Raw genomic sequence first — 144,179 nt, 5'->3', positions numbered from 1 at the left:
GTACATATAATTTTCTCTTCAGTAACAGAGTGGTTTATGGATTCTGGAGGCTGTTGTCAAAATGACATGTTGGAAGTCAAAACATACGAAAGTTCAACCTGATTTTGAACCAGTCTTCCAGTTTTATCCATAACTTTTGGATTCTTTAGTAGTAGCCAACTTGAGGCCGAGGGGCCAAATGCAACCCATTTGGATTTGGAGCGCGGCCCACAAGACTTTTTTGACCATTGCCCACAGGCAGAGTTGCCACACTCTGTGATTTCCATTCACGTAGTTTTATTCCTATCATTATGATTGAAGTAATATGCATGTAAAGCAAGTGCAAGTGAAGTGAGGTGATTTTACATAACATTGATTCTGAGTGCTGTGCCTTCTTTCTGCATCCAAAGTATAAATATTTCTTTTGTTTATACCCATTTGTAGTTGATGTGAAAACTATTAATATATAAATGAATAACTATTTTCTGTAACTTGTTCTGAAGTATTTGGCGTGTATTAAATGTATTTAATCTTATTTATGGGGTCAGGGTTAGAGAACAAGCTTGATATCAATCTTGTTGCCCATTGAGATGAAGGAGAGCCACTCATAGAGACTATTTTCTAGCCTAGGGCGCCCATCACAGCTTTAGTACTTCTGTTGAGAATCCTGATGCGTTCAGCCTTTTATTCCCATTTGCTAGGTGAATTTTGATGGATCGCTTTTCTGGTTCAAATACACCTGAATCAAAAAACCATAGCTCAATATATATTGTTCTGAGTTCAGATAGTAGATTAGTGGCATTCTAATTTGGACTAGGAATTTTGTGGATATTTTCTAATATACTTTTGACTTTTCTTCTCTTGTAGTACCCAAGATAAGTATCCCTGTAGCTGCTTTTGCTCACTTTTCCAAAGCTCCATCTGTTCTAATTACAACTTTTGCTGGCTCAATTTCTATGATAAGTTTGTTTAGAATTTTATTTGACTCCCTCTTGCTCGCTATCAATCCACCCACACCTTGGTCGCTTATCTTTCCTGACTGAGTTAGTGCTCGTCCTCTCAATGTTCTCTCCGACTCATCACAAGGGATCCTCCTGCTTATAGCTCTTTAGTTGGTCACTGTTTTCCATGTGGTCACCATGCTGTGATTCAACATGCTCGGACTCTGGCTTTGTTGCAGTCTCACCAAAGTTCCTTGGGTTATCTCATGCAATGTAGAATGATTGAAGACTGTACATCATACCAAATCTTTTCTGAATCTTGTGGCTAACCTGTGCACCATATCGTTTAGAAGGAACCACTGCTGTCATTTTTATTTAATGAATATTAAACCCCCAGTACTTGAGGGTAACAAGGTGAATAGGTTCTGGATATTGATTCAATTGTACTTAAGGAAGGATTAGCTAGCACTGGCTGTCTAGTGTTTTGAAGGGAAATGAAATGGGAGATTATGCCTCTCCGCTCAGCAGACTTGAACATGAATTTGATTAAGGTCAGGGCTAGCATTGGATTAATTCTTCTATAATATGCATTCATTGGATGCTTTCTCCTCTCTGTGTCTGCCACCACCTTGCACTGTGAACTGTTGGCTGCGTACATAGCATAGGCATCTTCCAGTGCCAATTAAATCCCAGAAGAGGCCACTTAGTGGCCATTTAATTATTGCAATTGGCCTCCCAACAATTCCCCCACCATGGGTAAAACTGCAGCAGGTTAAGATGGCAACACAGGTAGATGGTGTGCATAGTGTCGATGGCATTTTATGGCTCCCACCCTGTCTGTCAACTGGCTGCCTTGGGGCCATATTTTTGAGGCTATTTCCCCCTCCCCACAGATGCAACCAGACCAGTTGAGTATTTTCAGCATGTTCTATTTTTAATTCAGTTTTCTAGCATTCACAATATTTTACTTGAACCTATGAATGTGCATTCACAATATTTCACTTTGGTTTGCCATTTATTTTTTCTGCAGTGAATATGCAATGCATGTTATCCTTATTTATGCTCGAAAGAGGAAGATAGCACCATACTTTTATCATGTCACAATCCATCTCAAAGTACTCTCTTATATCAGTATGATTGATTAGTAATCAGAGCTATTCCTGTAATCATGGCTTATGATTGCATCAAGAATTCCACAGACAGATGGAGATAATAGATATAATGAGGCTCATTCTTTATATACTATAGGCATTCTGAAGTCTAATTTTAGATACCTGGGTATAGAATCATAGAATCTTAGTGTAAAAGTAGGCCATTCAGCCCATTGAGCCTGCACCTATCACAATCCCAACCAGATCCTATCCCCATAACCCCATGCATTTACCCTAGCTAGTACCCCAAATACTAAGAGACAATTTAGCATGGCCAATCCACATAACCTGCACATCTTTGGACTGGTGTAGCTGGTAGTCCTGTAATGCCACCCAGTTTTTTCATTGGATTATTGCTGCTTGTTGCATGATAAACTCACTGACATCTTACTGGAACAGTTCCATCATCATTGTAGATACATTAGAAGAGGAGTGTCTGAGTGCTAAATAATGAGAGGCTTGCCTCTTGTCTCAAAGTCTATCCATCATCTACAAGGCTTGTTGTTGTGATGAAATAGTCAATGCTACTCTGAATGGCTACACACACAAATACTTGAAGTCAATGCCAGCCAGGATGGGGCAACTTGTTTGATTAGTGTTCCTCCCACTGGATTGGATATCCATTTCCACCAGGACCAGAACACCATGTGTCTAACCATTATTGCAGTGGTGCTGGGATAATGTATTGAAATTCACTGCCTCATACCATTATGGGAAGAATAACCACAAACATCTTGTCAGGCAACTGAAGATGAACAATAAATATGTTCCTGCTGGCAGCTCCCTCATTCAGAAAACCAATTTGAATTAAAACTTGGAAATGAAAAAGGCTTGCTTGCTTCCAGAGGTTAGGCAGATGGTTCTTCATTCACACAAAATGTGGATGGTACATTGGAAGCCGAGATTACGGACAGATGTGGCATAATTCAGCTGGGAGGAGACAACTTAGGAGCCAGTGCTTTCAATGGTTGAAGGCTAGCACACTAAATAAAGCCACTTCACCTTAGCCCATACAAATTGCCTTAAGTCCTTCATAATAAAAGAGTTGTGTGTTTCTCAATACGGCAGAATTGCTGCTAGATTTCAGGAAGAGATGTAATTTATGTTGCAAAATAGATATGCTAATCATCCGATGGGTGATAATATAGAAGCACAGATATGAAATAAAGGCAGAACAGTTGTTCTGATGATTAACATACGCAAGATTACGTCAGTCACAGAATTGTTGTAGTGCAGAAGGAGACCATTCAGCTCATTGTCTCTGGACCAGCCCACCAAGCATTTAAATTAATGCCATTCCCCCACCTTCTCTGTATAACCCTGCACATTCTTCCTTTTCTGATAACCATTTAATTCTCTCTTTGAATTCCTCAATTATCCTACCTCTACCCACTATATATCCAGGGAATACATTGCAGATCTTAACTCCAGTGAAAAATGTTTTCTCGTGCTGCTATTGCTTAAAATCATAGAATTGTAGAATGTACAGTGCAGAAGGAGGCCATTTGGCCCATCGAGTCTGCACCGACCTCAATCCCAACCAGGCCCTACTCCCTATAATGCCATGCATTTATCCTAGCTAATACTCCTAACACTAAGGGGCAATTTAGCATAGCCAATCCACCTAACCCGCACGTCTTTGGGCTGTGGGAGGAAACTGGAGTGCCTGGAAGAAACCCATGCAGACACAGAATGTGCAACTCCACACAGACAGTAACCCAAGCCAGGAATTGAACTCTGGTCCCTAGTTCTGTGAGGCAGCAGTGCCAACCACTGTGCCACCATGCCACACTTCTTTTGCCAGTGGGCAGGAGTCTCCAACCTCCTTGCTCTTATATTCTAAGCCTCTATTTATAAAGGCTAGGATACTGTGTTAACCAAACTCTGATCCTGTCCTGCCACCTTCAATAACTTGTGCACATGTACACTGTGCTACTCCTTTCAGAGTTGTACCCTTTTTGATGTTGTGCCTCCATATTCTTTGTGACAAAATGAATCTCTTCATGTCTCCATATCGAACCCGTGTACCACTTGTCTGTCCACTCCAACAACTTGTCATTGCCCATTTGTAGTTCCACACTATACTCTTCACAGTTCACAATGCTTTCAAGTTTTGTATTATGCAAATTGCCTTATGCGCCAAGATATGTCACTAATGTCAATACTGACCCTTGGGGAACTCCAATAAAAATGCTCCACAAGCAAAAGATACTTCCTTTCCACTACCTTTTTTTGTTATCCAGCTAATTTTGTACACCTGGAACACCTAGATAACAAGGACACCGATGTCAGGCTCCTATTTATTGACAACAGCTCAGTCTTCAACACCATTATACTCAGGAAACTCATCTCCAAACTCTGTGGCCTGGAACTTGGCACCTCCCTCTGTGACTGGATCCTGAACTTCCTAACTCACAGACCACAATCAGTAAAGATAGGCAACAACACCTCCTCCACGATCATCCTCAACATCAGTGCCCCACAAGGCTGTGTTCTCAGCTCCCTACTATTCTCTTTATACATCTATGACTGTGTGGCCACATTCCCCTCCAATTCAATTTTCAAGTTTACTGACGACACCACCATACTGGATCAGAACTCAAACAATGATGAGAAAGAGCACAGGAATGAGGGAGACAATCTAGTGAACTAATGCAGCAACAATAATCTCTCCCTCAATGTCAACAAAATAAAGAAGGTTGTCATTGACTTCAGGAAATGTAAAGAAGATCATTCCCCTGTCTACATCACCAGGGATGAAGTGGACAGGGTCAAGGGCTTCAAGTTTTTAGGTGTCCAGATTACCAATAACCTGTCTTGGTCCCCCCTTGTCGACACTATAGTTAAGAAAGCCCATTAATGCCTCTACTTTTCAGAACACAAAGGAAATTTGGCATTACAGCTGTGAGTCTCACCAATTTTTACAGATGCACCATAGAAAGCATTCTTTCTGGTTTTATTACAGCTTGGTATGGCTCCTGCTTTGCCCAAGACCACAAGGAACTACAAAAGGTTGTTAATGTATCCCAATTCATCACACAAACCAGCCTCCCATCCATTGACTGTCTACAGTTCCTGCTGCTTTGGCAAAGCAACCAGCATAATTAAGGACACCATGCACTCAGACATTCTCTCTTCCATCTTCTTCCATCAGAAAAAAGATACAAAAGTCTGAAGTCACATACCAACCAACTCAAGAGCAACTTCTTCCCTGCTGCTGTCAGATTTTTGAATGGGCTTACCTTGCATTAAGTTGATCTTTCTCTACACCCTAGCTATGATTGTAACACTACATTCTGTATTCTCTCATTTCCTTCTCTATGAATGTTATGCTTTGTTTGTATATCACGCAAGAAACAATACTGTTTACTGTATGCTAACACAGTGACAATAAATCAAATCAAACCACAATCATGTTGCTACTGTCCCTATTATTTCATAAACTATAACTTGGCTCATATATCTCTTGTGTGGCATTATATCAAATAACTTTTGGAAGTCCATGTATACCACATCAATAGAATTGCCCTTATCAACCCTCTGTCATTCAACAAAAAAACTCCAGCAATTCAGTTAAACATGATTTACTTTTTCAAATCCATGCTGACTTTCCTTAATTGACCTGCATTTGTCCATATGGCAATGAATTAATTGCTGAATTATTGTTTCTAGAAGTTTCCCCACCATTGAGGTTACACTAACTGGCCTGAAGTTGTTAGGTATCTTTACACCTTTTTTGAACAAAATTCTCCAGTCCTCTAGAATATTAGGAACACTGGAAAATTATGACCTGTGCCTCTGCAACTTCCACTCTTCTCTCAATATCCTTGGTCTTAGTGCTTTAATAACTTCAAGTATAGACAGCCTATCCAGTAACTTCTTATCAATTTTAAATCCTTCTATGCATCAATATCTCCTCTTCCACCATGGCCTGGGTAGCATCTTCTTCTGTGGTAAAGATATAAATCACCATTTTGTCCTTGATCAGCCAGACTCCTTTTACCACCCTTTTGTTATTTATATGCCAACAGAAGAGTTTATATTTGTTGCCAGTCACTTTTCATACTGCTTTATGTTCTTTCACTTCCCCCTCAGAACTTTTATATTCAGCCTGGTTCTCCTTTGTATTATCCAGCTGACATTTGTCATAAGCATAAGTTTTCTTTATATCTGAATTTCTATTCCTCTTGTCATCCAGGGAGCTCTGAATTTGTTTACCTTTCTGTTTCCAATCAACTGCACCTGAACTATCTCTTTTTTGAAAATAGCACATCGTTTTTCCTGCCAGCCACTGGATCCAATGGATTTGGGCCAGATCCATTCTCACAGTGGTAACAGTGACTCCCTTTGTGTTGGACTGGAAACAATGCTGCTTTATCATTTTTTTATGCACTCTTGCCCCATTTCTGTGTAATTCACACAATTACTAACTCAATCTATATTTGGATAATTAAAGTCCCCCATTGTAATTTCTCACTAATCCTTGCACCTCTTTGAAATCTCTTTGCACATTTGCTCCCCTACATCATTTATATTGGTTGATGGTTCATAGACTAATGTAATTGCACCTATTATATCCTTGGCTCTAGCCAAATAGATTCCACTCTGGCACATGCTGTTTGCCTGGCATATGGACCAAGTAAGGACAGGTCTTTTTTGTTAGTTTATAGAGTCATAGAGGTTTACAACATGAAAACAGGCCCTTTGCCTCAATTTGCCCATTCTATCCCTTCTTCTAACCCCTAAGCTAGTCCCAATTGCCCATGTTTGGCCCATGTCCCTCTATATCAATCTTACCCATGTAACTGTCGAAACGCTTTTTAAAAGATAAAATTGTACCCGCCTCAAAATTGTACTACCTCTGGCAGCTTGTTCCAAACACTCACCACCCTCTGTGTGAAAAAATTGCCTCTACAAGCCCTATTGTATCACTCACCTCTCACCTTAAACCTATGCCCTCTAGCTTTAGACCCCCTTCCTTTTGGGAAAACATATTGACTATTGGCTGATCTATGCCTCTCATTATTTTATAGACGTCTATAAGATCACCCCTAAGCCTCCTACACTTCAGAGAAAAATGTCCCAGTCTATTCAGCCTCTCCTGATAACTCAAACCATCAAGTCCTCGTATCATCATTGTAAATCTTTTGTGCACTCTTTCTAGATTAATAATATCTTTTCTATAATAGGGTAACCAGAACTGTACACAGTATTCCAAGTGTGGCCTTACCAATGTCTTGTACAACTTCAGCAAGATGTCCCAGCTTCTGTATTTAATGTTCTGACCAATGAAACCAAGCATGCTGAATGCCTCCTTCACCATTCTGTCCACCTGTGACTCCACTTTCAAGGAGTTATGAACGTGTACCCCTAGATCTCTTTGTTCTATAATCCTGCCCAGTGCCGTACCATTAACTGAGTAATCTACCAAAATGCATCACATTGCATTTATCTAAATTAAACTCCATCAGCCCACTGATCAAGATCCCATTGCAATCCTAGATAACTTTCTTCACTGTCCACTATGCCACCAATCTTGGTGTCATCTGCAAACTCACTAACTATGCCTACTAAATTCTCATCCAAATCATTAATATAAATGGCAAATAACAGTGGACCCAGCACCAATTCTTGAGGCACACCACTGGTCACAGGCCTCCAGTTTGAAAAACAACCCTCTAAAACCATCCTCTGTCTCCTGTCATCAAGCCAATTTTGAATCCATTTGGCTACCTCACTCTGGATTTCGTGAGATTTAACCTAATGCAACAACCTACCATGTGGTACCTTGTCAAAGGCCCTGCTAAAGTCCATGTAGACAACATCAACTGCACTGCCCTCATCTACCTTCTTTGTTACCACTTCAAAAAACTTAATAAAATTTGTGAGATACGATTTTCCACCCACAAAGCCATGCTGGCTGTCCCTAATCAGTCCTAAATGCCCGCAGAACCTGTCTCTCAAAATACCTTCAATCAACTCAGCCACTATGGATGTGTGGCTCACCGACCTGTAGTTCCCAGGCTTCTCCCTGAAGCCCTTCTTCAACAAAAGCACAACATTTGCCACCCTCCTACCTTCAGGCACATCACCTGTGACTTTTGAAGATTCAAATATCTCTGCTAGGGGACCCACAATTTTCTCCCTAGCCTCCCACAATGTCCTGGGATACACTTAATCAGATCCCAGGGATTTATCTAACTGTGGCGCTTAATTTAGCTAAGGCATTATGATTGGCATAGGCTTGGAGGACCAAAGGTCCTGTACCTGTGCTGTACTTCTCTTTGTTCTTCATTCTTGTTCTTTTCCTATCTTTTCTCAATGCCTTGTATCCAAGAGTATTTGTCCTGTCCTTCTTTGAACTAGGTAGTCACAAAATCATATTTCTACATGTCAACCTGTGCCTGTAACTCACCTACCTTAACATCTATACTCATGCTTTCAGATGTATGCACCTTAATCCCACTTTAGGCTTTATTACTTGCTCCCTTAATAGTCCCTACTTCAGTGCTGTCTATTTTTCCGGCAACTTGTACAGGCCCTATTTCTCCCAAAATTGGTCCCAACGTCCCAGGAATTTAAAGAGCCAGGAATCTTTCCAGCCACACATTCAACAGCATTATTCTCATATTTTTATACATGCACCATGAACAATGTCAAGTTTTATGCTCCCCTTTCTATTTGGTCACCTGTTACTTAACTTTTAGCTTTTAGACTCTCTGTATGCCTCAAATGTCCTCATTTCTTTAATTTCTCTCATTCTGCCTCCTATAGAGAGAATGAATGAGCTTGTATTTGCATAATTCATTTCATGAACTCATTCCAAACATCTATTATTTCATGGTAATATTATTTCTGCCACTTAGTCTTTTCATGTTCTCCACTTTACAGGCTATTTCTTTTCTTATATGCGAGTGGTTCCACTTTCTTCTCCTTCCCCATATTCTGTACCTTGTTAAAATGTTGTTTCCCTGTAATATTTTCCAATTCTGAAAAAGGGTCCACACTGGAAATGTTGGTCAGGAAGTTACACTCTCCAGTTGGGAATTTGGTGATTAACCCACCTCTGACGGCTCTAAGTGCCAGGATTCAATTTTAGACTGTTAAGCTGTTATGTAATAGTAGAAAGCAAAGGACTGGCAGCTGTGTTGACCCAGCAGCAATGCCAGGAGTGGCAGCCATCTCTGGGCCTGCAGCTGGCCCCAGAAGCAGTAACAATTGAGGATGCCTGGGAAGAAAATAGGTGCGGTCAGGTTTCACTGGCATCAATTAAACTGATCTCGGTGACGGCCAGGAGGTGGGGTGGGGGATTGTCAATTGTGAGAGTGGCTGTTGCCAGAATAGGCCCCAGTCAGAAGGGACCCCTTACCCACCCCCACCCAACCCCGCCACAGTCCATAGGAAAGCCATAGTTTTTCCTGTGGGGTCTCCCCAAATGGCAGGGTGACCATCCCAAGGCAGTGGTGGGAAAAGACCTTGAAATGGCTCATTAAAATATCTTAATTGCCCTAATGTTTGCAAGTTACTCACCACTTGTGCTACCATAGGTGAAATATCTTTGGAGGCAGAAAGGCAATGGGCATCTCCCCAACCCTCCATTCTAACCAAGTTATGCCCAACCAACTACAACTCCAATCCAGGGGAAGTGGCATAAAATTCTAACCATTTTGTCTTTTCTCATTCTAGACACTTTCTGAACTGAGTTTTCCAGAACTTCCCTGGTTTTTGTTACAAGTTTTTAGCTTCAGCACTTTATTTTTATTTTTGTTTCGATAGATTAGTTCTAATCTATTGGCTGTTCACACTTGAAATGTTGTTTTCAGCATTTGACCTCACACACGGCTGGTATTCTCCAGTTTTTCTGCAGAGCATGGAGATTTGGTGAGCGCTAAATTCTCCATTCTCATAGGTGATGATAGTAAGGCACCCAAGATCGGAAAATTCTGGTCTAAAAGGATACAGTTTGGAATTCTATTCTTCAAGGAAGCTAGTTAGGCTGAGGTTCCGTGATAATATAGTGCCATGAAAGTATCACTAACTACCTGACTCTCACCCTCATCTGAAAATGTTGTATGTTTCCTGATGTTTTCCAAGCAGCATTATGCACATCAATCATAGTTTCATCTCTTCTGTTCAAAATCTGGTTAGCTTAATGATTTCCAATCTGAAAACATAATGCAGTTCAGCAATCCAATGCAGTTCTGAGGGAGTCCTTTCACAGAATCGCAGAACTTTTGCGGTGCAGAGGAAGGCCATTTGACCCATCATGTCTACACTGGCTCTCCAAATAAGCAAGTTACCTAGGATCCAACTTTGACCCGTAACCATAGACTTTGGCACTATTTGAGTAAATTGCAGAGGAATGCAGAATGCGTTCTAAACAAAATAAATCCCTCAACCAACAATACAAGTGCAGAAGATCTTGCATTATTCTCAGTGCTGTTTGCGCATAAATCAACTGCCTCATTTCCCTATAATACAACCGTGGCTAAGCTTCAAAGATATTTAATTAATTGTAAGGTGATTAGAAATGTCTGCAAGTTGTGAAAGATGCCAATACATGCACATTCTTTCTCTTTTCCCCATGTACAATTCAGAAGCTTTCAATTGCAGGAAACCAAAATATTGTGATTCAGTTGAAGGGTTGTCATTAACTGTTGAGTTCTTACATTTCCATAAAAATCCCAGGGCTGAAATAACACTCACCATGGAATTTGATATTTTGTTTTGCTTAATTATGTTAATAAACTGAAGAAACATATGGTGGTGGTGGTGGAGGGGAGCGAGGGATAGTAAATGGTAACAGCTATTGCTATAACAGCACTGGTGGATAAACAGACATTATGCATTAATTAATAGAATTTCTACGGGAATCAAGCAAGTCACTCTGAAAATGTGTAACCTGATTAGAGCTGATTAAAAACGTGGAAAATAATTTGTTTGTTAAATATTATAAATAATAACCATCTTCCTAACCTCAATATTTCACTGCCAAATAGAAAATCCAGTCACAGGGCAGAATTTTACACTGCCCATGTGGGCACACACCTGACACAAAAGTGCGTGAAATCACACAAGGACTTGGCGTACACATGTTCCAATGTCTTTGCACACTTACCTGTTAGTTCATTTGCCAGGCGCAGTCACAGATCGGTTCCATTGTCTGTGCGATTTTTAAGTCAGCACATGGGTAGGCGACCAATCCATTTTTGCCATGTTGTCATCCAAAGGCAGATAAAAAGGGACAGAAGCAAACACAGGCTGAATTGTTAGGTGGAATTAGGAGTTTGAGGGTTTAGTTTGGAGTACTGGGCTTTTTCACTGCTTTCCTTGGAGGTTTGTGCATCTAGTCGGGAGCTTTCAGGCCATTTCAGTCTTGTGACGTCTCAGAACTGCTACCCATTGGTATCCTCCAAGCACAGGTCAGCTCCATTTGTACATGGATGTAGGGAAAGCTGAGGACATAGAGGAAGGTAGGTGATTGCAGGCATCACCTCCAAGCAGAGGTGCAAGCTCAGGATGCTCAGAAGCACAGGGAGGGCACGGAGGGTGTCCCCATAGAAGACAGGACTGCCCAGCTGCTAAGGTGTATAGGCAGTGATCCAATTAGCCACAGAGTTCCAGGGCTGCAGGAGGCTCTAGCTTTCAACAGAAGCCTTCACATCCATATGCCAGATGATTGGGCAAGAGGTTCCCTCCATTTGTGTGGCTGGACATCCAATGTCCATGGCTCAGCATGTCACTGTTGCACTTAATCTTTATGCCTCTGGATAATTCCAGAGTGCAGCGGGTGATCTTTCTGGAGTCTCCCAGTCTGCTATACACAGCTGTATCAGGTTGGCGACTGAAGCTATGTCCAGGTGAGTGAGAACAATTCATTCATTTCAAATTAGCCAGGCTGAGCAGGCCATAGGATTTGCTGCAATTGCAAGATTCCCCTGAATCAAGATTGCCATTGATTGTACCCACATGGTCATCAAGACCCCATCCAGCCCCCTTTGTCTATATGAAGGGATTTCACTGCATGAATGTTCAGAGAGTTTGTGACCATAGGACCTAGATTCTACAGGGTCTGTGCAAGGTACCTTGGCAACACTCATGTTGCCTACATACTGAGACATAAGTGCCAAGGCTGTTCTTCGATGGATGATTGCTTGGTGATGAGGTGTATCCTTTCGAAAGGTGGCTGATGACACCTCTCAGCAGAGAATCACTGACATGTCTCCACAAGAATGATGGTGGAGAGGACAATAAATCTGCTGAAAATGAGGTTCTGATGCCTGAGGTGCCCTGCAATATCCATCAGTGTGAGTTTCACTTATCGTTGGTGTCTACCTCCTTTCCAGGCATCACACACATAACCATGCCATGAACCCAATGATGTATCACTGCCTCAGTAATAACGTTTTTTGCCTCAGGCATGTTTTACCAGGCGCTGATGAGGCAAATACCTGGGGCTGGTGAGCAAAGAACTTGTTTCTCTTCATGACATTGAAGTAAAAATAACAGAACATCAAAACAAAACTTGATTTAAACAGAGAGATCTATTGCTGTGCTCAGTGTCTTATGCTTACATTTGCAGATGTTATGTCTTAGTGCCCCCTTTATTCCTTCTTCTCATAGTTCAGGGTCAATGCAACACTCCTACTCCACAAGGACTCCTCCATGATATGAACGCAGGTCCTCAGGGATCTCTGTTAGACCTCCCATGCATCCCTGCCAGATCTCCCATGCATCCCATAAATCCCTTTGGACATCCAGAATTTTCTATCTAATTGACAGCTCCAGAGGCTCATCATTTGCCTTGGACTCAGTACGGTCCTGGTCTTTGCTCAAGATTGGATTGTAACCAAGAACCCATAAAACTCAACTTCAGAACTGCTATTTCAACAGCTGCTGAATACATAAATACAGTATGAAAAGATGAAATATTTACACATGTTTATTACACCAAGCTATCTTTTCAATAGTGTGAAATGTACTCCACATTTTTATCAACTAAATTAACTTTAAAAAAAACTCATCTGAAGACTTTTCCAGATTTAGTGTTGATCTTTTGCTTGACAGCTTGTTGCTTCTCTCAGCTGACAATCTGGCAATAATGGGTAATTACAACTTTCAATCACAGTGCTGTCTTGCACCTTACTAAACGTAGATACAGTTCATGCTACAGCATTTCAAGATGAACTGCAAAAGAGCAAAACCATTTTACTTATCTTTGAAACTCAAGAACAGCTTCCTCGCTGCTGCCATCAGAATTTTGAATGTACTTAACTCATATCAAGTTGATCTTTCTCTATATGCTAGCTGTGACTGTAATATTACATTCTGCACCCTTTCCTTTCCTTCCCTATGTACATTATGTTTTGTTTGTATAATGCACAAGAAACAATACTTTTCGCTGCATACTAATACATGTGACAAAACTAAATCAAATCAAAATCAAACATGATTGGCTCTTAAATCCACGTTTGCTCTTCTTATTCAAAATTTATCCAAACAATTGTAAATTTCATCTCGTATTTGTTAAGGGAATTTTGTGTCTGCCTAACATAATTTGTTGCGGGAGTAACAATGACAATTGATGAGGGGAGTGAAGGCATTTGCTGTAGTCTACATGCATTTTAGTAAGGTTTTTGATAAGGTCTCAATTGGCCAACTTGTCATAAAAGTGAAAGTCCACAGGATCCAAGTTAAAATGGCAATTTGGATTTAAAATTGCCTCAGAGACCGAAAGTGATGGAAAATGGGCAATGAGTGTTTTTGTAATCAGGCCACTTTTTCATGGTAACCTAACTTTACATATAGCCATACCTTCTAATACCTGCTCACTTTATCAAATGCTCAGTTGCTACCTCACCTATTTCCTCATCCAGTATAATCTGGACATTGATTCTTCCTTAGCCAAGATAGGTGCAATTTACTCATTTAGTCCTTTATTCCATTTATTATCTACTTTCTTTCTTTTACAATGTTTCTTGAATCCACATTGTGTCCTGGAATATTTAGTACCTATTCTTGTCCTTTTTTTTGAGTCAAGTCTTCATTATCACCATGGTACATTCCCCATGTGACAATCCATGTCTGTAGCTTATCAAGTTTGCTTATCACAAATTGACTGCCCACCGCACAAATATCAACAGCAGATCTAACTCAAATTACCTTTCTATGAAGTTAAGGATCATAGATTCATAGAATCCCTACAGTACAGAAGGAGGCCATTCGGCCCATTGAGTCTGCACCGACCACAATCCCATCCGAGCCTTACTCCTATAACCCCACATATTTATCTTGCTAATCAAGGCATTTCTGCCTAATGTAACTAATTGTGCTATGGTTTAAGCTAACTGAAGCTACTTTGGCCAAATCGGCCGAGAATTCTGAGTCCAGTCATGGAATTTAGCTGCATTCTTTGGAAGTTCAATGGTCTTGTTACAGTCTGGCCTTCTGATGGCATCTATCCCATGGGATCAGAGCCTTGTAACCATGGGGATCGGTCCAGATGTAAAGACCAAGTAACCCGAAGTAGCTCTATGTCTCAGTCAGACTTGTCATATCCATGCCCAGGAGAAAGCTCCCCATACCCAATATGGGCTCACCTTTTGCCAAAATTTCACATTCTGGTGCATGGCCCTTGTTCGCAATGGTTCATTCTGGCTCTATGGGGACTGAGCCTACAACACCCTCCCCATCGATTGGGCTGGCACCTGCACCATAGGTCACATGATCCCCGAAGGCTTACGGGTCAAGCACCTATCCATCCACTCCTTTCGCAACCATCTAGGGTTTGTGTAACGGTCAGTTCTAAATCTGCTAGTTGCCTGTAACATCAGCTTTCACTAATTTATCCAAGCCCTCCTCCCAGGTCTTGGGGTCTCAGAATTAGAAAAAGTCATTATTAATGTTTCCAGTACTATGGAAATAATTGGAAATAACACCATGGATACCATCCAGGGCCTGTAGCCAGTGATTCAGTCCCTTTCTAAAGTGGTGCTACAGAACCACATGGCCCTCGATCTTCTGCTAGCAGTGCAGGGGTGAGTGTGTGCGGCAGTCAATGAGACATGCTGTTCTTACATTAATGTCAACCATAGGATCAAGGCAGATGTACATACCATTCAGGAGCAAGTGTGTCTTTTACACTCAATTGCTCAAGACAAACCCTATGACTGGTGGGGCTGGCTCCCTAATCTTGGCGGGTGGGCTGAGGACATTTTTAAGGCCCTTCTCAAATAGCTTATCATAGTCTGGTCTTGCTCATTGTCCTGTACGTAGTTATTCAGCTTGTCTCTTTCTGTATCTGCTCTATCTGTCAGCCTCGCTCTTTTGTCCACAGCCCAGAACCACATCTCCTTCCAGTCCTCCCAGTCTATGAACCAACTGAGGAAGAATTTAGAAAGCTGACATACATAGATGTAGGAATCATGGAGGACTCATGAGGTTGTCCTTAGATGATAAAAAGGAGGGAAGTATGGAAGTTAAAATGTTCAGCTTGAAGTTTCACAGTTTGGAAGTTAAATTGTACAGAAGTTAAAGTGCTCAAATTTAAAAAATTTCCCTGCACAGTAGTGAAAAATGTTTATCAGCTTACTGACCTTCAAAAGGAGTCAGTCTCTGCTATTTTTTCACAAGTCCCATAACATTTTCCTTTTTTGGCCTTCACCAGAGGGGGAACAAGACCAGACCTTTTTTCATAACAAATACCAAAGGCAAGAAATGAGGCTATGCTATGCAAATTAAGGATTGACAGAAGTCAATTTTTTACGAAATGAGAAAGGGCAAAAGGCTGGGATTTAATTGGCAAATATGTATATCAATGAAAAATGTGAAAAATCCCTTGTTCCTGATTTGCTGTAATTGACTATAACTGCTGAGCTGTTTCTCTGTAACCTCAGAACTGCTCCAGTTAATCCAATTTGGCCTTGGAGAGTTCTCCTTGTGCACAAGTAATTAAAGACCTTGCACTGGATGCATGATGTCCAGCATTATTTGTGCAAAGAGTCGGTTGAGTGCCTTTAGATTGCTGTTACCCCAGAGAACGCTGATAATGGCTTAGGTTGTTATATTGGGACTGTACTTGTGTTTAGAAGCAATGGCAACAATCGTTGTGTTAATAATGGAGAATGCAAGTACCTAAAGGCCTAGAAAAGTGTTGAAAATATCAGATAGTTAAAAGCACATGTTTACATTTACTTCCAAGATAAAGTAGAGTTGGCCTCTCAAGGATTGCTCATTAGCATTTTTACTTAGATACAAGGCCCATGTGATTCATGTTACAATGGGGAAGGGGGGGAGATAAAGCCATGTATTTGTGAATCTGCTTGGATGCTGGAGAGAAAGGACAACCTGAAACAAAACCATATCTATGATTCAGCATACGAGAATGTGGCTGGCACCTCAGGCTTCGATTGAAAAGATCAGGTCAATGGAAATTAAAATGAGGCTGGAATAATTACCGTGTTTGGGCTTGATGAAGATCACAGGGAAAAAGGAAATCGTATTGTGAAAGACAGTTCTAAACTTGCATTTTACCAGGCTGAGAAAAGATCAGGATTAAATTCTCAAGAGCTAAGAATCAGTTTGGATTGGTTCAGAGAAAATTGAATGTCAAGGAAAGGGACATTGTAAAGTATACTTGTGAAATATGTTCCTTTGTTTGGGCTACAAAAATATTCCATTATGCAATTTTCAAGTACAATAGTGTCTATGTAATAGTAGTTTTCGTCATTTGTTACAGTAAAAGTCTTCAAAACTGGAAGTTCATATTCTTTTAAAACGAGAGTCTCTATGGTGATCATAACAATACTATCTTACAATTTGTCACTGGTGTATTTTATTATTTTCACATTTGCTTTCTGCTTTCTTTTTACTCAATCTTCTTTATCTGTTCCTTCAGTTGTAGTTTTCCAGCTACCCTTCATTCCTTCCAAATTGCCTCAACTCCGTCTCATAATTTTGTCAACCTGTCTAATATTCTGTCTTGTGCCTATGTTGGTGGCTATAGCCTGGTTTGCAAGCACCAGAAAATTGACAGACAGCTATTAAGATTTGTATAAATGAACAAGAGCAGGTTTGTTCTCTCTGCAGCTTCCCCATGAACAACGCTTGTCTTTGTTAGATGGGGTTGCAGCAGATCAAGAGTGTCAGCAGTGTGCTGACGTCATTTAAACTCCAACCTCACTTTTGTTGTATTCAATTGGCATTTTTTGGAGAGAATGTGTCAGGCACTGCACAATATCATTAACATATACTGAAAGGAGACCAGTAACCATGACAGTGCTGAACGATACAATGAAATTTTATTTCTTTTTTTTCTTTTGTTAATTTTTGCCCTTTCTCGAATGAAGGAACTGATTCCTTGCCAGGGTACCACTGGAGCTCTTTCAGTACTGCAGCCAAGTGGACAATATCCATGTAAATCTCAACACTGAGAACATGGGGACCATTCATTTAAGTTTCACAACTAAGTCTGACCCTATCCTCACCCACGTTTGGTGGCTGCATCGATATACTTCCAGCAATGGGCAGTCAGTACAGCAATCAGGAAGGTAATGCTGTAATCCATTTCTTTTCTTTCATCCTTAAACTCAATATTAATTGCATGAATACATCATTACTTCAAGGACTGTTGGAAAAAATGCTCACATGAATAGGTTAATTTATGATAATTTATGCAATTTATGTTAGTTATAATGTATATTATTCATATTAGGCAACAGATGCTGGCATATGAATTGCAAGCACTAATGCAGTTAAACATATCTGCTGACATTCTAAACTGCAAGAGGCAAGCAGCGCTCATTACATCCAGTGTGAGAGGACACAGATGGAAGAGTATTAAAATTATGATGCATTACATCTGTTCATATTTGATGCCACGTGACACGTATTGCAGTGTTCAATTCCTTTTTTTAAGGTGATGGCTAACAAACAACTGAGACGTTCTGTATATGCCATATGTTGAATACTCAAATGCTGGAGGTGAAGAAATAAGTTCCCAAATGTACCAGTTTATATCATAAACCTTATGAGCAAAATTCCAATAATTTGTGAAAGCTTAAATAATGAATTCTCATGATATAATTTACATGCTTGAGGAGGTTTCTTGATCTTCTACCACTTATTTGTCAGAAACCTTGGAGAAATGGCATCGTTGTTTAAGGTCAGAAAAATGCAGATTTACATAAATTGGGCAACTATATATATTGATAATAGCCTTTATAGCTATAAATAACTGTACAGTAATATATATGCTATATAGCTTTATAGTCTTTTCAAGTATGCAGCTTCACATATGCAGTTTCAGTAAAGAATGTCATTTGGGAAGAAATTCCATGCATTATGTAACATGCTGCAAGAAGCAGTGGGGTTAAAAATCCATTGGATTACGATGGTTTTGAAATGATGTGTGGATCTGGAGCATTAACTTGAATGTTTTCTGGTACCTATACCAACTCACTTATAGCTTGTTTCCAGCAATCTTTTGTTATCTGTATTTGACTTGGGTTGCTTTGATTTTCACAGGAACATATCCATTCTATCATAGGGCTAAAGCTACTGACTTTATTTGGGGAAGTGATCTTTAACCCTCCCACAACAGGTGGGAAACGATTGCGAGGGGGAATACAACAGTGTTAAAGTCAACATAGGGAGACACCACCCCACAGATATGTATCATAGCATATCTGTATCCCACTCTTGAGAGGTGGATTGTTCATTGCAAAATTCAAACCAGACTCCCAGTGTGTGCTTGGATCTCTGAGTTAAAATTACTGCTAGCCAGCAGCATTTCGCAGGGCTGAGAAAATCCAGGAAATAGAGAAAGATGGGTGTAGCTAGAGCAAGCAGATGGGTACTTTTATATTGCACTGTTTTATGAGCCAAGAGGAACATGTTAATTATGGTGGAGGGAATTAGAGAGGAACCTGATCCCACTGAGTTTCCATTCGCCTCTGGATCTGATGCAGTATTCTGATGGTGATGCATGGGAATGGGCACTTCTTTCTTCTACCACTCTAAGAAGCAGGATTAATGGGTTATGAATTATAAATCTACAGACTATATGGCTTACAATGTGCAAACTTGCCAGCATTAGTGGCCCACAGCATTCATCTATCATTCATTAAATTACAGCAAAACTCTCCTTCTTTACCTGCTTTGTAAAGTTATGTTATAACCAGTTTAGTTGGACTGGCCCAGCAGAGTGGAAGACAATCATTCTGAAATTCCACTCTCAAGTCTTGTGATGAATGTTGAGAAAGCATTGAAAATTACTCTCTCTTCTTTCACTATAATACTCTATCCAAAGAATTTGATGTTGCATCAGAGCTGGGCAAGTACAAGGTTCTTGGTATTTGAAAACAACCAGAGACTCCTCGAATTAAAGGTGTGTGAGCAACATGGCTCTTTTTATGAAAATAGCTTCTACACAATCTCCCCTTCTGTTTGCAGTCTCCCTCGGCTGTTTCAATTATCAATGGTGGCCTCAAGTGAAAAGAATGAACTTTGTTCTTTTCAAACTACCACAACACAACATACTTCCCTTCCTTAGTCGGTAACAGAAATAGAAATGAAAAATAATGTTTCAATTATTTGCCTCCAAAGTGTAACTAATAAGCATAAACATAACTAGGACTTTCAACTTTTACATACTACAAATTTTGTATTAAATTAACAATGCTCTCAGGCATTCAGAATGAGATGAGAGCTTTGTTAGTCAGCTGAAAATACATCAGTTCGTAACATCCATCACTTAAGTATGGTGGATGGTGTACATCGCTTCCAGTTAGGATATTGCCTAACATTAGGATCTTGTAAGAGGTTCCTACTTTCTGACATTACCATTAGATTTTATAAACACTTTATCTCCTGGGTTTTGTGGTGTAGCTGAATTTCATGTTTCGCTCTTCATTTACTTTCATTCAATCCTTTTGTTCTCTATCACGTTCGTATACAAGTTAATCATTGACTCCATGGGGCAGCTATTAGGAAGACATGTGCACAGGATGTACACCGATGATTGCAGCTGGAGGTTTTTCAGTGGTGAAGAGTTGTTCTGTAATTACAAAGTAATTGATACAACTCTTGCTGTCAGCTATCTGTCTCACCTTTTTTTGAGGTACACAAATCTCTTTACTTCTCAAGTTGCTTGTGACTTATGGTGTATGTGATTTAATGGTGAATGAAACCTAAATAGTTCACAAATTTACTGAATGTATCACTGTTGAATAGAGGCCTGCTGTCACTTCTCACCCTTTGAGAAACAAAGTGAAAACCTAGTCATGCTTTGGGATGACTGCTTTTATTGAAACACAGTAAGAAGTCTCACAACACCAGGTTAAAGTCCAACAGGTTTGTTTGGTAGCATAGGCTTTTGGAGTCTCGCTCCTTCTTCAGGTGAGTGAGGGGTTGTGTCACAACCAGGGCATACACAGACACAAACTCAATTTACAAGATAATGGTTGGAATGCAAGTTTTCACAGCTAATCAAGTCTTACAGACGCAGATAATGTGAGTAGAGAGAGGGTTAAGTATAGGTTAAAGAGGTGTGTATTGTCTCCAGCCAGGACAGTTCGTGAGATATTGCAAGCCCTATGGGCTTCCTACTGAAACTCAGCACACATAGAGAAGTTAGCCCAGGAGCACTTCTCGTCATAATGGATGTCTCGGCATTCGACACCAGCATCCCCCATGACAACGGCATTGCTGCAACTGCCTCAGTACTCAACGCCAAAAACTGCCAATTTCCACATACCATTCTACAACTCCTCCGCTTCATTCTGGACAATAATGTCTTCACCTTCAACAACCAGTTCTTCATCCAGACACATGGAATAGCCATGGGGACCAAATTCGCCCTTCAATATGTCAACATCTCCATGCGCGGGTTTGAACAAGACCTCTTCATCTCACAGGACCTTCAACCGACACTATACACTAGATCGGGGGCTCCAAACTACAGCCCACGGGCCACACTTGACTCGCAGCAGGCTACATCTGACCCGCAGCCAGTGGAGCGGGACAGAATTCCCGCTGCCGAAAACATTCCCGCGTCTGGAACCCCGCTGCTGACTCAGGACCTGGACATGGGGATGGAAACCACAGGCCGGATGCTTGCTGCCACTCCGCACGGTATCTGATGGACTGATGGGAATCCCTTCCCTCTTTACTGGTTTATTGTCCAACCAGAGCTACAGTCCTGTGACTGACAGTTCATTAAACGAATCAGCAATTGAGACATTTGTTATCCAATTGTCGCTCTGTATTGACTGAGTGACAGCTGCTTTAGCCAATCCGTAAACTCCATCTATCTGAAATGAGCGAGAACAATTGCAATGACATTGGCAATTCAGACCAATCATAGAGCGATGAGCTCAGCCCAACACCCACATTGTGATTGACATCTGCTGCAGCCAATTGCCGTGTGCTGCTGTAATACAGTCACCAATCACAATGAATTTAAAATTATTTGGCACCTTTTTTAGAAAAATAACTTTATTATAAAAGTAACCCCCTAACTTTAGAACCATTTTTTCTTCTTTGGCCTGTGAAAATGTGTAAAATATACAATGCAGCCCTCGTACTGAAAAGTTTGGAGACCCCTGCACTAGATGCATCAATGACATTTTCTTCCTCTGCACTCATGGTGAACAATCACTGAAACGACTATATGATGACATCAACAAGCTCCATCCCACCATCGGACCAATTCTCCAGAATTGGTTGCATCCTTGGACACATGCATCTCCATCAAGGATGGTCACCTCAGCACTTCATTGTACTGCAAGCCCAAGGATAACCTCACAATGCTCCGTTTCTCCAGCTTCCACCCTAAACATGTTAAAGAAGCCATTCCCTACGGACAAGCCCTCCATATACATAGAACCTGCTTGGATGAGGAGGATTGCAACAGACACCTACAGACGTGGAAAGACCCCCTCATAAGTGGAGGATATGGTGCTTCATTCATCAATCAACAGTTCCTACATGCCACAGCGAAAAACTGCACCAAACTCCTCAGAAGGCAAACATGGGGCACAGCGGATAGAGTACCCTTTGTCATCCAGTACTTCCCCAAGGCGGAGAGGCTACGACTTCTTCTCTGGAGCCTTCAACTTGTCATTGATGAAGATGAACATCTCGCCAATGCCATTCCCACAACCCCACTTCTTGCCTTCAAACAACCACACAACTTCAAACAGATCATTGTCCGCAACAAACTACTTAGCCTTCAGGAGAACAGTGACCACAGCACTACACATCCTGCCACAGCAACTTCTGCAAGGTGTGCCAGATCATCGACACAGATGCCATCATCTCATGTGAGAACACCATCCACCAGGTACACAGTACGTACTCATGCAACTCAGCCAATATTGTCTAACTGATATGCTGCAGGAAAGGTTGTCCCAAGGCATGGTACACCGGGGAGACCATGCAGACACTATGACAATAGATGAATGAACATCGCTTGGCAATCACCCAAAGGAGTGTTCTCTTCCAGTTGGGGAACACTTCAGCAGTCGGGGCATTCAGCCTCTGATCTTCGGATAAGCGTTCTCCAAGGTGGCCTTCACGACACATAACAACACAGGATTGCTGAGCAGAAACTGATAGCCAAGTTCCACACACATGAGGATGGCCTCAACCGAGATCTTGGGTTCATGTCACACTACCTGTAACGCCCACGACTTGCCTGGACTTGCAAAATCTCACAAACTGTCCTGGCTAGAGACAATACATATCTCTTTAACCTATACTTACCCCTCTCTCCACTCACATTGTCTGTATCTGTAAGATTTGATTACCTGTAAAGACTCGCATTCCAACCATTATCTTGTAAATTGAGTTTGTGTCTATATATGCCCTGTTTGTGAACACAACTCCTCACTCACCTGAAGAAGGAGTGAGACTCCGAAAGCTTGTGCTACCAAATAAACTTGTTGGACTTTAACCTGGTGTTGTGAGGCTTCTTACTGTGCTTACCCCAGTTCAACACCGGCATCTCCACATCATCTTTATTGAAGTAGACATAACTTTTTCCATTGCTGGGAAGCTGCTGTCATCACCCAGTGAGAACTAGAAAATATTTACTAGTTTTTTTCCTAAGAAGCTGCTTTGTTTTGACAATTCCCCTGTGACATTTGTACGTTATATCGACAACACGTGCCCACAGTGTTGTGGAATGACAATACATAACAGAAGTTCAGATGCAATTGTAACAATGAGCTCATGTCAAACATTGTGAAGATCTTGTGCTTTTGTTTCTAGATGCTCTTAGTTGCGTCTTTACCTTTACCTGATTCCATACCCTTTATACTTAGTTGTAACTTCTGTTTCTATTTTCTTGCTACTTTAACGTCAGCTAATTTTAGCAATTTTGGCACTGCAAGCAGACTTGTTTGGTTGTCTGACAACATTTTCCTCTTGGCTAGATGGATGATTGGCAATGGATGTTACAAAAAATGGTCTATTCGGTTGCGGTTGCCTGGCTGATACTCAACATTGAACTTATCCTATCCAATGCTCTATTCAAACAGTAGTTTGATACATGCATTGTTGAACAATGTTACTCATGGTTGAGTTCAAACCCACCTCTATACAAATAGAGATGAGATGTAAAATATCTTGTGCTGGGGAGAATTTCTCTCTGCTTGTGAATGACATTATTCTAGAGGTATTAGTAATCTGTTTGCCATAACAGGAGTGGCTGGGTTCTGTGCCTTGTGTTTTGCAGAACTGCACCTAAGTCAAACAAGCTTACATCCAAGGCTAGCTAAGGGGTTATTTCAGGGACAAAATAGGTATTTGTGCAACTTGCTGACAAATGTTTGATCTGGTGTACAGACTGTTTGTGTGAAGTAGTTCACTCCCACTAGGTGGTCTCTTCTGGCAAATCATGGTGCGGGGTGGGGGGGGGGGTGGTCGGTGGTGAGTGGATAGGGGCTGGGGTGTGGAAGATAGAGTAGTGATGTCAGGAATTAAGCAACGACAGTATGTGCTGTGTCATGGCTGCACATTTTTAGGATTCACAACAATTGCAATGGCTTTAACTTTGTATCCTTCGGAAGATACTCCTTGCAATAATGCAGTTGACAAACATCGAAGACTCGGGTATGGTTCCGTCAATCATTTTTTCAAGTAAACACACAGAAAGATTTCTTTAGTCATTCAAAGCCAGGGCTCTGATGAAGCAAACTTCAGACAATTTATTGCTTAATTACCGGCTGTTAGTCATGTACTTTTTTTATATTAAAAAATGCACATATAGCAACTGCCTCATTTTGTCATTTCCTGAAAACTATAACCACATATCCTTGTCTTAGTTATTTGCATTCCATGATGCTAAGTTAGCTCTTGCTGGCTAAGCCCTACTTTCTACACCCTAACACTCCTACACTGCTAAACACATGAACAAAGCATTTTAGTCTGCTTTCATTGAAAAAGCACTTGCCTTTTCTTGAGAAAAGATTACATTCTCTACGAAATTGTAGACATGCATGTAGGTGTGTCTCATGTTCACTTAGTGTGACCATTCTTTTCAGTAATGATGTTTAATGTGCCTTCAAGTTCTCGGAAGTGCAGGCTAAATCATGTGCTATAATACCTCAGCTGATGAATTGACTCAAGTCGAATCTTTTGTATCAAAAATATCCAATGTGAGTGGAGAATACTGCATAAAATACCACAATTCTTCAGCAAGCTCAGTTTGATGAGATTCTGTATTGAGCTCAAGTTTTAATAAAGTGCAGCATGCCACTTTCCCAATGATATCATCAGCTGCTGCTGTCAAGTTTCTTTCTCATTGTTTGGAGACCATGACCGAATCTTACCAGGATTTTGGTGGGATTTTTCCCATCCTGCTGTAGTGATCAGAGATTTGGCTGGCCACCAAATTCCCCAACATCGCTGCAGCAGGGGCATGGCATGAATGGCAGGTAAGATCATGCCCCACGTTAATGCAGATTCTAATCTGCTTCACTTCTAGGTTTCTTAACAACTTACTCACTAAATAATGTCAATGTCAAGTAGACGCTGAGGTTCTTTCTTGGTCTGCTCCCTGACATGAAATGGTATCAGCTGCCATTGATACTCTACTAAGGGTATATTGTGATCTACATGCAACTTGCATGTAACACTTGAGTTTGCTGACAGCAGCAACATGCAGCTTCACTGGTGTGTTTAAGAATCACACGTGACAGCAATCATCTACTGTGATCTGTTGCTGTGTGAAAATTGACAAGCATATCACGTTCTCCAGATATAAGAAAATACAACATTCATTCTGGTGAGATTAGCATGTCGAATGTCCCGAGAGTTTTCCATCATTTGTCTCCTGTCAGGAAATATTTTTGTATTCTCTGGCTGACAGAAATGGGCAATTCCTGAAGTTTGCTATACATTTTGCTTCCATGACCTTAACAGGTGCTCCTATATCTGTGGGGTATCTGCACCTGAGCAGCCAGTGATCATTGTCACATGGCTGTTTGTTGTTTCTGGAGGACAGCATGAAGTGTATTCATGGTCATCTGGTTATATTCTCTTACTCTTTTACTGTGGACACAGTAAGAAGTCTCACAACGCGAGGTTAAAGCCCAACAGGTTTACTTGGTATGACAAGCTTTTAGAGCACTGCTCCTTCATCAATTGAATGGTTATTAATGGTTCTTTTGCTGTGGTATGCATATGTGGCAACCTTCTTTTTTGGTATCAGTCTCAGTAGCTGATTTTACTGATAAATGACAAACATGAGCAAAGTGATTGGGTTTTTCATAACTTTTGCACTGTTTGCAGGACACTCTGGGTGGTATGGCTAAACACTGTCATTGTGGAAAAATTATTTGGACACGTCGCAACTCTCTTTGAGAGATGACTGTTATCGCTTTGCAGGTGGTTTCCTGGCATATGAATGGTGGATACTACTGACAGGAATCGAGCTTGGGATGTCATTTTTGGTAGCCTCAGTGAAGCTCAGAAAGCAATTGTACGTTGAGAATTCCAGTTATTCTGGCAGTTTTCTGTCACATGCTTCCTGGCATGGTTGACTGGAGAGACAACTTTCAGTGATTTGTTTTCCATCCCTTTTCGACCTAATCAACCTCACCAAAATCACACTTGGCTGTTATTTTTCTGAAGTTCATTCAACACTGATCAATTGTCGCAACTTATTGCTTTGTGCATTTGAAAATGATTGTTTCAAATATCGTATTCCTCTTTGGCATAAGATGGGGCCTCTATGGGTTTGCAATTGAATAATGGTCCTTTTCCTCAGGTGTAAGTACTCCACAAATGTCTTCTAATAATAATTGTGGAAAAATAAGATTTAAGATTCTCATTTTCCGGCATCTGTCACTTGGTTTCAGAGGCTCATAACTTCCTGGTGCCCCAACGTCACATTTAGGGGGTAGCCTAGTGATGTGCTGCGAAGTTCCCATACAAATGTTTACCTAGCAATTGTCCAGAAGTGCTAACTTCCGCTGGATGATTGTGCTGGGCTGGGAATCCTCCGACCAAAACAATTGAAATCATTAATTTCAGATGGTTCTGCAATTCTTTACCCTGATAGAAGTGATTTTTTTTTTCTTTCTAACTCCAGAGTAACTAGCACCCAGACCAGGCCAAGCACAGGATACCCACACACATATAACAAACTCCCCCCTTCCCCATCCCACCCCTCTAGCAGATCCTCAACACCACCCCTTACACTTTACACCCAGCCCAGCCCAAACAGCTAAACTGCTTACTTATCCTTAGAAGCTAGTGCAAGAGGGACATTCCCTTCTTCCCTGCACACCAGCTAGTCCTCGCTGATGCAGCCAGGGGTGTGCTTTGCTGCACCTGTCTCACCTGGCCTGAGTTAGGAAAGTTGGGCAAGACAGGAGCTTTGAAATTTCAACAAAGTAACTGCATCTAAAATGCTAATCTGCTGGAGATTGCCACTCTGAGGAGGTTACAGGCCAGACTGTGGTGTATCTGACCACAATTCACCTAATGGTTTACATAGTCTGGGGACTTACTAAGAACACTACATTAGAGGATATGATAGATTTTGTACTTGGATTTATCCTTATGAATTGTTCTGTATCTGTAAAGGTGTAATCGGTAAAGGAATAGTATAAACAGTTCATTTCTTGTTTAGTAAATGTTTTATTCTCTTGCTAAAAATTCTCCAGCCACCTCCTGTGACTCTGTTCGGTAACCGTCTCCACCTATCTAAACAAAAACAAAAGTTAGGATCTATCAAGCCAGGCTCCACTCTGGGATCTGACTTGTCCAAATGTAAGATTAGTTGGAATTGTAATACTAGTAAGTAATTTTCTATAGCATGAGTTAGCAATATCAGGTTATAAAGAAATGGATCTAGTAGCAGCAAAACCCTGCGTGGTTAGTGCTTTCTACAAGATCATTGTGGTTCTACTGCATCGAAAAGGAAATTTTCAAAATGCTTTCTCTTTCACCTCTGCCCCTTTTAGAGCTTTGCTTTTTTTTCCCCTTACAGAAAGGTAACCAAACTATTTTTAACTTGGTCAGCAGGAATACTTGCATATATGCAGTTCTAATGTTAATGGCACTTTGTGTCCTACCTCAGACAAAGCTACAATCTACACAGCTTTCAAGATTTCTTTTTTTGGAAATAAAACAGGAATGCAATTAAGTGGCTGCATTGATTTTTCAGTGGCTTCTCATTCTCAGATATCTGTCTGCCCCCTGCAGAGTCACTGCTCATAGTAAACCTTTTTAAAACCTGCTGCTGTACAATACAAAGAGCATTTTTGGCACCGAGCCACACTAATGTAGATCTGAAGTTATTGCTAATGTGCAGGACAATCCAGCCAAGCACCCCGACACAAATTTTAGTTCCAGACTAATTTATCAGGGGCTGTGCACTGACCTTAATGTACTAATTGGCATGAATCAGATTCCAAGTGGAATGCAAAGGCTGTTAATGAAAAACAAGCAATAGTAATCTTCAAAGCTGAGGCAAAGATTCCAATCATTTAACCCCTTTTTTCATTGGAGAAAATTATCTGACTCCTTATCACAACTACAAATGTTTAAAAATCAATGTTTTCCTCATGATGTTTGTGTGCTGCCTTTCTAAATTACTGAAATGGTGATTTGAACCTTTGATCTGAACCAACAGTTCACCCTCTGGGAATGGAATTGTCAATGAAAATAAATGAAAGAGTCTTGGGTTCATACCTTTTGACAGCAATCATAAAATAACCATCTGCCTGTTTCCCTTGTGGGATGGATTCGAATTCTTACCAAGTTCTCACCAAGACAAGTCAAGTCTACCAGATCTTTCAGTCTCCAGATTGTCAGAGAAAGATATCAGCCTCATCGCCACCACCCCCCTGCCACCTCCAACCCCCTCCCTGCAATCCCAGCAAGCTGTGCAATGGGACCCCTCCAAAGTCCCAATGCACTAATTCCCATGGAAACGTGTCAAAGTTTGAACTTCCAATGGATAATTCCCTTACTTCTTGGGACCCTCCAACAAAAAAAGTCTCTGACTTGGAATTAGAATCAAAAGTTTTAGACAGCTCCAATTTACTTACCTGACTAAGACCAAAATACTCTGCATCTGAAATAAGAACAGAAAATACTGGATAAACTCAACAGGTGTGGCAGCATCTGTGGGGAGAGAAACAGAGTTAACGTTTCAGGTTCATACTCAGTTCTGCAGAAGGGTCACATGGATTACTCACCGGTGAGATCTCATTCCCTCCCCTGCCCCCACCATCCACCAGTGATGTTCCCACCCAGAGAGGTCGAAAATCTCACTTATTTAAATTATAATATTATTAAATTTCCCAACATATAATTTCCCCCCTTGGCAACATGATGTCACACTGTCATGGTTTAACCATTTTTAAAAATGAGAACTGGGAAAATGAAACCTGCTGGGGGTACACCAGTAGGTAAAGCCCCCGAGGAGGTTGTGTGGGAGAGGAACATGCCTGGGCTATACCTGGCACAGCCCGTTGGTCTCTGTGTGCATGGTGGGGGCAGGGGAGAGGATCAATATTTTTAAAATCAGAGATTGGAGTACCTTTCAAAAAGCCATCCCTGATCTTGGAATTCCCAATTTTGCCAGCTTTTACCAGGTCCTTCCTGGCAGCGATGTTCTTTCTTCCATAACATGGTGAGAGAAACCAGCTGTGTAGCCTGAAATAACTCCTCGGAGGCCAGTGTCCCCTCATCAGATTCTCTTTATTTATAAACTCAGTTCTTCTTCTAAGAGTGCTTCAGGTACAAAGTTAGAATCTGGAGTATCAGGAACCCTGACACTCCTCAATATATATTTACAGGTCAGGCTTCCAGACTGGGCAGACAATTGTGACCTCAATCAGGGAGCTTATACTCCAAGAGGCCAAACTCGTGGGCTTCGTTGAAGTTACTACATAAGCTGCACACCACTTCTCTCGCCTAAATCAGACGAGGGTGAATAAAGGGAAAATTCTGTCCCTAGATTCCTATTAAAAACATCAAAGATATTTTTCTCACCATGTCCCATGAGTTCCACATTCCAACCATAGTCTCAGTGGAGAAATTTCTCACTATTATTCTATTTGGATTTATCAGTCATTAACTTGTATTGATGCCCCTTGGTTCCAATTATTTCACAATTGGAAATGTTCTCTTTACATCTACTCTTTCCAACTGATTCATCATTTTAAAAACCTTGATCAGGTGCTCTAAATCTTATAGAAACACAATTCCAGATATACTTAGCAGGGAAACAGCATTTGTGGAACGAGAAATGAAAGGAGCACTTCAGATCTGTGACCTTTGGTCAGAACTGGAGCATGTTACAGATGTGACAGGCTTTAACAAAGCACAGAGACAGAAAAGGAAGAAAGGGCAAAAGTGAGGGTCTGCTGTGTAATTAATTAAACTGAAAAAAAGGATAACAGTTATAGGCGAAATGAATGATAATGGGAAGAGAAAACACATGTTTAGTGGAGTTATAACTGAATTATCGAAATCATTAGCAGAATCTGCTAGCTGATAATAGGAACTGTAGTTATAATTAAAATAGGGCAGCACAGTGGCAGAGTGGTTAGCACTACTGCTTCTCAGCGCTAGGGACCTGGGTTCAATTCCCAGCTTGGGTCACTGTATGGAGTTTGCATGTTCTCCCCCGTGTACTGTGTGGAATTCCTCTGGGTGTTTCAGTTTTGCCCCACAGTCTGAAAGACATGCTGGTTATGTGCATTAGCCATGCTAAATTCTCCCTCATTGTACCCAAACAGGTACTGGAGTGTGGCGACTAGGGGATTTTCACAGAAGTTTCATTGCAGTGTTGATGTAAGCTACTTGTAACCCTAATAAATAAACTTTAAAATTGTTGAACTCTGTGTTGAATCCAGAAGGCTGTAAGATCATAGGATACATCATGTCTATGTCAGCTCATAATCCCATTCTCTGCCCTGCAATTCTTTTCTGTTCTGATAATGATCTAATCCCCTTTTGAAAGCCAAGATTAAGTTCACCTCCATCATCCTCGTAGGCAAAACTTTCAAGATCCCAACTACCCACTGCATAAAAATGTTTTGCTTCATCTCACCTTTGGTTCTTTTTGTAATTCACTTAAATTGGTGCTGTCTGCTTCCTAGCCCTTACCAATGGGAGTTTCTCAAAGAACAAAGAACAGCCCAGCACGGGAAACAAGCCCTTCGGCCCAACGAGCCCACGCCGCCATCTTAACAAAGCATTTTCCTACACCTACCTTGACCCGTGTGTATGCGTATGGTACCCCTATTGTAACCAGATTCAGGGGAGAATAGTTTAGGGAAAGGTTCTTCTCCCTTTCTATTACATCGAGATCCAAGATTTTGAGTATCTCTACCAAAATTCCTTTCTTTCAGGACAACAGACCCAGTTTCTCAATCTAATCACATCAGTGAAGCCCCTCATCCCTGGAAGAATTATTGTAAATCTTTTCTGCATCCTCTCTACCAGCTTTTGCAAGAGCAGTGCCCATAAAAATTATTCACCGTACTCCAGCTGAGACTGAGAGTGGTTTATAAAGACTCAGCTTTACTGAGGGTGAAATGTTGCCTTGCTGTGGTACTCTTTCCTTATATATAAAGTCCAAAATTTCATCCACCTTATTAACTACTTTCTCAAACTGAACTACCACCTTCAATGATTTTTGCACACATACCTTCTGTCCCTCTGATCCTGTGTCCCTTTCACAGTTGTACCATTTATTATATATTCTTCCTCCCAAGATGTGTTGCTTCACACTTATATGTATTTAATTCAATCTGCCATGTGCCCACCCATTGCACCAGCCTGTCTATGTCTTCTTGAAGTCTATCACTACTGTCTTGATAGTTCATGATACTTCCAAATTTTGTCATCTGAAAAATTTTAAATTGTTCCTTGCACACGCAAGTCTAGGTCATTAATATAGAACAAGAAAAGTAGTGGTCATTCTGCAAATCTAGAGACAAATGTTCACTGCGACTCTGATATACTTACACAGTCAACTCTGTTTCCATGTTGCCACTCTCCCTTTTATTCTATTGGATTTAACTTTGCTGGCCTACTAGCCATGGGGTTCTTTATCAAATATCTTTTTGGAGATCCAGATACACACTGGGCAGCACGGTGGCACAGTGGTTAACACTACAATCTCACAGCGCCAGGGACCTGCGTTCAATTCCCAGGCTTGGGCCACAGTCCGTGTGGAGACTGCACATTTGCCCTGTGTCTGCATGGGTTTCCTCCAGGTGCTTTGGCTTCCTCCCACAATCCAAAGGATGCACTGGTTAGGTGCATTGGCCATACTAAATTTTCCCTCAAACTGTGGTGTCGAGGGGATTTTCACAGAAACTTTATTGCAGTGTTAATGTAAGCCTACTTGTGACACTAATAAATAAACTTAAAATTTAAACATTGATTGACCCACCCTAACCTTCTCTGTTCATCAAAGAAATCGGTCATGTTCGTTAAAGGCATTAGTGTTTAACAAATCTATGCTGGCGTTCCTTAATTAACACATGTTTATTTCAGTGAATGTTAATTTTGTACTGGATTATTGTTTCCAAAATTTTTCCCAATAGCAAGGTCAAACTGACTGGCCTTTAGTTGTTGGGCTTATCCTTGCAGTATTTTTTAAAAACAAGAGTTGTAATTCTCCCATCCTTTAGCACTGCCTCCATATTCAAGGAGGCTTGGAAGATTATAAAGTGCAAGGCAATTAATTTTATAGTTACAAACAAAATGCATTTGTGTGTTTATGATCCTTCCATACCAATAACCATGGTAAGTCAACTCATTATAGTAATCTATCATGGTGAATTTAATATTCTTTGCATTATGATTAAAATTCTAATTCTATTTCAGCTAAAAGTACAGAGCAAATGAAATCCACTTTAACATTCATTATCTCCCAGCGTGCAATAATTCTGCACAAAAGAAATCAAGCAAAATCTACCGCCATATATGAAGCTGCTTTATTGAATTCTGCTCAATTGCAGTTTAGATATCAAAAGCAAATCCGTTGTCACAGTACTTTTGTTTGCTAGCTCTCTTCCATTTCTGTTTATCTAACTATTGTAGTGTATACAGGTTATTAATCTGGTAACATTTGAAATTAGTTACAAATAAATTAGCTGCAGCTACCAAAAATATACAAGCTGACTTTATGCTTACTCCATTGTAAAAATTGGAAACAAAATTTCAAAAGTATGTTTGAGAGTTCACAGCTGTGATAAAATCATGGAATGCCTACAGTGCAGAAGGAGGCCATTTGGCCCATTAAGCCTGCACTGACAACATTCTCAAACAGGCTCTATCGTATTTACACTGTTAATTCCCCTGACACTGAGGGACAATTTAGCATGGCCAATCCACTTAATATGCGCATCTTTGGACTATGGGAGGAAACCTACGCAGACACGGAGACAACATGCAAACTGCACATAGGAAAACAGAATGTAGTCATAACAACAATAGGACTAAGAGAATAGCGAAATAAAGTGGCAGATGAAGAGCAAGGCAGCGAACGTGCAGATCTAGAGAAATAATGAAAAATAAGTTATAGGAATGGCTCAATGGAATGTAATAAGAATTCTCACAATACCAAGTTAAAGTCCTGGTGTTGTGAGACTTCTTATTGTGTTTACCCCAGTCCAACGCCAGCATCTCCACATCAATGGAATGTGAGCATATGCTACAAAAACAATGGGAATTAAAATGACAGAAAAAATATAAAAAGAAGGCAGAAATGCTTCACGAGAAAGTAGATAACATATTTCAGCAAACAGTCAACATCTAATAGAGGATAAAGAAATCGGCAAAGAAAATCGGAAAGAAGAAAAATCTATTTTGAAGAATGGAGTTTGAGAATGAAAATAATTGGTTTTAAGTGCAACTGTAGTCCAGTTAGATAGCTTATTTTCTCCACAATGACTATCTTTAGTCATCTTGCAATTTGAAGGTTATTCTTTCTATATATCAGGATACTCTTGGGGCTGAAGGTGCATTTATTTTAATACATTTATTCAGAAACATTCAACAGTTCTCCTCCACCTCTCACTAGTTCAACTAATTTGTGTTAAATTAAAATTATTTCAAGCTTTTTTACCTTTTTAACCATCCCTGTCCAGAGTTCATTCTATATTCAGGACACCCTGATATATCCAATGTTACTCTTCACTCATTTGATCCTGAGTCTTGCTTCCTCGGTTCAACTTGAATCTTGGTTTACCTTCTTCTGTAAATCTGCTGCGACAGATAACTCTGTAAAAATGTGGCCTTCTCATCCTGAAAAGATGACATTTACAATCTTTCCTCATAACTCAAATCCCCATCACTCAACTTCAGCCCTGCAATTCTTCATCACACTCTTTCTAATACTTGAATATTTTAATTCCTGGCCATAAGAACGGGATACAGTATTTGATAGAAGTGCATTTTAATGTGATCACCATTACATCTGAATTGTACCTTACTGATGCATATGAAACACTTGCCATCTTGTTTTGAATTCTGCTCATTTATTACTGCCAGATGCTGTGATAGAGTGCAGCACCTGAAAGATTATCCAAGGGATACCAATGCCCCCTGCTGGATTTAGAGGCCCAAGCACTTTTTTTGTTTGAACAGAGTTAGGCAACTTGCATTTACACAAAGTTTATTACTATAGCTCACCAATGCCTCTACTTCCTCAGGAGGCCAGGGAAACTTGGCATGTCCGCTATGACTCTCAGCAACTTTTACAGACGCACCATAGAAAGCATTCTTTCTGGTTGTATTCAGCTTGGTATGGCACCTGTTCTGTCCAACACTCAAGAAACTATCAAGAGTCGTGAGGAAAGTCCAGTCCGTCACACAAACAAACCTCCCATCCATTGACTCTGTCTACACTTCTAGCTGTCTCAGAAAAGTAGCCAGCATAATTAAGAACCCTATGCATTCAAGACATACACTTTTCCATCATTTTCCATCAAGAAAAAGATACAAATGTCAGAGGTCACATACCAACCGACTCAAGAATAGCTTCTTCTCTACTGCCATCAGACTTTTAAACAGACCTACCTCATATTAAGTTAATCTTTCTCTACACCCTAGTTATGACTGTAACACTATATTCTGCACCGTCTCCTTTCTTTCTCCCCAAGTACAGTACTTTTCACTGAATGTGTCAATAATATGTCAAATCAAATCAAAGTAGGCTTACATTAACGCTGCAATGAAGTTATTGTGAAAATCACCTATCCGCCACATTCCGACGCCTGTTCAAGTACACTGAGGGAGAATTTAGTACAGCCAATGCATCTAACCAGCACATCTTTTGGACTGTGGGACAACACCAGAGGACACATATGCACACACAGGAAGAATGTGTAGACTCTATACAGACAGTGACCCAGTCTGGGAATACAAACTCGGGTCCCTGGTGCTGTGAGGCAGCAGTGCTAACCATTGTGTTACCATACAGCCCAAACATTATTCAGGTGAAGAAATGTCTCACAGTGCTTCATCGAAGCGTAATCAGACATAATACAAAGAGAGCTTTCATGGATCATTTAAGCATGGGCCAAAGGTAGGTCTTAAAGCAGACCTTAATCGACAAGGGAGGTGCTGAGATGGAGAAGTATCAGGAAAAAAGTTCAGAGCTTAATGTCTTGGTTGGTTAACAATGACAGAGTGAAGAAGTAGGGGATACATAAGAGGCAAAACTTAAAATTTGTGCTGAAGGAGCTTCAGGCACAGAATTTTATATTTGAGGTGACACAACAAGGAAAAAAATTAGCAGCTGGCACAGCTGGGGAAGGTTTATCTTTCTCCCAGTGCAGGGATCACTGAGTCAGCAGTTCACAGTAAATATCTGAATCTGTTTAAAATATCCAACTCCTGTTTCTTTTCCTTAAAACTGATGGAGGAAAATCACACAGCTTTGTTTGTATTCTAATCCACCAAATATTCCCTTTTTTAATGCACTTTAACAACCAACTGGATCTGAGCAGAATTTGGAAAATCTTCCTTGTATCTGCATATCTTGACATACGTACCAGTAATTGTCACAGCTTACTCAACAGTTGCAGCGAAGTGGCATTTGTCATTTCTAACAAGAACTGGTCAGTTTACATTATAGGGCAGCACTGCCAGTGATTGAAAAGGTCATCACTGCTTTCAACTGTAGTGACTGTGATTCATTCTTAAATATCACAGTCATATTGGCTGATGTGTTGCCCCTGTGCGTATCAAATGAGTGATTAAAATGTTGTCTGCAAAGCCAGCACATTACTTCCCTGAATAGCAAGACATGACTACACGATATCGCTACACTGCTACATGTCCAAAGAACATATGGGCACTGATGATGATGATGATGATAGGTGCCCAATCTGTAGTCTATCTTTGCTGTCATTAAATAACCATGTCAAAGATTTGATGTGTAAAGTCATTGGCAGATAAAAGTATTGCACGTTTTCAATTATAAATTGCTGCATAAATGTATACCTCAAGCACTATCATGCATAACAGGAAGGTTTCAAGATTTGTGAGTAGCAAATGTGATGTGAACTATTGGGCTATCCATCTGTTACATGCACCATTGAATAGTTTTACCTGGCCAGGTTTCCTCTTCTCCTACATCTGCTCCCGGATCCTACATGTACTGTAAACAGCATTGAATCTGGTGTGATCACTTTTGGTAATTGTAATTTTGTGGGCTTTGCATCTTGGAATGCCAAACAAAGAAAAGCCATGCCATACGTGTATTATACATCAGCATAACCCATTCATTGGTCATCATACAGAATCTGAGTTGGGTCATTTGCCAAGAGACTAGAGAGACAACATTTGGGTTGATTTGCTAGATCCTCTCCTAAAAAGCCAACAGATACTTGAATGATCTGGACCAAGTTGAATTCTCTGTATTTCCCACAAATGGGGCGGGATTTCCAGGTCCTGAGTCAGTATTGAGAGTTCTTGGTGAACCCACATCAATGTTTAATGTGTTAGTTAGTTAATAGCAGGGAGCAGGTTTCCTGTCCAGTTGAGGAGGTTGGGGTGGGGTTTAAGCTAGAGGACCAAGGGGAAGCCTTCCAGCATAGAAATATTGGCAGACCCATCAAGGCTGATTCAAGATGGAGGAAGAAGACGTCTCAACCTGGAGGCACCCTTTTAAAATGGCCACAGCTACCTGATTGGGAGAATCGGGGGGTCACTAACACCTCCATGGGATGGCCATCAGCCACATCGTCACCCAGAAGAATTGATGGGTGCAGTTGAGTGTCAGTCTCTTGCAGAATTAATTACGGCTCTCCCCAATCCCACTACGAGGCCACCTTGACCCCTGCCATGTTTCAGTCCAATGTTCCAGACCCACATGCTGGCTGGAAGCCACAATCAGAATGGAAAAGAGGCCTAATTGTCCTTTGTTGGCTATGCTCTGCTTGTGGGTCGGCAGCCTTTCCGACCACAGCCCAGCTTCTTTAAGGATAGCTCCGCGTTGGGATTGTGATGCTGAAATTACACAACAGCTGATCACATAAATATGTGGCCTGATTTGCCTCTGACCCCATCCCCAAAGTCGACTGAAGATCCTGCCCTAGTAAAGGGTAAAATACCACCAGCTAGCATTCAATGTCCACCTAAAAATGGTGGATATCCAAACACTAATTACTTTCTGTGCTAAAATGGCCTACTCTAGTAATGTGCATTCTCATTAGTTCCATGACATGGTGGCACAACAGTTAGTACTGCTGCCTCACAGTGCCAGGGACCCAGGATCGTTTCCCAGCTTGGGTCACTGTCTATGCAGAGTCTGCACGCTCTCCTCGTATCTGCATGGTTTTCCTCCGGGTGCTCTGGTTTCCTTCCACCGTCCGAAAGACGTACTGTTTAGGTGCATTGACAATGCTAAATTCTGCCTCAGCATACCCGACTGGTGCCGGAGTGTGGCAACTAGGGGATTTTCACAGTAACCTCATTGAAGTGTTAACATAAGCCTGTGCTTATTGATGGCACTAATAAATAAACTTTAAAACATGTAAATGGCTTGATTTTTCCATAGGAAGTTACAGTTCACTGTGAACTGAACAAGGGTGAATAACAATTACAAGTTCAACCGTTATGCCTCTTGAATTGGATGGCTGGAGGCAGAATTAGCTCTTTGTCAGATTGAGAGAAGCTTGTGACCAGTAAGCCATGGGCTACTCATCCACCTCAAACACATGGGATGGAGGTGGAGGGAGGGTTGGGGCAGCAGAAGAAACGATCTTATGTTTTCCAATGGTTACAGCAAAGCCTTTTTAATTATGCTGCTTGTGCCTTCTTTTCAGCTGGAATTATTTCTATTGTTCTACTAGACTTTGGATTCAGTTCTGTGCAATCCAAATCTGAAATATAAGTAACAATTCTTTCTTCAGTTCCTGTGATAAATAGAGCCCCAGTTGTAGTGAAATATCAATAATACATTTTGTTCCGAGTTTCATCCTAGCAGGTGTCATTTCAATGTTACTGACAGATACATTAAAGGGGAAAAGCACTAAAGGGGAAGCTAAACAGTACCATACTGACTGAAAGAATAAAACATGCTTGAGCATTGCCAAAATCATGCTACCAAAAGAGAAAATGCCGGAAAATCTCAGCAGATCCGGCAGCATCTGTAGAGAGAGAAAAGCTGACATTTCGAGTCCAGGTGACCCTTTGTCATTGCTGGGCTTTGACAAAGGGTCGTCTGGACCCGCAACATCAACTCTTATCACTCCCTACAGATGCTTCCAGACCTGCTGAGGTTTTCCAGCGTTCTCTCTTTTGGATTTAGATTCCAGAATCTGCAGTAATTTTTAGCTAAAATAATGCTATACTTTCTGCCACTGTAGTTTACTAGCCTAATGTCAAGCTGGCTGGATCTTTAAGAATGCCCGGTTGCACAGTGGTTATCACTGCTACCTCACAGCACCAGAGACCCGGATTCGATTCCCAACTTGAATCACTGTCTCTGTGGAGTCTGCATGTTCTCCCAGTATCTGCATGGATTTCTTCAGGTTCTCCGGTTTCCCCCCACAGTCCAAAGACACGCTGTTTAGGTGGATTGGCCATGCTAAATTCCTCCTCCGTGTACCCAAACAGGCACTAGAGTGTAGCATCTACGGTATTTTCACAGTAACTTCATTGCAGAGTGAATGTAAGCCTACTTGTGACTCATAAGTAAACTAAACTCATATGCCATAACATAGTACAATTAAGTATAATTCAAAGATTTTCCTTTGATACAGAATATGTTCAACAAAGCTAACAAGACTAAGCATGTACTATTACTGCAGATTTTCACCATTCTGGCTGCAAGCCTTCTGATCACCGGGGGAGGACAACCCTGCTTACCAGTAGTATTAATTTTCCATTGCCAGCCTGCACAGCCAGGCTGAGAGCTCAGCACAGCACACCTGGAGTTAGATAACAGATACCTTCAGAATCAGTCCAAAAGATGTGTGGGTTAGGTTGATTGGCCATGCTAAATTAACCCTTGTGTCAGGGGGATTAGCAGGGTAAATATGTGGGATTATGCAAATAAGGCCTAGGTGGGTTCATGGTCAGTGTAGTCTCAATGGGCCAAATGGCCTCCTTCTGTACTGTAGGGATTCTTGAATTAGAGAACAAGATCCTCTCACATGGTGGCATTCCTAGCTCCAGAGACACAGTTGGTTTTAAATGTTTCTCTGCAAAGTAGCTTTATAATTCAACTGATTAAAATTAAGATTTGAACTTTATCAATTCAAAATTTTGTGACAAAAATATACCAACCCATCCAACCCGTGGGCTCTTCAGGCAAACATTTTCTAATGAGATGAAGGTCCCAGTCTTCAGGCAAGGATTGACCTTGAGACATTAGTTCAAAAAGTCTTGCACCCAATTAATCCATTGGTTACCAAAGCAAAAGCCATTTCATTCTGAATAAAGTTTAAAACTGCTGCTATTATTCTTTATTAACTCCAAGGGAACTCTAAGCCTAGAGCTACACACAATATATTACAGCTCATCAAATTCAAAGTGGTCAGACTTGCTCATAATGCAATCAGTGGTAGAAATTCAGGATTTTTGAAAAGATAATGGCCAGGATTATCCCAAAACAAATTCTAAGCACCCATTCATGTGAAAACGGGAGTAACTCCTGCTGAATTGTTTTTGCGGGATTTTCAGATTGAATCTCCCATACCCTGTGCAACACAAAGTGCCCTTGCAAGATTCCCTCTGAAAAGGGGATTAAGGGTTATGGGGAGAAAGCAGGAAAGTGGAACTGAGCCACTTCAGATCAGTCATGATCTTATTGAATGGCGGGGCAGGCTCGAAGGGCTAGATGGCCTACTCCTGCTCCTATTTCTTATGTTCTTATGTTCTTAAAATCTATAGCTGGGTCTTCCCCACTGTAGAGGCTGGCAGCATAGCATTGATATGGAGGTGCCAGCGTTGGACTGGGGTAAACATAAGAACATAAGAAATAGGAGCAGGAGTAGGCCATCCAGCCCTTCGAGCCTGCCCTGCCATTCAATAAGATCATGGCTGATCTGTCGCTGCTCAGTTCCACTTTCCGGTAAAAAAACACAGTAAGAAGTCTCACAACACCAGGTTAAAGTCCAACAAGTGTATTTGATAGTAAATCCACTAGCTTTCGGGGTTTGCCCTTTCGTCAGGTGAGGAACTTGACAGCCACTTGATCCCCATTAAAAGAGTAAATCCCACTGGAGGGAACCACTCCTGGAGGGAGGGGGAGACGCTAGCAGGCCTGGAGACTTTAGTCCCAAGCCTGCTAATAGCATGAAAATAGCAATTTAAATATTGAATTTGTGGTGAAGCTGCTGATCTCAAAATCTTGGGCTGGGAAGGTCACAAGGCCTGAGAGCCCAGTGGGGAGCCTGCAAAATGGCCCTCACTGATGTCTTCCCATATATATGTAGATCTGGAGTCACATATAGGCCAGACTAGTTAAGGATGGAATATATGTTTCCCTAAGGACTTTAGTGAACCAGATGGGTTTTTTTATGACAATCGACAATGTTTTTATAATCACAATCATTGACACTAGCTTTACACTTGCAGATATATTAATTGAATTCAAATTCCACCAGCTGCCACAGTAGAATTTGAACCCATATCCCCAGATCATAAAATTTTAAAGTTTATTTATTAGTGTCACAGTAGGCTTTCATTAACACTGCAATGAAGTTACTGTGAAAATCCCCTAGTCACCACACTTCAACACCTGTTCAAGAACACTGAGGGAGAATTTAACACAACCAATGCACCTAACTAGTACATCTTTCGGACTGTGAAAAAAACCAGAGCACCCGGGAAAAAAACACACACAGTGATGGGGAGAATGTGCAGATTCTACACAGGCCACGACCCAAGCCGGGAATTGGACTGAGGCCCCTGGTGCTATGAGGCAGCAGTGCTAACCACTGTGCCACCATGCCACCCTGGGCCTTTTGATTACTAGTCCAATGACATCCCCACTATCTTCCCCAAAAGCTTGAAAGTAATGTGAACAAATCGAATATACAGTAGATTACATTAATTACAGATAAGTGCAATGTGCAGTCCTGAAGAGGTGGAAAAAAAATTGCAACCATGCACTCCATGAATGATGTTGAAATAATTAAGAATGAAGTGTCACAGACTATTTATAATTAATTTGGAGGAAAATGTAACTGGTTTGATTAATAAGTTTGCACACGACACAAATCGGTGGATTTGCAGATAGCAATGAGGACATCAGAGACAGCAGGATACAAATCAGTTGGAGATTTGGGCAGATAGAGTTTAATCCGGACAAATATGAGGTAATGCATTTTGGGAGGTCGAATACAGATAGGAAATATACTGTAAATGACAGAGCCCTTAAGAGTACTGATAGGCAAAGAGACTTGGGGTGTACAGCTACACAGGTCACAAAGTGGCAATGCAGGTGGACAAAAAATAGTCAAAAAGGCATATGGCATGCTTGCCTTCATCGGCTGGGGCATTGAGTTGAAAAATTGGCAAGTCATACTGCAACTTTATAGAACCTTAGTTAGGCCACATTTGGAATATAGTGTTCAATTCTGGTCATCACACTACTAGAAGGATGTGGAGGCTTTGGAGAGGGTGCAGAAAAGATTTACCAGGATGTTGCCTGGTATGGAGGGCATTAGCTATGAGGAGAGGTTGGAGAAACTTGGTTTGTTCTCACTGGAGTAATGGAGGTTGAGTGGAAACCTGATAGAAGTCTACAAGATTATGAGAGGCATGGATAGAGTGGATAGTTAGGAGCTTTTTCCCAGGTGGAAAGGTCAATTACTAGGGGCATAGGTTTAAGGTGGGAGGAGCAAGGTTTAAAGGTGTATGAGGCAAATGTTCTACACAGAGAGTAGTGGGTGCCTGAAACTCGTTGCCGGGGGAGGTAGTGGATGCGGGTACAGTAGTGACTTTTAAGGGGCATCTTGACAGATACATGAATAGGATGGGGACAGAGGAATATGGCCCCCAGAAGAGTAAAGGGTTTTAGTTTAATCGGGCAGCATGATTGATGCAGGCTTGGAGGGCCTTCTTTGTTCTTTGTTTTTTGTTGAAGCAGAGAAACCTGCAATTCTTTTTAGACTGTAAGTGTGTCAAAACAATGCAGAACAGAAGTTTTCAAAGCCAATAAAATATCAAACTACAAACTATGACAGTAGAATACTATTCAGAGCCTCAATTAGATGTACGATGCTCTACTCCGACAACATTAATACTACATTCAATTTTGGTCCCAAGGGAGGTAGTCAAGGATCTAGAAACAGTACAAAGGAGATCTATAGGCTTATAGGTACCTTTATATTTTACTGACTTCCTTTCAGCACAATTCACTCAAGCCAATGCAAACAATCAATTTCAAGTGCAAATTACATCCAAAGAATTTGTGATCTTTTGCACTAGTTTAAAAAAAAACACATCAGAGTTGCCCCGCCCACCAAACTGACACTCTCCCCATTTTGAACTTTTGTTATTTATGTCCATTTGCAAGTCTCTGAGGAAACTTTTAAAGTTAAAGCATTTTTTTAGGCATAAAAAAACTAACCGGTATGCTTCAAAAGCCATTTTTTCAATATACCACACAGAAGGCTGTAGGTCAACTTTCAAGGTCTCAAACAACCCTTCAAAAAATGGCAATCGACTGAAAGGCTGAGTATAAAATGTGAATGGCTGGTGTACTTGTAAGGAAAATATGAAAGAAAACATAACATCAGTAATTCAAATAAATTCATGACACGTTATGAAATGATTTAATTCTACAAGGATATGTTTAACCATAATCCAAAATATTTTAAAAACCATCAAATTCATTGCCTTCAACATTCAACCCAAAACATTCATTGAATTCATCCTGAGTCACTTTGGCTATCACATCATCACAAGGATTGCACCTAGGATTTCATCATTTTTAGTTCCAGAATCATCTCTCCACAACAAATCTCCAATCTATTGAATGGGATATTTGACATTTCTTGAACAATCATGTATTAATAGCATCCTGTGATAAGACCATAAGACATAGGAGCAGAATCAGGCCACTCGGCCCATTGAGTCTGCTCTACCATTCAATCATGGCTGATTTTTTTCTTATCCCCATTCTTCCGCCTTTTCCCCATAACCCCGATCCCCTTATTAATCAAGAACCTATCTATCTCTGTCTTAAAGACACTCAATGACCTGGCCTTCACAGCCTCCTGTGATAAAGAGTTCCACAGATTTGTCACTCATTTGACATTGAATCCATACACATCATCAACTGGAGAAGCATACATATATACACTCTTTGTGAAGGTTTCCCTTTGTCCACCATCCATCTATTCCCATTCTGAAAGAACATGATTCTTGAGTGGTTTGTTGAAAAACACAATCAAAGGTTGAATTGAAGACGTTGGACCCTCAGTAATATCTGTAATGAGACTGTTAATTTTTTTTTGCAGCCACAGGTTAACTAAGGTCTGAACATATTCAATATTATATATTCTTTGCATAGTCCATCAGGATATCGATCGGTCCCCAATTTCATTTCAACCAACCATTGATATCAACATGTACAAAGAAGTCCTGCAGGGAACTTACTTTTCAGCATGGTTTTATATTTGAAAATTAGGATAGGCTTTAAGTTTGTTCATTTGCCTACGCAGATATGTATCATCATGAATCTTGTATTCTCAAGTCCTGTGGTTTATACTAGAATTGTTTTCAAAACTTTCCACTCCATGTTTTGGTTATTGGACTTATCTCCGTTCATGTGTGTCATCCACATTGTCAACATGACAACATGCCACTGTCTGATGAAGAAAAACGTGGAAACTGGTAATTTTGACATCAAGGCCTTTTGATAGTCGAAGTGATCTTGGTCTTTTTCCACAACATGAGACATTTTCATTCCATAAACCAGCTACACAACTAGTTGTTGCTCAGAAATCTTTGCTGGCTCAAGTTTTGATTCGACCCACTTTAGTGTGTATATACGCAATGCATTTCTAGTGTGGATGTAAGCATTCTCACAATTTGAGGACACATTTCAATGCATGCTTCTCAAGTTCAGACAGTTGGCTGATCCCCAGTCACATGGGGCATTTAGTCTTGAGCATCTTCTTCAGGACACCTTCCTTTTTCTTCCACTCTCACACAAATACTTTGCTAACACAGAATTCCCTCACTTCAGCACAGTTATTCGATAAGTTAACAAATGTTATGACTTACAGCTTGAAACCAGCTTTAACTTCATTCTTTTATCCAGAGGACCCAGTTCTGTTCATGGTCTGCTGTGCTTGGACCGCTATGTTGGCATGCCTTAAAAACTACACAACTTCTTGGCTGTACAGCTTGTATTACCTGATCCCATGCACCAACTTACAAGGTGAGTGAAACATGCATTTTTGAGCTGGAGCATTGAGGCCAATGTCCATTACGAGTATAACACTTTGTTGTTAACAAACCATCATCTCAGAACGAGACTAAGTCTTGTGTTTTCAAATTTGCTGGAGAATGTAGAGGGCAGCTGAAGCAGTCAGAAGCCTGTGGGCGGGATGTGATAGCCCTCATCCCAAAACCGTACCTGAGATCAAAGGACCTTTCCATCATCCGCTCTGTTTCCCATGGTGGGCGGGAAGGTAAAATTTCGGCCTATAAGTCAACCAGATCATTTTTAGTGCATGAAACTGTGGCTGTGAGGGATTTTGGAAGTGGGTCAAATTGTATTCCTAGAATCATTGAATCCAAAACTGGACCCCTATCTTATTAAGTGGATGCTGAAGGAAAGATCATCCAGAAACACAAAGACAATTTGAGAGAGTGAGAGTTGCTCCAGTAGCTGGTACAGACATCAAGAATTATATTGGCAGTGGGAAATGTTGTCAAGTATCTAATCACTGAAGTACCTTGTCATCCTGTGGCAGGCACAACAGATGTCTCCACGGAAACGTAGAACTGAATTGCCTGTGCCTGAAGAGGTACCTGTCATTGTAGTTTTAGCTGACAGCAATCCTGAGGTAGCACCCCAGAAGAGGAATCATCACGCTATTCCACAAGGGTTTGGAAACACCCTGAAATATTTAATTTATAATTGACTAAATGCATGCACTAAATGTTTAATTATCTCAGACTCTGTAAATTGAATATTGACATTTCTGTAAAAGGACTTAGAGGGGAAGAGATGTGGTGATTGCCCCTTTAAGGATCAATCTGCAAAGTAAGATCACTTGACCTGGTGAACTAATCAGAGAGTGGGAAGGGGGAGGGCGGAAATCACATGGTGAGCTCAAATTTCTGTTCCAGAACATTGTTGGGAAGTTCACTGCATCCATGATGCTGTCAGCCTCTGTATAGCATTTACAAATGCTAAAAATAAATGAGTTTTTTTTCCTTTAACTGGTAAACAAGAGTTATTACAAAAAATTAATTTTGAAAGGATAAAGTTGACTCTAGGACAGATATAAATAAAACATGCGAGATGCATTTTTAAAAATTATGCTGTAATAAGCTGCTTCTAGATGGATGAACTAGAATGAAACAGATAGTATTGGCTATCCATAATTATCTTGTGATTTTGTGACCTAATTAGTTATTACACTTTGCAATCAGGACTCAAAATGAGTGCTTAATAGAAATCTCACTACCATTTCACACATTAATTTATCAATTAATTCAAAGGAAATCATATTGACATTAACAAATTAGTGCACTGGATTGCAAATACGTTCTTTACATATGCATTTTTTCAATTGATAGGTTTCCTGTTATTTTGACTGCGCAGCTATAAGTGACAATGAAATAGTAAATAAAAACAGAAAATGTTGGAACTACTCAACAGGTCAGGCAACATCTCTGGCACAAAACAGTTGATATTTTAGATTAATGATAATCTTTCAAATCTAAATGTCTTGTAATTAAGTGTACTTAATTACAATTTCAGCAAGTAACTCGCCTGCAGTCAAGTATTTCAGAATAAGTGTAAATAGCATCTGTTTTCCAGTAAATCCTGAACTAAATTAGGCAGACCAAGCCTGAACATACAGAGGATGAATAGGTTGGCATGGGATGCGGTGCATGTGCATAGTGTTGTAAAGATCAAGACATTCCCAGTTTAAATCTGAAAGGTTGCCAAAAAAACTGTTCAAAAAGAAATCAGAACAAATTCAGAAAACCTTTTGCTTGAATATAGAAAGAAAATAATATGCTTATACATCAGATAGATAAACACAGAGCCCTGTTCAGAAACACAAGCATAAAAAATTAGTGAAGACGAACAGGTTTTAATTTTTAAAAATTGAAATACATTTAATCTATACAAAGTTTTTTGTGTCCCAGCATTATGGTTTTGGCATAACATCTTTTACTTTTACCTTTTTAACTTTTACAGATGCACCACGGAAAGTAGTGTTTCAGGTTTTTTCACAGCTTGGTATGGCTCCTGTTCTGTCCAAGGTCGCAAGAAATTACAAAGGGTCGTGAAGGAAGCTCAGGCCATCATTTAAACTAGCTTCCCACTCATTGACTCTATATCTACACTTCCTGCTGCCTCAGAAAAGCAGCCAGTATAAAAGCATCCAGATGTATTCTCTTCCACCTTCTTCCATCGGGAAAAGGATACAAATGTCTGAAGACATGTACCAACTGACTAAAAGAACAGCTTCTTCCCTGCTGCCATCAGACTATTGAATGGACCTACCTTGCATAAAGTTGATCTTACGCCACACACTAGCTACAACTGTAACAATATATTCTGAACGCTCTCCTTTCTTTCTCTATGTACCGTATGCTTTGGCTAGAAAGCACACAAGAAACAATACTTTTCTGTATACTGTATACTGTATACTAATACATGTGACAATAATAAATCAAACCAAAATTCAAATCAAATTATCCAATTTATAGATAGAGCTCTTGGAACTAAGGGATCAAGGGATATAGGAAGAAAGCGGGGTGTGGGGAAAGCAAGATGTTGAATATGATCAGCCATGACCATAATGAATGGTAGAGTAGGCTCAAAGGACCAAATGGCCTACTCCTGCTTCTAATTTCTATGATTCTAAAAGCATGCATTAGCAAAAAGGCTGGCTATGTACAGGTATACATAGATTAAATAAAGATCAGTGATAAAGTTATGAAATTATGATTGTGAAGGTGCAATTGTTGGTAAAGCCCACTGTCCCAGAAGCTATGGGCATCAGACATGGGTGAGCTAATGGGGAGGTGAAAGGTTCATGACCATGCCCAAGCAATCAATTTGAAATCAGCCAATATAGCTTGAGTGGACTTCCTCCATTTCACTGCCAGGATATTGGGACACCAGTCTTCAGGCCAATCCTGATTGGCCTTTGAACTAAATAAATAGGCATTTCTTAACTCACATATTTATGACTACCAAGTCAAAAAAATCTTGAGTTCAAGAAAACAGGGAAATAAGATCCAGAGTGTTGTCATATAATCTAAGCAGCAAAATTTAATGATTTATTGAATGATATTTCAAACAATGAGCATTTATAAGGAGCAATAATTTGATTGAGAAATAACCCACCAGCATAGTGAAATTTAGATCAAAATCAATGATTTACTTTATTTAAGGATGAAATATTTCAAGTGAGAGAGCATTGTGTACTACTAATCTGATTCTCTGATTGATAGTCCAAGTAAGATACTTACAAGCAAATGCCATTGATTCATTGAATTACGATTACCTTTATCAATTTTAAAAACTGCTTTAATGGAAATTATTAAAATAGCGGAGTTTCCAGAAAAGACAGACTTCAATATAACAACTCAATCAGATGTCACATCATTTGAAAACCTGGCACTGGATCTTCCCCTCCTGCAGCTGTTCAGATCTGATTCATGAATGAGTAAAGAGAGGTCCACTGGATCAGAATTTCAAGCTCACCTCTCCATTCACGATCCAGGTCATCTTCCCTTACTCAGGAAACATGCCAGGTCACAAGTCTGCACAGATGCCCTGTGATGTTGGCATCGCCAGTATAAAAACCTAGGAGAAATTTGAATTTTATCCCCCAAGCTAATTTCACCATGAGGGAGGAATTTGGGAGTGTGAGGGGGATCACAACAAATAGGTCAGTCCATGAATCTTTGAGGAAGCCTGCAAGGAAATATCAGCAACATACTAACAGCTTAAAAGATATTGCCAATGCCCCCTCACATCCACCATTCTCCCTCATGTCCCAATGTCCCCATCCTGACTCCTCCTATTACTCCTATGCATTCTCCATATGCACTCTCCCGGTGTTGACAACGTACAAAACACAAGCCAATGGCAAACCAGGCAAGTTTTTGAAATACCCCTGAAATTAAGCAAAGAGGCTTTGAAAAGTTCCTTTGATAAATATTACTCATCTTACACCTTCTTCCCTCCTCATTCACGTACAATGTAAGCACGCCACTATACTTTCATTGGGTTGATCCATGATTCTGTTTGGCAAAGTGGTTTGGCTGGTGCCTTCTGCAGTACGGCTGACCAGGAAATTCTCCTATCTTCGCACCTATATCAGGCACATTGGAAGAACTTGACAACAGTGATTTGCAACCTAAATAACACGAGTGGCCCTTCATCATTTCAGTGGACCCCAAGATTGAAATCAGGCAGGTTCACTAACTATGACCCTTGAATAAGATTGAATATTTTACATAACGAGTATAGAAAAGGCTTAGTCATTCGTATGTTAATAGAATTGTCATCAACTTCAAATGGTAAAATCAAAGTAGTTACACTTTTATTGGATGTAAAGGGAACATATGGTTCTAGTCAATGTTGTGCATAATCAGCACGCATCTCATTTCACATGCCATAGTCTATCACTTCAATTACACTGGTAGAGAAAAAGCCATGATGTGGAGAAAGCTAAAAAAAGGTAAAGGGATAGAAACAAATGTGGCAACTGTATGTGGACATTAGTCAACAAAATATCTTACAGATGGCATTCAGAACCTAATGGGCCACATGTGGCCCTTGGGCTGATGACCAACCTGTTTCACCATGTTATTCACTCGCCTTTCATGGTCATAAAACCCTGAAGTTGGACATAAATTTGGAGCTTATGGTCCAGAGGCAGGGATACCACCACTGTGCCACAGGACTTGCCCCTTAAACCTTGTTAAAGGTGTTAATCAAACACAAGCCATAGTATCAATAAATAAAGGTTTAATCTTCTTTACACCTCTTAATCTAGTAAAAAAAAAGTAGTAATTGAAAATGACGCAGAAGGAAATATTTATTTCAACCTCACAGAGACAAACACAGCTGGCACACCCCCTCAAAATATGAAAACAGACAACTTCTGAGCTGTGTCAAGTTTTTGGACTTCAGCCAAGTATTCGTAATGAGGCCATCTGAAAAACTGCTTCTACTCGGACAATTGCCGATGGGCTCATCATGAATGCTTGACTGATCTCTAAAACTGACGTATGGAGTTAGGCTTGTGGGTAAATTTGTTTGATCAGCACATTGAAGTTGTCACACTTTTACTTTTTTTAAGGCCTGCTTATTTGGCTGTATCATTATGTGTACAAGGAGACATGGAGGCTAGGTGGAAGTATGGGGAAAATAATGGGGCAGGGCTAAGTAGCCTTGTAATCAGCCCACTTCCGTGCCTCTGTTGCTGCCTCAGGACTGTCTGTCCACGTCTCATGGAGATTAAAATGCTGTGGGAGTGGAAGGACAAGGCGGTGAGAATCTGAACATGCCACAATTCGTGGATCCTGACCCTGGGCTGCAAGATCCATCCCTTGTTGTCAGTCGTTAAGATTTTGTTTTGTTCTACATTTCCCAAGGAAAAGCAAACCATTGTTTAAGATGTGTTGCCATCTTGCATTAATTAAATCTTCTCCAGTTCCAAAATGAAATCCTCCAAACAGATTTGGCTCTGTTGAAGGGTTATCCATTTCACAGTATTTTTTTCCTTCAGTATATGCAAATACTGAATGGTAAAAGGTGGATGATTCAGCGAAGATCCATCTTTTTTAAAAAATTTCAATATCATGTGTGTACTCATTAAGAATGTTTTATTGAACCAATGTTTCACAGACTTGTTAGACTGCTGCTGCCATACATTTTACAGAGGGGAACAACATTCCACCACCACCGCACCCCACCGCCCCCCCCCCACCCCCCAGCCACCACCACCACGCTTGTATGCCATATAGGTGAAATTTATACAAAAGGGCCAAATACATGTAACAAGATAATTCATTTAAAAATAATTATGGTAGATCATTGAACACAGAATTGCTGATTTAATATTAATTCCAGCATCAGCACTGTGTATTATTAACACATTGCTTCTAACATTGCTGCATAAAATGACATTTACAAATTCATGTAACATTTCTTCATGACAATATATTCAAAATATTTCCTTGGTTGGATAATCCACACAAAAGATGAGTTTAATCAACTGAGTTGTACACTTGTCAATCCTTTAACGTTTTGTCTTTTGGAGTATTATCTCAGACTTGAAAACAATTGGATTTAAAAATACTGATTATGATTCAGAGAAAAATAATCTAACACTCAGTGTTTAGTATTCACTCTCCCCCTCCCACTTCTTTATGGATCTGCACTTGCTCTTCAATGTAGCATTAAGAGAAAATTAGCTCTTCAAATAATATATTTGACCTAGTTCTGCAGGTTCAAAAATCTATATTACATTCTAAAGACCTTGTTGATACTACGCAGAAGGGTTTATTTTGGCTGCAGTTTTCCAAAACATAAAACTATTAAAATTAGACACAATTGATAAGAGTATAGAAGATTATCTACACATTCAACTTCCTCCCTGAAAATGCACTTGAGTAAATGGTACTAAAAAATATCTTGCAGATGACTGAACTGTAGGATCCACCATGAAGAAATAGAGCAGCATATTAATGTGTGTTTAGTTTCACTCATTGAAACAGCACTTATTATACTTTGGTGCACACAACAACATGGTCACCATTTTCTTTCATGTGTGTAGCCAAGTCATTGTGCTTCTTCCTTGAACAAAATCCTATAAAAACTGGACAAATAGGCATGCGTTGTAAACACCGAACGTTTTTCACCATGTTCATTCCTATTGGAAAGTCATAGGTTTTCATATTTGTGGATGTATCACTATTTGCAAGTGCCCCTTCTTTCCATTGTACAAGTCCACGTTCCTCCTTCGTGCCTAGTTAAGAAGTATGTTTTACAAAACACCGTAAATTAATTTTTGTAATGCATTTCTATTGTGCTTTTAATTTTTTTTAAAATCAAGGTATTTCATCATGGAAATAGTGAAGCAAAGAGACTCCCAGGCCATCTCCGAAGAAATAGGCTACTATTTTTCCAGAAACTTAATTCTCTCTCCTCTGAAGGCAAAAATAGGAGTTAAGGTTTCCAAAACTAACAGAAAGTGGAAAATGGTATTGTGCAAGGGTCCGTACTGTTGTTCACCATGTACATAAATGACTTGAATGTAGAAATTCAGATAGAGCTAATAATGTGAGGACTGCATCATAATATAGGACAAAGAGGCCAGCAGAATGAACAAACTATATAAAATGCAACATAGCGAATTATGAAATGGTTCATTTGGTTTGAATTTATTCCTCCAAAGGTTGGGATTTAAAAAGGGTAGTGGAGTAAGGACATCAGGTAATAAAGATGAATTTTTAAGATATCACAAATTCAAATGCAATATAATAGTCCAAAGATGTGCAGGTTAGGTTGATTGGCCATGCTAAAAATTGCCCTTAATGTCCTGAGATGCATAGGTTAGAGGGATTAGTGGATAAATATATAGCGATATGGGGGTAGAGCCTTGGTGGGATTGTGGTCGGTGTAGACTTGCTGGGCTGAATGGCCTCTTTCTGTACTGTAGGGTTTCTGTGATTCTATTATAAGGCCATAAGAAGTGCAAGCAAAGTAGTCTGGTATGTTTCTAGATAGGTAAATTTCAACACAAAGAAAATATATACTAAATTTATGTGAAATCTTGATTAGAGCACCCTTTTGAGTACAGTGCATAGTCCTGGTCTCCATACAGCAAAAAAAATTATTGAAGCACTGGAGAAAGCACAGAAAAGACGTATAAGGCACCACAATTAAGAGAATGTATCCATCAGGAAATATTAAGCAGGAAAGGCTCTTCACTTTTGGCAAAAATACTAAGAAAATACCTAATCGAGGTTGCCAAATTTAGAAGGTGTTCAAAAGTGGTTAGATGGAGTAATTGGACAGGAGTGTAAATAGACCGATTGAGCTACACATCTGTTCCTGTGCTAAGAGTTCACATAGTTAGTATTGATAACCAAATACTTAGTTGAAAAAGCTTTCAAAAGTTAGGCAAAAGTGAAGAGATGATGAGATGATGAAAACTCTGTCACTAAATCTTGATGAAGGAAGGGAAATATTTTAAGTCAAAGACAAAAGTTTGAAGTAGGTTGGGAGATAGCGTGGGAAACAAAGATTGATGGAGATGTTAGAGGTGGGATAGGGGGATAAGTCATAGACAGATCTGAAGACAAGAATTGGATACATTGAAGGACAAATCTGTAAACTGGGGCTGGAACTTAGTTGCTTTCATTTTGGTCAATGTAGTACTTTGAGCAAATTGAATAGCTTTCATGCAGAGTATGGAAATATGGAAAAGTGAAAAAAAAAGGCATTGAAATAAATTGAGCATGAAGTTGACAGAAACATGAACTGGATATTTATATATAGGCATGGAGGCTGACAGCAGTGCAAAGATTAAAATAGATTCTTGGTGATGGATTGAACAAAGAAGAATTGAAAAGGTGATAAAGAAAGGAAAAAAAGCAATGCAATTTGAGTAAATATGCCAAATTGAAGAGCCAACACTGGTTTCTCTGTGCCAAATGGCTTCTTGCATTTTATCTGACACTCATAGAATGTATATTATCCCAGAATGCTCCTTGCCACAGAGTGCTCTATAATAAATATTGCAGAACTTTACTTCAGGGGCCTATATGAACTGGGTAAAATTTTCTCATCCTCTTCTGCCAAAAGAAGTTTTAAGAAATAAGCAGTCATTGAATTTACAACTTACATTATTCATTCTTTACCAGCTAACTTTCATGGTGCAATTTTTCGATGATTGCAGGTCAGGAAATTAATTATTTCACTCTGTATTTTACCCTCAGTCCAATTATTCAATCATATTCCAGAATAATTTTAGCAAAAAAAATTATATACCCTTAGCCCTTGGACAAATTTTTCTGAGGGAATATCTTTCCTTCAAATTTAAAAAAGGATCAAATATTGTCAGATTTGAAGATTAAATTTTAAATGGTAATCGAACACCATAATTGGATGGTTTTTAAAATACATCCAATGTTGGAAAGTGAATGGGGAAATAAATTTAGGTGAGAGTGGTTGAGGAGATAATTAACCTCTGCATGAAAGCTCATCTAGCGTAAGTCAAACTAAAACATAGTAAAACATGAATCGAAAAGCAATTACTGCAGGAAGAGGTACTTGTCTCTACTTTGCCTCTTACCCTATCTCCCTCTCCTTACCCATCCCAATTCAAAATCCTGAATCAAGATTAAGGTTTCGTTCACTACTCAACTCAAATACAGCAGCTTCATTTCATTTGAAATGTTAAGTTGGATTCAGTAAAACCTGAAAATAACTGTACCTGGAATAGTATTATCCAAGATGAAAGCAAGGCAACCGCCAACAAACATTTCTGTTGTCAACAACACAGTCAAAATTTGATTAATTTCTGGACTACCTGTAAGACAAGAAAGTTCACATCAACAAGGAAGAAGTGGAAAGGGTCCAGAGCTTCAAGTTTTTAGGTGTTCAGATCCTGGATTTAGGTGTCCTGGTCCTCCCATACTGACACTATAGTTAGAAACCCCCCTATGCCTCAACTTTCTCAGAAGACTAAGGAAATTTGGCATGTTAGCTATGACTCCCACCAACTTTTACAGATACACCATACAGACATTCTTTCTGGTTGTTTCACAGCTTGGTATGGCTCCTGCTCTGCCCAAAACCGCAAGAAACTACAAAAGGTTGTAAATATAGGCCAATCCATCACCCAAACCAACCTCCCATCCATTGACTCTATCTGCACTTCCCACTGCCTTGGCAAAGCAGCCAGCATAATTAAGCACCCCACACACCCTGGACATTCTCTCTTCCATAAGAACATAAGAAATAGGAGCAGGAGTAGGCCATCTAGCCCTTTGAGCCTGCCCCGCCATTCAATAAGATCATGGCTGATCTGTCGTGGCTCAGTTCCACATTCCCGCCCTCTCCCCACAACCCTTAATCCCCTTGCCTATCAAAAACCTATCAACCCGCGTCTTAAATATATTTAGCGAGGCAGCCTCCACCACTTCAACGGGCAGAGAATTCCAGAGATTCACCACCCTTTGAGTGAAGAAGTTCCTCCTCAACTCCGTTCTAAACTGCCCCCCCTTTATCTTGAGGCTGTGCCCTCTAGTCCTACTGTCCTTTCTGAGTGGGAAGAGCCTCTCCACCTCTATCCTATCCATCCCATTCATCATCTTATATGTCTCAATGAGATCTCCCCTCATTCTTCTAAACTCTAACAGTACAAACCTAGTTTATTCAGCCTCTCCTCATAGTTCAACCCCCTCAACTCCGGTATCAGCCTAGTAAACCTCCTCTGCACTCCCTCCAAGGCCAAAATATCCTTGCGTAAGTGCGGCGACCAAAACTGCACACAGTACTCCAGCTGCGGCCTCACCAGTGCCCTGTACAGTTGCAGCAAGACCTCCCTACTTTTATATTCAATCCCCCTCGCTATGAAGGCCAGCATCCCATTTGCCTTCCTGACCACCTGCTGCACCTGCAGGCTGGGTTTTTGCGACTCATGCACAAGGACCCCGAGGTCCCTCTGCACCATTGCATGCTGCAGTTTTTCGCCATGTAAATAATAGTCCTTCCTACCATTATTCCTACCAAAGTGGACAACTTCACACTTGTTAACATTAAATTCCATTTGCCAGTTCCTGGCCCATTCGCCCAGCCTATCTAGATCCTTCTGCAGACTTTCCACACCCTCCACACAATTTGCCGTTCCACCAATCTTGGTGTCATCAGCAAAGTTCGACACCATACACTCGGTTCCCTCCTCCAGATCATCTATATAAATGGTAAATAGCTGAGGCCCCAGCACCGATCCCTGGGGCACTCCACTAGTCAACAACCACCAATCCGAATAGCACCCATTGACCCCCACTCTCTGCCTCCTATTTGACAGCCAATCCCCTATCCACGCTAACACCCTACCCCCAACTCCATGCCCCCTAACCTTCTTCGGTTGGGAAAAAGATACAAAATTCTGAGGTCACAAAACAATCAACTCAAGAAAAGCTTCTTCCCTGCAGTCATCAGACTTTTGAATGGATCGACCTTGCATTAAGTTGATCTTTCTCTATCCCCCCCCAGCTGTGACTGTAACACTACATTCTCTCTCTCATTTTCTTCTCTAGGAACAGTACGCTCTGTCTGTATAGCACACAAGAAACAATACTTTTCATTGTATGCTAATACATGTGCTAATAATAAATCAAATCAAATGTCCAGACCTTATAAAACAATAACTAAGCAAAGATTTGCATTGCATCCACCATCAGAGTGAACATTCACTTGCTCCATCACCAATGCACAATGGCAGAAATGTGCATCGTCGACAAGATGCACTGTAGCAACTCACTAAGACCCTTTGACAGAACCTCCAAACTCACTCACCAATAAAGCCAAAGACAGCAGACACATAGGAACAAACAACTTGAAAGTCCCTCTCCAAGCCACACACCATCCTGACTTGGAACGAATGGGCCAGGAAATGGCAAATGGAATTTAATGTTGGCAAGTGTGAGGTGGTCCACTTTGGTAGGAAGAATGGTAGGAAGGATTATTACTTACGTGGCGAAAAACTGCAGCAGGCGACGGTGCAGAGGGACCTCGGGGTCCTTGTGCATGAGTCAGTCGCAAAAACCCAGCTTGCAGGTGCAGCAGGTGGTCAGGAAGGCGAATGGGATGCTGGCCTTCATAGCGAGGGGGATTGAATATAAAAGTAGGGAGGTCTTGCTGCAGCTGTATAGGGCATTGGTGAGGCCGCAGCTGGAGTACTGTGTGCAGTTTTGGGCGCCGCACCTGCGCAAGGATATTTTGGCCCTGGAGGGAGTGCAGAGGAGGTTTACTAGGCTGATACCGGAGTTGAGGGGATTGAGCTATGAGGAGAGGCTGAATAAACTAGGCTTGTACTCGTTAGAGTTTAGAAGAATGAGGGGAGATCTCATTGAGACGTATAAGATGATAAATGGGATGGATAGGATAGAGGTGGAGAGACTCTTCCCGCTCAAAAAAGACAGTAGGACTAGGGGGCACAGCCTCAAGATAAAGGGGAGGCGGTTTAGAACGGAGTTGAGGAGGAACTTCTTCACTCAAAGGGTGGTGAATCTCTGGAATTCTCTGCCCGTTGAAGTGGTGGAGGCTGCCTCGCTAAATATTTTTAAGAAGCGGGTTGATGGGTTCTTGATAAGAGAGGGGATTAAGGGTTATGGGGAGAGGGCGGGAAAGTGGAACTGAGCCACAACAGATCAGCCATGATCTTATTGAATGGCGGGGCAGGCTCGAAGGGCTAGATGGCCTACTCCTGCTCCTATTTCTTATGTTCTTATGTTCACTGTCTCTAGGTCAAAATCCTTGAGCTCTCTTCCTAACATCATTGTAGGGTGTACATCACATGGACTTCAGCAGTTCAGGGAGCTGGCTCACCACATCTCAAGGATAATCAAGGATGGGTAATAAATGTTGGCCTAGTCAACAATGTCAACACCCAAATCAATTAAAAACAATGCATTAAATTAAGCAATGCTGAGAAAAGAGAGAAGGGTTCACTTAATAAAGTGGATGAATGCTTCCCTAGACACTTCATGATTTATTTTTGGCAAGATGAGACAACGAGCAGGAGTTTTGGAGGCTGATTGTGCAGAATCCTCCTTTGAGGGTTCTGAAGTCTGCTTCATAGTCTTGAACATTTTAACAGCAAGTCTTTGTACATACATATAGCAGGGGGTACAGTTATCAAGTTGACTCCATCCAAAGTCTGTACACACCTCTCTCCATCTCTAGACTACCCTGGCTCTGGATCATGTGTTTTTTCACATCAGTGTGTATGTATGGGATATTGTGCTCAGTCTGTCATTAACCCTAAATAATACAGACTTTACTATCACAGATAGGGGCAGGATAGGAATAGCGAAAGCCTTGAAATTTCACATTGTTCCTGGTGTACTGGCCTCAATACAATTTAAGAAGGCCAGGATTTAATTATCCGCCTGCAAGAGGGGAGCAGCCAAGCGAGGCATTTATCAAGGGTTCGCACGCCAACTGGAAATTTCTATTTGACAAACAGACCTCACACTGCAGCAAAAGGCAACCAGTCAGACATAGCAAGCTTCCTGATGTGTAATGGAAGTGAGGATGGTGATGGCAGCACAGGTGTTAAGAAACTCCCCGAACCCTAATCCACCATGGCCTTCAGTCCATAGGTGAGCTGCTGGTCATAAATCATTTATTCTTAAGCTGATTTTCAGAGAGTCCCTCCAGTACAAGTCTGTCACTATCTCTCCAGGCATCAGCAGCACCCACAGACAATAGGGTTGGCCACCGGCTAGCTCATCAAAAATCATGTTGGATGCCTACTTGTGACACAGTGCATGGCTGGGACCTGCAATTGATCCTAAGGTCAGGGGCACAGTCCAAAAGTCTGATTAACTGCTCAAAACTAAACTCAAGAAAATATATACTTTTATTATTCTGTATCTAGAGCCAATCAAGTCATTTTTTATTTTGTCTTGCAGGGCAAGTTACACAAATACACTTACAAATGTTCTACCTTCACATAGGTCATTATCAGGGTTCAATCCCCATTTATGCCTCATTTCCTTGCTCCAAGTCTGATTTGGTGTGCCCCCCCCCCACCACCCTCAGAGCTATATAACCATTTGTTCTCTCTAATGTATGAAGATGCCTTAAATCCCTCAGGGACTAATTCATTATCATTGAAATCATCACTGAATACAAACCCATAAAACATTAGAAAAAACATAAAGCTAGTTCTCAATTGTATACAACTTGTTCTGTGATTATTAAGGAACCGTTTGCCTTTATTAATGCAGCACTTTAATTCTTCCTTCTTACAATTACATTAACACATGCACAATCAGCTTCCAGCAGATAGCTTACCTGTATTAATAATGGTAGGGTTTGCATCCAAGTAATTTGGTAGAGTTAAACCAAAAAACATGGAGAATCCTAAGACAAAGAGATTGCGGGAAGAATTCATGTCCACAAACTGAAGATTGGAAAGCCCAACAGCAGTGATCATACCTGGAAAATAAAAGCCCGCAACTTAAACTGGAAACCAAAATGATAATGCCAGCAATTTCCAAAACAAGAACATTATATAAAACACAGTATAATGATAGCATGTAAGTGTAATTAACAAAGGTGGCTTCCACAAATGCATTTTGTAAAAGATTTTAGAATAATAAATAAGATGGTGCTCATTAACGTAGAACTGCCTTATCACAAAAGATGATACAAAGATAAAGGCAAAAAGTAAACTATTTATCTTTGGCTGCATTCCCCTTAAATCCAATGATACAACACATTTATTTTGACATTTATTGAGTGGTCCATGGGGATTCTAATTGTCCATTGTAACTTCATCAAACAAATCAAAAACCCAACTGGAAATATGCTTCTTCCACAGAAGCCACAGCAGACAAGGAGATTCATCCTCTCCGCATATGTTATGCAGTACAACTATTACTTGTATGTTAATTATTTCTTTATGCAACACATAACACTTTCACATAGTATCACAGCATTAATAAATAAGCAGGCCTCATCAGTATGGCTCTGCTGTTCATGATGTTTATATGGTGTGCAGTTTCACTGCCTGCATTTGTTGCAGTGTGTGACATCTCACCATGTAACATCAAAGCTCTATAAATTTTATTTGTAAAATTCATGGACTCTCTCTGGCTTTTCAGCAACTTAAGATTCCTCGCAGATAATTTGACTCTGACAAAGTAATTATTATGCTCAGTGCATGCATAAGGATATTACAGATCGTAATATCATACTTTGAGAAAGTGGCGATAAACTCTTTTGTGGCTGAATTTATGGACATTCAAAACTGGGGACGTCCTCAATTCTGTGGCCAATATTTACTTAAAACTAAATAAGGGAACTTCCAAGCCACCTGTGAAGTTTATACTGAACCAGTGTTTGAGGAATATTAAACCTCTAGATTGTTGACTTCAAGAGTACCATAATAAACCACTGAGACTATTTGAGCTCAAGTTGGGACAGAGATAAGATCGAAATAATATTGCCAACAATATTGCATTGTGCTGGTCTGAATCCCTGAAGTGTTAACCCTGCAGTTACGTGACTGAAGTTAACTGTCAGGGATTGCAATGTAACAGTCTGAGCAAAATAGATCTGGGTGTGGTAAGATAGAAATACTTGAAGGACCAGAAAACATCTGAAACAGTTGAACCATTATAGCTGAAAGTTTTCTAATGCAGTCTGAGACTGTATTTGCTCCAGCTTCCTAACCTAAGAATCAACCTCCTGGCTATTAACCTACAGAGGCTTCACAGCTTCATGAGAAACAATTACATCTGAAAGACGCTCACTCCAACTGTAGCATCAATTCAACCAAAATGACATCAGGCCTGCATGGATATAAAGACAGAATTCTAAATTCCAATTTTGTCATTATGGCTTTAACTGTATTTAACCTTGGTGTGAGAGACTAATGATTGAGATGTTGCACTGTGATGATACTGTGCCTTTAAGAAATGTATTCATATCATGTTTTATGCGAGAGGTATGTTTAAGATTCAGCTGTTTTACACAATGCTAATTTGTCTGGTTGCCAGGCAGCTCACATGTTGAGAATGCGAGCTAATGATTGACATGTTTGTTTTAATCCGAGTTAATACAGTTTTGTTTATTTGGTTTTCAGAGTGGTGTTTTGATAGAGTCATGTGCTTAAGGGAGGAGCTAGTCTTACAGGGAAAAGCAGGCAGTCACTGCTGGGCTCTGAAAGAAACAAGAAATGTATCTGTCTCTTTCTTTCTGGAGGCAGCTGTTGGGACCTGCTAGGAGAAAAGATCAATTGTCTGTCTCTCTCTCTCTCTTTTCAAAAGTGTTCTGGAGGCCTAAGGACTGGCAGCCCATGTACAAGCACATTAGCCTATTTATTGCTAACTGATTTTGAAGAGGAGTTCAAGGACATAAAAGTACATAAGAATTACTTCCAATTGCTAGCATTGGAACAATAGAGATAGATTAGCAATTAAAAATTGTATCTTGTTGTGTTTATGTATTTCAAGTAGTAAATGTTAAGCTAATTCATTTGTTGTAGTTAAACTGCAACGTAAAAAGAAAGTTTGTTTTGATAAAAGCTTCCTAATGTGTCGATTAAATCATACCTGGAGTGAAACACTTTATCCTCAGACTAATGCCACAATGGAAAAACTAAGGGGTTCTAGTTGGACTTCATAACTTACTTCGGAGTGTCTGATCCAAAACTTAACAGTGTTCAAACTGTCAGGCCCACTGTCTGGTAAATAACCTTTACCAATTTTTTGTAAATACCAAAAGCCTGCTGCTGGGATTCAGTCTTAATTGAGAAAAATCACTGAGGATAGGGAAATACACACAGACATCCCAATTACGGATGTGACAGGATCACACAAATCCTTCTGGTAGCAATGCAGTTCATACAAACAGCCTATAAGATACAAACTAGAAATTTCAACTTACCAAACAAAGTGCAGAACATGCCTCCAAGAATGGGATCTGGGAGTGAAGCAAACAGTGCTGTAAACTTCCCTACTGTCCCCAAGACCAACATAATAACTGCTCCATACTGGACCACACGTCTGCTACCAACCTGGAGAAGCAGTCAAATACCATTCAGAAAAGTTAAAACAACATTGTGATACCATTGTTTTATGAAGAATGGATGTAGCTCTGTGTAAAACCAAAATCAACTGAAGAAAGATGCAGAAACCTCAATTTGGTGCACCAACAATTTTGGTGAGAAATCTTTTTAGGTTGGGTTTACGTTTTCTAATGAAAATATTAATAATCCATGATGCAAATGATTACTTTATTGGAATGAAATGTTGAACTGAAAGATGTAGTCATGCTGTTATAAGGGTCAATATTACAATGGCACCTCAGTAAGTTTATTGGAAAAGCTCTAGTAAATCCAGTAGCATGGAGTAGTTTCACAAAATGTTGTGCAAGGCGCCTAAGTTAGAGGTAGTGATAAGCAAAATATTCAAATCAGATTTAAAAAACTATTCATTGTCCACATTCAGCTGCAGATAGAACATAGAACATAGAACATAGAACATAGAACACTACAGCACAAACAGGCCCTTCGGCCCACAAGTTGCGCCGACCACATCACCTACCAACCTACAGACCTATCTATGAACAAATAGGCGCAAATGCCTACATTTTGATGATAACCTGAGAATGAATTATCGGCCAGAATTTTACTGTCCTGCCTGCCATGGGAATTGGAGCAGGCAAGGGGCAGACCATGGACATATCCATTGACCTCAGGATGAGCGAGGCCACAAAGTCCCATCCATAATCTTTAGTCAAGTTTAGTTTTGGAAGAAAAAAATCAAATTCAGATCAATTTACCAGTTTGTTTATGCAGTGCTAATCAACATTCTAATCACAGAGATTAAAACAAAATTGATTGAACAAATTAGATTTTTGAAGAATGGATTCTCAAATTTCAAAATATTTGTATGGCCCCTTTAAGGGGCAGCTGTTTGTTGGTCATGGGACGCCACGAAAATATACAACATACTCACAGAAGAAAGAATTGTCAACTGGCATCAAGCCAAGTCATAACAATATGTTGGGGAGCTTCAACAGGCAACAGGTTCAATTTTCATTATATAGTAATTCCATATATATATACTATATTGTTCCAGTTGTGAAGGATTGTTGCCAAGGTAACTTGACACACTGGCTAGATTCTGTTATTTCAATAAGTGTTCATCTCAGCATTAGATGCACATATAACACCATTTTATAAATCCAAACATCATCTAATTAGTCTTTTATTAAAAAGGAAAATATTTTCAGAATTAATTATATTGTTAAGAAATTGATGTTTACTGCAGAATAGTCCTTTCAGACTCATTTGCTTCAAACATTCTCTTTACCAGAAAAGGGGATAACACACTGACATCATTTTCTAATCGGAGGCCCATCCATCTCCACCCCCACAAGTGTGTCCCTATAACCACCAAGCCTCTGCACCATAGCCTCCCCACACTCCTCTTGGGGTCTCCTCATCTGGCCCATAGAACCGTCTACCCATTATCACCATTTCCAAAGCTCCTGGCTGCTCTTTGCTGGGACAAAGTGCCATCCCAGAAGTGACTACTGCCACCTGCGGCATCGGAGGGACCAAAGAGATGCTAGCCACCTGATTAGCCAGCAGATCAGAGGTGAGACGTCTAATCCAAATGGAGGTGAAGTCCCATCCTGCGTCACTTAATACCTCTCTGATTGCTGAATGGCAATGGGGTGGCCTGCCAGAGCACAGGGGGTTTCAGCAGTGGGTCAGTAAACTCTGCCACCTATAAAATCATAACCTTGGATATGGAATTTGACTACATGCCTGTTCCTTATCTAAAGTTGCTGAACCGTTATAGCCTGCAACTTGTTCATATTTAAATATATAAATAGGATTGGAATTGGATTCAAATCTCAAGATTATTGTTTTCTTTACTACTTAAAAATGGTTTATGGATTTCTGTTGTAGCTAAAAGTTATGATATGGTCAAGATGACCATTCAAAGTATGTCTTAGGGTTTAGTGCATCCGGATACAATTTAACTGACCGTGATGTTTAGTCTCAGCTAGAGGATCTGTTGGACTAAACTTTGCCAATATATCATGGAACAATGCAGGTCAATGTAAGCCAACTTGTGACACTAATAAATAAACTCAAACTTAAACCAAGGTAATAAGAAGAAGCAGGTCAATAGGCCAGGTTGGAGGATATTTTAGAACCTGTTTCATTTGGACAGAAAGTATTTCACAAATGTGAAAGGTAGATTTAGCCAAATGGTAATGAATCATCTAGGATACTATACATGATTAAAGAGTTCAAATATCTTGAACTTTACTTTACTGTTTAGAACTGGGATTTGAAACCTTTTGTATATCATGGCACATCTCCATATTATAAAAAGAAATATTTGAATCACAACTTCTTATTTTCTCTGTTTTCTTCATTAACTGGGAACTTTGTTTTTAACTTCTCCCTATCTTCTTGCCTGTTTTTTTTTAACCTCTCTATGTCCCTCTCACTTCCCCCCAGGGTTTGTGTGTCCTTTTTAAGGTTTCACTTTTTGTGTGGGTGCATGGACGTTATGTCTTCAGCTCCAAATTGGTTGGTCATTCGCATGGGCCTGACCAACTTAAAACTATATAAACCACATACGTACGGCTCTTTCCTGGACGGCCTAAGATTCATCTGGCCTTGGAGTTGCCAACCATGGAGCTACAGACAGAAGTTAGTTTTTGTTTACTTACATTAATTTTGAATGTGGTGGGGCAGGGTGAGGGGGTGGGGGGGTGGGGTTGGTCTTCATGGAACACTAGTGTGTTGTGAACCACTGATATAGAAAATAAAAGAGAGAAAAGCCAAAAAAGTTTAAAAAAGACTCAGAGGATGAGTGGGACAATGATGTTTATTTTCATATATAATTGATACTTCGGAAGGGACTATTGCCACTTCTTTGGAGGTGGATTTGGAGCAGGGGAAGTGGGGGTGTGCCAGGGAGATAGGTAAATGATGCCATTAGATTGGTATTCTAATGTGCTCTCATCTCCTGTCTTTCCTAGGGCAGGTGGGTAAAGAAATCGGGAAGGCAATTCAAGCTAGTGGGAGATTTTATGAGTGGAATCCCTCTTTCTCAACCGGGGCAGACTCATGTTGTGTCTACGATACATCAGGTTTGAGAAGTCAAGAGTTCAGCAGAACAAACTGCCTCGATGAAACCGATGAACTATAAATGTTTTGGTCTGTTGCATTAACCAGCTGCAGCCATGGCCATATGCAAAGCTGCTTTGCAAAGCACACCAACTACCTGGAAGACACTTCATCTGGTCAACACTGCATCCAACCTCAGCAACACTTCACAGTCTTCAGAGCAGCAAAGGAGCAAATTACGAAACTCTCAATTGACATGGGGTTTTCTACAGCTATATGCTCCTGCTGTACCTCCAGCAATACCAGCTACCTTCTCCACAGCCACATGCCCTCCACTAAAAGAAGTGCTGGCCACAATAAAGTACGTCAAAGGTGACAAAACATCAAAGGGTCAACAGGCAGAGAGGATAGCTGAGAACCAACTATCCTGCCATGTGCAAGTACCAGTGTCTCAAACTCTCAAGGCAGCCCCAAGACCTGGCTAGATGCTTCGAAGCCTGCCATATTTCCTTTAACCAAAAATCCTCCCTCCGCCATAACGGTCATGTCATCCTACCCATCCTTCCTAATGGTTCGGGGAACTTAGAAGTAGGATTTTAATGGAGTGTACTGTACAAGTTGTGAAAAAAATAAAAATGAACAATCAATTGGCATGGATTAGAAAAAAGGTACTTTTGTAATTCCAAGGACCCCAATATTTGGGCTGGATGATGTAGAGCCATTTCCTGTTCCAAGTAATCCTGCAATGATACAAGATACTCCTTCAGTGAAGATCCCCCTGGAAGGCAAAAGGAGTAATCAAGGATACAATCAGCCTTTTTCATGCACAGGAGAGTCAAACTTTGTTTTCTTTTTCACTTTTTAGGATTTGGTAACATATTAGGAAAATAGGAAATAGAAATAGATCATTTAACCCCTCAAGCCTGTTCGGTCATTCAACTAGATCATAGCTGATCTTCTGCTTAAAATGCCATTTTCCTGCAGGAGCCGAAATCCATTAGATTCCTTAAATCTGTCAACTTCTGCCTTAAACATACTCAACAACTGAATCACCACAACTATGTGAGGTGGAGAATTTCAAAGATTCACCACATTCAAATGAAGAGAATTCTCCTCCCCTCATTCCTAATTAGCCTTCCCCTTATTCCAAGACTCTGTCCCATAATTCTAGACACCCCTATCCAGGAGAAACATCTTTTCTGCATCTAACTTGTTGTGGTTAAGAAAACCCATCAATGCCTCAACTTTCTCAGAAGACTAAGAAAATTTGATAAGTCCGCTACAACTCTCACCAATTTCTTACAGACGCACCCCATAAAAAGCATTTTTTCTGGTTGTATCACAGCTTTGTATGGTTCCTGCTCTGTCCAGGAAATGACAAAGGGTCATGAACGAAACCTAGTCCATCACCCAACTCAAAGGTAGGTAGGATGGTATGGCAGGACGAAGACACAAGGAGGCTACAAAGGGACACAGATAGGTTAATGTTGTGGGCAAAAGCCTGGTAAATTGATTATATTATGGGGAATTATGAAATTGACCATTGAACCAAAAATAAAAGAAGCATATTATCTAAACGGCCAGAGATTGCACAGCTTTGAAATGCAGGTGGATTCAGTTCATGAATCCAGCATATAATGGTGGTACAGCAAATAATTATGATAGCAAGTAACTAGAAAGTTAATAGAATATTCTCATTTACTGCAGTGGCTACAAAAGTAGGGAGGTTATACTTCAGTTATATCTAGGGATAGGCAATGAATGCTGGCCTAGCCAGGGGTGCCCTCATCCTGGACATGAATTTTAAATAGCACGGAGGTAGTGCCACACAACACATTGGATGGAGGTTGTCTTCAATGAGGGAGACGCGGGTTGATGGGTTTTTGATAGGCAAGGGGATTAAGGGTTATGGGGAGAGGGCGCGAAAGTGGAACTGAGCCACGACAGATCAGCCATGATCTTATTGAATGGCGGGGCAGGCTCGAAGGGCTAGATGGCCTACTCCTGCTCCTATTTCTTATGTTCTTATGTTCTTATTATGATTGGGACATTGTCTCCACAATGATTGTGTGGGTGATCACATCTATCAATACTGCCAAGGACCAGAAGATTGGTAAGGATGATAGGTTTTTCCTACTTGTTGATTCCCTCACCATCTGCCACAGACCCAGTCTAGCAGTTATATCTTTCAGGGCGGAACCAACTTGATCAGTGGTGGTGCTACTCTTGGTGACGGACAATGAAGTTCCCCACGCAGTGTATATTCTGTGCTTTAGCCACCTTCTGTGCTTCCTGATGTTCAACATGGAGGATTCATAGGTGGGGAGAGTGGCAGGTAGCTAGTAATCAGCAGGAGGTTTCCTTGCCTATGTTTGAACCAATGCCTTCCTCCTCAGATCAGCATGGAGTTACAAGCAAAACTCGCAGTGGAGTAGCAGCTGCCTTCTGCTTCTGGAGACATCTTCTTGGATGCTTTGAGCGTGGAAATTGGCTCCTCGGTCCCTCTGTCACCACCTTAGGGTGCTGCAATGGCACCTGTGCAGGAGCACCCAGCATGCCAGGACCTTCCATGCAATGAATGGATGACTACCAGAGGTTATGCCAGTAAGGCCAGCAGCCTGGTGGGTGAAGAGTGAGCACTACATAGGAGCACATGTAAAAGAATTTTTAAAAACACGTGAAATTCTCTTGGGCCTCACAGGTAATAGGATAGTTGATGCTTCAGAGCTTGTGGGAGATGATTGATGTTATAAATGTCTGATTTGATTTAAGAAAATGTTCTTCTATGTTGATGGTCCTCCAGCACTGCTAGAGTGGCATGTATCAATCCAAGCTGGCATGGGGGTGATTGTGTATGTGTCCCGATTGCTCTTTCCAAGAACGCCTGCAGTAGTCAGAACACCCTCAGCCATTTGTGCCTGATGAGTGACTTTTGGCTGGTTGGTTGAAATGTGGAAGGTTAGTGCCTCCCAAGCCTCCCCATATCTAGATATCCTCCAAGTGGTCCCCCATGTCTAAAAGGATGCTTCTGTTCCTGGTTTTCCTCCTCATCTGAGGATAACACGCACTCCATGTGCATCAGCAGCCAAGGCCTCTCTCTCTGTAGCACCAGGTTGCTTAGAGTGCTGCTAACCACCATTATCCAGGAGATCCTCATCCCATCCAATTGATCCAGCACCCGAGTTTGATGAAGAGACTGATCATTATCTCAGTAAGTCATGCGGTTTTCAACAAGACACATGTGAAGCCATCTTTTGAGGGATTATCCTTTCTCAGAAAGGATCTACCCTTGAAGGTGCATGGGGAGTATAAACCTGTGGCGTGTCAGAATGTGTAAGCATCATGGCCAGTCCCAGGTTAACCTTTCAATACACATCTGCAGGATTCACAGAGTGGTGACTGATCTACTGCGCTAGGGGAGTGAAATGCCTTCCTGGTTTGTAGGAGCCTTGATGATCATGCGTGTAGTCTGAAACCTAACATCTGGAGGAAACCAGCAATGCACAGAATCCCCTGGCATTCCCAGCCTGACTGACCACGACAATTTAGTAATGTATTACTGGTTGATCCTCCTAAAGAAGGCATCTTGATGGAATGATGTGCAGCAGAGTGGAAATGCCACACGTCCTCAAGTGGGCCCTTGGAATGAGCCTGTGGCCTAGAAATTCAGGACCACCTTACCTCCTCTACCAGCATGGTGTACAGCTTGGTCACTGCCTTTTGGAAGAGAGAAAAGCTTTTGGCGACATTGCCACCATGATTGACTGTATACCCTGGCCGCTGGGTACCTTCCTATACATGTTGGCATTTGCTTGCTCTCCTCTTTATGGCCTTCTCCTCCTTCCGCATCACACAAGATTGCCCATGCTGGTGACTAAGAGGTTCCTGCTGACCAGACCCATGTCCTCACAACACCCCCCCTCCCCCCTCACATCCATACCACCCCCTCCTCTAGAATGTGTAATGTCCAAAGTTATTGAACTTTGCAGTTCTACCTGAAACAACCAGCTACTTTGACAATGCTTAGCCCACCCTTCTCTCAGGCCCCTCGATAGGGAACCCCTTTCCAGTAGCATGATCTCATTGAAGGCACTGTGACCCCAAGTTAGTAGCTGCCTAACTCCTTTTGAGGAAATTCAAAGTTTTACTGCACGGCTGCAAAATGCAGCGATGCAAACAGCTGCTACCCCTTTGCCTCTCTTTGGGGTGTTTCTCATGCGCATTTCATTAAATCAGGAGGAACCTATCGAACAGTATTCTATTGCTTCCATTAACAAACTCAAATATTTTTCACTTGCTTATTTGGGAAATGCAAGTGGATTATGTATGTCATTAGTAAAATTCGGGCCGAGCACGATGATGTCAGGAACCCCGCCTGATGCCTTCCAATTCTATGCTCCCCATTCCATTGTTGTCCATTTCTGTGGTGTAAAATCCTGGCTGTTATATTCTGCATATTGAACAGCTGTCAGTCACTTAGGAGACAGGTCAATATTTCATTAGTCCAAGGTTCAAAATCTATTCAACCCCATTTTATGCCAGAAAAGAAAATTGGCACCAATGAGTCCTTCCACAGAATCTACTTTGGAAAGAAGATTTACCTGTTCAAAGCATGGATAGGTGGAGGTGGAGCACCAGCCAATCTAGCACAGGCATAATAATCACCTATAGATTCAATGATACCAGCCAGTGTTGCACTGAACATTCCCAGCACTCCAGCTGCTGTGACTGTTGGCAAACCCCATTGACCTGCAAAACATCAAACAGCCTTGAAAAGAGTAATTCTACCTTTAACAAAAAGACTGCATTCCATGTTACATAGAATCCCTACAGTGCTGAAGGAGGCAACTCGACTCATCGAGTCTGCACCCACCACAATCCCACTGGGGCTCTACCCTCATAATCTTACTCATTTACCCAACTAACCCCCTGACGCTAAGGACCGATTTAGCATGGCCAATCACCTAACCCACACATCTTTGGAATGTGGGAGGAAACCAGAGCCCCCAGAGAAAAGCCACAGAGAATGTGGAAACTCCGCACAGATAGTGGCACAAGCCAGGAATCGAACCCAGGTCTGTGGCACTGTGAGGCAGCAGTGCCCAGTGTGCCGCAGTGCCGCCACCATGGCAAGATTATTGGCATTTAATTTCAAAGAATGTTTAACTTTAGCAACATTATTATGCTAATGAAAAGCAACAGCTCAATCTTAATCAAACACTATTATTTTAACCTTTCCTATAAAAATGTAAAACTGATGCATAAAATCAGCAGCCCATTTTACACCACATACAAAATAAAGCATGCTGTCAATTTTTCTGTTGGCCCAAAGTGTGAGCCAATTTCACCTCAAAAGTGTTCTGCTTTCAAAAAAAAGATGATTTAAGTTACTTTCTTACTTGCACATGGTTATTTTTATGCAAACCTTTTTGTTGGCACTTACACGGATATGGCATGCGAAACCAGGGCGCTGTTGACATTATTTCACCTCTGGCATCTGTTCGGGCTTTGAATCCATACAGATCAGGATTTTTTGGAAATACATCAGTGAGAGTTAAAAGATAGCAAATTAGCCAGACAACCATAATCGCCATTATAATCTAGAAAAGAAAGCAGAGACAATCATTACTGGTGATTGTCAAAATCCTCACTCTGAATTTATTTATTGCACTGCAGTTAGTCAATAAAAAAAACTTGCCAATTATTGTTTAGATTCACCAGAGTGCATTTTAAACCAATTATATTAAAACTGTCTGGACTTGTACTCAATTATTTCAGTCATTCTCATCACATGGAAGGTTTTGTGATCTGTTGTTTCAATAAATCTCTACAAATTTCCTTGCTGTTAACTGTGTTTCGCATTTCAGCATAATGATTAACTATAAAAACAAACATTTTATTCATTTTCTCAGCAATCTAAACTTGTATTTAAATTTTTATCTTGAAAGGAACCAAATGTGACTTGGAAAACAAAAAGATAGGCATTTTTGAGTTGAAGCTTAAAGCTTACTTGGCCCAAGGTGCAACATCAAATTCTGGCTCTTTGTGTTCAGTTTGGTGGAATTAATGGGCCAGATTATTCTTCAGCTGGCAAACAAAGGAAACTATTAGCCTCACCTTTGATCTTTAAATTTCCATAAGACTTTGGATTGGAAGCAAGGGAGATTTTTATAGAGTGGAACTCTTGAAAAGGGATCTGGGACCTATGTGAACATGGCAAGCAAACATGTAGCTCCTTAACCAGATTGAAATATTGAAGGCAATTTTGAGCCCAGGGGAACAAGTTCACCTCAGGGCTGGGGTTCATTTTCATGAACTCGGGGGCAGGGGTCACTTTCAGTCCTTCTCCTTTCATGTCAGGACTGAGGAAGCATTTACATGGAGCTCTCCACTGACTACAAAAATTAGCCTGCCCCAGGACGAGCGAATCAACAGGAGCCACCATTAATGCGACGTGATTCACATCGTGAAATTAAATTTTGTTAAAGAGGCTCAATGTTCCATGAGATTTCCCATCCCCAGGGTTGATGGGATTCTCACCGATTTTCTCACTGGAACCAACATTTTGTCAAACTCTGGCAAGATTTCAACTATTGTTAAATGAACAGAGAGTCGGAAGTAGGAAGTATAAGTTTTAATTCATTAGTTCATTTTCTCCATCTGATTTGACAGAACAAAGGAGAAAGAAAAATTGGATCAAGAGAACAAAATTTTCTTTTAAGAAGTATGCATTTTAAACTTCAATAACTATTAAAAACTGAAGGAATAAAACTCCACATTTGTAAAAAAAAGTTAATTTATAATGCTAGAGAGATTGTTTATGCAGTTAAGGCTTAAGCACATACTGTTGAAAGGGATGCAAAAGTCACCAATTTTCTGTATCGAGTTTAATTCATAATTCTCTTGCCATTTTAAGAACTTCATGGATTTTATTGGAGCATTAGAAATCAAGATCACATAATTTGGCTAAACAATTAGTGGAGTGATTGATGTTGGACAACAACTTCTATTATATTTTAAAACCACATATCTACTCCCAACTGAAGTCGATATGCAATTTGCACATTTCAGCTGCTCACTGTTAGCCTCACTCGTGTGATAAATTATAACATTTCAAAAATAATTTATGTGAACCTCAGCAATAGGAATTATTGATTTATCCCATCCCTCAATCCTGAATAAACAGACAATCTGAAAGGATATTTCAGTCTGAATGATGCAGGTGACTTGGGCCTACCCTTTAGCAATGAAAAGGTCAGAATCTCACCATCCGAATCTTTAAATATGGCCTAGGACCATTTTTGTCTCCCAAACCTTATGCTTTGAGGTTCTGCCTGCTTTCCATCAATTAAGGATGGTGCTCAGCCAAATGGAACAGGGATGGAGATTCTAGGACACAGGCAGCACTTAAAGAGAGGGAGGGTGCTGTTCTTGTAGGCGGGAGTACAACTTCGTGCCTCAAGATGGAAATATCATGAAGTCTTTAAACGTTGAAAAATAAACTATGGTCACACAATAGTGTACACAATATGGTCAGATCACAGTCAATCAGGACAATTAAGGACTTTTTCCAGAATCAACATCAAACTGGCTGAGAGGGCTAAAGGTCATAGAAGAGAATATTATGTATTGAGTAGTGAGTAAATATAATTGCAATTGGAGAATAAAGAGCACAGAAGAAGCGGGAAATTATATAGAATGAGAAAGAGGACATTGCCAGAAACTTAAAGTGAGCAAGAAAATATGTATAAATTATGTTTAACTGCCAATTTAAGCTTCTTTTCCAGTTGTATTGCTTGGTTTGCCCTTATTGTTGTGTATATTGTATAATTAAATATTTAACCAGGTAGAATCCTCAATTAGAAGCATTTATCATACACACAATTCCACTTACCCATTATTTCAAGCCCTCAGTGTTAAATAATCTCAGGTAAGGGGGATAGCTAACCTTCTTCACCCTCTATCAAAATGAATTGATGAATATTCACAAATACCTTGAACAGTAGGTCATGCTGTAGATTAATGATATCTGCATAGATTACTTGACTTCTGCATAGTGAACACACATTCACCAGGAACTACGTGTAAGAGTAACAGCCTCCTACAGTCAATGTGCTCTTTAATCGAAGAATGAAGGTCACCCTACCAAGATTGTGTTCTAATTTGGTACACATGATAAGCAACAAAACATCCCTGAAAAATGTTTCTTTACTAGCCACTGTATGTCTGTTCAATAGGTCTCAAAGAATACAAGACTCCAGAATCTAAGTGTTCATTTGTAACATAAAATCATGTACTATATATAGGATATAGCTCAAGCTTTAAGGTAACTCTGTGCTTGTTTCTACACAGGTCTCTGTCTAGTCCAAAACTGACCATATTCTCAGATCATGTGCGTCTTTACATCACAATGTGGGTAATATTATTTCCCAATCCTACATTAACCCTTGTTATGACAGATACCCTTATTCAACACTAGCCTCCTCCCATGACAACCTGGCCTTTTGTACATCACTTCTGGGTAAAATGAAGTTAAATGTGGAGAACATGTCTTTAAAGCAGTGAGGAAGCACCCAAACCTCTCTATTACTGATCACTGCTAAAATAAGGACAAAGAATAGTACAGCACAGGAATAGGCTCTTTGGCTTTCCAAGCCTGCACCGATCATGATGCCTGCCTAAACTAAAACTGAGTTTGCATCCTTCCATTCCCATCCTATTCATGTATTAGTCTAGTTGCTCCTTAAAAGCCACTATCATACCTTCTCCCACCATCTCCCCCAGGCTGTGTGTTCCAGACATTCACCACCCTCTGTAAAAAAAACTTGCCTCGCTCATCTCCTCGAAAATTTTCCCCACGCACTTTAAAGCTATGTCCCCTAGTACTTGACTTTTCTACCCAGGAAAGAGCATCTGACTATCCACTCTGTCCATGCCACTCAATCTATCAGGTCAAATGTCTGCATGTATGCAGATGCTATGAAAGTATCAGCCAAGAAAGAAATGTTATGTTTTCTAACGCAAAATGTTTCAGGTACATTCTGCTTCAGCAGGAACAATGGGCAATTGGATGAGCTGCCAAAAAACTAACTAATATGCTTATGGATTTATCTGAGCACATGCCAAAGCTTGAGGAGTCAGACTGTTGAAGAAAGATGGTGGTCTGCTACTGAGTTCTGCAATAACTAAGAATTAGATATATAACATTGAATATAGAACACAATTTTTAATCTTGGCAAAGGTATAAAACAGATACAGTAGCTCACTTATCCATCCACCATTTTTCTTTGCAAAGTCAGCTGAAAGGAAGCTGAGATAGGTGTCAAGAACACAGCTAATCAACCTCTTGCACCTTTAAAATATTGAAGTTAAAATTTCTTCCCATAGGATCAAACCAATGTAAAGTAACACATGGAACTGTTAATCTGAAACAGCTCCATTACATAGGCATTTCATTTGATATATGGCACATCAAACACATTTTGAATAATATGTCCCTCAAGACATGTTTTAAGTCTGACAGTAAACAGCCACTTGTTAAATTTCAGCCCAAATGCCTTTGTTTGCAGCGTGTAATTAATCACATTTGCTTTTGGAAATCCAACTTGAGACTTATTTACATGACGCAAATTGCCTGTAAAGTAAAGGGTTTTAAAATTGAATCTGAGTACATTGATAGACATTAATAATCTAAAAATTGCATTCGAGAAGCTTAAACTGTTTTTAACCTACTATAAAACATATTCAAATATCTATTTTTTTAACTTGTGGCAAAATCCTGATTTATGTATTCCAACATTGGAAAATAATTCAGAATGCTTCTTTAGAGATCTTTTTCATTGGTGCTTGTTTTCATATGTACATCCCAGTAGTGAATGAGCAGAAATGTTCTCAAATCAAGTATTAGAAAGACTGAAATCATTATTTTTGCCCCGATTCCAGCTTTGATCCCTAAATATCAAATTCATCCTCTCTCTCCTTCAACACTCTGAGATTAAGGGTGGAATTTTACGGGCTCACCCTGCCCATCGACGGAAGGAGCGAGCTGGCAAAATTGTACGAGAAAACAGGATCATGCCCAATTTCTTGGCTCTTGTGAGTTAATGATTTCCGGCAACGTCAGCTTTCACCAGAAGTGGGCAATATGCTGAATAATTTATTTAAATATATTTAAATTCTAACTCGCATCTGTTTAGTGAGCCCGGCGCTTAATTGTCCAGGCTCACTTGACTTTATTGGCCTCGCTGGGAGAGGATCTCTCCAGTGAGGAAAGCTCCTGCTCCCCAAGAATGGGGAACAGTCTTGTTGGCCTCAATGGTAGAACCGAAGGCCATTGAGACCCCCCAGGGAGGCCAAGGGCAAGGGTGCGCTATTTTCACAGTGCCAGCCTGGCACCTGGGCAATGCCCAATGGACACCTTGGCACTACCCACCAGGCAGTGCCAGGAGCTGCAGCCTATAGAGGTAGGGTGTGAAGACGTAGCACAATTGGAGGAAGGGAGAAGCTAGTTAAGGCTGCCTGTAGTCACCTAACAGCTCTGCCTGTCTATCTGTCAGACCCCTGCAGTCACTTTTAAGCATGTGCAGAATCAGAGGTCTGCACATGCACAGTAGCTCCCTCTACAGGCTGGCTGGAAAATTAAGAGGAAGAGGGAGTCCCCTCGAAAGCTTGTGAGTTTACTATCAAATAAATCAGTTGGACTAAAACCTGGTGTTGTCAGACTTTTTACTGTGTTTACCCCAGTCCAACGCTGGCACATCCACATCATGGAAAATTAAGCCCAGCCCACACCATTTTGTCAATGATTAAGTGAATAGCATTGGGCGTGAAAACTCACCCAAAAAACGGATCAGGAACTTTCCCATTTTCATGCTAGCTGGACACTTAGAATCAATCTCATAAAATTCTGCCCTAAATCAGTAACCAGTTCACAACCTTGGTCTCACATTCAACCTCAAGTGAGTTTCTGACCTAACCACCTCTTCCCATTTCTGTCGCATTGCACTACCTCACCCTTCTCAGTGCAACTGCTACTTACCCTCATTCATGCTACTTATTTCTAGATTTGATATTCCAACGCACTCCTGGCCGGTCTCTGCTCTATAAACTTTTGAGGTCATGCAAAACTCTGCTGCCTGTGTTTTAACCTACAGTAAGTCTCATTTCCCCATCACACCTATGGTCACTAATCTACATTGGCTCCCAGTAATGCAACATCTAGATTTTAAAATTCCAATCCTCATTTTCAAATCCCTTCATTGCCTTGCCCTTTCCTGTCTCAAAATAACCTGCAGTCCCACAAACTTCCAAGATATCAGCACTCACCAAGTTGTGGGCTTTTATGCATCCCTAATTTTAATTGCTCCATTATTATGGTGGAGGGGGTGGAGTTCAACATGTCCAGCTAACTATGTCCAGAGCTTTGGAATATGCCTTCTGCATCTTGCCACTCTCTACATTGCTTTCTGATACCCCTATTCCAGCAAATTCTGACTAGGCTTTTGATCATCTGATTCAATGTGCAGGATTTTCCACAGCATGTTCTACAGAGGCAGAGGCCTCCCGCCGTTTAACCAGTAGCTGCTCTATGCACTTCTTGTCACCGGGAAACCCATGGTGGGGGTTAGCTGTTGGTGGGACAAGAACATCCCGCCAATGAGAACAGTTGGAAAATTCCGACCAATATCTGTTTATGTGGCTCGGTTTCACATTTTATTTTCTAATTATCCCAAGAATCGCCTGAGGAAATTTTGTTGCACTGATGTCATGTTGATGATGCTTTCAGAGTAGATAGAAGGCGAAATTGAAATTAGATGAAGGATTACTCTTGTATTGAGTATAATTTTTACCGGAAACATTTTGAATACTTGTATCTTCACCGTTGTGCATCCTCTCCCACGTTTAAAGCCCGGCATTAAAAAATTAATGTTGCGCAGGTACTGAGCAAACAGTACAATTAAAACAATTGTTCTAGAAAAGGAGGAAAAAAGTACAAGTTTTATAATTTTTTTCATAAATACTGATGTTACGTGTAAGAATTAACTTATTCTCTGCTGCGAAAGAACAAATATTTTGTACTCGCAATAAAATTTGACCAGCATTCAAACCATTTACTTCAAAGTGCACTTCAATCTAGCTTGTCATAAACTCCACCATTGGACTTTGGTTAAATTAACAGGAAAATTGCTGTTTTTATTGCCAATTAGCTGTCATGATATTAAACTTTGAAGCAAAAATAAATTGCATATTTTAGCACAACAAAGAGCGGATTTGCATTTCTGCAAGACCTACAGTTTTTAAATTATGATGGTCTGGGGAGTATCCTGACTCCACTTCCAATAGCTCTTTTATGATGCCCTGAGGCAATAGGTTTAGTTCTCTGATAACATTTGAGTCTAGGTGAACAGAAAATGCTGCTCAGGCTCTACAATTAATTGTAAAGGCACCGCACAGTTTTCTAATTCTTTCAGAATATTAATTGGGAATATATTGGCTCCATCGGATACATTATCATCAGATATCATTGATGATTCCTGTACGTGCGAGGCAAGGTCAGAAGCTGCAGTGTTGGGCAACTGAAAACCCTGTCAGGTTCACAAACAGCCAACATCAATCAACATCTTTGTTCGGAAAAACTGATATGGAAGGAAGGTGACAAATAAAGGTTGACTGCAAAATTAGCTTCCCCTGCAGTTCTTTTGTATGAATGCTCATTAAAGTAAGGGAAGGTACTGCTGATCATGACATATCCTCTGTTCTGCACTCAGTGTTGACAATTCATGGCAGGGTTAGAGCCACACTATTTTGTTTCAATTAACTTCTGGAATAGCATTTCTTGCTGTGGAAATATGATATTGCATTTCATATATCCCCTTGATTCATGACCTTCAGGTATGGCATTAGCCAACTTGAGTGTTAGTCAGTGACATTTCAATAGGTTCAAGATATGGATCTTATACCTTCTTAGTTCAAAGACTGCAACATTCGAGGGTGATTTTTTTTTTAAAGTCACCCATCGGTGGGTTTGAAGCAGGATGCTCGTAGAATAGTCTACCCCTTACCTACCTACCTGTCCCAACCCATCTACCACTTTTCCAGGGATGGGGGTGGAGAGACTCAGGCATCCATGAATCTTTTGAGGACCTCAAGTGCCAAGTTAATGACCACTTAAATCTCATCCCATGCCCATTGCTATCTTTATTGAGGCAGAGAAGGCCCTCAACATTTACTGCACAAGCTGTTCACAGGCAAGCTGGAGGAAGGGCACCTCCTTTGGGAGACCCCTTTGCCCATCAGTGGCACTCTGCCACTACAGCATTTCACCCCTTAATCTTCCCTCCCCCTGGCCTCCCAATTGACTGGGGCTAGATGGGCCCTATCAATACCCCAGACTTACCTTAATCCAGCATCCATAATTTCTTCTTCTTTTGGTCTGCCTGTAGCCCATAGCAATGGCCATCACTCAAACTTGGCACTGCAGAGCTGCGGGCCAATCAGATTGCAGATCTAAGGCAGACCTTCCTACCCAGATGGGAGCAGGGGTCTCAACCTGAGGCAGGGGTAGCAGGAATCAGCATACTTGCGTTCCCTTCCCTTGTGGAAACCCACCATCCAAAAAATCCTGCACAATTTTTGTTAAATGATCAAATGCTTTAGATAGTACAATTAATTCTTTTAGCCAAGGTTATCACTGATATGTAACCAAATGAATTAGGTATTGCACTTACAACATGGAAATGCCCCAGTGTGATCCAGCTCTTTCTCCTGCTGCTTGGAACACAGACAATCCAATAAGGGAGACTGTAGGAGTGACAGTAAGTGGCCCAATGTAACAAAGCAGAGCTCCTGGAAGGCCCACAAAGCCAATCACCACTTCAATCAAACTAGATATTATAATTGAACCTTGTATCTGTAACATAGACAGAAACAGTTGGAACAGAATAACATTGTGCAGAAGTAATAACCACAATTCAAGTAAAATGCTATATGATTATTAGTGTGTTGATATACCATGGCACCATTATTCTTAGCCATGTACAGTATTGTATACTTACAGAACTGTATTAGAACTGATGAAGTAAATATATGCACTTCCCCTACATACTACAGTGCAACTGAGCACTGCATAAATTATTTCCATCAGTCATGATCCAATGTTTCCCAAATTATAATTTCTTTATACTTGATATCCATTTGGATATCAGGAACAGTGTCTCATTCCAGTGGGAGGTCAGTGGTAAATAGAACAGACATCGCCTATCTGATTTTGCAGTGTTTGTGGAATGCATGTTCAGTCTTTCAGTGGGGATTGGTGAACACTAGGGGGGAAAAGAAAAACAAATGTAAAAGCGCAAAAACAGGGGACTGAGTAAAGAAAAGAAACAAAGCTAAGAATAAGAAACTAAGAAAGCCAAGCAAGGAGGGCAGAAATGTTAGCAACACAGTGTAGGCAAGGGATCTCTGTCGTTCACGCCCCACTGCCGCTCCCAATTAGGACAGAGAATTTAGCGCTCAGCCAAATCTCCAATAACTGCAGTAAGGCCAAAGAATCTCGCTGGCAAGAATAGCTGGAAAATCCCACCCAAAGTATTATATTTTATAGAGTTAATAAAATACATTTATGGAGTTTCAGTATCTCAGTTTTTGTCCTTTCTCCAGATTAGGGTACTGGAGTATTGTGTTTGCATACTAACAGCCTTGGGGGGGGGGGGGGGGGGGGGGTTTGTCATTGACCGGAAACTGAATTGGACCAACCATATAGGTACTGTAGCTACAAGAGCAGGTCAGAGCCTAGGGATTCTGTGGCGAGTAATTGTTCTCCTGATTCCAAAAAATCTGTCCAAGGCACAAGTCAGGAGTGCAATGAAATACTCTCCACTTGCCTGGATGAGTGCAGCCCCAACAACACTCAAGAAGTTTGATGCATTCCACTCCCTTCACCACTAACAGACAACGAGTAGCAGTGTACTGCAGCAAACTCAACAAGGCTCCTTTGACAACACTTACCCAGTCCACAACCTCTATTCTGAGAAGGACAAGGGTATCAGATGTATGGGAACACCACCACCTGCAAGTTCTCCTCCAAATCACATACTATCCTGACTTGGAGCTGTATTGCTTTTCTGTCACTGTTGCTGGGTCACCCTGCAACTCCCTTCTATTCAGCACTCTGAGTGCACCTACATTAGGACAGCAAGCAGCATACCACTACCTTCTCAAATGAAATTAGGAACAGGCAATAAATGCTGACCAGCAACTGATGGCTACATCCCATGAAAAAAGTTAATATTTTTTAAAATGAGTGTTGATCACTGCTGACAGGGATGTTTACCTAAACAGTTACGACAGAAACCTTCAGGACTTTAATGTTGATCAGATGCCTGAAGTAGCATTATCCATATTGTGACGTGTCCAAACAACTCAGACACTTACAGGAGCAGATAATATTACATGCCAATTAATAGTATCACTTTTATCATTTCTGTAGCGGTTTTAAAAAAGTATTTACTATGTATGCTCAATGGGTTATGGATAGGAACTTTAGATGCTGTTGTACATTTTAGAAAATGATACAGTAATTTAGTGTGACATCGCACAGCAGGTGAAGCAGCCACAATCCCTCACAGCCTGAGTTTTGGAGACTCAGGTTGCAAGGTGGTGATATCAGCCTATTTAAAAAGAATATTCATCCCTCACTATTCTAAAAAGGTTTTTAAAATTTTATCTGATGGAATATTTTGGAAGGAAGATACTAGTTACTCCAAATGCTCATCTCTTATTCTTCCCAAATAAAAGTTATATTTTAGTTAGGTCTGTCAGGAGAAAGCCATTTGGGGAATACTTTATGTACGACATAATCAACACAAACAGAAGCAACACCAAATCCTCACTGCTGACATTTCAAGGGTTAACTTATACATATTCCAAATTTTTCAATGAAATCTACAATATAATGCAGACAGTTTCTAGATCTGGTTTTATTCTGATCTGCATTACTAAATATGTGAAATGCAAGGGCCATTTACAGCAAATGAAATTGGATTCTAACTGATTACATTTTATACTTCACAGGGCCCAATATTCAAGACATTCAACAAATGACTAATATTTGGAACATAAACCAATTACAAATAAAAGTCACGAACTAATTGGCTCAGGGTCAAAGACTGGTGTGGGAGGAGAGGGTTTGAATTATGGGACATTGGCACCGGTATTGGAGAAGAGGGGACCTATTCCAATGGGACGGTCTTCATCTGAATCGTGCTGGGTGTCACATAGGAGACTATTAAATGTGTTAAGTGCCAATGTTGTTAAGGGCAAGATCCTGGTATAGATAGAAGTTTGGCTGACTGGCAGAAGGCAGAGAGTGGGGATAAAGGTGTCTTTTTTAGGATGACAGCTGGTGACTAGTGGTGTGCCTCAGGGGCCAGTGCTGGGACCACAACGTTTCACAATATACATTAACGATTTGGAGGAAGGAACTGAAGGCACTGTTTCTAAGTTTGTAGATGATACAAAGATATATAGAGGGACAGGTAGTATTGATGAAGCAGCAAGGCTGCAGAAGGACTTGGGCAGGCTAGGAGAGTGGGCAAAGAAGTGGCAGATGGAATACAATGCGGAAAAGTTTGAAGTTATGCAATTTGGAAGGAGAAATAGAGGCATAGACTATTTTCTAAATGGGAAAATGCTTAGGAAATCAGAAACACAAAGGGACTTGACAGTTATTGTTCAAGATTCTCTTAAGGTTAACATGCAAGTTCAGTCAGCAGTAAGGGAGGCAAATGCAATGTTAGTATTCATGTCGAGAGAGATAGAATGCAAGAGCTGGGATGTACTTCTGAGACTGTGAAAGGCTCTGGTCAGATCCCATTTGGAGCACTGTGAGCAGTTCTGGGCCCCATATCTAAGGAAAGATGTGCTGGCCTTGGAAAGGGCCCAGAGGAGGTTCACAAGATTGATCCCTGGAATGAAGAGCTTGTCAGATGAGAAACAGTTGAAAACTGTGGGTCTCTACTCATTGGAGTTTAGAAGGATGAAGGGGATCTTACTGAAACTTACAGGATATTGCGAAGCCTGAATAGAGTGGACATGGAGAGGATGTTTCCACTAGTAGGAAAAACTAGAACCAGAGGGCACAACCTCAGGCTAATGCGACAATCCTTTGATATAGAGATGAAGAGGAATTTCTTCAGCCAGAGAGTGGTGAATCTGTGGAACTCTTTGCCGCAAAAAGCTGTGGAGGCCAAGTCATTAAATGGCTTTAAGACAGAGATAGATGGGTTCTTGATTAATAAGGGGATCAGGAGTTATGGGGAAAAGGCAGGAGAATGGAGATGAGAAAAATATCAGCCATTATTGAATGGCTGGGCAGACTTGATTGGCCGAGTGGCCTAATTCTGCTCCCAATGTCTTATGGTCTTAAGGTATGTATGTGCACCTTGGGTAAAAAGGAAATGAGTAGTCGGGTGGGGGTGGAGAACAAGTGGTGCTTCTAAACAGAAAACATTCCTTCTCAAATTCCATCACTTCAAACGTTAACATGATTAAAACTGTTGACATATTTGCCTCAATTTTAAAACCAATCATCCCAATCCAACAAAAATAAAACAAACTAACTTCTTGGGTTCTGGAACATAGCTAAGGTGTGAGTAAAAAAGCAGATTTGGGTTCACAAAGCTAGAGCAAACTTTAGACTATAGGGGAAATCAGGAGTTATATCCCATTGCAATGGCAGTCCAGCATTTAAATAAAGGTAAATTTTCTGACAAGTTACTTCTCTCATCCGTGGATACCATATGTGGGTCGTGTTGAAAGGCAAGGTCCAATTTCCATAAATCTCCTCTGTAAAATAGAAAGTGATCGTCAAATTTCAGCATGGATGAGAAATTCATTGTGAGTAGTTAAAGTTCAAAAACATTTCCTCAGCCCAGAAAAAGTTATGTTTCCCGAGACATACTGGATGCTTCTAAAATTGGGACTTAAATTTTGCAGTTATCCGTTTTAAGCAACAGCTTTAACCCTTAAAAAATCTAATCACTGCAGCAATTTGAAGGTATTTTGTTTAGACCTGAAGTATTGGGAATTCATGTCACCTACATGGGATAATTTATGATCAGGAATGCAATGTCCAATAAAGGCTGATGGAAACAGGATATAAAGCTAATTCCATTTTGAAAGTTACTGGGTATCCTCTTACTGGTTGTCCATGCCATGCTCCCGCTGCAGTAAGGTCAAAGAATTTGGTGTCTAGCTAAATCCTGCCGGCGTGAACGACTACAACATTCCAGCCACTATGTTGTTTTAGAAGGAAAGGTTTGGAGGACAATGAGGAAAGAGTGAGGTCTGGGAGACTCATGGGCAACTAAGGATGGGCAATATATACTGATCTAGCAGGCAACACCGACATACTGTATATGAATTTTTAAAAACAATGGGATTTTACTGTGCTGTATGAATCTGTAAATGGCATATCTTGTCTCATCTTGTTTATTTTAAAGCCTGAGGATGCCACTCTCACTAGTTCATTGTATCTTGCAAATCTATATATTTTATCTCACTCCAAATTATTTGTCTTACCAAATTATTTGTCTTGCTGATCTTTTGCAAACATTAAGAGGACGCTACCAAGTAGCCAGATTTGCTGGTGACAATATCCTCGAGATACATGCAACATGATGCAAAATTCATTTTGAAATTTTCATTATAGCATGGAATCACAGAAACCCTACAGTGCAGAAAGAGGCCATTTGGCCCATTGAGTCTGCACTGACCACAATCCCACTCATTCCCTACCCCATATCCCTACATGTTTACCCACTAATCCCTCTAACCTACACATCTCAGGACACTAAGGGGCAATTTTTTTTTAGCACGGCCAATCAATCTAACCTGCACATCTTTGGACTGTGGGAGGAAACCGGAGCACACAGAGGAAACCCTTGCAGATACGAGAAGAACGTGCAAACTCCACACAGTGACCCAAGCCAGAAATCGAACCCAGGACCCTGGAACTGTGAAATAGCAGTGCTAACCACCGTGCTATTGTGCCGCCCTTAAATCACATAGCTGTGATATAAGAATTCCAATACTATACATAGAGGGTTGGGTGGAGATGCAGCATGGTGTGGCATGACGCGAGAATGAACAGTCACAAAAGGGAGGCTACAAGCATGCAAAATGTTAACAATAAAGTGAAATGATGTAAAATTTTATAAAAGCCAATACTTAAAATCAGCACATCGGCATCTTTGTAAATGTGATTGATATAATAATGTTAACAGGTAGTGACAGAGGAGAGAAGGAAAAAGGATTGCATGGACAGTCAATCATTGGGTTCTAATTTTATTTTCGTTCAAACTGGCAAACTTTTCCGGCATGAAAGTGTGCAAATTGAATGCGATTTAACTGGGCATAAATCTGGTGTAATAGAAAACTCATCCTTTTATCTAGTTATGATATTTTATGGGCATACATCAAAATCTACCACACTGAATATAGCAATTACAAATTTTATTGCTGCCAAGATTTACCAATGACATCTGCTCAGTTGAACGCCGAGACTTAACAACCACTCCAATAGAATGCACAGCAACATCAAATCTTGCAGTAAAAGTGTCATATGTAAAATTCCACTAGCTAAAGTAATGCAACACATTGATATCTAATTCACAAAAGGGCTGGTTTAGCTTCTTCTCAAATGCAAGAGTTCATTTCAGTTCTTCCTTGCCACTCACCCTAAACAACTCCACATGCATCCCCCCTCCGTACAATCCACCACCCAGCAGTTCCCCCTGCCCCACACTCCTCACCCTCCAGTGCCCCATGCGTGTACATTTCCACCTCCCCACCCCGCCAAAACAACAGCAACCCCGCTTCCACATGCCAGTGCACACACACAGGCCTAAAACTGAGCTTGGAGGCATTGAATTAAAATAGATGTATAAAATACCCAGATGTGAATCCTATGAGGAGGATGCTAAGAGGCTTCTGGGTGACTTGGACAGGCTGGCTGAATGGGCAAATACAATATAATGTGGATAAATGTGAGGTTATCCACTTTGGTGACAAAAACAGGAAGGAAGATTATTATCTGAATGGTAGCAGTTTAGGGAAAGGGGAAATGCAAAGTAACCTGGGTATTGCTGAAGATTGGCATGCAGGTTCAGCAGGTGATGAGGAAAGCTAATGGCATGGTGGCCTTCATAGCAAGAGTATTTGAGTATAGGAGTAAGAGTGTCTTGCTGCAGTTATACAGGGCCTTGAGGAAGCCACACCTCGAGTATTGTGTGCAGTTTTGATCTCCTGGCCTGAGGAGAGATATTCTTGCTATTGAGGGAATCCAACAAAGGTTTACCAGATTGATTCCTGGAATGGCAGGACTGACATAAGAAGAGAGAGATTGGATTGACTTTGCTTGTACTCACTGGAATTTAGAAAAATGAGAGGGGATCTCATAGAAGCATATAAAATCTTGAAAGGACTGGATAGGCTAGATGCAGGGAGAATGTTCCCTATGTTGGGGAAGTGCAGAACTAGGGGTCACAGTCTAAGAATAATGGGTAAGCCATTCAGGATTGAGAAGAGGAAAAATTTCTTCACTCGTTATTGTGAACCTGTCGAATTCTCTACCATAGAAAGCTGTTGGGGCCAGTGTTAGATATGTTCAAAAGGGAGCTGAACATGACCCTCATGCCTAAAGGGATCAAGGGGGATGTAGAGAAAGCAGGAGTGGAATACTGAAAGTGCATGATCATATTGAATGGTGGTGCAGGCTCAAAGGGCCAAATGGCATACTCCTGCACCTATTATCTATGTTTTCTATGTTTCTATGAATGACTTATTTTATGAAGTGGCTTTTTTATCTTCAAAATGGGAGTGAAGTACATTGTCAATCATACATAACCATAGCACACAAAACAAATCCAAACAAAACAATAAAGTCTGTGTATAGTCTTTAAAATACTAATTGATTAGAGGACTAAGTGTTTGGTTGTCAATAATTTATATATTGCATCATTACATATACACACATGATTACAAAGTTTTTGCTCAGGTAGTTATTTGAAATGGATTTTAAGTACCTTCTGGTGGACACTTCCACTTGTCTAGAGCAAGGATCGCTCTGGCAGGAACAAGAAATGCAAAGGCACTTGCTTGGAATAAGGGAAGTCTAGAAAAATAAAAATTTAGAATCAGACAAGATAAAATTAAAATAAACAATTTCAGTGTCCAATACCTTGATGCCCTGGGCTATTTGTGCGAGATCTAGATGAGGTAAATATAATGCGGACAGCTGTGGCTCCAATGGCAACCAGAAAGCCGGGACAATTCTGATTATAACCAGTTTTTGTGGGAGTCATGACCTAATTCTTTGGCCATCAGGCAAGTAATTTACTTCCTGATGTCAACCTTCCATCTCTTTAAAGAAATCCTACTTACAAGACCAGTCAGCCAATGAAAGGGCAGTGACTCTTCAGTCCCAACAATGCTACCAAGAGCAGTGGCTATATGACAACGTAACTAGCGCAGAACACTATGCTGGAATCAGTTAAGTGGGACCAGACTCAGCACAGTGGGAAATCAGTGGTTTTGCAAGGGCCACAGATGTGCCCCTCCCCTACCACCCAGCCAACAACAAGGTCACTAACTTTTGCTGGCTGATCACTCCAGGGAGTACCCTCCCCCGATAACTAAATGCCAGCAGTAACAGGAAGAGACCCTTAACTTGGCCACTAAAGGGCCTGACTTGGCCTCACGATGGGAGGGTCATCCCAGATCTTCCTGCTAAGAGAATTGTAAGAGTCAGGAAGGTGACAGGCATGCCACCTCTCACAACACACCTTTGCCACAACCTACTCCAAAGGCCCAGATTAAATTCCACTTAATGAGTTAAAGAGTTTCTTGCTGAGCTTGTGATACATTGAGTAAATGGGATGAAGGCATAGGCATTTTCTTCAGATTAAGATGCTGATGGAATATGTAAAATGCACTCACTTATGCCTTCTGATTGTCTGGAACATGTTAATCAAGTCACTTGTGTGTATGGTAATAAAGTGATCCTGAACGGTTTAAAAAGGCAATACAACCATGAAGCTTAAGAGGACAGTGTAACCACGGTAACAATGATTTCAGGAGATCATTAACTGCAGATTTATTAGCACTGTGTTTCTGACATCATTTCTATTGACACTAATGGTAGTAATGTAAACATTAAAAGTAGATATAAGTAAACTAGTTGTGAATGAGCCTTGTGATACTTGATTAGGCTGTGTTGTAGTGGAATTATGAAGTGCAAGATCAGATCATGCATATTGAATTGTGTAAGCAAGTTCAATAAAGTCTGTGGACTTTGCACAATTAATCATGCACTGTGATGTCTCAATAAAGACCTGATTCTGCATTGTTACAACTGATGCCTGCGTACTCTGGCACTTAATGAAACAACGTTAAAAATAATGAAATGAATTAGAACAAGAAAGCAACCCAATAATCTTGATCAGTAACATTGTTGTGTGTTTTATGGCACGGATGAATTACTTACATTTTCAATTCAGCTTGAATTAATTGTTAATTAAACTTGGTAACAAGCAATGTAATTTTCAATTACAGATCTAATGTGTTTTGAGAGATTATATAGTGGGTAGCATCAAATAGTGACATTTGGGCCAATTTTACTAAACTGTTTTCAGAGGGGTCCTTTTGTGCTCCTTTGTTAAAAAAAAAATCCTTGTGGAATACAAAGCATGGGTACACTGCTGCAGAAGGCATCAACATAATGCTGTCTGGAGTGTCTTTCACCATTATTGGCAATTAATTACAATCTTGCTTTTGAATTACAGTGGCTACAAATACAATTCAAGTTTCATGAATTTAGGTTACGAAGAAAACATAAGAACATAAGAAATAGGAGCAGGAGTAGGCCATCTAGCCCTTCGAGCCTGCCCCGCCATTCAATAAGATCATGGCTGATCTGTCGTGGCTCAGTTCCACATTCCCGCCCTCTCCCCATAACCCTTAATCCCCTCTCTTATCAAGAACCCATCAACCCGCTTCTTAAAAATATTTAGCGAGGCAGCCTCCACCACTTCAACGGGCAGAGAATTCCAGAGATTCACCACCCTTTGAGTGAAGAAGTTCCTCCTCAACTCCGTTCTAAACCGCCTCCCCTTTATCTTGAGGCTGTGCCCCCTAGTCCTACTGTCTTTTTTGAGCGGGAAGAGTCTCTCCACCTCTATCCTATCCATCCCATTCATCATCATATATGTCTCAATGAGATCTCCCCTCATTCTTCTAAACTCTAACGAGTACAAGCCTAGTTTATTCAGCCTCTCCTCATAGATTGGAAGTAAATTTGTGAGGGAAGAGCGAAAGAAATGGTGAGACATTTGTGCTGAATTTTCACCTACCTGGCATGCTGGCAAGTGGCAAGAAACTTGGAAATCAGGATTCCTACACACATTCTGCTGTATTAACTAATCAGTGACCAACTAATCCTCTGCCTGGAAGTCAGTCTGATTAACAGTGAATCAAGACCATTTTAAGACCATGCTGGGGTGTGGCGGTTAGACTGTCAATCTCCAATTAGTGGTCTCTTGGTCAGGCAGATACCTGGATTCAAGGTGAAGCTGCCCATCTTTTAAAACTACCAAGCCTCTGCTTTTGTGAGGCTGCTGGACTTTCTAACTCAGTGGTTATAAATAAAATCGAATGACAAAGAGTCTTACTGCCCTAAAGCTCCACCCTCTCTCCTTGGTTATCCAGCTACCTTTCAGCTACAGTTCCAGCTAGCCACATATGGATGGGTTGGAAGTTTGGGTTAAAAGAAAACAGAATCTTCAACATTAAACCCCCTCCCCTACCCCTAAACCCTCCATTGTCAGCCACGGTGAATAAATGATCAATTTTTAAACTTGTTGCCCTTTGGTATTTTAAGATTAAGAGGAGATTTAAAAGCAGAAGTTTACAAAAATAGGGCAACATGTTAAAAAAAATTCTCATGATATAATTTGCAGAATGGAGGAGATGTGCAGTGGCAAATAATTAAACCACAGGCAAAAAAAAAAATAAAATTCTTGAATTGAGAGCTAGTCTCAGAAATGGTGACCACGAAACCATTAGCTGCCATTAAAAACCCATCTGGTTCACTAATATCTATTTGAGAAAGAAATGTACCATCCTTACCTAACTGGTCTACATGGGATCCAGACCCACAAAAATATGTTTGACTTTTAACTGCCCTCAAAAGCCATGGGAAAGATGGGCAACAAATGCAAAGACACCTACATCCCAAAGAGTGAAAAAACATCACAAAAACATTATAAGAATATCTTTGCCATTTGTGGGACCATGCTGCGTATTTCTTCAATTACAACATACACTGTTATTCTAGAGTACTTCTTCAGTTGTGAAAATGTTCAAGTTCTGGTAGAAAGCATTCGATGAATAGAAATATTTTTGCTGATAAGATTATAGTGGAAAAGCAAGAGAAACGCCAAGAAAATGTATCTACTTAACATGAGTGTCAATAAGTTTGTCCACTCTTAAAGGAAATAAGTTTCTTAAATTAACTGAAGTAAGTGCGTGTGTGTTTGTTCAGTGATCCCAGGTTAGCTCCTATTTCTACTGAATCTGGAAAATGAGAAAAAGAGATTTCTCCAATTTGTGTAGGTTTTAATCAAAACATTAACAATTCAGGAATTAGGCACTCCCCTTCATAACTTAGCCAACTTTGAAATATACCAACAAACTTATTGTGAAAAAATTGATCATATCATGTGAAATGAATTGTAAAGAATAGAGGCAGTTGAATGGCTCAAAGGAAACAAAATGATTTTTCAGAAAATCCAGAGAAGGGCATGGTAAGCAAACTAATCAGAGTTTGTGAAAGTCCGCATGCTGAGGAATCTAATGTTATTTGAATTGCAACACAGCAGCAAGCTATTTGCCTTGTAATTAAACTTTAGAATTAGAGTGTTCAGATGCATCCCAAATGAATGGCAGATTTGTCAGAAAGAGGTCAAAGGAAAAATTATAAGCAGAATCTTGTTGTGATGATGGGGGTCACAGCCATTGGCTGGAGGGCCAGAAAGAGCCCTGTGTTATGAAGGCCCTGCCACATGTTGTTCTATTCAGGCACTTGACAGGCCAGCAACAGGTCTTCTCGCAGCATCCAGAAACCCGGCGGCAAAGACCAACCCAGAAGGATCTGTCAGCCATCCAGAGAGCTCTTAAATGAAGCAACAAAGGGAAGCACTAGCTACTACCAGTACAATAACCAAAGACCTGGCGTCAATCACTGTACCCCAGACCAGTGGTGAATGATGCCAGAAGGGGGAATCACATGGGATGGAGAAGTTGTGACTCTCAGCGGACATCCTGTCAGTTTTCTATTGCCAGGTCCTTCAAACAGGCACAGAGTGCTTTTGAATGAGGGAACCCTCTGGAGCCCGCAAACAACCATGCTCACCATATGGCTGCCCATGGGCCTTCCTGGGGATTGGGTGGAGACTGGTGGAAAAATCCTCACTTGCCACCCTCCCACCTAATTAAGTGCCCCATGTTGCCAAACTGGCCATGGGGGAAAAAGGATACAGGATTACATCCATTGCCTTGGACTTCTGATGGACTGAAAATCTTTCCCATTTCCCTGAAATAGGTTTGGTCATCAGTGCCCAGTTTCTAAAGTAAAAAAGGCTCCCAATAGACAACAGCTCCACAAAAATTGCAACTTCCTTCAGACGAGTGCCAAGTCAACGTTCATTACATACTCAAGGTAAAGGCTGATATTAGAACATAGAACATAGAACACTACAGCACAAACAGGCCCTTCGGCCCACGAGTTGCGCCGATCACATCAACACCTACCAATCTATAGACCTATCTATAACCCCCAATCCCATAAAACCCCATATACTCATCCAGAAGTCTTTTAAAAGACCCCAGCGAGTTCGCCTCCACCACCACTGACGGCAGCCGATTCCATTCACTCACCACCCTCTGAGCGAAAAACTTACCCCTAACATCACTTCTGTACTTTCCTCCCCGCACCTTAAATCTCTGTCCTTTCGTAGCGACCATTTCAACCCGGGGAAATAGCCTCTGAGAATCCACCCTATCTATTCCTCTCAACATTTTATAAACTTCTATCAGGTCGCCTCTCAACCTTCGTCTCTCCAGGGAAAAGAGACCCAGCTCCCTCAACCTAACTTCATAAGGCATGCCTCCCAGTCCAGGCAACATCCTTGTAAATCTCCTCTGTACCCTTTCAATAGCTTCTACGTCTTTCCTACAGTAAGGTGACCAAAATTGACTTTCTTCAATCTGCAGAACATGCATTTTCTCATTTACAAACACAGCATTTGTATTGTTTAAAATTCCCCAGCACAACATATTTTACCATCTTTTATCTGTTGGATTTTTAAAATAAAACCCACTGTTTGGACTCTGGTTTTCCTTTAGTGTTCTGAACACCTAATAGCAAATAGAAAAGGCAGTTATGGATGCAGAAAAACACAGGCAATGTTTAATGGCACTTTGAAGAGTAGTGCTAAGTAATGAGAAAAATGACAAATCCTCGAGCAATGAAACTATTAAGGGTCAGCTGATTCATAAATCATCCCCCCCACCCCCCGGCTTGGGTTGATGTGGAAGAAGGGAAAATGGGAAAACAACTTGCATTTATAAGCTACTTTTCAAGACCACTTATTTTCTCAAGTGCTTTAAGCCATTGAAGTACTTTCTAAAACGTGGGAAGGAATGTTTTGAAGCAGGAAAAATAGCAGCCAATATACACTCAGTACACTCCCACAGACAGTGATGTGATAATTGGATAATTTTGTTTTTTGTGATGTTGACTGAGGGATAAGCATCAGACAGGATAACTTCTCTGTTCTTTTTTCAAAAGTAGTGCCATGGGATCTTTTACTTGCTCAACAGGGTCCAGTGGAGATTTACCAGAATGTTTCCCAGAATGGGAGAACTTTAGCCACAAGGTAGGTTGAAGCAGCTGTGCTGTTGTTCTTAGAAGAAGGAAGATTTTGAGAAATGTATAAAAGATTCTCATGAGATCTAGATAATGTAGACAAAAATTAGCTGATAGTACAAGGACTAGGGGACACAACACAAAAATGTTGAGGGTGGGATGGTGGAGTGATAAAATTGTGAGGAAGAATTATTCTTTAAACAGAATGACTGGTAATAAGTTGTAACTTGCTACCTGGAGGGAGATGGAAGCAGAGAATATCTTTGATTTCAAAGGAAATCGGATAGACCTTGGAGGGAAACAAGCTGCAAGTCTACGAGGATTAAAGCCAGCATGAACTCAATGGGCTGTATGGCCTCATTGTGTGCCATACTGATTCTATGAGTTAAAAAGGACAAGTGAGGGATCATGCAAGAAAGAAAGGAGACAATAGTAGAGAATAAAACAAAACTTGCTTCAACATCCCAAAATGATAACCAATAGATTTGACTGTTGGAATGTAACCAGAACTGATAATGCAAGTAGACAATAAATGAATGCCCAGTTCACTTCTAGCCGTGCCAATTGAGTGTCCTCCATGAAGAGTGGATTAAAAACTCACAAATAGAAACGGGATAATCATTTGTCACAAAAGCAGCAGTAACTATACATAAAACTAAATTATACTTAAATGCTGTGAGGGTCATCCTCAAGGGTCAAGCACAAACCCAAGCACATTCTTATCAGATTTGTCAGAGAGGACAGACAAAATGGCTAACTGAGTTCTACAACAGTCAACAATTTTCCAAGCGAATCACCAAATTGAAGAAGAAATGGGAAAGTAATCTACACTAAGAAAAGCAACTAGACAAACAGGTATCAAAACTAGGATCAACTAATAAAATGATCAAAAATTGTGATTTATTGCTCAAACACTAACATTTATGGTTTCTATAAATATCTGTAACTTTCAGATTATAGAAGACAAAGATCTCAAGAGAGAAAATAATTCACATTACATATAGATATAAAGGGATAGACATTACAAACCTGCACCCAAACGTTGTCTGAATAAGAGTTGTAATTCCCACACATGTGAAAATGGTACCAATCAGTTGACTAACTGTGTGCTGATCCTTTCCAACGCAGAGTGATTCAGCCAGAAGGAAAGGTACAGCTATCGTTCCACTAAAGCAAGTCAAATAGTGCTAGAAAACCAAAGGTAAAAGATTTGTAACCATATCTTTTCAGCAGACAATTCTCTCAAGTGTTTGAACAGAAAAATAAATTACTTCAGGTATTAATGAATAAAAAAAGGCACAAATGAAAAATAGCTTGTGTTTTCAATACTTTCCCCTCTTAAAAAAATAAAGATTTATGGCAATTCAAATATAAGGATGTGACAATGGATGTCATACCAACAGTACTTTGCTTGTGCAACAGTAGTAATATGACATATGCACATATGAAAGGCAAGTGGGCTGCCAAGTCTCTAAGTTATCATGCTAAACCGACAAGTAAATGTCACTGAATAAATTCACTTTCAAAATCCCTTGTGATAAGACAGCTCACCTCAAATCACCATCTATACCCAAGGGTCAAGTGAGATGGGGAAACTGTTGGAAATTGTGTCAACCTTCAAACTCCTACTCCGTAAACAATGTGTCGGCAAGTTGGCATGCAGTACCAGCACAACACAAAGATTTGAGAAGGTGCTCCAACAGGGCAGAATCACCTCCATCTCCTGTCCTGACAGACAGATGATGCTGGTGATATGTGCAACATTGCCGGGAGAAAGTTTAATTCCGTCAATCTCTTAAGAATTCTTCAGCAAAAGGTTTACAGCAAGGGCATTGCCAGATTGAAATGCAAGGCAAAGGAGCTGAGAAGGGTCATGAAAGACTAATCTGAATGATGGACACAAATCCTGTGGGGGACTCGTGTATAAACAAAAAACAGCACTTGCATAAATCTACATGAGATCACAATGTCACAAGTCAGATGGAGTGTGTTTGTACTGACAACATGTTCTAAAACAAGCATTCAAAACAGAAGGTGGACACCCGGGCAAAAATGATTCCTCATACTTCTTGTGATATAGATTTCAGTTGGCAGTTACTTTTGGGAATGTTTTTTGTTTGTTTTACAGTTACACAACCAGCATGCAAGCAAAAAAAAGAGAAAATACCTGAAATCCAAGCAAAATGCAAAGGTACCATGGAGGAACATCCTCCACTTTGTAGATCATATCAAAACCATTGCTTTTAGGAAGTGTGGACTGTGCTGGAGTGCTTGCTTTAGTTGTATCCTCCTGAGAAACGCAATGGCAATAATATAATAGCTTGCCAATAGAAATTGTGCATGTGCAGTTGTTATCTGTATCAAAACATGGTAACATGAGATCACAATATTTCATATCTAGAGTAAATTATATAAAAGAGGAATTTCTGACACAGCGATGGAGTTGTATTAACATAACAAATGAAGTTTGATATTTAGTTCATCCCCTTACACTTCCTGGATGGACAGTCTTATCCCAAGACATTGCCAGCTTTCTTCAAGTATGGACCTAATCATTAAGAGAGTTATTAAGCCATTCAACTGGGGTAGGTGGGTATAAGTCAATCAAACCTGCCTTCCAGACTGGGTGGGGCAACATGAAAAGCTAACTAACTCTGTCTTCAAGACACCAACTCATGAGCAGTCTGAAACAGGGACCATGGCGTGCACTGAGAGTGGGATGGTGTTTGCATTCCTCCATTCCAAGATTACTGCAGTAAACTATAATGGTCTAATATCCACACCACTCCATTGATAACTCAGCTTAGACTTATTGCCTTTTGTTTTTTAAGGACCAATACAAAAATATTTTGCTCATCTACTCACTGAGTCAATGCAGGTTTTAAGATAACATGAATACTGCAAAAGGTCATTGCAACAAATAATATTTTGCAGCTCATCTCTGTTCACAAATGTCAGCGAGAGGATTGGCCTATATTTCAAAATGATCAGAAACATTTTTGATGTCTTTTACCATTTGTGAGCAACAGAGAAAAAAATGTCAACTCATTGTCAAATATTGCTTTAGCCCCTTGTTACATGATCCACATTTTTCCTACTCAGCCAGATACAGTTATTAGATTCAAGCTACAACATTTACAGGGACTGGCAGAAAAATGGTTCAAGAATTTGACAGAAATCAAAAAGAACTTGCAGCTCTTTTACTGCTGCATTTCTCTCATTCAACTAATTAATGCCCATTGAAAACAAACAACATTCTTTCTTTAGGTTGAAAATGGACAACCTGATATTTACTTGTATTGAAGACCATGTATCACTGTTTGGGGAGTGGGGAAGGTGATTGGCTGTGGAACCCCATGGTAGCAGAAGGGTGGGGGGAGCAATGAGCCATGAGCCATGAAGGCCTGCTCTTGCTGAGGCAATGATAGGTTTCTGTGCTCACAGAGCACTGAAATTGGCACATGCACATTTGCGCCCTCTGCTGTTATCAGCCAGCTTTTGGTGATTTAGGCCCTACCCACTCCCACTGCTGGCAGATTCCCAGTCTGGCAAGATATCTTTGATAAAGTCAGGTTGGATTCGATTTCAAAGTCACCCAAGAAAGGTGTGAATTTCTTTCATTTTCACATTCTTTCAGGACTTAGAACTTTTTTGGTAAGATCACCCCCAATAATTGAGCTTCCACAGCCCTCTGGGGTAGAAAATTTCAAAGCTCACAATCCCCTGTGTGAAGAATTTTCTCCTCATCTCACCTGTGGCATCCAACTTACTTTAAAATTGTTCCCCTGGTTCTAGGCTCCCAGCCAAGGAAGTACATGCAAATGCCCACTCTTGCAGTCTGTCCAAATCATGCTGAAGCATCTCTGTTTCCTCCTCACAGCTCACCCTCCAACCCAACTTTGTGTCATCTGCAAACTCGGAGATAATAGTTCCCTATAATAATAGCTCCTTTGTCCAAACTATTAATACATAATGTGAACAGTGGGGGTGCTTGCACAGTTCCCCGTGATGCTCCACTAGTCACTGCCTGCCAGTCAGAAAGAAAACCATTTATTCCAAAACTTTGTTTCCTGTCTGCTAAGTAGCTTTTAATCTATTTCAATGCGCTACTGCAATCCCACATGTTTAACTTCACATAGCAATCTGCTTTGAGACACCTTGTCAAAAGCCTTCTGAAAATCTAAATAAATCACATCCACTACTAGTTAGATCCTCAAAGAATTCCAGTAGATTTGCACTTTGCCGAACTTTCCCATTTCCATTTTTAAAAATGTACTTTGCGCACTGTGGCTTAGTCGTGTGACCTCAAAGTTTCAGGCAGAAGCCATTTTACCTCCCACATGGAACAACATTTTACTTCAGCTGCTGCTTTTCTACTGAATTCAATTTCAAGAGGAATGTTTTCTTATCCAATACAAAACTTGGCAACATAGTAAATGAGAACAGTTCCAGGAGGTCACTGACAGTGTGGTGAAATAGACAGACACCAGGCTGATGTAATGTAATGCAGATAAGTGTGAAGTAATGTTCTTTGAACAAGCAACATGGTTCAGCTATATGATCTAAATAGTATGTTGAGAGAGGGGTGGGTGGTGCACATTCACAATAGGGTATTGAATACAAAATCAAGTCATTCAGGTCTTTAGGAAGGTATTAAAACCCTTGGAGTGGGTGAGGTTAGCCAGGATGGACAGCGTTAACAAATTAAAATTATTCGTCTTAGAGCAGAGGGGGAGACTTAAGTAGGGGAATCCAAGGCTTGGAAGAGATTTGGATAAAGCAGTAGAGAGAAGCATGATGAGGTAGCAATTTATGTGAAGTTTTAATACACTGTAATCAGCGGAGAGAAGAAATGCAGATTGGGTGACCACTTCGCAAAACACCTCCATTCAGCCCTCAAGCATGGCCCTGAGCTTCCAATGGTTTGCCATTTTAATTTTCTCATTCTGACATCTGTCTTTGGCCTACTACAGCTTTTCCTACCCATCAATGGGAGGGGAACGAGTCAGTAAAATCGCATGAGTGTCAAGGAATCAGGATCACTCCCAACTTCTCAGCTTTTGCAGTTTTATGAGAGCCGGATTTCCAGTGAGGTCAACCTCTTGGCTATTTCCAGAGAAAAGCTGAATAATTCATTCAAATATATTTAAATTTGAATTTACATGTGTTTAGTGAGCCTGGCACTCAATCGTCTGGCTCACTTGCCTTTAAGGCCATGCCAGGAGAGGTTATCTCCAGAGAGGAAACCACCTGCACCCCATGAACAGTGAACAGTCATGTTGGCCTCATCAGTGGAACTGGAGGGCATTGAAGCCCCCTGAGGAGGCTGAGGATAAGAGTGAGGTGCCTTTTGGGCAATGCCAGCCTGGTACTTGAGCAATGCCCAGTGAGCACCTTGGCACTACCCATGGGGTAGCCCAATTGAATTCGGGGGTGGGGGGGCAAGATTTGGAGTGTCATTGTGCACTCTGCAACAAGATCAGATCGGGAGAGGGGGACATGATCAGTCTGGGTGATGGGGGCTAGATGTCCATGCATTGTAGGGGTCACGATCAGCCACGGGCCCCTGTGATTACCGTGGGTGCAGCTGGTTGAGGCTGCCTGCAGCAGAGGCCTGACAGCTCTCGTTATGTCAGACCCCTACTGCTGCTATTGACCATGTATAGAATCAGAAGTCCTTCTGCAGGTGAATTAAGCCCAGCCCACTGCCTGCAGCAGCTAGAAACAGTCTACACCAGTTTTTCAATGACTAAGTGCATAAGATTGTGTGTGAAAATGCGCTTTAACAAAATGAATCAGAAAGTCTCCCATTTTCACCCTAGCTGGATAATCATTCTCGTAAAATTCCACCCATTGAGTTCAGCAATTTCATAAAGTAATCTCTGCCTCAACCATGGTTTCCATCACTTTGCACGTGTCAGCCTCATTTTGTTTCCCTCCTACTTGCCTTTGAATGGTCATTCTCCTGTTCATTCTTCTGCCATGCCCATCTCCTCTCAACTCATTTTTGTCCTGGTCTCATTATTACTCTTTGATTCTGCCCCACCAACTCTTGTTATCTAAGTCTCTATCTTCGAGCCCTATCACAAACCTTGCCTTTTGGTGCCCCCCTCCCTCCCCACCTCAATCTCCCCTACCTAATGTTATGACATTTCCAGAGCTGCTATAAAAGGTCATGATGTGAATGATTAACTCTGCTTCTCTCCCTTCACGGATGCTGCCAAAAGTGCTGAGTATTTCCTGCAGAGAACGCATTACTCTGGCAATTGGATTGGTAAACAAAGGTCATAGATTTAAAGTAATTGCCAACAGGACTTGAGGGGCAAGGAAGAGAATTCACCCACATCTCCCATTCAGGAAAGGATGTCAAGATTTGGAGCATAGCTTTTGATAGTTTCGATGAGGTCTGCTTCCACTATTAACATGTTAATTGGAAAATACTAAGTTGCAGGATCGTGGAGAAAAAGCTGTGCATGGAACTAAAACTGGGCTGTTCTTTCAAAGAATCAGCATAAGCACAACTGGACAAATGGTTTGTCCTGATGCAACACAGAAGGGAGAGAGTTAAGCTTGTATCTTACCACGTCGCTGTTATTGCGGAATTTTCCATCAACAGGCGTGTGGATTTCAGACATCTCTTCATAAACCGGGCCTGGAATTCCATTCTGGTTCAGAGGATTTGAAATTCCGTTAATTCAGAACATATAAGCACAGCACAAAATGCAAGGTTTTCTTTGTACCATGTGATTGTTTTGCAAGTAATGTCCTTCACAATTTTTCTACATTATAAACAAACGCTGACTCCTTTTTAAATGGCCGTAAAAAGAATTCAATAACAATTCACTGCATTGGTAAACAGAGTAACAAAGCAACAATTATTGTTACAAGTTTTCAGATATTTCCAGATACGTTCCTACAAATGCAACAAGTTAGATAAATGCGGGCCAGTTTTCTGGACATTTATGCCCGGTTGCTACTGCAAGAGAAGATGGAGAATTTGGCGCTCAGCCAAATCTCCATTCATTGCAGCGGGACCAGGATATCCAGTTGGTGTACATGGCTGGAAAATTCCACCCATGGGCCTCAGATAAAGAAATTGAAGTATTGATTTCAGAGCTGCAAATGATTCAATGTATGCTGCTGCTATGATCAAACCAAGATAAAAACGAAAGGTCAGTGCAAGCATCATTTTGAAAGCAGCTACTCATGAGTTTTTAAAATTGCTGATAAAATTTCTGCCATTATGTCGATGGGATTTCCAGCCTTTTCCTGATATTAGAAATTTATTTGTGGTCTTAGTCATCCAAACTTTGATAAACTTCAATGTTTGGTTTTGTGACAATTGTGATATTATAGCAACCATCTCAAAGCCAAAGTGATGCAAGACTTTTGCAGTTCAAAACTGTAGCAGCGACAGTCTACCTCAATTTGAAGACGTCCAACTCCAGATATTGAACAAACTCACTGGAGCTTGGAGGAATGAGAAATCTAATTGAGGTATTCAAAGAGGATTGACAGGGTAGACATTGTGTGAATATTTCCCCACATTGGACATTCTAGAAGGAGAGGCCATAGTTTAAGGTTAAGGGGTGGTAGATTTAAAAGACAAATGAGGAGGAATAATTTATGGAATAGACTAGCCCAGAGTGCAATGGATGTCAGAACACTAAACAAAAATAAAAGAGGAGATGGATAGAAATAGAGGGTTATGGGGAGGAGGCAGGAAGGTGTAGTTGAGACCAAGATGAGATCAACCATGATCATATTGAATGGTGGAGGAGCAAGTTCAATGGGGTCAATTGCCTACTCCTGCTCTTAGTCCTTATGTTCTTAATGCCAGTTTTCTCTGCAGTTATATTGTGCACTTTACTTTGCTATAGCATTAAAATTAGTTCATAATGGTGAAACATGGGTAGTACAATTAGGAAAAGAAAATCTACCCAAGCTTTAATTTCTTCAATCTAAAATTGCCCTCACATCTAATTAGAGTATGATCAGCTATTGTTTGTAAATGTCTTCGTATTCCAGGTAACAAAAAGAGGAAAGACTCAAGATTGCTCATAAAACTTTGAGTCAGTGGTTGGCACTGCTGTCTCAGTGCCAGGGACCCGGGTTTAATTCTGGCCTTGGGTGACTGTCTGTGTGGAATTTGTATGTTTTCCCCGTGTCTATGGGAGTTTTCTCTGGGTGCTCCGGTTTCCGCCACAGTCCAAAGATGTGCAGATTAGGTGGATTGGCCATGGTAAATTGCCCTTTACTATGGGGGAATTAAGAGGGAAAATACCTGAGGTTATGAGGATAGGGTCTGAGCGTGATTATTGCCGTTGCAGTCTCAGTGCAGACTGCATTGTAGATTCTATGATTTGCCTCCTTGGAAACTAACTAACAAAAATGTTCTGTAAATGCTAACTTCACTAATTCATCTTTTATTTACAGTAGGCCCAAAATGTGAACTTGTATTTCACAAAACTAAATTTGGGATAGATCTGTTAGATTTTTCTCTATTCTGTTCACATCCTAATGCTTTATAACTTCAGTTCTGCAAGTTCAATTTGATCCCACAACACAGTAATCACCCTCTCAGAGTTTAGCTAACTATGGATACAGTAAATGCAAAACTTGATGCTGTGCCTTATCATAGATAAACATGAAAAAAAATGTACAAGCAATATTTAAATAGCCAAGCAGATCAATGAAACTATTTTCTAAAAATAACTAACTCTTTGTCCTCAGAGGTCACAGGAGGAATCCAAACAATGTGACTTACACCAAATTACAGACCCCTTGGATTCCATTTCCCAGAGAGCAATGAGAGAAAATGTATTCCTGCAACTTCATGATCTTTTTAAATTAGCTTTTTCAATAAAAAATGGATTTTCTACAGCTAGCTATTTTAAGAATTATTAATTATTTCAACAAAATCAAATCCTGCTTCAATTAGCTCTTTAAAACAACATATCCAAAAGATGTGGTACATTACCTTTAGTACGTCCTTCATTCTGGAATACTCTTAACTTTCATCTAATGACACAAGGAACTGAGAAAACAGCAGTGCTACGAGAGACACTAATGTACTTAGTGTTGGAAACTGCAATTTTCTGTTCTTTTGGTAAAAAATTAACTTCTTGGTTGAACTTTGAACTTTAGATCACAGTTTTTCATAACTTGGGCGCAGTTAGGAGATCTTGACAGTTTAAAGGTTCAGTCTCAAAAGTTTCCAACTTATCTTTCACTTGTAACTAACATACAAGTACAGCATGGAAAAATACGCCACCTCACTTCAGCTGGTCAATTTGTGCTCATGGAACACCATTCCAAATAGGAATTATACCTTGTCTATTTGAAAGCAAATACACAAAGCATTGGTGGGGGAGGAGAGGGGTTGTGGAATGGGAGCAGGAAACCTGGTGAATGATTTTGCTTTCAAGATGCGAAGACGTCAGAAAAAGAGTAAGACATGCAAAAAAGAACGCATTGATCAGTTTAATAAATCAGAAAGATAACTAAATTGAAAATAAAAACGCAAGCCGGGATGTAGAGTTAAAGTACTTTTAAAGCATGACAGAACATCAGGTCCAAGAATGATATGACCTGCATTTAGGTAGTGTACTACCACAGAATGCCTGGCATTTTCCAGTCAATAATCAGCCAGCTGGAGAAAGAAGCCAAATTAACGTCACACAAACAGCCAAGGGCATGAGCTTTTAAAAAAAATTGATGGGTAGGTTAACCTCGTCTGCAGGCATGTGTCCATGGCTATTTAGTAAAAATAGTGATAAGCAGACTCCTGAGTGACTAACTTTTCTACTGTCAAGTAAAAAGGAGACAAATTTAATCAGTTACAGACCCCCTCCATCACCACCCACCCCATTTGTTTTCAGTGATTACATTTTTCTTATTTAAGAGGATAAACAAAGTACAATCGCCAAAGAGCTATCAAATCCTACCCCATTAATATTTCAAAATTTTCCTCCTTTCAGTCACCTTAAGGTGCTATTCATTCATTGCAAGGAAAATTGAGCAAGGAGATATTTCTTCAGAGCTTTACTCCAAACCTCACAATGTGCTTTTTCCTTCTGCTATAGTGTCAGCAGCCAATTGTACTTGCCATTTGCAAATAATTAAGCCAGAAATTTTTCTTTAAGTAGAGTTAAAAAATGACCTTTCTGGGATTTTGCACTATGGCGCTCAGTACTTATTGTCTTTTACAATTGGAATTTGAAAGGCTTAGCTTTGCTCCCTATGTGCCTCCTGCTAAAAGGGAAACCAGATTACAATGATGCTCGTTGAGGGATTTTCCTGTACCCATATTAAGTAGTGGAGAAAGCATGCTACTAAGGGAAGCCATATCCAGGTGAGTAAGACACTGCTTTTTCAAAGTGCAGTGATTCTGATTACTGCATAAGTAAACTATACAGAAATTGTTCTAACCTCACGTCCTGGATCTGAAGCCAACATCTGTAGCATAAAGATTTTGGCACATGAAAGATTTCATGGGGGATGGAGTACAGTACTGCTCACACACAGTGATGTAAGAAAACACAATCACACACACCTAGGAATCAATCTAGTGTCAGGCAGAACCAGGTGTACAAGCCAGCATGGAGACCACCTTGAACTCTTTACTGTATGTACCATTTCTGTAATTAATACAATTAACATAAAGTTTAAAGTTTATTTATTAATTACCAGTAAGGCTGCAATGAAGTTACTGTGAAATTCCTCTTGCAACATAAAGTTATAAAGACTTTAAGATCTAATGACTGGTATCCAAATCCAATCACCATTAGGAAGTATCATGTTGGTTGCATTTGTGACAACTTCTACATAGCACTCAGATCCAGCAATCATGAGATTACTCCAGATTTTGAAACTTGCCAAATTGGAATGCTTTAATTCAGTGAATAATGGATGTAGGACTGATACGATGGCAAAGCAGTCAATAATCAGCAGCTAGTCATCATATAGGGGGTCAAGGTTTGCTGAGGACAGGAAATAAAATGTTCAGTTTTTGGGCAGCTAAAAGTGAGATACTCTATCTCAACATTAAGGCCATGACGGCTGGAACTTTCTGGCAATGGCAGGCTGCCACCCACTGCCGCAAAACACTCATCAGGATGTGCAGTAAATCCCACTCATCATCCCAACTTGCAAATGATGTTTGCAACTAGCCAGCTGCTGCACAAGTAACCAATATTTGTGTTTTGCTGGCCGGTTTGTGATGTTTTATCAAGAATAACAGAACATTTTTAGTACAAAGAACTCATTAACTGCATCTTTTCAAAATGCAAGGTTTCATTCAATGCTAAGCCAGTGAGTGAGTAACATGTTATCAAGCTAGCATGATTCATCCACATTTAAGCAGCGTTGCAAGAAGAGGCTGAAGTGGATAATTGTTTACTAACTGCAAGAGATGCCTTACCAATGACATCTATGCTGTATCATGCATTATTTGTCTACCTTTAAACAACCTGTTATTTTTGTCTGATTCATTTAACAGATGATTGACATTAACACTTCCACACAACAAAAAAAAGACATCTGAAATCAAGGTGCAGTTGCATTTCTGGAATGTGCTCCCCCCTGCTGATGTAATGTCAATTTTAAAATAAAAATCAACGTTTCTAAACAGTACTAACCAGTTATTAATATATAAATCAGACAGAAACTGCCATTGGCCACAAGTCAGCTAAGTGCACATATTAGAAAGTGACTGCCTTAACAGCCAGAACTACATTACCTGAGAGATTCTCACCCCTCGTATATGGAATAGCATGAAATTGCTATACTTCCCAATTTTCTTCCGCTGTTGAGTTTTGTTTTTAACCACACCAATGCAATTTCTTTTTTGAATTGCTATCAAGCCATTTCTGAAATCAACTTAACAAGTGAGCTGTCATTCTCCCATCCCACTGAGTTAATTCGTTTAGCACATTGGACAGAAAGAATTGCGCAGGAGGCGGGGTGGGGGGGGGATAGTGTGGGCAATGCACAGGGTTTGTGCATGCGTTCGCACCCCACTAGTGTCTCCCAACACCAGATTTCCAGTGTGGTCTGCTCCGCACTCAAAATCGCTGGGGAGGCATAGCTGGCATTTAAATGAATTTTTAAATATCATTTGCTATTAGTGGGCCAAGGACAGAATTCTCCAGGCCTGCTAGCCTCTCCTGCCCCACCAGAGTGTTTCACTCCAGCTTGACCCCGCTGGAGTGAAGGGGGAGGAATTAGGGTCCCCCGGGGGTCAGGCAGTGGAGGGCTGTTGCCCCCTGGGTATTGGCACCCTGGCAGTGCCAGCTTGAGTGCCCCAGCACTGCCCGTGGGGCATGAAGCACTGCAGGAGGGGTGAGACTGGTGCTGTAGGGGCGAGGGGAGATTGGGACAGGACAGGACGGGGTTGAGGCTGGCCCAGGAACGGTCATGGGGGCTGTGATCAGACTATGGGGAGGTTAGGGGGCAGAACTTTGGGGATTGAGTGAATTTTAGTGATTGAGCTGGCCAGCAAACGGGAGGCTGACAGTTCAGGGCCGCTGCACATGTGCTGAGGCCGCTGATTTCAACCTCTCCAGTGAGAAGAGGCACTGCCCCCTGAAATCTAATGATATTCACACTGATGGCCTCTGCATTGCACTGAGATTTGAGCATGAACTCCCACTGAAAAACCAGCACTAATTACTCCAGTTTTCCCATAAATTCAACACTTAATTTTGGAGAATTCGGCCTGTGATGTCTCATTTCATCATGTTTTAATGATATTAGTTAAGTTTCTCCCATTCTCAGCTTCCTCCCTATTTATTTATTTTTTATTTAGGTCATTTACACAAAGGGATTGGGAGCACTACGCTAGCATGGATTGAAGATAATTAATAACTGGGGCTTTTTCCAGATTGGAAGACTATAACTAACAGGGTATCAGAGAAAATCAGTACTTGGGCCATAGTTTTTTATAATCTATGTTAGTGGCTTAGGTGAGAGAATCAAGTCTAATGGATACAAGCTCGCTGATAACACAATAATTCCTTTCCCTCCATCTTTGTAAGGAGGATGCAAGGTGTCTCAGAAGGATATTTATGGGTTGGGTGAATGTCTCCTTTTGTCCAGTTAGAAAAGTAAAAAATTAAGCAGAATATTTTTTGAATGGTGCATTCAACAGAACCTGGTGCCCTTGAACCTAAATCGCAAGGAGTTAACATGCAGATACAGCAGACAATTAGGAAGGCAAATGTCATATCAGCAAGAGTAATTAGGTCTTATAACAATTACTACAGGACACTGGGGGAGGTCACATTTGGAGAACAATGTGCAGTTTTGGTCTCTTTACCCAAGAAGGATACACTTGTGCTGGAGGAAACACAATTAAGGTTCATTAGACTGCTTCCTGGGGTGAGGGAATTGTCCTTTGTGGAAAGATTGAGTAGGCTAGGTGTATATTCCTTGGCATTTAGAAGAATAATAGGTGATCTAATTAAAAACATACAATTAAGGGGCTGGGTACTGAAAATAAATGTTTGTTTCCTGACTGGGGGGTCTAATAAAGGGTTAACCATGGAGATTTGTCTTCACTCAAACTGATTGTGAATCTTTGGACTTTTTCCCAGATAGCTAGGGATGCCCAGTCAGAGATCAATAGATCTCTGGGTAAAAAGGGAATACTTCAAAGATAGAGTTGAGGCAGTTCAGCCATTGTCTTACTGACTCACTGAGCAAGCTCAAAAGGCCAAATGGCCTCCTCCCAGTATCTTCTGGTATTATGGATGATTAATGCTTGTATAAATTTTGTATCAGATGTATGTTTGAAATACTTTGTTACAGATGCAAAGTAAGTTGATGGCAACAGTGGCTTAGTTATACTGTCACTGGACTAGTAAATCTGCTGTGCTTACTTGATCTGGCCTATAAGTGACTCCAGACCCACAGCAGTGGTTGCCTCTTAAATTCCTTCAGGGATGGCACTAATTGTTGGCCCAGCCAGCAATATTGGCCTCCCACAAACAAATAAAAAACTTCTGGTATCATATTACATTCAGCAAAACCTCGAAAGCCCACTTCAATTCCTGTCTGAAATCCCCCAGAGCTGAGAAAGAAGGGGCACAGATTCCTCCATACGAATAATCTATTAAAAAAGGGATGTAATTACTTCCCCTTTTTTGGGGGGAAATGCATCAATTCTCCGACTCACACGGGGACCCCAGCTTCATGTCACAGTTGCTCCAATCATCCCCAAAATACACATAAAACAAGCCAATGTCACAGAAGCTGAAATGATCTCAGTGTCCCATCGTTCCCATACACAATACCAGCTGAGTCCCAAGTAACATCAGCCATCTTAATCAAAACACTAACCCTAACCTGTCACCGCAACTAATGCTTCTAATACAACCCAAATTGGGATCTCCGTTGACAGAAATGAACACAGTTTCTGAAATTTGGATTTAGCCAGTAGCTCACCAATGGAACCATTGATCTGCCATCTCACGGCAACAGCAGGCACTTCAGTCTGACCACATCATAAAATTCATACATTTCTGTAAAAAGGTCACCAAATGTTTATGGATCATCCTTGTCCTCAGCCTAGCACTTCAGCATTTTGTTAGATCTTAATGGCCTCAAGATTTACACTGGCCTTGAATTTTGGCAATGTGCCAAGATGTATATATATAACCCCATTCCTTAAAGTTTTCTTTGCCGACTGAAATTTATCTTGTGCTCCATAAGATCTGTCTTATTGCTTTGAAAGTGAAGAACATCATGCAATAAGATGTTTTTTGAGACATCAACTCCCAGGTCAAATCTTCTGAACCAGAAAAATGAATCAGGAGCCATAGACAAAACCTAGAGACATTTGCACATTTGCAGAGGCTAGCAACCAGACAATGTACAATCCCTGCAACACAGGTTAATGTCATTGTTATGGCTATAATCAAAAGTAGTTCAAAACCATTCTCTCCACATTTGAGAAATCTATACAAATCAGGGACTCTCCCACAGAATCGTTGGGGACAGCCTGCGGTGCAGTAATCACATGGAACACAATCCAGTGGTTAATGGTAAGACAGAAAAAATAAAAAGTTGCATGAAATTCAACAATTCTGAACCCTATCTTCTCTCCTCGCATAGGAAATGTTTAAGGCACGATAGGAGAGAGGGTGAAGATGGGAGGGGGCTGACCTGACTTGCAATGCCAAGGCAACAGGCCAAGTGTTGGAAAATGGGATTATAATAGGTAGTTGGTTTGTCTTTGACAGATGCAGGTGCAAATGGCCTTTTCTGTGCTGTATACATCTATGATATCACTTGCCTGGATGAGTGCAGCTCCAACAACACTCAAGAAGCTCAACACCATTCAGGACAAAGCAGTCTGCTTGATTGCTACCCTTCTACAAACATTCAATTTCTCTATCACTGACGAAGAGTAGTAGCCATGTGCACCATCAGTAAGATGCACTGCAGAAATTCACCAAGGTTCCTTAGGCAGCAGCTTTCAAACCCAAGGACAAGTGCAGCAGATAGCTAGAAACACCACCACCTGGAGGTTCCTCTCCAAATCATTCACCATCCTGGCTTGGAAATATTTTCCTGTTCCTTCACTGTCACTGGGTCAAAGTCCTGAAACACTTTCCCTAACAGTGGTGTGGGTGCACCTACACCTCAGAGATAGCATCAGTTCAAGAAGGCAGCTCACCACCACCTTCTCAAGGACAATAAATGCTGGTCTAGCCACCACACCCATATCCCGTAAATTAAGAGGATCCATGGTTCACATGACCTGTAGTGGCCAGTTAAATACCTATACCATACCCCTCACCCTCCCTAGATGCAACATTTGACTTCCCTACCATTACCCATTAACTTTTGCCCAACACCCTTTAACCCATGCAGGGGAATGTTGAAGTTGCCTACCTTGCTGAAGAGCCCATCTCCATTCCAATAGATATCCCTCTCCTCCCTCCCCACCCTCCACCGACCCCGCACAACAATCCTTCTGACCTCCAGAATCTACCTGCGCTTCCTTATAGAATCGTAGCATCCGACAGTGCAGAACGTGGTCATTTGACCCATCTAGTCTGCACCAACCCAAACCCTGGTCCTATCACCACACCCCATGCGTTTGCCCTAGCTAGTCCCCCGACACTAAGGGGCAATTTAGTACAGCCAATCCATGTAACCCACACATCTTTGGATTGTGGGAGGAACCCCACACAGACACAGGGAAAATGTGCAAACTCCACACATTCCCTCGACGCACCTACAACTACCATCCCCTAACTCTCATCCTCCCTTTCCTACTGCCGCTTCTGCTGAGTATGCCGTTTAGGATTCCTCAAGTGACACACCAGACTCCACTCTGAGCCACTTTGTCTCCCCACTCATGCCCTTTCACACATTCTCTAACCCTCCCACCCGCCCCAGTACATGAGAAAGGAGCATCGTCCACCCAATCCAAACCAGCTCACACGTTCAAGAAACCTTCAGCATCTGTGTCCCCTACCACCACAAACACTATCTAGGCTTCCACATCCACCCCATCTCTTCATTCTTCTCATCCCCATCTGACCCCACACCCCCCCATCTCAGGACAGAGCAACAGTGCCTCCGACAGCAATTTGCCTACAACTTGAAGATCCAAACCATGCAAGAAGCTGCTGCAACAGCAACACCCATCTTCTGGAAGCTGCTGTGTCAACAGCATACACTTTCTGGAAGCTGCTGCACAGAGAAAATCCACGTGATTGATGCTTCACCCAGTCAATGCTGCACGTGGTATTCCAGGATCTAATTGCTGGAAGCATCCACCATCCCTTCCGATCTCAGTGAGTTATCCCAGGCCTTTTTTGCTGGCACATTTGACATTAGCGCACCACATTGATCCAGACGTGGTGATGTGGATGATTGTGTGGTGGGGGGTGGTGAACAATTCCAGTCAGGCCTTCATCTGTTTCAAACAGTCCCACACCAGCTACTGCCAGAAATGGTGACCCACTCTGATGGGCAAAAGTGCAAATTCCCACCATCAACTTTTCCAGCAAGAAAGCAGCTTTTCAGCCCCCTCTTCCCACAATTGAACTGGAGGAATCTAGAAAATTCTATCTCATGAATATGACCTAACTCAGCCAAATCCCAGACATCAAGTCTAATGTACGCACAACACACAAGAGGCAGAGCTTATGAAGAATTTGGAGGTGGGGGGGGGCATTTAATTAGGCAACAGGGTACCAGGTGGGGATTCTACCACCTTCCCTTCTTTGCCTTGATTAAGTCTAGGACAGGAAGGCTTTCCTATCCTACTGTCAAAGTGGGCAATTAATGTTTCATAAATCTGTGCTCACAAAAGAAAATACACTGAAAAGCAGTCCGTGTTTTCCTTGTTTGGATCTTGAAACATATAAATCTGCTGACATTAAGTCAACCCAAGCAAAATTACAAGCAATTATATATGTGGATTTACACAGTGAATACTTAAACAGGCAAATTTGGCAGCTAAGCATTACAAGTAAAGCTACAGGAGATTAGTGAATGAACAGATAAAGCCTACAAAGAATAATTTACTCTTTCAAGGCTCAGATATTCTCGAAAAAGCAACCTAGCAAATATTTCACGTACACAGAGGATTACATTCTTGTAAAAAGTCACCTGCTCTTATGCAAGCCAGGCCCTTATAGGCTCTGTTAAAAAAAAACAAAAATATAATTGTAACTGATGACCCCAGAAAGTCTTCGAGCTTAACACTTAAATCCATAAACAAGTTAAAAGGTCAAGTTGAGAAATGGCCTTTGGCCCACAAGGACATATCTAACTAGTCAACTTGGGCAGCATGGTGGCACAGTAGTTAGCACTGCTGCCTCACAGCACCAGGATTTGATTCCCAGCTTGGGTCATTGTCTGTGTGGAGTCTGCACATTCTCCTTGTGTCAGGGTGGATTTCCTCTGAGTACTCTGGTTTCCTCCCACAAGTCTGAAAGACATGCTGATCAGGTACACTGAGGAAGAATTTAGCATGGCCAGTGTACCTGAACAGGTGCTGGAATATGGTCACAAGGGGATTTTCACAGTAACTTGTTAATGTAAGCCAACTTGTGACACTAATAAATAAGCTTTGAAATCAACTCATTAAGCTAAGCTTCCAACTGCATCATGAATTCCTCTATCTCCCATTTGTTGCATGAGCCAGAAGATCACTTGGTTAAACTATTTTCTATTGCAAGATAAGGTTGATCTCTCGTGATCAAATGTTTCAACCTCAAATAGCAGTGTTGATGCACAATATTTAAACAACCTCTCCTCTCCTTTAAAACACACCTTTCGACTCCCCTCATTGAACAAGCTTTTGATCACCAATCCCAGTGTCTTCTTATATGACTCACATTGTTTAATAATGACACACATTGGGATTTTTGACAACACTAGTTGCATTGGGCAAATATAAATTGTGTTAAATCATACTATTGTTTTAAAGCTTCATACTTATCTAGTGAACCTAGGAGTTTGTAAAGATTAATTAAGTACTGCTTTCAACTTCTTTGCATTGGCAAAGTGACTCCAAGAATGGCACAGGGGCAGTACAGTTGTCACAGCACCAGGGACCCAGATTCAACTCGGGTCACTGTTTGTGTGGAGTTTGCACATTCTCCCTGTGTCCACGTGGGTTTCCTCCAGGCGCTCCGGTTTCTTCCCGTAGTCCAAAGATATGCAAGTTAGGACAAATAGCTGTGCCAAATTCTCTCTTGTGTACCCAAACAGGCACCTGCATGTGATGAGTAGGGAATTTTCACAGTAACTTCATTGCAGTGTTAATGTAAGACTACTTGTAACTAATAAATAAACTTCTTACTTTAATAAGTTAATTAATTTCCAAAATGCTCAATGTAAGTGACTCCATGATTCACAACAAACGTTTGAAGTACGAAAACACCCAGCAGCTTGAAATTAAGAGCTTTAATATTATCTTTGCAATGTAAAGGAGTACAAGTAATTTTCAAAACTTACTTCTATTTCTTGTGATCACCTATGATAAGATTGAATCATCTTTTTTTTTGATATCAGTAATACATCAGCATCATTACCCCCAGCGTTAGTACATTTTTAACCAAGTCATTTTATTGGTCCCAGCTGTTGCATAAAAGTGCTTGCAGACAAGCTCAAGTTTCCTTACTCATCGTATTATACTGCTTTTAACTGGCGAGCAAATTAACAATTACTGACTATACATTGTTTCAGGCCAATTACCTGTCTTCTCCAAATTAAATAATAATGATCAATTTACTCCAATTGAAAGCATTAATTTGACAAGACATTGAATACAGCTGTGTTCATCAAACCCATCTATCAATTATGTAAATATTCCCCCTGGAACACAAAAAAGTCATCAGTTCTCCAACATCAATTAATTAATCATTAGGGAAGTGATGCCTTCACAATAAACAGCCCCACTGCAACTTTGTTCTTCTCTTATCATTCTAAAGGATCCAATTTTGTAAGCAGTAATGACAGTGAAACTGTCTGCATTTGCCTTCATTTCTCCTTTGAGTCTGCCAGAAGCTCCTGATGTCTGCAAATGCTCATTTAAGCATGGAGGTCCAGATGTTATCGATGATTCTATGCTTCTCCATAGGGTGTGCTGTTGAGCTTCTCCCAGACTAAAAGCCATTCAAAATCATTGACCTGGCTAGAAACTTCACCCCTACGTACAGTCACATTATAAAAACTCTTTGAATGAGGTGTTTTTAACAGTTAATAAAAAGTTATTAGTTACTGTCACATAATTGGGTGCTCCAGCTTTTTCCCCACACTCCAAATATGTGTGGGTTAGCTTGATTGGCCATGCTAAATTGTCCCTTAGTGCCAGTGGAATTAGCAGAGTAAATATGTGGGGTTATGGGAATAGGGCCTGGGTGGCATTGTTTTTGGAGCATGTTCAATGGGCCAAATGGCCTCCTTTTGCACTGTAGTATTTCTATGAACCTTATTATCCATGAGCCTTTTGATTCATATTTGTGACTGTCAATTTTTTCCATTATAAATAATCCCCCATATATTTGAATAATATTTCATTTACAGTTTATGATATTTTACCAGCTATCTTAACCTTATGTTTGTGTCCCAATCCTATGTTTCGTTATCTGTTAAACTAAGCAGGGATGTTTAAATGTAAGGGAAATTCAATATGATTCAATTTGCTTGGCTCCTCACCTTGCTTGAAGGCATTAAGTTAATTGTTGGATACCTGAGGTTCCTTTTGATTTGATGTCAGATTTAGACTGACACCAGGAAAGGGGAATTCAGTGCGGCAGAGATCGCTTTCTTCAAGGTCAGCCATGAGTGATGTTGTTCCACCACTAACCGTGAAATGCAGGCCACTAATTTTGCTGAAGATAATCTATATCATTTCAAATCAATACATATTGAATTACTGCATAAAGAATAAGCATATTTATCCCCTCAATGCTTAGAAATTGTCAATGATGTATATATTTTAGATGTTCAATACTTCACCATCTTAGGAGAAATCTGAACACATCCATGAGTGCATTTAATCTTGTTAACATATAATTGATTCAACTTTTTTTCTGAACTGCGGATGAATAGGAAATTCATGCTCAATAAATCTGTATTTAATGTTTTATATTTCTTTTGCATAAATTTAAAAAATATTCTTCTGCATCCCTCACTATTCTTCCACTAACAATCTTTCAACAAATGAAGTTGAACAAAGCACATTAGACGCAGAATAGAAGCATATGTTTTAAATATAGTAAATTGGGATGCTTATTTATAGTGTCATTCTGGCTACAAAGATGCAAACAATTTCTCACAATGTATTAAAAATCTGAATGCGAGGAGGGTGAGCATCATCACTTAGGAGGAATGTAATATATGAAAATTGTGCACCAGATTTAAGACATCATCGCCCCAAAGTGTCTCTGTGATACACTTGGACAACATTCAGGATTGTGAAGAACCTGTTGTTTACTCCTCTGCCTGCCTCCTACTCCAGTCCCACAAAATCAGAAGGGCATAGATAGATCTTTGCTCTTTCAGGGAAACAAAAGATATAGGAAGCAGGCAGGAAAGTGGAGTTGTAGACCAAGATCAGCCATGATCCTATTCAATGGTGGTGCAGGGTTGACAGGCTTCTCCTGTTTTTATAATATTCTTGTAATGCATGAAGAAAACCTCAAACAGAAAGTAACCTTATTTTCCCTCACACCAGCTCAGTGGGCCATGTGATCTATCCTTGCTCATATTTCTTGTGTTCTTAAAATGGAAATAATACTCTTGACTTACTGAAATAAGTGCCATTCTAAAAATATTCAAGAAGCCCTATGCCATCCTGGACAAAACATTTCATTTGATTGACATCTCATCAACTACCTTGACAATTCACTCCATCCAATACCAATGCACAATGACAGCAGTATGTACCATCTACTAGATGGCACTGCACTAGTTCACTAATGGTTCTTCAATAGTATCTTCCAAATCCAGTGACCTCTACTGTCCAGAAGGGCAACAAGCATCAGGCCAATGGGAACTAAGTGAGTGGCAAATTTCCCTCCATGGCATTTCCATTCTGACCTGGAAAAGTGATGTTGTTGTTCCATTGTTGCTGGGTCAACATTGTGGTAATCCCTACTTAATGGTGCACCTTCACCACATGAGCTACAGTTGTCTAAGAAGGAAGTTCATCACCAATGTCTCTCGGGGAACAAGGGATTGGCAATAACTGTTGGCCTTGCCAGCGATGCTCACATTTACATGAATGAATTGTAAATGTCAGGAATTTACCTGTCATCATCCAGGAATCTACGTAATATTGCACATGTCATGACAGATACTCTCAATATATGGATTGCTTCCAAAGAACTGATTTCCTTGACCAGCAATAGAAACAACATTTCTAGCAAATGCAATAGGTATTTCATATGGCCTGATGTACTCAGCTAAATATTGGTGCTTCTTTGACCACATCTTTTCATTGCAAAAGTGTGATAGATTTTTTGTTTGTTTGGTTCTTTATAACATTTGAACAGACCCATAGTTCCCTTCACACTGACAGGGTTGTACAGACTTCAAGTGTAGCCTTCAGGTGGAGATTTCAGTTTCAGCTTCAATGGTTAGCCCCTCTTGACTCTTCGCTGAAATATTCTAGGTTCAAATCCCATCCAGGGTGTGAGCACAAAACTAAAGCTGACACTCCAATGCGGTAGACGAATTGCTGCACTGTTGGAGGTGCCAATTTTGGATGAGATGTTAAACATTGGTCTCGTTGGGTTGATGTAAAAGGTTCCATCAGCAGCTGGGGTGTAATGGTGTCCTGCCTAATATTTATCCTTCAATCAACATCACAGAAACAAATTATCTAGTCACTTATATGTGAAGATTTATTGCATGCAAATTGGCTGCTGCATTTTCTTTCCTATATTACAAAAGTGACTACTCTTGAAATGTATTTCATTTCCTGTAAGTACGTTGGGATTCCAGTGGTCATGAAAATAACTTGCTAAAAATGCAAGCATTTATTTTGTATATTTTTTTTTAATTTCCAATGTTCTGATATCATTAGTTTTTGATGCAGTGCTATTTGTGTATTGCTTCTTACAACATGCCAAAAAGTTAATTTCTCTATTAGGTTTTATGAGCCAAATAAAGATCCTTTGTTGAAAGATATAACAGGTCAGATAGGACATCAAGTTCCTCACAGCATTTTTTTTACATCTGGAATCAGCAGAATTAGCTCCACGTTTAACAAACAATGCCAAAATACATCTGCTAGAAATGTTAAAAGAACTAGCATTAGTCCATGATTTTTATAGATTTTTCTACAGCTGCTTAACTTGAAGTAAAAAACAGACTACAGCTGCTCTTACCAACAAACTTGGTCAGTAATTGTCACTAGAGGTTGAGTTCAATTCAAAACATATTATTTTCCCTCTTTTGGCAGTCATTTTGATGTGTTGTCATGTGATAGTAAACTTTTGTTAGGGAGGGGAAAGAGAGGCATTATTTTTAAGCTAATCACCAAATGGTTTCAGAAGTAATAAATAAAAATCCATTGTCCTTGCAAGTAAGTAATTGTAATAAAATATATCAGATTAGTTTTATTCTGTAATGCAGATGAATGGCATTGCCTGTTAGAAACAAACGCAATTCAGTGAGGGATAGTTGTGTGATCTGTGCTGCAGGTGGGAGAAATGATATTGGATTCATGCACTGGGGCAAGAGTGCTGAGCCATGGCTAACAGCGAAAAAACAAATTGAAATGGAAAACTGAAGAAAAGAATGTAACATCTTATTGCTTTACCGTAAGAAATAAAGAGAAATTTAATGAGAAAGAACAGATAAGTCAGATTCAATTGGGAACTCCTAACATGGAGCCAGCAGTGACAGAGATACAATGAGCCAAATAAACTCCTTTGGAAGTCAAAGTTTTTGGTCCAATGCCCATCTCTTTGGCAGCCATTGAACGTAACCTCTGTAGAACTTTTTTTAGACTGGATTTAAGCAACTTTAAACCCAAAGCTAGTCCTCATCTGCAGAACTAGGTCAGCATACATCCAAATTAAGGCAAATTGAGTTCTTGCTAATTGGTTATCTTTAACTGTTTTGCTAATTCAGACTCTATAATCAATCTAAGGCTTTGCAATCAATCCAATTTGTCACCAAGAACATTCAGTTACTATCAATGAACAATCAGTGTTTGGCATTGGGTCTTTGCCACATAGAGATGACCAATTTTAAACTATTCTACTGTGTCAGAATATAAAATGAAAATGGTTTTGGAGTCAAATCAATGCTAAATTTCCAGTTAATGAAAGAAATTGCACCCAGATCAAATATTAACCTAGTTTTAGCACAAACTCTGAACTCCGTCTCTACCTTTCACTACATTGCGTGAGGAAAATATCACTAGATTAATGCCTGACCAGTTGTCAACCATGTCAGTATCAGGTGCCCATATTGAATGTCCCTCTCAATATCTTCTTTTGCTTTTGTAGCTGCAATGAATTATGACAAAAAATAAGACTGGAAGCTGATTTTGCCTCGGTGCAATTGTATTTTGAATTCACATGAAAATATGTTAGGACTATTGAAGTTTTTCTTTTATTCATTCATGAGATTTGGACGTTGTTGGCAAGGCCAACATTTGTAGTCTATCCTTATTGCCTTTGAACTAAATATCTTGCAATGTCATTTTAAAAGGCTATTAAGATGCAACCATTGCTGCCTATGACTATGGATTCACATGTAGGTCAAGGCCAGATAAAGATGGCAGATTTTCTTCCCCTAAAGGATGTTAGCAAACCAGCTGGGGTTTTCCAAAGATAGTTTTGTGGTCATCATTACCAAGACTAGTGTTCACTTAAATTCCACCAGCTGCTGTGGTGGGATTTGACCCCATGTTCCCCAGAGCATTAACCTGGGAGTCTGGATTACCAGTCCACTGACATTGGGGCAGCATGGTAGCAGAGTGGTTAGCACTGCTGCCTCAGAGCACCAGGGAGCTGGATTTAATTCTGGCTTTGGAGCATGGAGTTTGCACATTCTCCCTGTGTCTGCGTGGATTTCTTTAGGGTGCTCCAGTTTCCTCCCATGGTCCAAAGGGACACAGGTTAGGTTGATTGGCCATGCTAAATTGACCTAGAGTCAGGGGATTAGCAGAGTAACTATACAGGAATATGGCCTGGATGGGATTGTGGTCAGTGCAGAATGGCCCAAATGGCCTCCTCCTTTACTGTAGGGATTCTACGATTCTGTGATTACATCCCCAATTCTGCACAAAGTGTTTTCAATGGTGCTCTTGTAAAAGACTGTAAAGTTGCAATTCATTTTCTGTATGAACAAATAAAAATAACAAGAACACATGTTGACAGAAATGTTTTGCTTCAAAGTTTTTAAATTTGATGTAGTTACCTGAATATCAGAAAATTGGGCTTAAAAAGTCAGCTGGCATGGATTTTACAGTTAACAAACAGAGCCTGCCATTCATTAAACTTACACTTTTCCACAGGATTTCAGACTTTAACTCAGTCTGACAGAAGAATTTTTACTAAGACATACAGATTCTGGTACACAGGAAGTATAACTTAAGATCATAACATTATATTAGAGTATGATTCAATCCCAAATATTGTATATACTGAGCAAAATAAAGAAATGGTTCAAAAGATGGGATCGAGAGAGAACACGAGAGAGTGACTAAAGAGCCAGAAAGAAAAAGTGAAAGATACTTTTGCAGATTTTAAAACTTTCAGTTGCTAAAATCTAAAGGATTAACATTCCACACTTGTAATGGTTGCACTTGTAATGGTTAATTTTCATTGGTACAGAGGTTATTTGATAGTAATTAAGATTCATCAAACTGTTAAATATTTACTTACACTGGAAGGAACTTTTTCTGACATGTTTAGTAGGCAACTATCATGCAAGCACCACAATGTTATCTTGTTCCATGTCTTTCAAAGTATCTCGGGGAAGCTTTTGGAGCCGAAAGTCCTCGCAAACTGCAATTTCCTGATTCCTGCATTTAACTGCATCTGTGCAGTCATCAGTAGTTGCGCACCTAATTTACTTTTTCACTAATGGTGAATGCAGATAACCTCACCATTATTTCTACTACAAAATCTGAGCCATAAGTCACTGACCATTTGCTGAATGGAAGCTACATAGTAAGAAGTCTCACAACATCAGGTTAAAGTCCAATAGGTATATTTAGTATCATGAACTTTCGGAGCGCTATCCCTTCATCAGCTGAGTGAAGAGGTGGATTCACAGACAAGGCATATATAGACGGAGACTCAGTTGCAAGATAATGGTTGGAATGTGAGTCTTTAAGGATAATCAAGTTCCTACAGGTACGGGCAATGCTGGTGGAGAGAGGGATAATCATGTGAGAATACCACCCATCAGGTATACAGTACATACTCATGCGACTCGGCCAATGTTGTCTACCTCGTATGTTGCAGTAAAGGATGTCCCAAGACGTGGTACAACGATGAGACCATGCAGACACTACGTCAATGGATGAATGGACACCACAGGGAACATTTCAGCAATCAAAGACTTTCAGCCTCCGATCTTCGGGTAAGCATTCTCCAAGACGGCCTTCAAGACACATAACAATGCAGGATCGACAAGCAGAAACTGATAGCCAAGTTCCGCACACATGAAAACGGCCTCAACTAGGATTTTGGGTTCATGTCACACTACACGTAACCCCCACCATTTGGCCTGGGCTTGCAAAATCTCACTAACTGTCCTGGTTTGAGACAATTCACACCTCTTTAACCTGTGATTATCCCTCTCTCCACTTGCATTGTCTGTACCTGCAGAGACTTGATTAAAGGAGCAGTGCTCCAAAACTCATGATCCCAAATAAACATGTTGGACTTCAACCTGGTGTTGTGAGACTTCTAACTTAGTCCAATGCTGGCATCTCCACTTCATGAAGATCACTTAGAGCGAGCAAAATAGTTGAAAAGTTATTAATATTTTAGAACATCTAGAAACTTTGTAACATTTAATTCATTTGATTAATTCCTGAAATAGTTTACATTGAGAAATATTGACTGCTTTGTTTATCTGCTTTTTCATAATATTGGAACATTTCAAAATGCATTTGAAAATATTAGGTAAGATAAAATGTGTATACTTTGCACGCCGAAGCAGGTACTTACTGTTCTCAGATAAATCACTCTTGACACCAAATGATTTCATTTAAACATGATTTCAAATGTCATCTTGACCATAGCCTTTTCTTTTTTGCAACTATTGTTTTGACATACCACATCTTCATTATAAACAAGATTTCCAAATAAATCCGCATTCCCAGGTAACATATTAAATGGTTTACAACTGCAGTTCAGTTTGCTAAGCACACTTAATCTTATTCAAGTTGTACTTCTATATTACAAGAAAAGATCTGTAATTCTAAAGCATCAAACCGCAAGACCTACAGTAAATGAGTTTGAATGCCATGCATTAATTTTGATTACATCCTCTAAATAAGTTTATCTAATTTATGACGAAGATTTCCAAACTCATTACCTCATGCTGGATCACCTCTGAAGTACTTTTCATTTTTTAGTTTAATCTCTATCCTTTTCAAATAACGCAAAGTATTCAAAGTAAAGATTTGAAGATTCAAAGTACCAATGAGCTTCACTGAGAGCTAGGAAACACAAGGCATTGAAATTAGATGTAGACACATTAAGTACTAAGAAGGAATGAGAAAGTTAATGATTTTTGCAATAATGTGAAGGACTTTAACCGCTCAATGCAGAGTTCTAGTATCGCGAAGTGAAACTATAACCAAGATTATCTTTGGATAAACTGTGTGGACTTTTCATAAAGATATGCATCAGTTATATTGACACAGGTGCATCTCCAAAATAAACTGCATTTGTATTCAAGAGTTTTAAACTAAAACATGGCAAATACTTCTGCTGGGATTCTAGCGAATATACATAGAATTATTCTTGAAAATAATATAAATTAAAGTCGTCATTTTAATGGAAGTGTCTTCAAACACTTACCTGTCAGAGTAAACCTCCCACCACTGGGGGTACTGAGGAAGGACTCACCTACGAGCCCTCAGTTCTTGCAACATTTAATTTTAAACCAATTTTGAGATATTTTTCCATATTAACAGCTGTTTAACACCCAAATTGAGTTTTTTCAACTTGGACTTCCCTGTATATTTGTAGGTTAACCTCTCTGACATCCAGCTGCAAACATGGCTTTGAGTCATGATCTACTTGTCACTCATTCACTCCTCTTGTTTTTCTTGGTGCTGAGACAACTGGTTAGCAAATTCTCCTGCTCAGCGTATGTATCCGTACCATCATGTTCATTTTCTGTGGTGTATAACTACTAGCCTAAATCCTACTGCATGAGGCCTTGGAACCACCATTCCAACCCAATCCCTTGTGAACTCTAAATTCCACCCATAATCATTATCTAATCCCCACCTCTACCCATTAACATTCAATCTCCTAGCTGTCCTTCACTTAGGGACAAAGCCATAATTGAATTTTAAAACACTCTGAACTGCATGAGGTTATAATCATTAAACTATGTAAATATAAGAAGAAGGCAGAAAATGCATGGAGAACATCACCACCAGCAAGATCCCCTCTCAGCTACACAACATCCTGACTTGGCAGTATACCACCTTCATTATGAAAATCCTGGAACTCCTTGTCAAACTGTATTACAGTTGTACATTAACCAAATGGACTGCAGCAATTGAAGTAGGTGGCTCACCACCACCTTCCTAAGGGCAATCAACTATGGGTAATATTAAAAGCTAGCCTTGTCAGCAATACCCATGTCCTGTGAAAGAGCTTTTTTAAAATTGCTAATTAGTTTTATTAAACAATCCTAAAAACTTCTATTAATTGAGTTTGGTTTGCTGGCACAGTTATGGTTTGAAAAAAAAACCTTTATTATCAGCAGTTATATTTTAATTGTTTAAATGCTTTCAAAAGTAAATGTCTGGTGAAGATCAGTTCGCAGCCACAAGAATCGAACACAACAGCAGTCATGGTGGGAAGATGGTATTAATTTACCAATGTATAATGCTTCATCAATTTATTTAGATATGGTGTGCCCTTATTTATGTAGTGTTCTTGCTATTCCATTACTTCATTATATCACTGGCGCCTGCTTCAGGACTAATTTATTTTGGTGTGTCCCTGACTCAAATAATTTATTAATTGGCCAGTTCCTACTGTTCCATTAATCCATCAATTCACCAATACCCATTGTTTCATGAATTTATTGCTTTCTTGTTGTATTGACTGCTTTATGAATTCACTGTCACCCGCTTCCCTGGTAATTCAGTGTTGTCTTCCTCATATCAATTTATTAATGTGGCACTGCTCATTTATTTCTCCTTTTTATTTACTTTTGGTTCCTTTTGCTTTATGACCTCATTAATTCAACACTGACCAATGCGATATTAATTCATTCATTTACTCATTTCTTTCAGTTGACCTCCTCTATTACAGTTGCAAACACCACATATTATTATAATTTAGCGTCTCCAATTTATAACATTCATTTCCATGTTAATGCAATACCAGAACTGCAACTGAAGCAGAGAACTGGAAGGAGAGTCCCTGTTTTTTAGGGCTACAACTGTAAACTCTTCTATAATTGATGAGCTGATATGTATGTTCTCATTTGAGTTCTTCATTCAAACTCTGTATACAAAGTAAAAATAATCAATAGAATCCCTACAGTTCAAAAGGAGGCCATATAGCCCATTGATGCTCCCTAGTAACTCTCTGAAACAGCATCTTACCCAGAACCCTCAACAGATATTATTGCTATGCATGACAGAGCAATTGTCGATGTTTGTTGTCAAAGCTCTGTGAAACTGATAGCAATGTCTGATATCCACATCACCATGATTAAGCATAAAAATCCAGTGATTTCCTACCTTTCTTTCACAGGTACTATTGAAAACCTTGCACCTAGAAATTAATTAGAAATAATAACATTAACATGAATTTTGACTTCTTTTTAACTCTCTAATTCTCATTGCAAAATACCATGAAAAAGTTAAACTTGTTGAATGAGAGTGTACAAAATTATAATTACCCTTGAATTATCTCTTTGGCCCTGAAAAAAATAATTTTATATTTGTGGAATGTTAAATTTCTCCAGTCTGTGGCAGCATATTCCATAGATATATAAAATAATATTATTTCCAAAAAAAAGAATGTTTCAACTTCTTCATTAATTCTGTGCTTATATACAATCTTTGTTTCACCATCTGTAAAATTATTTCAAGTTAATTCTAAAACCTGCTTCTAACTCCTGAGTTTGTTGTCTGTGAGAAAACTTAAATGTAGATGCTTCGGCTACTTGATTACAGCACTATTGCAGGAGGCTGGAGTTTCCCCAAAAAAAATTCCAAAGGGAGGACCCAAGGCTCGTGATCAACTAAATCAATCAAATATAGCATTGAACTTTATGTAGAAGTACATAATTGCACAATGATGGGTGGAAGGTCAGGAGATTGCTCAGAATATAAAATATTCTGATCCTCGCACATTAGGCATAGACTAAAATCATGAATAGGTCACTGAGACAGTGGGACGGCGGCGCGGGCTCGTTGGGCCGAAGGGCCTGTTTCCCGTGCTGTGTTGTTCTTTGTTCTTTGCTCTATAGCAAAATATGACCCAAAAATTAATAAGAAAGGAAAAATTAGAGTACGAGAGAAAATTATCAAGAAATGTAAAGACAGAGAGAGTTTCTAGCGATATTTAAAAAAAAGAAAAGTTAGCAAAGTGAGCATTGGTTCTAGAGAATGTGAGCCTGGGGAATGAATAATGAAAAATAAGGAGATGGCAGATGAATTGAACCAGTATTTTGCATCAGTCTTCACAATGAAGGATACAAGTAACATCTAAGAAATAGCTATAAGTCAGGAATTGGAATGGAGGTAGGAATGTGGGAAAATTATAATCACAAGGGAAGTGGTACTGAGAAAATTGTTGAAGCTGCCAGCTGACAAGGCCCAATGCCCAGATCGACTTCATCAATCTTAAAAGAAATGGATCTTATGATTGTTGTTGCATCAGTTTTAATTTTCCTAAATTTCCAAAATTCAGGGAAGGTTCCAATGGATTGGGAAATAGTGAATATAACTCCTTTATGCAGAAAGGGAGAGAGACAGAAAGCAGGGTACTACAGGGTAGTTGGCTTAACATCTGTCATAGGGAAAATCTTAAAAGCTATTATTAAAGACATTGGATTAGATTCTCTAATCTCAACTGCAGCTGGGGTTTTCCTGTCCCACTGCAGTGAGTGCCAAATTTTCCATTCTCACTGGCAGTGTTGGAGGGCAGAAGATTGGAGAATCTGACCCATTATATCAGGGCATTTAAAAATATTCAGAGTGATCAGGCAGACTCAACATGGTTTGGTAAAAGAGAAGTCAGGAACAATTCTCCTCAAAAAATGTCCAATTTGTGTAAAAACTGGCGTAAATCATGCTGGATTTTTCACCAGGAGTTTCAAAATGAATCTCCCACATTCTGTATACTGCTGAGCATATTGGCATAAATCACTCTAAAAATCTGCAAGTGGAGCCTATTCCCAATGGAGAGGCTGGCAGCATAGCACTGAGCAGGCCACTGCGCATGTGCCGATCTGTCAGTGCCAAGGTGGCCCCAGTCTCCTGGCTTCCTGATTGCTGGCCAGCCCCGCGCCCCTCCCCCGCCCCACCCCCAACAGCCCAATCACTGCTACCCTAGTCCTCTCTGTACCCAGCTACAACCCCACAGCCCCTGATTTTGGCTGACGCCCCCTGCAGCCCCGACCCTCACCCCGATGGTCAGCTCCAATCATGCCTCTCTCCTTCTGCTAACAATCTGCATGCACAATGGCAGTGGGGCCTCCCCCCTCCCCTGCCGCCCCCCCCCCACCCCCCCCTCAATCCCAATGGATTGCATCTCAAAGGCCGAGTTCTCTCATCAAGACCTGCCCCCATTAAGCCCTGTCCCCTTGGCACTGCCTGATGCCCAATGGGTAGTGCCAAGGTGCCCCCTTGGCATTGGATTTTGCTACTCAGGGTCCAGGCTGGTACTATTAAGGGGGCACAGCCCAGGGGGCGCCTCCTCCATGGCACCAGGCACTCTGGAGGGCCTCAATTGCCCCTCTTACACTCCAGCAGGGTTAGCTGCCAACTCCTTGCAAGTGGGGAACTATAATAAACACCGTTGGAATGAAATACCCTCACAGGGTAAGAGGCAAGCGAGCCCGAAGATTTCAGTCCTGAGCCTACTAATCCATTTAAATTGTATTTGAATTACCTTCTGCAACTCTGCACCAGTTTCTGGTGTGGAGCTGACGCCCAGCGCAAATCGCACAAATGGGCCGCTGCTGGAGTCTCTCAGCCCACTGCGCTAAAAAAACAGTGCAGCAGGATGGGAGAAGCGCCCCCGTCATGTTTAACCAATTTATTGGTGTTGATAAGATGTAATGAGTGTTGCAATAGAGTGATCAGTGCTGGGACCTCAACTTTTACAATTTACATCAGTGAATTGTATAAAGATATGTTTACTACATTTGCCAATGACACAAAGATAGGTAGGATAGTAAGCTGTGAAGGGGACACATATGGGCTATAAAGGGGTGTAGGTAAGTGAGTGGGCAAATATTTAGTAAATGGAGTATAATGCAGGAAAGTGTAAAATTTTCCACTTTGGCAGAAAAAATAAAAACGAAGCAGTAATCTAAATGGTGAGAGATTGCAGATCTCTGGGATGCAGAGGGATCTAGGTGTCCTAATGCATAAATTGCCAAAAGCTAGTAAGCAGGACCAGCAATTAATTCGGAAAGCTATTAGAATGTTATCATTCATTGCAAGGGGAATTGAATACAAAAGTGGAAGGGTATGCTGCATTAGTGAGTCCAGGGATTGGATTTTCCAGCTGTGCTTGCCCCAGAACCGGAAAATCCCACACAAGGTAAATGGACCTTTGCATGTCCACTGCCTACCCACTACAATTCCAGTGGTGGGCAGGACAGGAAAATTCCCCCAGGTTTGGTGCACTGTGTATTGTATCGTTCCCTCTACTTAAGGAATCATAGAATTCTACAGTGCAAAAAGAGGCCATTTGGTCCATCGAATCTGCACCGACCACAATCCCACCCAGACCCTATCCCATAACCCCATGCAGTTCCCCTGACACTAAGAGACAACTTAACATGGCCAATCCACCTAACCCGCACATCTTTGGAGCATGGGAGGAAACCCACTTAGACACGGGGAGAATGTACATACTCCACACAGACAGTGACCCAAGCAGGGAATCAAACCCAGGTACCTGGTGCTTGAGGCAGCAGTGCTAACCACTATGCCACCGTGCCACCCCAAGGATGTAAGGAAGGATGTAAAGGCATTGGAATCAGTTCAGAAAAGGTTTATTTAACTAATGCATGGATTGGATATGGAGGAAAGGTTAGCAGGCTAGGCTTGTATCTGCTGGAATTTAGGAGATTAAGAGATAATTTAATTGAAACATATACGATCCTGAGGGATCTTGACAGTATTGCTGTGGAGAGAATGTTTCATGTTGTGGGAGAGCCTAGTACTCAGGTTTAAAAAATAAGAGGCTACCCACTTTAGGCAGAGATGAGGAAAATTTTTTTCTCTCTGAACTTTGAGTCTTTGGAACTGTCCTCCTCAAAAGCTGGTGCAAGAAGAGTCTTTGAAAATTTTTAAGGCACAGCTAGCTAGATTTTTTGATAAGCAAAGAGGTAAATGTTATTGTGGGACAGTGGGACTGTGGAGTTGAAGTTACAATGAGATCAGACATGATCTTCCTGAATGGCAGAGCAGGCTCAATGGGTCATGTGGCCTACTAAATTGCCTGTAGGTATGTAAGAGCTGGAGCCAGAACAAAATTAATCTGGGGGGGAGTTGAAATCCATACCACAGAACTCAGAGATCTTTGTGGGCAGCTTTACTTGAGACCAATGGTGAGTGCTTCCTTTCGCTTCCTTGGTTAGAGAATGAAAACCATTTTCTGATTGAATTCCATGGTGGGGCATGAAGCCTCATGGCAGCAAGGAGTCTTAGATAGTGGTAGATATTTAAAATGGGTGCATGGTTGCTTTAAGAGCTTATCACATGATTTGATTGTTTCAGTTGCATGTATACAGAGGCTTCTGTTTTACTTTCAGTTTTATATTCTGATGCAGGGCAGACAGCAGCTTTCAATAAAACCTATTTCATGTTAGTTGAATCTATATGTGCAAACCACATTCTTTTCCTTCCGTTAAAGGTCACAACCTCTATTATAGTTAAGACATTGCAAATAGCCTTCGGAATGATGTTTGTGTAATGTTGATAATACAATTTTAGCTCAGTGAGCTTGGTGAACATCTCAACCAAGGTTACTTAGGTTGCAAGTTTCTGGCATCACCGTGGCAGGACCTAATGTGGGGGACGTGGTGCACCATCCGAGTGACCATTGACTTTCAGCGGGACCGAACATTCCGCTGATAGTTGGGGATGGAAAATCTCAACCTTAGAATTTCAGTTTCAAGCAATGCCTCGCTTTTGGCTCTACATTTATCACAAAATCTCAGCCACTATCACTGCTCACCATTCCCAGAGCCCTGTCTTCAATGTCATTATCATCAACAAAATCTTGAATGTTTGCTACTGCAGGCTTTCCCCAGACATGATTCCCACCTTCACCTCTTTAATTCCAAATGGCTGTCGTCGTCAGCTTTGCTGCCACACAATAAAATCATAGAATCCCCACAGTGCAGAAGGAGGCCATTTGGCCCATCGAGTCTGCACTGACTACAATCCCAACCAGGCTCCACTCTGCAACGCCCCCACTAATCCCCTGACACCAGGATCAATTTAGCATGGCCAATCAACCTAACCCGTGCATCTGTGGGTGAAAACTGAAGCATCAGGAGGAAACACATGCAGACACGAGGAGAACATGAGAACTCCACATAGACAGCAACCCGAGGCCGGAATTGAACCTGGGTCCCTGGCGCTGTGAGGCAGCAGTGCTAACCACTGTGCCACCATGCCACCACCCACCCCCCCCAACCCCCCTGCCCCCACTCCCTCAGTAGATCATTGCCTGATCCACTTGGACTACATAAACATCTATCATGCGTTACTCTCTGCAGCTAAAAACAACCATTATTGCAGGGTCATCCTGGTTAGTATAAATAACCCTCAGTTTATAATTTCCACTTCACAGCCTCTCTTTATCCTTCTCCTGGCATCCTCCCTTCCTATTTAGAACAACAGCTGCGAGGTGTTCAGGGATTCTTTGGTCACCGAGATAGAAATCATCATTCAGCTGCCTTTACTGCTTTCTCCCTTTCCTTTACCCTCCAAATCAATCCCACCCTGGCAACCACCCCACTCCACTCCTGAACCTCTTCCACCTCTACCATATGGTCTCAACCCTCGACCAGCCTCTGAGGCCCACCTCAGCAGTTCAGTGCAATTTTGTTTTCATTTTACTGATCATTTTTGCTCATTCGGAAGGGTAATATTTCTATCAAAGCACTCGAATTTCATGTCAGTAGTGGAATATAATGAACAAAGGCTGGAAATAGGCATCAAATTCTTCCTTAATGCTGATCCTAGCAGAAGAAATGATAATTTGCAATTTTTAAATTCTTGGATCAACTTCAGATATTTCACAGCAGCAGGAGACTGCAGTATTTTCCCTGTAGGAATTCCAATTGAACATTGGAGTTTAAAAAGGTGTCTCAAATGGCAGTATTTATTCTGTTATCATCATCATTACATCTGTCCTGGCTGGCTCATTTTCTCGCTTCTTCATTCCCTGATTGAATTCCTGTACTGCTGCCTCTTCCCCAGTCAATGATAAAAAAAACTTGTATTGACAGAAAGTACAGCTGATTTATTGCAAGAAGCAAATGTTACACAGAAGCAAAAATATAGATCAGCTAATGAGAATAAATCGGGTTATCAACGTTCACGGCTACATTAATTGCATTCTATGATCAGTCGACCCAATCATTTTAATGATTCCCAGTTTCTTCCAGCATGGGTTAAACTTCAGTTCTGAAGAGCTTGTTACAGCTATAGGTTCCTTCGATTTCCAAGTCACCATGGAAATCCTGAGCTGTAGTTTTCAAGTCAACCAAAAACTGCTGCATCTTCCTCACAAGTACACCTACTCTGCGCAGCTTGCTCACACCTCAGAACAAGAGTTAGTCCTTTGTTTAGCATGTTCTTTTGAAGACTCTCCATGCATAATCAAATAAATAGGATTTTAACAAATTATCTTCCAGGCAGGTAGAGTGTGAGGCACAGGCCTTTGGTGAATAGTGATCTTTCTGCAATTACAGGATGTCGTATCAATAATTTAGTTAACTTTAGTGCGAAGGATTAGCAGGGCTTCAACACATGTGCATATTTGTATGATGCCTTCAAACCCCAAAATGCTTTGCATGGAGGTATTAAATTATGGATAGTTTTGTCAAAGGAAATAGCAGTAATAGGTTGTTTTTAAGGAAGAGTAGGTAAACGTTTGAAATGAAGAATGATAAAAGGCTATGGTGAAAGAGCAAGGTCATGGGATTGCTTATGGCTTTCTTTCACAAAGATTTGGCACAAGGAGGATTAGAAGGCCTTCTTCTGAGCTCTAAACATTTGATTCTACTGTTCCATTTCCTGTAATAGGTACTCCATTTGGTGATGGTAGTAAATTCTTTTTGGCCTCTCCTATATTACTGAAACATTTCATTCTCCTCTGTTATGGTCAGCACCTATGTTATTGTATGGATCAAGTAATAAGTAATTCCTTAATTATCCCTGCACTGGATATCTACAATTTTCTCCACTGCATTATTTCCATGCTTATTATTACAATAATACTTCTACCAGCTGTACCATGGTTAGTGGAAGACTGCTGACTTTCAAGGGCAAAACTGCAGAAGGCTCTGCAACATGACTTTGAACAGCTCTGGAGGGCAATTCTCCCAGTGCGCTGCATTGCTTTTGTAACATAGTGGGCCAGAAGACTCAAATGGAGGCTGTGTCGCTGGCTCCCCGCTAGGTGCCATGGCCTCCGCAAGTCTCCGGCAGCCAGAGTTTTGGCACCATCTGCTGTGCCAGAAATAGGTGCAAAGCTGCATAATATATTTAAATCGTGATTTGAATGTATTTTCTAATTAGTGGGGCCTGGGACTGAAGTTTGGAACAGATTGTTTCAATCCAACAGGATTTACAATGGCTCCTGACCCCATTGGAGTGAAGAGGGGTCATCGAGGCCCAAGAAGGAGGACGGGGCTAAAGGGGAGGTGCCTCCTGGGCATGTTGGCAGTTCCAGCCTGGCCCTCTGGCACTGCCAAAGGGACAAAGTGGCAGTGCCTGGGGCACCTCAGCACTGCCCAATGAGCAGTACAAAGCAGGGGGTGGGGTGGCGGGGGTGCCTCTGTCATGGAAGATCGGTAGCACTCTGCACTTGGCAGTGACAAAGGGAGAGAGACCAGCAATCCGGACTAGCCATCAGAGTGACGGGGGAGTTGGGGGCAGGGGTTGGCCTGCTGGGGGGGTCGGGGTTGCTATGGGGGGGGAGGGGCGGGGGGTGGGTGGTGGGGGGAGGTTGTTAGAATCAGGAGATTGGGGCTGTTTGATGTTAGATAATTGGAATTGACTGCAACAGCAGCCCATTCTCTGTCCGGGAGGCATCTATCTTCCCTAGAGATAAAAATCCTTTCTCCTTCTGTCAAACTCCTTCATCAGTAACTCCAGAGTTTTTTTATTCATGCTCAGGAATTGGATATCACCAGATAAGTGGTTTTGAAACAGCCTTGTGAGTTACTGCAATGAATTTTGTATATCACACACATTGCTACTACTGTACATCGGTGGTGGAGGGAACGATTGGTTAAGGTGGTGTTTGGGGCACTAACCAAGCTTTGTCCTGGATGGTGTCCAACTTTTCCACATAAATGGAGAGCATTCCATCACACTCCCGATTTGTGCCTTGCAGATGGTGGTCAGCCTTTGGGGAGTTCAGAGGTGAGTTACTCAAAGAACAAAGAATAGCACAGCACAAGAACAGGCTATTCAGCCCTCCAAGCCTGTGCTGATCATGATAACCTAACAAAAATAAACCTTCTGCCCTTACTCTGTCTGCATCCCTTTATTTCCTCCCTATTCATGTACCCATCCAAATGCCTCTTAGATGTTGCTCATGTGATTTGATTTGATTTACTACTGTCACACACCTTGCTTCTATCACATTCTCTAGCAGCGTGTTCCAGGCACCCACCACTCTCTGAATGAAAAATTTACCCCGTACATCTTTAAACTTTCCACCTCTCACCTTGAACCTATGACCCCTTGTAATTGACACGTTCACCCTTGAAAAAAAGCCTCTGAGTATCCACCCTGTCTATGCAACTCATAATTTTATAGACCTCTAGCAGGTCTCCCCTCAGCCTCCATCTTTCCAGTGAAAACAATTTTAGTTCATTCAACCTCTTCTCATAGCCTCGAGACCAGGCAACATCCTGATGAACCTGCTTTGCGCTCTCTCCAAAGTGTCCGCATCCTTCTGATAGTGTGGTGACCAGAACTACACGCAATACTCCAATTGCGGCTCAACCAAGGCTTTATTTAGCTGCAACATGATTTCCCAAACCTTGCACTCAATGCCCCAGCTGGTGAAGGCAAGCATGCCATATGCCTTCTTAATCACCTTGGCCACCTGTGTTGCCACTTTCAGGAAATTGGGGATCTGCACACTCAGATCCAGCTGTACGTTAATGTTACAAAGAGTTCTGCCATTTACAGTATAATTCATACCTAAATTTGATCCTCCAAAATGCATAATCTCACATTTTTGTGGATTAAACTCCATCTGCCATTTCTGTGCCCAAGTCTCCAATCTATCCATATCCTGTTGTATCCTCTGACAATCCTTGGCATGATCAATAACTCCACCAATCTTCGTGTCATCTGCAAACTTACTAATCAGACCATCCACATTTTCCTCCAGATCATTTATATATATTACAAACAACAGAGGTCTCAGCACTGATCCCTATGGAACACCATGAGCTACAGATCTGCATTCTGAAAAACGTGCTTTCCACCACTACTCTCTGTCTTCTATAACCAAGCTAGCTCTGTATCCATCTAGCCAGCCCACCCGAAATCCTATGTGATTTTAATTTTTTACAAGTCTGCCATGTGGGACCTTGTTAAACATCTTACTAAAGTCCATATAAACTACATCCACAGCCCTTCCCTCATCAATTTTTTTTGCCACTTCTTCAAAAAAACTCAATCAATTTGGTGAGGCATGACCTTCCCCATACAAAACCATGCTGCCTGTCACTAACTAGTCCATTTTCCTCCAAATATACATACATCCTGTCCTTCAGTATCTTCTCCAAAAGCTTCACCACCACTGATGTCTGGCTCACCAGTCCTAATTTCCTAGATAATCCCTGTTTCCTTTCTTAAAGAAGGAAACAACTTTGGCTATTCTCCAATCCTCTGGAACATTGCCTATGGTTAAAGATGATGAGAGGATATCTATTAAAGCCCCAGCTATTCTCCCCTTGCCTCCCTCAATAACCTGAGATAGATCCCATCCAGCTCCAGGGACTTGTATACCTTAATGCAATTTAGGATATTCAACACTTCCTCCTTTGATATATTGATGTTCTCAAGAGCATTTAGACACCTACACCTGACCTCAACATCCGTCATACCCTTCTCCTTGGCAAATACTGATACAAAGTACGCATTATGGATTTCATCCACTTCCTGCAGCGCATAACTTTCCTCCATTGTCCTTGAGTGGGTCTATTCTTTCTCTTGCTACCCTTTTGCTCCTAAAATATGCATAAAAAGCCTTGGGATTCTCCTTGATCCTGTTTGCTAAAAACATTTCATGGCCCCTTTCACTGTACTTCTCAAGGGCTTCATCAGTTTCTCGATGCCTTGACCTATTGTATGCTTCCCTTTTCCTTTTGACTAAGCTTACAATTTCCCTTGTCATCCATGATTCCTGAAACCTGCCATTTCTATCCTTCATTTTTGTTGGGACATACTTGTCCTGCACTTCAATCAACTGGCCTTTAAAAGCCTCCCAGACGTCAGATGTGGATTTGCCCTCAAATAGCCATTCCAAATCCACATTCCCCAATTCCTTTCTAATTTGAATGTAATTGGCCCTCACCCAATTAAGCACCCACACCCAAGGACCTTTCTTGTCCTTATCCATGACTACCTGAAATCTTATGGAATTATGGTCACTCAGCTCAAAATGCTCCCCCACTGAAACATTGATCACCTGGCCTGGTTCATTCCCCAATACGAAGTCTATTATGACCCCCTCCCTAGTTGGATTGTCAACACACTGTATCAAAAAGTCCTCCTGGACACACTCCCAACATTGTGATTTCACCCTTCTTATTCTTGAGCTCTGCCAATAATTCCTCACCGCAAGATCCCTCAAATGTGTCCTCCCTCAACAAAGCTGTGATCTGCTCCCAAATCAGCAAAAAGTCTGACAACACCAGGTTTTAGTCCAACCGATTTATTTGATGGTAATGCAGCTCCCCGACCTCTTTTGTTTCCCCTTCTGTCCCGTCTAAAACAACAATATCCCAGAATGTTAAGCTACCAGTCCTGCCCCTCCTTTAACCATGTCTCCGTAATTGCAATTACATCATAGTTCCATTCAGTAGTCCAGGCTCTCAGTTCATCTGTCTCACATGTTATACTTCTAATAAGAAGTCTCACTACACCAGGGTAAAGTCCAACAGGCTCATGTCAGAGTATGAGTCCAAGCTTGTGATTCTGGACTTTAACCTGGTGTTATGAGACTTCTTACCGTGCCCACCCCAGTCCAACACCAGCATCTCCACATCATGTTAGACTTGTTGCATTGAAGCAAATGCACTCTAGACCTACAATCCTGCTGGGCCCTGTGCCTTCTGTCAGTCTGCTTTTACTTTGCGCTAGGTTTATCTCAGTCTTAATTTTTTCCCCAGTCTGTACACTTAGCGGCCTATTGTTCCAGTTCCCATCACCTGCCACACTGGTTTAAACCGTCTATGACTCGCTGTTGTAGCTATAATATTTATGTGGCTTTTCCAGTATAGTTTACAATTAATGCTAACCCCAAAATTTTGATAGATGGGGATTTGGTGATGGTAACTGAATGTAAGGTGGAGATGGTTAGACTCTCTGTTGTCAGAGTGTTCACTGATTGGGTGGCACTTGTCCGGCATTATCGTTTCTTGCCACTTGGTAGCCTGAATGTTGTCCAGGTCTTGCTACAAATGGGCACAAACTGGTTCTGTACCTGAAAAGTTGCAAATAGTGCTGAACCTTGTGCAGGCATCAGCCCTCAACCCTATTTCTGACATTATGACAGAGGGAAGGTTATTGAAGAAACAGCTGAAAATGGTGCACTCAGGACGCTACCCTGAGGGACGTCTGCAGCGAAGGCACCCAAAATCTGGGGATAGAGGACAAGGGGCAACCCCTCTGACCTGATACTTCATATCTGCTCTTTCAACTAGGTGTCAAATTGTTCCACGCAGTTATAGTCCTTCTGCATCCAGTAACAACCTGGCTTTGAGAACCATAGGCTGAATTTGAGTGATAGTAACCTTGCGTGTAATTGGACCCCCCTGCTGATTGAGATATGCATCTACTCAGCAGAGCATTCAGCACTGTATTGCATGCCAGAATCATTCACATATGTAGGTTACATAAAGTTTGCTTGTTGCCTACATTACTTTGAATGGGCAGGAATAATCACACAGCATAATCCACAAGCCTGAATTCCATACTGGCCAAGTAAGCCTCCTACGTCTTTTGTATTCATCCGGGCACATCAGTCAACCAGTGTCGGCCTCAAATGTTGATCCACATAAGGTACCATGACTGAAAGGCCAGTTCAATTTTATTAAATCCCTGACAATTTATTGAACTACTGGAAAAGATGAAAAGGAAACATGTCCCCCTGTTTTGAGGATTGAATAAGAGAATTTTGTCTATTGGTGTCAAAAGATTTGGAAAACCTAATCTATTAGATTTGATCTGACTCCTGATCTAACCATTACTCTGGCACAATTCCTGCACTCAGAACCTAAATGAGTATTGGTCCTCAATGTCAGATTTGGCTTTTGTATCAGCTGCCAGGTTCTGCCAGGCCCAATTTAACTACCAGTGAATAATAAGTATACTGTAGTATACTGTAAATATTCTCAAACCATTTTCCTTCATCTAACTATCCAATCTAATCCTGACTTAGTTTCTGCCTCAACTGATTATGAAAATGAATTCCACTTCTGCACATTTTTCTGCGGAACCGTGTCCTCCATGTCATTTGTTCCATATGTTTTACATTACATCTTGTATCTGCAGCCCCTTATTCTCAACCACTTAGCTACAGAAAACAATCTGCTTCTACTTACCCTGTGCCTTCTTTTCATAATTTCAACACTTCTATCACATTGATGGAACAAAAAAAATTATCAGAGCTTCCTTTTTAGTTTAATTTTGTCTTTACAGATATCGCTTGGAGAATCGCTGGACAATTCTCCCAGCCTGCTGTGTGGCTCTAGAAGCGCAGCAGGCCGGGAGACATCAGCAGAGGATGTTTAGCGGGCTTCCCACGGGGTGCCACAGCCTCTGCCTGTCTCTGGATTCAAGATTTTTAGGGTAAGCAGCTCCATGCCGGAAATCAGAGCGGAGCTGATTTCAATATTTAAATCTCAATTTACATTCCATTAGCGGACCCAGGACTGAAGTCTTCAGGCTTACTAGCATCTCTCCCTGCCCCCCGCTCCCCCCGGCACCTGCTCCCCCTCACACCCCCACCAGGAGTGGTTCACTCCAGGGGGTTTACACCTGCTCCCCACCAATGGGGAACAGGCAGCCAACCCCGCTGGAGAGAACGGAGGCTATGGAGGCCCCCCCAGGAAGTATGGGTTAAAGAGGTGCCTGCTGGGCTTTACCAGCCTGGCTCCCTGGCACTGCCCAAGGTGCAAACTGGCAATGTCCAAGGGGCTCTTTGGCACTGTCTACTGGGCACCGGGAACTTCCAAGGGTGTGGGTCCTATTAGGGGTGGGATCCATGGGGGACTGATCAGTGGGAGTGGGGGGGTCCCGTTGCAATCGGGATCAGTAGCAACGGGAGGGAAGGGGGTGATCGGGTCTAGCTATCCGGGTCAAGGGAGCTTGGGGATGTCAGGACTGCTGATAGGAGGGGTTGGGATTGCCGGGGGTGGGAGGAGGTTGGGTAGATTGAGGCTGGAGGGTGGAAGGGGGTCTGGAGACATCAGGGCCTGCCCAGAAACAGCAGCTATGGGAGGGGGTGGAATCTGAGTGACAGCAATGCGGATTTACAGGGAACCAGTGATCAGGACCACTGTGCATGCGCCAATCTCAGCACTGACAGATCAATCATGCACAGTGGCCTGCTCAGCACTATGCTGTTGGCCTCTCCAGTGGGAATAGGCCCTGCACAGTAATTTTCAAAATGAATCTCACTAGGACACTCTGCAGTGTACAGAGTGTAGAAGAATCATTTTGAAAATACCCTAAAAGATCCAGTCACTCCAATTTTCATGCAAATTTGGCACTTCAGAAATTTTATTGAGAATTGCCCCCAATATTTTCATATTTTTATGTTATATCTACTCTTTTGCTTGAATCAAGCTTTAACAAAGCCAATATTGCACACAGTACTATTAAAGGTTCTACATAATTTCATCATTAGCTCCTGACTTTTATAATATATACCTCTACCTAGAGTTTCATTAGCCATTTTTACAAATCCAATCCATCTGACGGCCTTTAATATCCGAGGAAGCTATACAAACAGCACTTAGCCTACATCCAGACTATAATTACTACCGTTATTTTAGGTCAATTCATTCATGTTATTAATGAAGTATACACTCTGATAGGGACAGTTGGATCTGATAGCAGTGTTTAATTTGATAGCAACAATGAAAGAGTAGGAATGAAGGTCAGGTCTGAGAGCATGGGTTGAACCTGACAGTGGGAACATCACACTTAAATTAGTGTTCTGATTGCAGGGCAACCTGACCTTTCATTCAAAAACAATTGCTCGGTCTGATTAGAAGTAAATACCTTTCTTGCTGATTTAGTCCCCAGTGGAATGCAAAATGAGTGTCTCTCTATTACTCAGAAACAAGCACATGGGAGAAATCTTCCAAAACTAAGTTCCTCAGCAATTTATTCACTTACTGTTTTCACTCTACTTTATCACACAGGAAAATATAACCCCTACTTTCTCAAGTGAACTTTACACCTAGGAGAAGCTGATAAGCAGTAGCCTGGTGAGTGGCACATTTCAGAATTTCAAGGCATGTGGGCTGCTCTTCTCTCCTTGTTATTCAGTTCAGCAGATATTGAATGGAATGATCTCAGGGCAAAGGTTCATCAAGTTAATGAGGGCGCTCATTATCAATTCCTTTGTCTCTTCTGGCAACAACAGGGGACTATACAGTTATAAACTGTGATAAGGAAATAATATACCCACTTCAGTAATGCTTGCACGACATGCACATCAGGATTATTGACTGCGCTAAAAATGAGAACAATCAGAGTGCTGAATCATATGATTAAAACCAATCAGGAAAGAAAAAGTGGTGCCCAGACAGTACCATGAAGCAAGCTAGAGAAAATAAAATCTTTGAAGGCCATCATTTTTACTATAGATTCTGAAAGTGAATTAAAATTCTGCCAGTTCTGAACACATTTAACACTGTTAATTATTAAATGATACAGGAATTAACTTGACAAGGGAAATATTTAGAGTTTTGAATACATACTGCCCTCTGAATGATAGACAGCCAGCATTGTAGTATCTAACATGGTGATGGTCTTTGGAGGATTTTCATTTTGTTTAAATGGGGAGACAAGTATCATTTGACTAATGGGATAATACCAAGGCACCATCGCCACTGATGACATCAAAAGAAGTTAACTGTATTCTTTAAATCAAACTACTTTTAGGGTTACAAATGCTGATTGACACTGGCAGGTTAATAGCGAGCTGTACAATTGGGATGAGACAGGAGTTGACATTTGATATTCATTCTTAACAGCTTATGACAGCATATGCTCTCTGAGTTGGTAAGGGTTTACATTTTCCATATCAGCATCAGTAAATGGTTTCAGTCCTGCTATTTTCATCAGCTCGACCTGTCCGACACTTGACTGGATAACATTGTTGTGGTCTATGTTGCTGTTACTTGCTATGGGTTCATAGACCAGTGCAAGCTGGCCTGACTGAAAATGTGAGGCAGCTACGTACTTTTCTTCTGACTGTTTAATGTCAGACATATTTCAGCCATATCAGCAAAATCAAACATTTAGGTTGTAAGCAGGAGCTCAGTATCAATTCTTAACTATAGCATTATTGTCTCAAACTCCACTATCACTTTAAGTGATGACTCCGTAAAAGAAGAAAAGGAGTAAATTAAGGCTATGCAGCTAAAATTGCAAAGATATTATGATAAGGGACATGATTTTGACTGCATGGATCTAATTAACTACTGGCGGACAACAGATCAAGATAAAGAGTATTCTGCATGTTGAGATTCATTTCTTCCCCACATCATACTCTTAAGATAGCGGATTTGACAGCTAGAACTATAGGAGTAACAAGGGTAAAAGGACTTCTTATCTCTAAAGTGTATATTGAAAATGCCACAGTAATCATTCTTTGCGCTTACTAAACTGCAAGGAGCAAAGTTTCATCCCTGGAGAATTATTCACTGAGCACATCCATTCCTGACACACACGCACAGAATTCAGCAGTGAAGAAAGAGCAAAGGTTGAGGTCAGAAAGGTCATGAAAGAGAAATAGAAAAAAATAATGATCAAGCCAGTAGTTATTTGTCACTGTTTCAGATATTTTAAGCCTCTTTTAGATTCCTGTATGTTCATGTGAAACCAACTAGGCAGAACAATTCTCAAATATTGCACTGAATAATAATTCCATATCCTGCTGTGTGATGAAATGTGAATAGCTCTTGACAAAATGAAGTGCAACTTTTACATCTACCAACATGTTTTTCATTACATGTCCTTGTACAAATTTAACTGTTTCACCACATCTAACAAAACCAATTCCACAGCAGTTCTCCCAATTGTTCACTATTCATTTTTTAAACACCTGTAGAAAATCTCACCTTCCCATGGATCACCTGCCAACTCTCAGCAGATGATCGGATGAATCCCCATAGAATTCAATCCTGCCCAAAGCTGCTCTCCCTCTCCCTCTCTCAGATATGGCAGGCTTATCTGTGAATTTTCAAGGATACCTTAGAAACTCTTCCCCTCTCCAAGCCCAACTCCCTGGCAATGTGAATCACTTGGGCCTTGTAACCAGGTAGAAATATTGATTTACTATCTTGGAGACCAGGAGAGTGGGGAATTTTCCCGTCCACCTGCCACGGAAATCATAGCGAGTGGCGGGTGGACCATGCAAAGGTCCATTGACCTCGAGTGGGATTTTCTGGCTTTGGGGTGAGCGCAGACTGAAAATCCTGCCTCCAACATTCTTTTCTCTTGGAAGTAAATAAACTGTTTAAAACATACCTGTTTACAACCCAAAATTCAAAACTATTTTCTGGGACTTTAGACATCCCCAATCTTCCTCTCTTTGCATATAGGCTGCTACAATCATCTCCTAGTGCAAACTTTTGCACATTCTTCCCAATAAAACAACCTGGGTCCCCTATGAGCTCCAAAAAAAAATACCCAGGCTGAGATTTCAGAACAAGTAACATATTTACCTTAAATTAAAGACATGTCCTAAAGTATAATAATTTTATAAACTTAATAATTGTAATATTGTCCCATTAATTTCAAAGGTATTTCTATTTTGCAAAACAAAACAATTTGGCTGGATGTGCACTTATCCAGTTGAAATAATTCATCGACGTAACCACAACTTAGTCCCTTCATTATTTTATAAATCCTGATCACTTCTCTTGAAACCTCCACTGCCTCTATGTTATCAGATCGATCAGCTGACACCCAATACTGGATCAGCAAATACCTGTTCGAATTAACCCTTCAGTGAACAAAATCCATTGCCTTCAGCATCCCGCATAAATTCTGTTCCCATACCATTAATTCTAACCTTTCCCTGACCACTGTCTCAGGCTGAACAAGACTCTTGGTAGCTTCAGCATCCCTTTTGGCCCTAAGCTGCCAACCCCATATTCTCTAAGACTACCTATTTCCACCATCATAATATCACTAGCCTCTACACCAAACTTAGTTCATCCATTGCTGAAAGCCTCATCTTTGTTACAGCAAGACATGACTGGATACATGTTAACATTTTCCTTTGAAGAAACAGCAAGTGAGTCAGAGCATTGCAGTGCTTTTAAGAGTATAAATGATAAAGTGAATGTGACCTAATTCTTACAAACTTACACCTCCTAACTTGCCTTCAACTTAGCCTTTCATACAGGTTACCCATTCTTTTGCCTATTGTAAGTAACATCTCTACTTGCAATGGTTTCATAGTTTTCAGCAATGTTATCCCAGTGTGGTTCTGGTTGTATATTCCTTGTCCTTTACAGAAAGCAAAGTCAATGGATGAAAACATTCTTTCAAAACAAGCCCTGTTCCACCCATTTTTTTTTGTTCTATGTAATTCCACTTTCCTTCTTCATTTATCTCATCCTCTTTTTAAAACTTAGCTTTGTTTTCATACCTTTTAACTTCTCCCTCAGGCAGACAAAATATACATATGAACATTTGAATTTGGAGCAGGAATAGGCCACTTGGCCCCTAGAGCCTGCTCCGCCATATTGTAAAATCATACCTGATTTGATTGTGGCCTCAACTCTACTTTCTTGTCTACCTTCTATGTCCTTTAATTCCCTTGTCAATCAAGAATCTATCTAACTCAATGTTCAAATTATTCAATTAATCTGCCTCCACTGCCCTCTGGGGGAAAATAGCTCCACATACCAAGATTCTTTCAGAGAAAAAAACTCTTTGTTTCTGTCTTAAATGAGAGACCCCTTATTTTTAAACAGTATCCCCTAGTTTTGGTCTATCCTATCAGGTAAACATCCTCTCAGTATCCATTCTGTCAAGTCCCTTCAACATTTTGTAGCTTTCAGTAAGATCACCTCACTTTCCATTGACACATAACAGGTATGTAAGGAGATTCTGGATAGATGTGGAAATAATAGGGTTGTTGTAGAGGGAGACTTTAATTTCCCTCATGTAGACTAGAAATCCCTTAGGGCTGGAGGTCCGGATGGGGAGGAATTTGTAAAATGTGTCCAGGGAGGTTCTTTGGAACAATATGTTGATAGTCCAACTAGAGAGGGAGCTATACTGGACCTGGTACTGGGAAATGAGCCCGGTCAGATCATTGAAGCTTCAGTGGGGGAACATGTGACAAACAGTGACTACAATTCTGTAAACTTTTGGATAGTCATGGAAAAGGATGAGTGTTGTCCTAAGGGTAAGGTGCTGAATTGGAGGAACTACAGCCGGATTAGGCAAGATTTGGTGGCTGTTGATTGGGAGAGGCTGTTCGAGGGTAAATGCACATCTGGCATGTGGGAGTCTTTTAAGGAGCAGTTAATAGGAGTGCAGGACAGGCATATGCCTGTAAAAAGGAAGGACAGGAAAGCTAGGATTCGAGATCCGTGAATAACCAGAGAAATTAGGGGTCCAATCAAAAAGAAAAAAGAGGCATACATAAGGTCCAGGTGGCTAAAAACAGAGGAAGCACTGAAGGAATACAGAGAAAGTAGAAAAGTACACAAACAGAGAGTTAAAAGGGCAGAAAGGGGTTACAAAATGTCCTTGGCAGACAGGATTAAGGAGAATCCCAAGGCATTTTATACATACGTTAGGAATAAGAAGGTTGTCAGAGAAAGAGTTGGACCTCTCAAAAACAAAGGAGGAGAATTATGCTTAGAACCCAAGGAAGTAGGTGAGATCCTAAATGAATACTTTGCATCAGTATTCACAAAGGAGAGAAACACGTTGATTGGTAGTGTCTCAGAGGGATGTGTCGACCTGTTAGAACAAATCACAATTAGAAAGGAGGAAGTGTTACGTGTTTTAGGAAACATTAAGGTAGAAAAACCACCACAGCCAGATGGCATCTGCCTTAGATTACTGAGGGAGACAAGAAATGAAATTGCTGGGCCTTTAACAGAAATCTTTGTTTCTTCATTGGACACAGGTGAGGTCCCAGAGGATTGAAGGATAGCAAATGTGGTCCCATTATTTAAGAAGTGTAGCAAGGATAACCCGGATAATTATAGGCCAGTGAGCTTGATGTCGGAGGTAGAGAAATTGTTGTAGAATATTCTTAGGGATAGGATCTATATGCATTTAGAACAGAATAGTCTCATTAGTGATAGATAACATGGTTTTGTATGAGAGAGGTCATGCCTCACAAATTTGGTTGATATTTTGAGGAAGTGACAAAAATGATTGACAAGGGAAGGACGTGGATGTTGTCTACATGGATTTTAATAAAGCATTTGATAAGGTCCCTCATGGCAGGCTGGTGCAAATGGTTAAATCACACGGGATCAAGAGTGAAGTAGCTAGATGGATTCAGAACTGGCTTGGTCATAGAAGGCAGAGGGTAGCAGCGGAGGGGTCTTTTTCTGATTGGAGGTCTGTGACTAGTGGTGTTCTGCAGGGCTCTGTACTGGGACCTCTGCTGTTTGTGATATATATAAATGATTTGGAAGAAGATGTAACTGATCTGATTAGTAAGTTTGCGGACAACACAAAGATTGCTGGGCTTGCAGACAGCGATGAACATTGTCAGACAATACAGCAGGATATAGATAGGCTGGAAAATTGGGCAGAGAAATGGCAGATGGAATTTAATCCAGATAAATGTGAAGTAATGCACTTTGGTAGATCTAACGCAGAGGGGAGCTATACAATAAATGGCAGTACCATAAGGAGTATAAACACGCAGAGGGATCCGGGTGTGCAAGTCCACAAATCCTTAAATGTGGTAACACAGGTAAAAAAGATGGTGATGAAGGCATATGGCATACTTGCCTTTATTGGATGGGGCATAGAGTATAAAAGTTGACATATGATGATGCAGTTATATAGAACGTTGGTTAGGCCGCATTTTGGAATACTGCACCCAGTTCTGGTCACCACACTACCAGAAGAATGTGGCGGCTTTGGAGAGAGTGCAGAAAAGGTTTACCAGGATGTTGCCTGGTGAGGAGGATCTTAGCTATGAGGTGAGACTGAGTAAACTAGAGTTGTTCTCCCTGGAAAGATGGGGGTTGAAGGGCGACCTGATAGAGGTTTCTAAAATTATGAAGAGCATAGATAAGGTGAACAGTTGGAAGCTTTTTCCCAGGTCAGAAATGACAAACACATGAGGTCACAAGTTCAAGGTGAGGGGGGCAAGGTTCAATACAGATATGCGGGAGACGTATTTTACACAGAGGGTGATGGGGGCCTGGAATGCACTACCAAGCAAGGTGGTTGAGGCAGAAATGCTAGGATCATTTAAGACTTATCTAGATAGCCACATGGACAGACTGGGAATAGAGGCATAAAGACAGATAGTCTAGTTAGGAACATATGATTGGTGCAGGCTTGGAGGACTAAAGGGCCTAAAGTGCTGTATTGTTCTTTCTTCTTTGAAGTTTAGAAGAATGAAAGCAAATAACAAAGCTGCTGTTTGTATTGGACCACAATGGAGAACACTTGTCCAAGAGGATGCTCACTTCAATTCATCCTCCTCCTCCTGGAATCTGGTGGCTATGAGGCCCTCAGGTGCACACTGGCCTGGTCTGGCCAGTGCTATGGCCTCTTCAACTGCAGCCTTGGCTTCCAACGCCCTCAACCCCTTAAAAGTCCTCCTCATCAGAGGAGCCTTCCTCCATAGTGGCACCAGGGATGTCCTGTAAGCACCAGTATGCAGTAAATCACAATGATCTGTGACACCTTCTGGGGAATATCTTGCAGTGGTCTGTTAGATCTGACCAGGCATCAGAACCACATCTTTAGGACCTCCATGGCATGCTCTACCAAGGTCCGGGTAGCAGCATGAGACTCTGCAAGAGTCTGAGAGCTTGATCAGCCATGTTCTTTGCTTGTACTCTTTATAAGCAAGGACCCAGACTTGGACCCTGTGGGGTCCCTCAAAGATGCCCAGAATCTGCAATCAACTCAAGATGTATGAGTCATGACTGCTTGAAAATACAAAAGTCATAAATGAAGCATCATGCAAACCAGCCTCCCATCCATTGACATTGTCTACACTTCCTGCTGCCTCAGAAAAGCAGCTTGTATAATTAAGGTTGTAACGCACCCTGGACATTCTCTCTTCCACTTTCTTCCGCCATGAAAAAGATACAAAAGTCTGAGGTCATGTACCACGTATCAAGAACAGCTTCTTTACTGCCGTCATCAAGCTTTTGAATGGACCTACATTGCACTAAGTTAATCTTTCTCTACACCCTAGCTACGACTGTAATATTATATTCTGAGCTGTCTCCTTCCCTTCTCTGTGAACTGTATGTTTTGTCTGTATAGTATGCAAAAAGCAGTACTTTTCATTGTATATTAATACATATGACAATAATAAATCAAATCCAATCAAATCAGATTAAATCATGGATGATTCCTGGGTATCTGATGTAAACCTGCAGGATTTGTTTGTTATAGTCGCAGATCAGCTGTACGTTGAGCGAGTGATAGTCCTTCCTGGTCCAGTTACAAAATTTTGCTAGCCATATGAGTGCAGTCAATGATATACTGCACCTGCGGAAACCCAGAAATCTCTGCAAAGCCAAGTCCTCTGGCATCCTGGCTTGCTTGATGTCTGTCAAAGTTGACGTAATTGTGAGTCTTGGTAGAAAGACCTCATAAAATCATAACCTGGTTTTATGAGATTTCTTCCTACCTCATAAAATCATCATTGAATAATTATAAAATCCCTACAGAAGGAGGCCATTTGGCCCATTGAGTCTACACCGACCACAATCCCACCCAGGTCCTATCCCTGTAACCCCACATATTTACCCTGCTATTGCCCATGACACTTAGGGGCAATTGAGCATGGCCAATCCACCTAACACACATATCTTTGATGTGTAGGAGGAAACCAGAGCACCAGAGGAAACACACGCAGACACAGGGAGAACATGCAAACTCCACACAGACAGTGACCTGAGGCTGGAATTGAACACAGATCCCTGGTGTTGTAAGACAGCAGTGCTAACCACTGTGCCACAGTACTGCCCATGTATGCCTTTGTATGCTTAAGAGATCCTAGTTGATCTTTGGAAGGAGCCAATGGCATGGAAGTTGAACGTAACTGTCCCTTTCAAAGCCACTGAAATGGATGTCCTGCCAGTCCATGTGGTTTCAATTCCTGGGGAATGTGGTGAATGTGAGTCACCAGATCCCTGGACATGCAGAGGCATCAGCAACACTGGTTTTTGCGCATCTGCAGATAAGATACCTGTACAACCTGGTCTAGCAGGATGCCTATATGCAATGTTTCTTCTCTCTTCATCCTCTGCTTCCAGAGGGGGCCCTGACCCTCCCTGGTATTGAGGGTTTTGCTCCTCCCCTTGGTGAGCCAGCCTCTGTCACACTCTTCTCCTTCTCTCATTCCTGAATGCTATTTTACAGACAGCAATTAATCCAGGCTCCGTCTCTCTGAAGTATCAATGCCAAACAGACAAGAATCAGCATTAATTTGCAAGATCCTCTTTCTGTCAATGACTCATCAGTGAATGTAGCTTTTTTCCTGTGCTGTCAAGTATTGCCTCTGAATGGATGGGCAGTGTGGGATGTGTATCAAAAGCATTTTATAGGTAGGTTATTACATTACTAGTTGCTACAATTATCAAATATTTTCACAAATCTGACAACAAATATTATGCTGTTTTAATCATAGAATCTCTACAGTGCAGAAGGAGGCTATTCAACCCATCAAGTCTGCAATGATTCTTTGGCAGAGCATCTTACCCAGGCCCACCCCCTACCCCTTAACACCGTGCATTTACCCCTAACCTACATCTTTGGACACTAAGGGGCAATTTACCTTGACTAATCCGTCTAATCTGCACACTTTTGGATGAATGATGTTGTTGTATTGCTTTCATAACAAAGTATCCACAACATAGCAATTAATACACAAACAGGTGATTGGGCCTAAACCATATTTTGGTGTTCATCCTCTAGTGATGTTGCCAACACTTTTGATTTCAATGCTTCACTGATAAATAATTATTCATCCCAGTGACTAACACAAAAACAATATTTTTGCAGATATGTTCATCTGCTATCCGTAAATAAATATGTTTTTAAAAGCGTTATAAAACCAATATGCATGAGGAATCTTCATATGAAGGGTGGCATTTGGTGTCATAATTTAGATGAGGTTACCATGACAACTAATCAATTTGAAAAAGGGCCCATCAACCAACAAAAGTTTGTGATTTACTACACCAGATCAATGTTCATCAATCCTGTACTGTCAGTCTGCTAAAAGCT

At 40.8% G+C, this 144,179-nt stretch overlaps 1 protein-coding gene and 1 long non-coding RNA gene across 5 annotated transcripts; one reads left to right on the top strand and one right to left on the bottom strand.

The window, feature by feature from the left end:
- The first annotated feature begins 17,389 nt into the window (after positions 1 to 17,389).
- Positions 17,390 to 46,871, top strand: LOC145351502 (uncharacterized). Its single transcript, XR_013888411.1, has 3 exons — positions 17,390 to 17,619; positions 44,337 to 44,456; positions 46,458 to 46,871. It is a non-coding gene; the product is annotated as an uncharacterized LOC145351502 (long non-coding RNA).
- A 3,897-nt stretch (positions 46,872 to 50,768) lies between these two features.
- On the bottom strand, positions 50,769 to 118,302 carry slc23a1 (solute carrier family 23 member 1). 4 transcript variants are annotated; one of them, XM_080201564.1, is made up of 15 exons: positions 118,151 to 118,302; positions 97,693 to 97,776; positions 93,279 to 93,401; positions 92,141 to 92,298; positions 85,212 to 85,300; positions 81,905 to 81,972; positions 77,856 to 78,037; positions 75,978 to 76,098; positions 69,572 to 69,728; positions 68,730 to 68,877; positions 64,801 to 64,906; positions 60,918 to 61,047; positions 58,320 to 58,463; positions 53,720 to 53,820; positions 50,769 to 51,247 (listed from the first exon to the last, which is right to left on the bottom strand). In XM_080201564.1, exons 1-15 carry the CDS (start codon positions 118,181 to 118,183, stop codon positions 51,008 to 51,010), a joined length of 1,884 nt encoding a protein of 627 aa, XP_080057690.1. In that variant the 5' UTR covers positions 118,184 to 118,302; the 3' UTR covers positions 50,769 to 51,007. The 4 variants fall into 4 exon arrangements, with proteins under 4 accessions (XP_080057690.1, XP_080057689.1, XP_080057691.1 ...); XM_080201563.1 differs by having other exon boundaries at positions 50,769 to 51,252; positions 53,725 to 53,820; XM_080201565.1 differs by lacking the exon at positions 118,151 to 118,302 and adding an exon at positions 100,092 to 100,205 and having other exon boundaries at positions 50,769 to 51,252; positions 53,725 to 53,820.
- Between the last annotated feature and the right edge of the window lie 25,877 nt (positions 118,303 to 144,179).

This window comes from Carcharhinus amblyrhynchos, chromosome 13 (assembly GCF_965287045.1).
Source record: "Carcharhinus amblyrhynchos chromosome 13, sCarAmb.v2.hapA, whole genome shotgun sequence".
NCBI classification, from domain to species: domain Eukaryota; kingdom Metazoa; phylum Chordata; class Chondrichthyes; order Carcharhiniformes; family Carcharhinidae; genus Carcharhinus; species Carcharhinus amblyrhynchos.
This window is presented reverse-complemented; position numbering and strand designations above follow the sequence as displayed.

Bases quoted from the DNA above. Each gene is read 5' to 3' on its own strand.
- slc23a1 (XM_080201564.1), bottom strand. From the start codon at position 118,183: ATGAAAAGTACTTCAGAGGTGATCCAGCATGAG. The intron at 93,402-97,692 runs GTAAGATACAAG...TGCGTTTCTCAG, and splicing joins TCCGCAATAACAGCGACGTG to GAGGATACAACTAAAGCAAG. The intron at 51,248-53,719 runs GTTATTTTCAGG...TAACTAGGCACG, and splicing joins ATAATACTATTCCAGGTACA to AAGGAGGAACGTGGACTTGT.